Source organism: Mytilus galloprovincialis, chromosome 3, assembly GCF_965363235.1.
Source record: "Mytilus galloprovincialis chromosome 3, xbMytGall1.hap1.1, whole genome shotgun sequence".
In the NCBI taxonomy this organism is placed as follows: Eukaryota; Metazoa; Mollusca; class Bivalvia; order Mytilida; family Mytilidae; genus Mytilus; species Mytilus galloprovincialis.
Window position 1 is genome coordinate 41,930,682 of NC_134840.1, and position 144,179 is coordinate 42,074,860.

The 144,179-nt window shown below is 31.7% G+C and overlaps 4 protein-coding genes and 1 long non-coding RNA gene across 29 annotated transcripts in view; 1 reads left to right on the plus strand and 4 right to left on the minus strand.

Annotated features, from left to right (window-relative positions):
• Window positions 1-9,630: 9,630 nt before the first annotated feature.
• On the minus strand, window positions 9,631-77,644 carry LOC143067971 (lysosomal-trafficking regulator-like). 3 transcript variants are annotated; one of them, XM_076241649.1, is made up of 55 exons: window positions 77,552-77,644; window positions 73,598-73,787; window positions 72,488-72,567; window positions 63,976-64,141; window positions 62,115-62,196; window positions 59,169-61,759; window positions 56,942-57,109; window positions 56,131-56,457; window positions 55,675-55,741; window positions 55,307-55,413; window positions 53,615-53,771; window positions 52,986-53,258; window positions 52,629-52,767; window positions 51,899-52,058; window positions 50,993-51,164; window positions 50,155-50,348; window positions 49,233-49,493; window positions 48,332-48,532; window positions 47,717-47,995; window positions 46,768-46,966; window positions 46,311-46,424; window positions 44,784-45,296; window positions 44,218-44,360; window positions 43,460-43,629; window positions 43,111-43,243; window positions 42,809-42,909; window positions 41,763-41,852; window positions 41,141-41,226; window positions 40,496-40,645; window positions 38,839-39,050; window positions 31,056-31,068; window positions 29,877-30,016; window positions 28,745-28,813; window positions 27,872-28,006; window positions 27,068-27,241; window positions 26,388-26,464; window positions 25,559-25,747; window positions 25,013-25,158; window positions 23,805-23,910; window positions 22,730-22,791; window positions 20,807-21,018; window positions 20,114-20,358; window positions 19,501-19,567; window positions 18,932-19,082; window positions 16,817-16,957; window positions 16,238-16,455; window positions 15,648-15,872; window positions 15,107-15,299; window positions 14,624-14,760; window positions 14,023-14,121; window positions 13,445-13,587; window positions 12,736-12,833; window positions 12,405-12,561; window positions 11,434-11,508; window positions 9,631-9,993 (listed from the first exon to the last, which is right to left on the minus strand). In XM_076241649.1, the coding sequence occupies exons 2-55, from the start codon at window positions 73,670-73,672 to the stop codon at window positions 9,870-9,872; spliced, it is 10,806 nt and encodes a 3,601-aa protein (XP_076097764.1). In that variant the 5' UTR covers window positions 73,673-73,787; window positions 77,552-77,644; the 3' UTR covers window positions 9,631-9,869. The 3 variants fall into 3 exon arrangements, with proteins under 3 accessions (XP_076097764.1, XP_076097762.1, XP_076097765.1); XM_076241647.1 differs by having other exon boundaries at window positions 38,839-39,152; XM_076241650.1 differs by lacking the exons at window positions 72,488-72,567; window positions 73,598-73,787; window positions 77,552-77,644 and adding an exon at window positions 68,386-68,835 and having other exon boundaries at window positions 38,839-39,152.
• Window positions 34,475-38,824, minus strand: LOC143067972 (uncharacterized). The gene is made up of 3 exons (XM_076241651.1): window positions 38,210-38,824; window positions 36,722-36,959; window positions 34,475-34,901 (listed from the first exon to the last, which is right to left on the minus strand). The coding sequence occupies exons 1-3, from the start codon at window positions 38,712-38,714 to the stop codon at window positions 34,718-34,720; spliced, it is 927 nt and encodes a 308-aa protein (XP_076097766.1). The 5' UTR covers window positions 38,715-38,824; the 3' UTR covers window positions 34,475-34,717.
• A 3,185-nt stretch (window positions 77,645-80,829) lies between the features above and the next one.
• LOC143066421 (uncharacterized) lies at window positions 80,830-83,774 on the plus strand. The gene is made up of 2 exons (XR_012975610.1): window positions 80,830-81,008; window positions 83,684-83,774. It is a non-coding gene; the product is annotated as an uncharacterized LOC143066421 (long non-coding RNA).
• On the minus strand, window positions 83,136-90,242 carry LOC143066420 (uncharacterized). Its single transcript, XM_076239350.1, has 3 exons — window positions 88,984-90,242; window positions 83,969-84,157; window positions 83,136-83,571 (listed from the first exon to the last, which is right to left on the minus strand). Exons 1-3 carry the CDS (start codon window positions 89,606-89,608, stop codon window positions 83,459-83,461), a joined length of 927 nt encoding a protein of 308 aa, XP_076095465.1. The 5' UTR covers window positions 89,609-90,242; the 3' UTR covers window positions 83,136-83,458.
• A 12,040-nt stretch (window positions 90,243-102,282) lies between these two features.
• Window positions 102,283-144,179, minus strand: part of LOC143067974 (tubulin polyglutamylase TTLL5-like) — a 57,343-nt gene continuing 15,446 nt past the window's right edge. Inside the window, exons 10-36 of one of the 23 annotated variants that reach the window (XM_076241666.1) lie at window positions 141,762-141,863; window positions 140,306-140,397; window positions 139,671-139,778; window positions 139,109-139,190; window positions 137,756-137,817; window positions 137,177-137,265; window positions 136,761-136,778; window positions 136,217-136,243; window positions 133,313-133,348; window positions 131,950-131,973; window positions 130,669-130,871; window positions 129,889-129,951; window positions 128,285-128,350; window positions 126,180-126,224; window positions 123,290-123,338; window positions 122,776-122,869; window positions 121,938-122,298; window positions 119,835-119,949; window positions 117,987-118,133; window positions 116,709-116,729; window positions 115,093-115,217; window positions 113,927-114,138; window positions 111,836-112,045; window positions 111,113-111,214; window positions 109,919-110,678; window positions 107,534-107,583; window positions 102,283-103,948 (exon numbers count right to left, since the gene is read on the minus strand). In XM_076241666.1, coding sequence (XP_076097781.1) covers window positions 103,941-103,948; window positions 107,534-107,583; window positions 109,919-110,678; window positions 111,113-111,214; window positions 111,836-112,045; window positions 113,927-114,138; window positions 115,093-115,217; window positions 116,709-116,729; window positions 117,987-118,133; window positions 119,835-119,949; window positions 121,938-122,298; window positions 122,776-122,869; window positions 123,290-123,338; window positions 126,180-126,224; window positions 128,285-128,350; window positions 129,889-129,951; window positions 130,669-130,871; window positions 131,950-131,973; window positions 133,313-133,348; window positions 136,217-136,243; window positions 136,761-136,778; window positions 137,177-137,265; window positions 137,756-137,817; window positions 139,109-139,190; window positions 139,671-139,778; window positions 140,306-140,397; window positions 141,762-141,863 — 3,271 coding nt within the window. In that variant the 3' untranslated portion in view covers window positions 102,283-103,940. Of the gene's footprint in view, window positions 103,949-107,533; window positions 107,629-109,918; window positions 110,679-111,112; window positions 111,215-111,835; window positions 112,046-113,926; window positions 114,139-115,092; window positions 115,218-116,708; window positions 116,730-117,986; window positions 118,134-119,834; window positions 119,950-121,937; window positions 122,299-122,775; window positions 122,870-123,289; window positions 123,339-126,179; window positions 126,225-126,317; window positions 126,342-128,284; window positions 128,351-129,888; window positions 129,952-130,668; window positions 130,872-131,949; window positions 131,974-133,312; window positions 133,349-134,216; window positions 134,250-134,829; window positions 134,893-136,216; window positions 136,244-136,760; window positions 136,779-137,176; window positions 137,266-137,755; window positions 137,818-139,108; window positions 139,191-139,670; window positions 139,779-140,305; window positions 140,398-141,761; window positions 141,864-144,179 lie in introns of all 23 variants that reach the window. The other 22 variants (XM_076241652.1, XM_076241658.1, XM_076241653.1 and 19 more) reach the window with 22 other exon arrangements.

Here is a 144,179-nt window from a genome sequence, read left to right on the forward strand (position 1 = left end):
AAACCAACTATATATAACGATATTACGACCGCTTGAGAAACAAAGTTACAAATTACAAATTCATAATGGAAAGTAATGGATATTATGGCATATCAACTGGTGGCAAATAATTCCAAAAATAAGCATTTAAAAACAAAATCAAAGGAACATCGCAGCATTTGTTGTTCTTCACCCTGCATGCAGTGACAGCATAGCGATGTTTTTAATACGAAGCAAAGGCACACACATCTCCGCAAGTTTAAGACGACCACAAGCACGAATCCCTTTCTAAACATAGATAACGTTACATCCATGCTTGGGTGAATGTCGGATGTAAAGACAAATTAAGATTATTACTATAAATAAGCTATGATCATTTCTTGTTGTCTATATCAACAACATTTAAGAAAACGGTAAAGCGGTGATAAAGAAATCGATGTTATTGGAAAATACATATATTAAGATATTACGGCCGCTTGAGAAACAACGATACTAATTACAAATTCATAATGGAAAATAATGCATAATATGGCATATCAACTGTTCGCAAAGAATTCCAAAACAAGCATTTAAAAACAAAATTAAAAAAACATCGGTGCCTTTGTTGTTCTTTACCCTGCACACAGTCAAACCATAACGATGTTTTAAATACGAAACAAAGGCACACACATATACGCAAGTTTAAGACGACCACAAGCACGAATCCTTTTCTAATCATAGATAACGTTACATCCATGCTTGGGTGAATGTCGGTTGTAAAAACAAATTAAGAATATTACTATAAATAAACTATGAACATGTCTTGTTGTCTATATCAACAACATTTAAAGAAAAGGGTAAAGCGATTATATCTGATTTTATGATCATTTCTTGACATATATACGAAATTGGATAACTCTTAATCTTTTATTTTTCAATCAGCAAACTTTGATTTTCCAGGATGTATTGTTCCCTTCCTCTTCTATATAAACGACATGCCAGAAAATATTAAATCGACTGTGAGGCTATTTGCAGATGACAACATGACAAATGGATGATGAAATTCCATTCAGATAAATCATATGTCAGGTACTATCTACGGGGCGCCGAATGGGACTCTTGTGATTTTGTACTCGAAATTGAATTTTGAACGGACAAAATTTACTTTTGTGAGACAAAATTGACCAAATTGAATTTTGTGTCAAAAAAGTCAATTTTGTCTCACAAAAGTCAAGTTTGTCTCACAAAAGTCAATTTTGTCTCACAAAATTGAATCTTGTCTCACACAATTGACTTTTGTGTTTTAATTTTCATATCAGGTAACAAAAGTCAATTTTATATGCAAAGAAGTTTTTATTTGCATACCTTTTTGACAAAATTGACTTTTGTCATGACAAAAATGAATTTGTCTACAAAAGTCAATTTTGTCATCACAAAATTGAAGTTCTCATAAAACAAGTCTGTATCACATAGTTTTGTAAGACAAAAATGATTTTGTTATGACAGAATTGAATTTTGTACAAAACCACAAGAGTCCCATTCGGCGCCCCGTACTATCAGTAACAAAGAACAGAACACCTATTATAAAGGATTACCCTTTATATAGCCACACTTTGGAGCACGTAATATCTGCAAAAAATAACATCAGACCTTACATGGGAAAACCATTTCAAAAACATCTGTGCACAGGCAAATAAAACCATCGAATTTCTCGAAAGAAACCTCTATCGAGTATGCCAGCTCTCTATGTGATCCATACCTCGAAAGATAAACACAAATTAGATATGGTACAATACAAAAGAGATCGGCCAGATATGCAACAAATTGGTACAGTAACAGATCATCCGTTACTGATATGTTGGAACAACTAAAGTGGACACCACGAGGGACACCGTAGGAGATAGAAGGGGAAAAGCACGACTATCAATACTGTATAAAGTCAACAACCAGGAGGTCAACGTTGCTGCAAGCCACAAACAAGTACCACCAGACAGGATCTCAAGAAATATGGGAACAATAGTTATCAAAGGTACCACGCTTATAATACGCCAAACGCGCGTTTCGTCTACATAGAACTCATAGTGACGCTCAGATCAAAATAGTTATAAAGCCAAACAAGTACAAAGTTGAAGACCATTTAAGACCAAATATTTCAAAATGTTGTGCCAAATACGGCTAAGGTAATCTATGGCTGGGATAAGCAAAATCCTTAGTACTTCGAAAAATTCATACTTTTGTAAACAGGAAATTTATAAAAATGACCATATAAATTAATTGATATTCATGTCAACAACTAGAAGTTCTTAAATTATTGAAGCATGACAATGTAATAATGATTACTTATGAGAAGCTATCATACAGTGATGTCACCTTCTGCGACAAATAATTTCCACAATTGCTTAACGTATCATGGTGACATAAGTAAAACGCTGGACGAGATGAATCCATTAATATTATTCTAAACCCATTGTTCAGTACCTTCTTAAACACAGAAACCCTTCATCGGAAAAAGCTTGAACAAGCGCAAGCTATAAACGCCTTATGCAAGTGCTGTTGGAATGTAGTTACACAGGTATGGGAATTGAACACTGAAATCATCTCTATTGTCGTAAAATTCATAATTAGTTCTCAGCTTACACTTGTATTTTAAAGTTATGGCCAATTTCTATATTTAAGTCAAAATATGAAGCATACCCATTTGTAGTATCCTTTAAATCAAGTTCAAGGAATAGATGCGATCATCATATTCATCACTTTGCAATATTTAGTAAAAGAAAAAGATTACCTATACAGCAGTAAATGGAGTTACATTCTAATTTCAGCTTCTTTTCATTTTTCTTGAATAGCTCATATGAGTAAAACAAAAAACTAATTATCATCTGATTCGATCCATCCACCCAACACTGGACACCCCTTCCGACATTAAAGTTTCATAGGAACACTGATGCCAGGCCGGTTTTGATCGCTGATAAAATAGATGCAGATGTTTTGTGGAGCATCTGACAGAATCAGCTATGTAAAGTTGTTTGAAAAAACACTTGTGGAATTTGTGTATCCAGTATTTTGAACGACGATCCAGTTCCTTGTATTATTTGAATTGAAAAGTAAGAATTACAAAAAAACAGGCATAATCATTTTGGTATTTTTCTTCATCAGTAAGTGTTGTTGCAGTATGTGTTATGTTTAAAAGTGAATCGTTATTCTTTTTTTTACTTCCTGTACTATACAGTTTATATAATGTGATATACATATTGTTTTAATTTTATGGTCGAAAACAATAGTAAGGGCATTATGTTGTCAGGTCTGTTCGCCCGTCTGTCCTCTCTTCAGACAATTCCGTACCAGGATATAATGTACTAGTAGTTTTCCATAAGTTGTTGTCGCATCACACTGGAAAAAGTTTAGCATATATTATGTCCGTGCATCACCTTGGCACTTGTATCTTGCATCTACATTTTGATTACCATTAATTCTTCAGGTCCAGCTAGAAGGATTTTAACTCATTTTCAATCTTTCGTGAAAAGCACTGAAACATGCCACTGAAGTATGCTAACTGCTTCTCTAATTTTATATGGATCATTGATATCCCTTTAACATTGCTGTATACTAAGAAAGTACATCAATTTGAGTTAAAACACAGCTTTTTCATTTTCACTATGTTTCATTGGTACTTAAGCATCCGAATTATCGTCAGTCTCGGTACCGGAAACATATCATGTATGGTCTTTTCATTTAGTTTTCGATAGTCTATACATAATCTTCATAATAAGATCTTTTTTTTATTAAAACAATTGGAGCGGACCATAAACTAAATGATTTCCCTATGATTCTTATCCTATTTAATTTGCAAAATTAGCCTCTGGGAAAGTGGTACTCTATTTGGTGGTTCTTTGGTGGGTGTTTCGTAATTTACTTTTACATATTTCCTTCTCAACAAAGTTTTCATCGTTTTCACCAAGGATTTGCCAAAAAAACTTTAGGTGTTAATTAACAACTTTCAAAATTTATCGGTCTCATGTCGTTTAAACTGCTTTTCCTAAAGAGGTTCAGCTAGCTATACAACCAGGTTCAATCCACCATTTTCTACTTAAAAAAATGCCTGTACCAAGTCAGGAATATGACTATTCTTATCCATTCGTTTAATGTTCTTGAGCTTTTGAAGTTGCTTTTTGATAGAGACTTTTTGTTTTTGAATTTTCCTGGGAGTTTGTTATTTTTGTTATTTCACTTTTTTACCTGCAAGCAATCTAATGCAGCTTGTTTTCAGGACTGGTCTGGTAGACCATTGCAAATTAAACCAGAGACAAAACCAATGTTGCTTGGTTGAATGACTTGTGTATATGTGTTTTTGTAATTATTATCACTGTTAACTCCAATTTTTTATTAAACGTTTTGAAGGAATTTTGGATCCTCAATGCTCTTCAACTTTGTTCTTGTTTGGCTTTATTAATATTTTGATATGAGCGTCACTGATGAGCCTTGTGTAGACGAAACACATGTCTGGCGTACTATATTATAATCCTTGTACCTTTGATAACAATTTGTATGTACAAAGGTTCATTGCTCTGAGATGAAAATAATAATGGAGAAGGTTACACAAGTTGGACATCCTCCATGAAGAGTATAAATGACAATTGAATATCAAGAATAACTAAAAGAACAAAATCTATAAATTTGTCCCAACAGTAAGATGCACATCTTCAATATACTGTATCTCAAAACTTTCTATCAACTCAAAGGAGCTGATTTGAATACTGTAGGAGGAGTTAAACAAAATGAATATTTTCACAACCTCAAAGTGTGAGAACTTACTCATCATTCTCCCTATCTTTGAATGTACCATTGCATTATATGTTTATAATGAATGGTAGGTGGGGATCTCAAAATGTCTCAAAAGTGTCAACTGGAATTTATATAACAGCATTACACTGTACATTCATTAATCAACAAAGAAACAGAAATATTCTTCGCAGCCAGAGACATGATTCATGCTAGAATCAAAGTTTAAGTTCAGAGAATATAAATGTACATCAAAATAAACAATCATATTGTATTGGATTTTTTCTCACAAATATAACAGAAAACAATGACATTTTTAACAAATATGGTACACAACTGAAACAATATAGGGTAATTTTCAATGATAATTTTTTTCATAGTTTTTGGAATTATGTTAAAATCACTCATAAATACAATATTGTTGAGAAATTAATTCTATGTTCTATTAGTTTTAAGTTTGAACAGATGACCCTGTCTTAAAATTTATTAGTTCAATAGTTTACCTGTAGCTGTCCATTATCTTAAATCAAGAATAAAAGACAGAGCTAAAACACTCTAAGCAGGTGACACACAAAAAATATTTCTTTTAAAGAAATTTAATTTCTGTGTTTTAACAAACACCTATATTATTATATAACATAATTCTTGCAATATATCATATTAAATAATTAATACTTTATCATTCACTCTAGGTCATATGTGTAAAATAAAAGGATTTCCAAAAGAGATTTAAAGATTAATTCAAAACATCTAGTATGCTTTATAAAATAAAACAATTAAAAATAAAAGACTGTGGATTCATTACTATTCGTTAGATACAATATTTTGTTTTGCTTTTTGGTTGCAGGTAAACACAAATTTACACGCTCAATATTTTATTGGCATATATGCAGACTTTGACAAAACCACGAAATCAAATTTCCACAAAAATAAAATGTTCCCTCAATCTACATAAATTAGTCGACAAAAATAAGTAAATCCACAGTATTTTGATACACTTAGAAACAAAACTTTATCAAAGTTGTTCATCTTTATACAAATATGTGTTAACCTTTCAATGATCATTTACAGCTCTTTTGGTTTAAAACAGCAGACATTTAGGGTACATATTGGACTGTTTTTGTTTCCCATAGCAAGGCTAATACATATTACATATACACTAACATTAATCAGTTTGAAAGGTATGAAATGGGTCATATATGTCATAGAAATTGAAGTATTGGAAAATCAAGATAAAGCATGGGGGAAATTCATATTGAATAGTTATGTGTATGTGATAGTCCCAACAAAAAGGTTTTTCAGCTGGAAATGTTCATAGAGATTTTTATATCTAAAAATAGTTCTTTGTTTTTAAATATCATTCTTTAAAAAATACAAAAACTGCTTGATTTTGACACATATTTATGAATGAGAAATACTGAGCATATAAAAAAAAGACAAATACTGCCCTTGTGGATTAAGGCTATCCTTTATTTCACATATTAAATCATCATTGGTTAATTTCTTGAATTGTCAAAATGCTTTGTAAAATATATGTCAACATCTCAGCTTGTATTGTCCCTAATTATAAGTACTGATGAAAGATGATAAAAATTCAAAGATTTTGTTAAATCAAGACTAGAGAAGCAAGCAATAATCATATTTGAAAATTCTAACTAGCGTATTCTTTAATGTCTAAAAAAATAAAGATAAACCACAGAATTAAAACTATTGAGTAAGTGAGACAGAGCAATGTTTATATAGTTATATAGCAAAATAAGATATAAATAAAATTAAGCATATACAAATGGAAGTTTTTAACGACCTTGACAGGCTATACAGCCCTTGCACGGTCGGTCAAAAGCATAAAGGGAATATCATGTTCAATATATTTACATGTCAGAAATGCTGCCTAACATATGCATGCATATATACATACATATTTTGTCTTGTACATTTGTAAAAAGGTTTACTTTTAAAGTACTTTTGATATGATATTTACAGTTATTACAAAGATTTCTTTGCTAAAAATTTTCATAAATATAGAGATAACGAGTTTGCACCAAAGTAGAACATATGAATAAATAAAAACATTTTAATATAAAATATGTAATTAATTTCTATTAGAAACTGAAAATCTTACTTTTTAAAAGAAGATAAGTATTGAAAGACACAAATCCTTAGCAATAATCAAATAATTTTTATTCTTTTTTTTAATTATATTGCCTAAATTAATAAAACACCACAACTCTTTTCCCAAATTTTTTTAAATAAATCAACTTAACATATAAGCATGCATATACATAGGCATACATAATGGTTTATAATATTTGCAATGAAAGCTCTGGTTGCAACTACTAATAAATAAGACTACTGATAAAAAACTAGAGGCTCTAAAGAGCCTGTGTCCCTCACCTTGGTCTATGTGCATATTAAACAAAGGACACAAATGAATTCATGACAAAATTGTATTTTGGTGATGGTGATGTGTTTGAAGTTCTTACTTTACTGGACGATTTTGCTTCTTACAATTATATCTATAATGAACTTTGCCCATTAGTAACAGAGAACTATATTTGGTAAAAATTTAAATTACATATATTTACCAAATTAATGAAAATTGTTAAAAATTTACTATAAAGGGCAATAACTCCTTAAGGGGTCAATTGACCATTTAGGTCATGTTGACTTATTTGTAGATCTTACTTAGCTGAACATTATTGCTGTTTACAGTTTATCGCTATCTATAATAGTATTCAAGATAACCAAAAACGGCAAAATTTCTTTAAAAATTACCAATTGGAGGCAGCAACCCAACAACCAGTTGTCCAATTCATCTGAAAAATTCAGGGCAGATAGATATTGACTTGATTAACAATTTAACTTCTTGTCAGATTTGCTCTAGATGCTTTGAATTCATAGTTATAAGCCAAAAACTGCATTTTACCCCTATGTTCTATTTTTAGCCGTGGCAGCCATCTTGGTTGAATGGCCAGGTCATCGGACACATTTTTCAAACTAGATACCCCAAAGATGATTGTGGCCTAGTAGTTTCAGTGGAGATTTTGTAAAAGATTACTTAGATTTATGAAAAATGGTTAAAGATTGACTATAAAGGGCAATAACTCCTAAAGGGGTCAACTGACCATTTTGGTCATGTTGACTTATTTGTAGATCTTACTTTGCTGAACATTATTGCTGTTTACAATTTATCTCTATCTATAATAGTATTCAAGATAATAACCAAAAACAGCAAAATTTCCTCAAAATTACCAATTCAGGGGCAGCAACCCAACAACCGATTGACCGGTTCATCTGAAAATTTCAGGGCAGATAGATCTTGACCTGATAAACATTTTTATCCCATGTCAGATTTCCTCAAAATGCTTTGGTTTTTGAGTTATAAGCCAAAAACTGCATTTTACCCCTATGTTCTATTTTTAGCGGTGGCGGCCATCTTGGTTGGTTGACCAGGTCACGCCACACATTTTTTAAACTAGATACCCCAAAGATGATTGTGGCCAAGTTTGGATTAATTTGGCCCAGTAGTTTCAGAGGAGAAGATTTTTTGTAAAAGATTAATTTAATTTATGAAAAATGGTTAAAATTGACTATAAAGGGCAATAACTCCTAAACGGGTCAACTGACCATTTTGGTCATGTTGACTTATTTGTAGATCTTACTTTGCTGAACATTATTGCTGTTTACAGTTTATCTCTATCTATAATAATATTCAAGATAATAACCAAAAACAGCAAAATTTCCTCAAAATTACCAATTCAGGGGCAGTAACCAAACAACCGATTGACTGATTCATCTGAAAATTTCAGGGCAGATAGATCTTGACCTGATAAACATTTTTATCCCGTCAGATTTCCTCAAAATGCTTTGGTTTTTGAGTTATAAGCCAAAAACTGCATTTTACCCCTTTGTTCTATTTTTAGCCGTGGCGGCCATCTTGGTTGGTTGACCAGGTCACGCCACACATTTTTTAAACTAGATACCCCAAAGATGATTGTGGCCAAGTTTGGATTAATTTGGCCCAGTAGTTTCAGAGGAGAAGATTTTTGTAAAAGATTACTTTAATTAACGAAAAATGGTTAAAAATTGACTATAAAGGGCAATAACTCCTAAACGGGTCAACTGACCATTTAGGTCATGTTGACTTATTTGTAGATCTTACTTTGCTGAACATTATTGCTGTTTACAGTTTATCTCTATCTATAATAATATTCAAGATAATAACCAAAAACAGCAAAATTTCCTCAAAATTACCAATTCAGGGGCAGCAACCCAACAACCGATTGACCGATTCATCTGAAAATTTCAGGGCAGATAGATCTTGACCTGATAAACATTTTTACCCCATGTCAGATTTGCTCTAAATGCTTTGGTTTTTGAGTTATAAGCCAAAAACTGCATTTTACCCCTATGTTCTATTTTTAGCCGTGGCGGCCATCTTGGTTGGTTGACCGGGTCACGCCACACATTTTTTAAATTAGATACCCCAATGATGATTGTGGCCAAGTTTGGTTTGATTTGGCCCAGTAGTTTCAGAGGAGAAGATTTTTGTAAAAGTTAACGACGACGGACGACGGACGACGACGGACGACGACGGACGACGGACGCCAAGTGATGAGAAAAGCTCACTTGGCCCTTCGGGCCAGGTGAGCTAAAAATTTTAATTTAACTCTGACATAGTCATCAAATTCCAAATTGTTACTTGGATAGTAATTTACAGAAATAAATATTTAGTAATGCAAACTTATAAACTTTATAAATATCTACCGGTATACATATAAAAAGCTTATTTCATAAGCCAAAATAAAAGTATATATCAAAATACACAAATATTTAGTGTACTGTGTAGTACATATCACTTGATAATGGAAGAATATCTCACTTTAAAACAAAGGCATTTAAAAAAAATAAAACAACATCTCATCATTAAAATCATGAAAGTTCACATTTTATATATCAATATTTATATGTATTTTATTAATGTTTAAACTGGTAAGTCATTTGAATTCAATGATGATGATGGAAGTTTTTAACGACCTTGACTGGCTTTACAGCCCTTGCACGGTCAGTTATTTGAATTCTTCCCTCTATAACTAAACAATTTTGCTGTTGCCTTCTTATGGTTGTCAATATTACAGAAAAGCTACAAATTTGTGCGGTAACAGTTGTTTGCTTGAGGATGGTGATTCCCACAATGCAACAGTTCCATCTGATAGCGTTGAATACAAACGATGTGAATCATACGTAAACACAACACTGAAATATACAAGATAAACATATACAGATATGCTTCAAATAAAAAAATACAATAAAGGAGTAGGGCCAGGAAAGCTTAAATTTGGCCATAAAAACTGAACTTTGTGATATCACATCTGAAAACAACTATATAAAATCTCCAAAAATTCAATTTTGAATAAAGTAGACATATTCTATTGTCTGCAATTTGTTTTAGATAATGTTGAAAGTTTATAACGTATGAAATTTTACATGATTTAGCCATATATTCTGTTAAAATTCATTATTTAGATATATTTCCTCCTGAAAAAATATTGGCCACACCCTATGACCAAAATATTTGAGGACATTTAAAGTCATATGAAACCTCAAATTTAAATGCACATGTTTTTTTAAATGGATAGTATTCATTATCAAGCTTATGTACATATACTTTTGTCTGAAGAAAATTCTTTAATTTGTTCATACTTAGAAGTTTACTTTATTTGAATTGCATGCTTCCAGGAAGCAATTTGCCAATATATTTTCCGTATGCAAAGTGACCTCAGCGTGACCCTCTCATAAAAATCGGGTGATCACAATACCCATGGACCTGTCCTTAAAATAAACTATTATCTGATTGTACATGTTCAACATGTGCTCAATATCCACGTTTAATTGTTGATTGTTTACTATAAGGTGTCAATCAGTAAACTTCAGCTTCTAAACAGGACATTTAAGTAGCTGCCATATTTTCACTTCATAACAGACAGAGAGAGAAAAAAATGATGATTATACGATATGGTTGCGTAAAAAATGATAAAATTGAGCACAGAAGACTAATTTTATGATATATACATGCATTGGTTCAAGAATTGGATAAACATTATTTTTCACCAGTCACTCATTTTATATGACTTTAAGGGGATACTACTGATTTTGAACTAATAAATAAAAAACAAGAATGTGTCCATAGTACACGAATGCCCCACTCGCACTATCATTTTCTATGTTCAGTGGACCGTGAAATTGGGGTCAAAACTTTAATTTGGAATTAAAATTAGAAAGATCATATCATAGGGAACATGTGTACTAAGTTTCAAGTTGATGTTACTTTAACTTCATCAAAAACTACCTTGACCAAAAACTTTAACCTGAACTTCGCACTATCATTTTCTATGTTCAGTGGACCATGAAATTGGGGTCAAAACTATAATTTGGCATTAAAATTAGAAAGATCATATCATGGGGAACAAATGTACTAAGTTTCAAGTTGATTGGACTTCAACTTCTTCAAAAACTACCTTGACCAAAAACTTTAACCTGAAGCGGACAGACGAACGGAGGCACAGACCAGAAAACATAATGCCCCTCTACTATCGTAGGTGGGGCATAAAAATCAAAGAAAAGCATGTATACATAAATGGGTGGAGGGTATTTATACCTTTATGACAAAAGTAAGAACACAAGGAAAATAATTACCTGATAACTGGTTTTAACATGAGATTCTCGGTTTGTAGATCTCGGAGATGTCTTAAATCAACTGTACTCCATATCCTTTTAATATAAACAGAAATGTATGAATTATCAATACACAAAATATTTATCAATTATATATATTCAAATGACTGGGGTTTTTTAATGCACCGAAGTAGTTAATTACAGAATGTGCATATAGTTTCAGAGTAGATAATTGATTAACAAAGTAGTAAACTTTTTACTAGCCTTGTTTGTGATGACACACAATTTTGTTTAAAGAAGTTGTAATCTAGATTTCCAAATTATTTAAGGAATGACTGTAATATTTTTTCTGTCTATGAAGAAATAACATAAAAAATTTGGTGCACACAGAATAACGCGCGTAGCGGGTTATTTAACAGTGTGCACCACATTTTTTATGTTATTTTGAATAGACAGAAAAAATATTACAGTCATTTCTTATAATTTAATTCTAAATTTCATTTTAAACCGTAGAAAACCATGAAAAAACGTTGATAACGTCACGGTCACATGACTAAATTATGTCTATGGGCTCATAACAAAATAACGTCAGCCAATCAGAAGACGCGTTACATCCAAAATTAAATTATTTCAAAATGACAATACCCTGAGTTGATGTATTGACTCTCCCTACATTAACTGAAAAGAAATTACAGCTTTATACTAGAGAAATTGAAATTCTACTAAAAATAATTGATTCTGATACATGAAAACTTTTGTTATGGGTATAATGTATAATAAACTCATCATAGATACCAGGATTAAAATTTTATATTTACGACAGATGCGCATTTTGTCTACAAAAGACTCATCAGTGTTGCTCGAATCAAATGAAATTTAAAAGGCCAAATAAAGTACGAAGTTGAAGAGCATTGAGGACCAAAAATTCCTAAAAGTTTTGCCAAATACAGCTGAGGTAATCTATTCCTGAGGTAGAAAAATAAAATAGTTACCTTATTACACCATTATCTAGACCTCCTGCTATTACATTTATAGACTGTCCTTCTGGTGCTGTAGAAAAAGCCAGGCAGTTAATCACATGGTCCTGAGAGATGTACATATGTATGTATTCACCATTTATACTGTGTAGTTGTAAACAGCTTCCAAGTCCTACAAATAAATGGACAGGTTTACATTTTTCCTTTGTGAACATATATAAGACAACTATTAAAAAAAATATTCTTTGAAATAAATACCTGTATTCTAAATTTTCACATCTTACCATGTTTCCTAGAAGCTGTTAGGCAACTACTATTGAGACCATGTACTTTAAATATGTTTTACCTTGTCTACTTGCTGAAGCTATATCTCCAGCCGTTGGGCTAATGGCTACAACATCTACTCCATGACTGTGACCTTCAATTGACCTCACATAACTTAATCTGTAATTGACAAAATGTGCTCAATTTTACTGTTTGAACATGAATATCAAGTAAAAAATGAAGCAGTTGCTTATGACATTATTACACATGCATGCTATGCAACCCTCTGTACTTTTACAGGCTTCTATGAATATCAATCTATGAATATAAATGTCCAACTGATATATAACTCATCTGTTAAGTCTGATTGCTTACATCTATCCTTCACAAACATAAAATAAAAGTTATGGTGACACAGTGACCTCATGGCAACGAACTGTCATGATGTTCAAATGCTTCAAATTGCAAAATGTTACCTTTCCCTGATTATCAATTCATACAGAAGCTTATCAGTAACAATACTCAGATCTAATTCGTATCTTATTTAAAAGGCTGAAAGTGCATTTGCTAAAGTATGGTTCCAATGTTTATTAGATAAGTGCCACCAATTTTTATCCAACAAAAAATTGAAAGATGGCATATTGACTAGTAATATTCATTCTAAAAAATCCATTTAATGAAAATTATTGTTCTAGTATTTTTTCAGACCTTTAACTATCTTCTTTAATTCAAATTGATAGAAAAAAAAACAATAAGTATAAGAATGGTAAATTATTGATATAAAGACTTACCTATTTAAGTCCCATATAATACAAGATCTATCTTCACTGGCACTAACAAATATACTGTAAGCCTTACATATGACTATCTGTGTAATCCTTCTAGTGTGACCATATAACACATGTTTTACTCCTTTAATCTGTATATCACTTGTCTGCAAGTATAATGGTTAATCTTAGTAATGTTTTACCTTGATTGAATGATTGGTTTGGGCTTAACACCACTTTCTCACTTTTTCACTTTTCACAACCTCTGCGTGTACAGGCTAGGGATACAGTAGTTCAACTACTTAGACCAGTAGGCCACCTGTTATAACTGGATACCATTTTATTACTGTATTGCAAAAGTCAACATTTCAACTGTTTTAAAGGATAACATCTAAACACTTTTTAACAGTGGTATTTAAATTTTCATGATCAATGCACATTGTTTTAAAGATACTACTTAATTAATTGATTTATTCTTTAACCTCTTCTTATTATGAATATACAAGAAAATCTTTCCAATGGACATAAAGTAAATCACAATAAATCAATCAATCTAAAATATTTGTAAAAAAATAAATAGAGTTAATTTTAAGCTAAAATACCTTTGCTTGATTGAAGACAGTCTGATAAACAGTAATAGATCCACTTTCACAGCCAACAAACAGATGTGGACAATCTGCTATGGCAGCTATATAGGTAACCTAGAAAACAAAAGTATATAAAATATTTCAAATTGTTACAATTAACACTCCAGCCCACACAATTTTACTACAATTCTGTCAATAGTATATCTACCCATGATCACAATATCAAATAGTGTTGTAAATAAAAGGACACCATAAACATGTTTCATACTACGCACACTGCATGTTCAGAACACTTGCAACAACTCTTTGAAGTTTCAATGTGGCCTGCTGAAAGGCTAAATTTCTGTCCTTATCTAATATATTCTAATTTTCATGTGGCTTTCAAAATTGCCATCCAATCATCCCAGTCAAACCCCTATTACAGGGCTTTACTATTGTATTTTTTTGTTAATATGCTATTGTCTTGAATATGCATGAAATATTTACCACTGGATGTTAAGTAACAACAACCAATCAATCAGTCTTATGCTGAATATGGTTGAAAGTTTATATAACACATAAACCTACATAAAATATCTTAAATTAAGGTTTCAGCTATAAAATGACTTGTTTTTACCTGATCATAAGGACTGTGTTGTATGAGATTAAGGTATGGTTGTTCTGGTTTGTTGTTTATTCTAATTATACCATCTGGAAACTTCCATGTCACTATGGCTGCCCATACTACATCTGTTGTGTTGTACAAGGAGGATCCTAAAATTAAAAAATCTCTAATTTTAATCTGATTTCTTAGACAATTACCGGTAATACATCTATTCTATAGATAACAGGAGTAATGGCTTTAAGACTATTTACCTGAATTGGCATCAAAGCAATCACAAAGAAAAAAATCCCACTCAAAGCAGTCAATAGAGAGCTTTTAAAATGCCAAAAAAATCTTACATGTTAAACCTTTCAACAATAGATGAGTACAGCATTAAGTGAAGCAGTGCTATTTGAATGAACGGTTAAGTTATCCAAATAAATTAACATAATCACAATACAATTTTTACTCATAAGTTGGTACATGTTGTAATAGCAAAAACATGTTTTAAAATACCTTTCTGTTTGCTGTGCATAGTAAGACAACAGGTATCAACACCTACACCAATGACATCACCAGTAGGAAGTGGTAAAAGGGAGGCAACTACTTGTGAATACTTTTCCTGCCATACTACTTTTGGTGGTGGATTTGCTGGAGAGCCAATGTAATTTCCCCATTTCAAACCTTCAACAGTGTCTAAGGGACTAGGCTGAATAAAATGTATAACATTGAATTATATCAATCACTTTATATTTTTAACATACATATTGTACACATAGTCATTTTAAGGTATTGAATAATCTTGTTTCAATAAAAATTAAGTAAAATATAAAAAGATTAAATATGTTAAATATCACAAAAAAGTTTTTTACTGGTCAAAATATGCACTCTATGTGAACAATAAAGCAGTAGATAGCTTCAACATTTATTGGATGTCAAGGTCAATATTTGTATTCATCAAAATTTTCTATAAATTATAAATCTAAAATATAAGCTATACATATTTCCCTGACTGAACATAAATAATAAAGTTTATTGTTGTTGTATTGCCACTTACTACATAGACAAAGCCATGATCAAAATCCTTCTCAACGCTGACACTGTACGACTGTTGTACTAATTGGGAGATCACTTTGGACATACTTTCTCTAACAATACTTCCTGGTGGATGTGGATGTCGGAACAGTTGTTTAGGGGTCTGACCATATGTATTGACCATGGTCTTCAAGGCCTGTCTTTTCAGTCTGTCTTGGACACCATCCACATTGATACCAAAGTATGTCTGAAATAACAGTACATGCACTTGATACTTTCATTATCTGGTAGGAGGGTTGAGTCATTAAAACCAGTTTGATTAAGCCCTTGTCCATCATATTTCTTAGTTTGTTTCTTAGTATTTTACATAGGTAAAGGAGCCTAACTCTAGAACAATTGAAACTTGATCTGTGTTTTGTGATAATAGTCATTGTGTAAAAGTTTCATAACATTTAGTTGAGGCAAACTTAAGTTAGAGAACAGAAACACATTTTGGGACATTTATACATACATTGTACAGAGAAACAAGGGTAATTGTAATTTAATCCTAAACCTGATGAGTTAAGAATACAAAACCAATGTCTAGTAATCAGACAATCAATATCTACTTACAGCTGGATGGAATACATTAACAGCCTTTATTGCTGCCTCTCCTTGTTGTTTATAACCAAACACTAGATCTATCCAGTTATGGAGGTTTTGTCTGACGTAATCTGATTCTAAGGCCTGACGTAGAATCATTATAAACAATCTTGGATTATCTTTACACCAGGCTGGTAAAGTAACATCTGATACTTCTTCATTGTTCTGTCTTTTACCGAAGTCGAAACCTTTAAAAAAAGAAATCTTTTATGTTAAAATTTCTAAAAATCTTAATTTTGCCAGCTTCATGGTTTTGGTTTTAAATTATTTCAAAAGCTATGGACAAAAAGTTCATTCTATTAAGATAAGTGGTGATTATGTGTTTTCAACTTTCAACTTAATTCTATTAACATTAAATCTTTAAAATTGCAAAATAAAAAAGATGCACTCAATAATAAGTTGCAGTTTTTATACATCTAATTGTGTTCATTTGTATCAACCTTTCAATCTTAACTTCTCTTTATTTCCTTCATTTCTGCAAAAACCATCAATAGTATATTCTAATAACTGAATGAAATTCAACAATTATGTAATAAGTAAATAACATACCTTCAAAATTCCTGAGAAACTCTGGGAAAAAGAAGAATTCAGGGATCATTTCTTTAAAGTCTGTTGTTGATTGAGAGCTAGCTAATCTCCAACACGTCTCCATGTTATGAAATGTTCTATCTGGTATATCAAAGTTATTGTCTGGAAATCAAACACATTAAAATTAATATAATTTGATACATAGATGGAGGCATAATTTAATGAACGAATAGCATTTAATACTAATACATGTACTGTGAAATACAATATTACATATGGAAAATACATTTACTCTCTGAACTTTTAAACTGTTTAAGTTTTTTTAATAGAAGAATAACGAATCAAAAAGCATGAATTTTCACATACGGTAATTTATTTTGACAATCAGAAGAAATATACCATACTTGGATATCATTATTGGGTTCTTACTGTCATAACAAAGCATAGTATAGTTTGAACAGAATAATTGTAGTAAAAACATTAGGAAGACTTATGGAAAAGCTGTAAAACTGTAAAAATATAAATGGGGTATGTGTCTATTGAACACAGATGATGTCCCGGCTTGCATATAACTTTATAAAGGGACATTACTCAAAAACGAACCATAAAAGTGATGCTACCCAAATTTGTTTATCATCCGAGTATTGTGGAAATAAGTATTGTGTATACATGTAAGTTTCATAAAATTTGGTTGAGGCAAACTTAAGTTAGGGAACGGGAAAGGAAAAATTCAGCAACTTTTGCATTTGTAAAGGTAAATTTGTAGAAACAGAAAAGTGACACCACCAAAATTCAAACTTGATTTGTATTTGGTAGTTACACGCTAGTGTATAAGTTTCATAACATTTGGTTGATGCAAGTAAGGTTAGCGAATGGAAACTTATTTCAGTACATACAGAAGACAAGAGTGCACACACTGAAATGTCTCGCCTTCTTTACTAATCATTGATATTATGTTGAAAGTCCTAAGTATAAAGCGTTATTACAACTGTCACATAAACTTAACATTAAACAAGATAGTTAAACAAAGACCAATAAACTATGAAAATGAGGTCAAGGTCAGATGAACCATGCCAGGCAGACATGTACAGCTAACAATGCTTCCATACAACAAATATAGTTGACCTATTACTTATAGTTTAAGAAAAATAGACCAAAACACAAAAACTTAACATTGTCCAATGAACCGTGCAATTGAGGTCATGGTCAAATAAAACCTGCGGGACTGACATATAGATCATAATATATTTCCATACACCAAATATAGTTGACCTTTGGCATATATTAGATAAAAAGATCAAAACTTAAAAACTTAACTTTGACCACTGAACCATGAAAATGAGGTCAAGGTCAGATGACATCTGCCCGCTAGACATGTACACCTTACAATCATTCCATACAACAAATATAGTAGACCTATTGCATAAAGTATGAGAAAAACAGACCAAAACACAAAAACTTAACTATAACCACTAAACCATGAAAATGAGGTCAAGGTCAGATGACACCTGCCAGTTGGACATGTACACCTTCCAGTCCTTCCATACACCAAATATACTAGCCCTATTGCTTATAGTATCTGAGATATGGACTTGACCACCAAAACTTAACCTTGTTCACTGATCCATGAAATGAGGTCGAGGTCAAGTGAAAACTGTCTGACGGGCATGAGGACCTTGCAAGGTACGCACATACCAAATATAGTTATCCTATTACTTATAATAAGAGAGAATTCAACGTTACAAAAATTCTGAATTTTTTTTTCAAGTGGTCACTGAACCATGAAAATGAGGTCAAGGACATTGGACATGTGACTGATGGAAACTTCGTAACATGAGGCATCTATATACAAAATATGAAGCATCCAGGTCTTCCACCTTCTAAAATATATAGCTTTTAAGACGTGAGCTAACACCGCCGCCGCCGCCGGATCACTATCCCTATGTCGAGCTTTCTGCAACAAAAGTTGCAGGCTCGACAAAAATGTACTTCATTTAAACTTTGGTGGATAGTCTCATTGACAATCATACCACATCTCCATAATTTATAAGGGTAAAACTTAATGCCCCCTCAGCTATGACGGGGGCATAAAAATGTGCAATAAAAATAAATTAAATTTTGAGTACTGGTACATACCTTGATAACTGACAAACATTTTGGTGTATGGAGGTAGTCTAACAAGAAAGTGTAATACAATCCCACTGTTGGAATAATGGCTGCCATAATGGTATGGTCCAACTCCTATAGTAGACTGATCATCATTTCTCTCAAACTCTGCCTTTAATGCCTGTTAAAAAACAAAACAAAAGGTATAAAATTATCATAGTCCTTCACTCAGTACATATCTCCTCTCTTAGGTGATCAAAAATACTCTTGATTCTGAATAGTTATGTTTAATTTATATCAGCTATATAATTAGTTTGGTCCTACTACATGTCATACAGTCTTTTCAGAACTTGCCATTCCTAAAATGTCTGGAATGTAAGCTCAATTATATAACAATATTCAGGAAAACAAGTTTTAACTAAAAACACACATAATTTCCTTTTGCCTATACTTGAAGTGGAATATTGAATATCCTCTGCAAAAGGATAAATGTTAATACTTTTCATTTAAGTAGCTATGATAAGAAAGTTTCAAATAATTTATTGTTCATCACGATAACATGCACACATATATAAACATATCTAAAGAGAATAAAATACCTCATAATTATCTTTATATTTCCTCTCCTTGCTTTCATCTTGTACAGATATTGGCTTTGAAAAATTTCTGTAATATAAAGCAAATTATTGAAAATAAATTACTGTGGATTCATTATTATTTGTTGGATACCAATTTTTTTTGGTTTTTGTGGGTACAGGTGAACCAGGAATTCAAATGTTCAACAAAGCAGAGATTGGCAAAGCCACAAAACAAATAAATACGCAGGAAAATGCTGGTTTTCCTCAATCCACGAAAAATTGATATCAATGAAAATAAATGAATCCACAGTATATGTAATTTTTCATGTTATTTATTTTTTCTTATTTTCATATTTGTTTTTTTGTAGTTGTGCTGATCAGGAGTTCTAACAAATTAAATTTACATGCAATATATGTGAAATCTGAGAGGGTTGAATCACTTAACTTCCAATAATTAGATTTTTGATAACTATGAATAAATGATACATTAATACAATAAACCAAATTCACAATTGATGTTTTTCTTTACAGCTTCAAAAAAATAATTTTATCTAGAAAGTTAAGTAAAAGCTTCTCCAGAGTATAAACAGTTATCTACTTGTATTTATTATGTATTCTACCAAAATATCCTTACCTATAACAGTCAGCTTTAAGCAAATTAAGTTTTTCACTAACATAATCTTTGAGAATGAAAGGAAATACAGGGTACTGCATTAAATCATTAAATGATCTTCCAGCTAATTTGTTTAGGTGTGTAAGATAGTCATAGTTAGTCATCAGACTGTCCTTCCACATTCTTGTTATATCCTCAATGTTCTCTGTCTGTACATAATTAGATAACTCAAACTTCATAAACCTCTCATAAAGATCATCTCTCTCCTGAAAATAAAATATCCAACTTTCCTTTTTCATTTTAAATTCTTTTCCCCCTTGTATTTCAAAGTAATATACATATATTTTTTTTTCAAATTTTGTTCAACAATGCAACACCAGATAAAGTAATCACTTCTTGTATGACAAGATAATTGATACAGAGAAAGTTATTTGCTTAAGTTTAATGTATTACTGTATGTGGACATTTGTGTAATGAAATATTATGAGCCTAGAAATGTTTTAAGATCTGTGGTCTGTAACTCAAGAAAAGAGAAAGCCTTATATGCTACAGGTATCTGCCTTTTATTCATTCTAACTTGGTTTTTTTCAAAACTATAAAGATCCAGATTTTAAAATCTGTACAGAATCTAATTTTCCTGAAAGGTATCATTTAGAAAATTAATCTGCTATTTTTTCCATTGACAAAAAGATCTCTTTTGATTTTATAATGTACCTGTTTGTGTTCACATGCAAGTAAACAAGTTTTCCCATTCGTATGAAATATTTCAAGTGCACTGTCCCTCAACTGGTACCACCGTTTATGAATCTCTCTGATTTCATCATAAGGCCAGGTCATGGATAACTGATCTTTGTTGCCTAGCAACACTTGTGTGTAGTTTGCATCAGTGATGGCTTCATCAGCAACAAAAAATACAGAGTTCTCCCCTATAAATAAAGAGATGAATTTATAGCTTCAATATATCACCATCTGACAGACAATTCCATTTGTTAAATCTAGCAAGGGTTCAAAATAAGTTCAGATTAAAACTTAAATTTTACTAAATTTTATCACCGGTATAAGGAAATAATTCGTAAATATAACTCAACATGCAGACATCTTATACGTTCAGGTATTTCACATCCAAAATTTTATGGAAATATTCTTTATAAAGCACAAAAATGTCAGTATTCTCCTCAGAAACTAACAAAACCTTTAAATAGACTTATTAAAAGGGGATATAGTTACGATACTGTTGTCAGGTCATTAAAGATTGCATATTTTGGCTTTAACATTGATTCACTGATAGGGTCTTTGCATCGGAACTAAACACATTTATTTCTAAAAAAAAAAAAAAAAAAAAAAAAAAAAAAAAAAAAAAACAGTTGTTGGCATGACACGGGTTATGTTCTTCTCATATATTTTATGATAGTATGATACTAAACCCCTAACGGGATGGATTGTACCTGATATTCATATGATGAAGACATAATCTTTCAATCAGTTTAAATGAGGTCTGGAGCTGGCATGTCAGTTAACTGCTAGTAGTCTGTTGTTATTTATGTATTATTGTCATTTTATTTATTTTCTTTTGTTACATCTTTTGACATCAGACTCGGACTTCTCTTGAACTTAATTTTAATGTGCGTATTGTTATTCTTTTACTTTTCTACATTGGCTAGAGGTATAGGGGGAGGGTTGAGATCTCATAAACATGTTTAACCCCGCCGCAATTTTGCGCCTGTCCCAAGTCAGGAGCCTCTGGCCTTTGTTAGTCTTGTATGATTTAAAATTTTAGTTTCTTGTGTTTAATTCGGAGTTTAGTATGACGTCCATTATCACTGTACTATTATGCATATTTTAGGGGCCAGCTGAAGGACACCTACGGGTGCGGGAATTCTCGCTACATTGAAGACCCATTGGTTGCCTTCGGCTGTTGTTTGCTCTATGGTCGGGTGGTTGTCGCTTTGACATATTCACCATTTCCTTTCTCAATTTTATTAAAACAATAATATATGTTTCAATAGGACACCATGCCCCACTCACACTTATCAAAAACTTTGGATTCATTTATTTTCATGGGTAAAATTGAGAAAGGAAATGGGGAATGTGTCAAAACGACAACAACCTGAGTACCTATTTTCGTGGATTGATGAAAATTTTCATTTTCATGGATATTTGATTGTGTGGTTTTGCCAAAGTCTGCATACATTCCTATATAAAAATTTGTAATTCGTTGGACAGTTAATCATGAAATCCACAAAACTTGGTATCCTATGAATAATAATGAATCCACAGTATAGTTGTTCAGTGCAATAGTGGATGAACATAATAAATTGTTACTTAAATGCAAATCAGAATACTGTGAATTCATTAATATTGTTGGATATAAATTTTCTTAGGTTTCATGGATGCAGGTGAACCAAGAATTAAAATTTTCAGCGAATAACATATTTTCAATAGGCTTTGTATACAGAGATTGGCAAAACCATGAATTCAAATACCCACGAATATGAAAGTTTTCAACAATCCACAAAAATTGATACCCACAAAAATAAATGAAACAACAGTATTGACATTAAAATTGTTTGAACATTGTTCCATGAAACAGAATAATACATTGTTATGGATAAAACCAGATAATGTAAGCTACCTTACCTACAAGTAATTCCCCTTTGCTTTGGCTGTTAGGGGCAACAGCAGTACATTTACAGGTGTGTCTGAAATTAAACAAATATATTATTTCTTCAAACTATATCAGCATTACAGTTACTATAAATAACTATATTTTATGAAAATGAATATGTCTTCTTCGTGAATATGTAACTACAGATTGTTTGATAGCATTTTCTAGCTGAATATCTTTACTTTATTTAAGTGCCAACACCCCTACATCATGCTTGATGATTCACACTGTTTTAAATCAAACTGTTTCAATCATGCAATCAAGATGGTTTGAGTATATTTGATGCACTAGGTTGCAATGAGGTCAAACTTAGAATGTCTTTTATCAAAATAAAATGAATGACACCTTTTCATGCTGTACTGCTGCATGGAAGTAACATTAATATAAACACAGACATTTATCCCCTAAAGTTATTAATTTCATAATAATCAAATGAGCAATTCAACATCAACTTAAAATCTGATATACAAAACAATTATCGTTTTTTTCTGTAAAATTGTTGTGCCTTTACTCAGTCCTTGCCTAAATAGATGATGAAGGCTGTTTGTAATGTTTGAACAGTTGATATCCCTCTTTACCCAATTTCCTAGGTTGTTCCCACATATAAAGAAATATGCAGGTGTTTTTAAACAATTTTTGGCTATTATGTATGATTTATATGGCAATCATGCATAGTCTTAAAGTACATAATAGTGAGAAAAATCGATAGGAATAAACTATTAAGCTTATTCATGTAATTACAAACATTCATTTTAATGATAATAGACAAGGATAATGAGGATGGTCATATCAAACATTGCAGCGAAAATGTGTCCACAAATGGTACAAGAATAACTTGATTTCCTCTTGAGTTTGCTTTCATTTTTAGTGTTTTGAAGATAATTCCTTTATCAAACATTTTTTTCATATAGTTAAAATTCTGTGGGTATAACAAGTTCCAAATACTCGAATGTAGGCTGTATGTAAGTTGAAATGAACGAATTATGCGGCGAATATGGGTCACATAATGTGTATATAAAAAATAAAACATTGCTATGAAACACTAACTGTATTTTTTCATTCCTATAGAGTTGATATATAAGTGCTGCTGAATCAGACATCTGATGGTCATCTTCAAACAAATAAATCAATGGTGGGTCAATATTCTCTGCCTCTGTAAAATATTTAATGATCACATCATTCAAGTTGTAGAAAGGGTAGCAATTGCAGACAATAAACTTTAATTACATTGAGAGTTTTTCTTATTATTTTCAACATTATACCTTGAGAGTTCAGGGTTCTCACTAAGGCTTTTTGAAGGCAAGTCCACTGGGAGTCATTATTTTTTGCCATGGCTAGTCCAGCAGTGAGAAGATGCAGTTGCATTAATATATAATATAATTGTTTTTCCCATGATAAAATAGAGCAAGGAAATTACTCAAAAATTAGATTATTTTTAAATTTTTGTTATAAAATGATGATATATGTGCTCAACTGATACAAAATAGTGAGAACCCTGAAAGTTTATAATGAACAGTCTATTCAGAAAAAAATACTTGTTTTTCTTCTCCTAAAGTTTTGAAATTAAGATAATTCCTTTTAATAAAATAAATATCATTTAAATCAAATTTGATGAGTTTAAGCAAACTTGCATAGTTGAGTCAACATATAAGCCTGTATAAATATGCTGAATAAAAGCAATAAGATCATCATTGTTATCTGAAGAATAAAAGTTAATGCTTGTTTCTGCTAGATCATAAATGTAACCATCTGTTCTGATGAACTATCACTATAAGTCTGTCAAAACTGAGGTTATTAGTTCCAATCCCACTCATGGTAGATAAGTTTAACTCCTATCTTTATAGAATAAAATTGCCAGGTACTCCGGCTTACTCTACCAATAAAACCTGGCCACAAACACTCATTTGTAGTACAAAATATATAGCCCTGTTCAGCTTTCCTAATAAACTGAGCAGACAGAAGAATAATCTGAATGAATAAAGCCTGTATCTTAGATTGCTATATTAATGAGGCAAAGCCTTACAGAAATTTTGCAAAAGAAATATTTTAACAAAAGCTTTTTAGAATTAGCATTATTTTTTTTTTAGACATTACCAGTTCTGATACTTTCTTCTGAAAAAGACCAAATTTGATTACATTTTTGTAAAAGGAAAACAATGCCAATGCTTCATCAATTAACAAAATTAATTAATGTGATTACTCTAATGTGATGAAATAAATTAGAATCTTACAATTAAATTAAATTCTTTTAATACCTAATTTTTCTCTATGTTGTGTCAGTAGAAATCTTGGGTTCAGTCCAAGATGACATCTCTTTAATCGTTTTCTAACACGACCAGGACCTTCTGTTGGATCTAACTGCCATGATTTTGGATAAGACTTTTGGCAATGCCATACTGCCCTGGTAAAAAATAATGTACAAATTTTTAAATAAAGTTCACATTCTTAAATGACTATTTCTTTAAACGTTTGAACACACAAGACATAACTTCTATTAGATGTTTATATAACTTCATTTTAATAATATCAATGAATATCATGTGTGTCAACAAGTATACCATAGTTAAGGTGAATCAAGTTGCTGTCAAATTTCAGAATAAATAATTTGTTGAAATATGACTATAAAATTATAAATGCAACCTGTGTTTTATGTTTAAAAAGCTACGAAAAAATAATTTGTAGCTTCTTAGGTTAGTTCCAGAAGATGTAGGAATTTATTGCCTGCCAACAATACATCAATATATGAGATATTTGTACAAGAAATTATTAGTTTTCCGACTTATATTTATCATTCTAGCTACCTTTCATGTGTGAGATTCTGTACAAGTTCCTGCCACATTTTCTTTATCTGTATTTTTTCTGTCATCTTTTTCTTGACATGCTCAATCATTTTGTTTCTTTCATGAGTTTGTAACTGAGTAACATTCTGTGTGACATCCATGGCCTGCTTTGACAATTCTTGATATAACTTTTCATTTTTGGTCTTTAATCTACAATATAAACATGAATGTTAGTAATTTTTCTTCTTGTATTTAGAAAAAGGGTATTCAATCTTTAATATTTTGCTTTTTATTAATGAAGACAGTATGTATGACAAGGTACTTATGCACTTATCATATTATATTCTTAATTATGCACGTCTTCTTAATAAAAAATCTGTGGAAAATTTATATGCTATAACTTAGGTTTCTGTTGGAACAAATATTTTATACCCTTTATGCTGTAAGGAAAGCAATATTTCTTACAAAAGAATCAGGAAATATTATTGCAGAATAATACTACTTCCATTTGGAACAAATGGTTTGCGGGAACTTCTGTTCCATGAGAGTATAAGGCAAATATTCATTATTGTAAAGGAAGGGAAGTTGCAGCTTCTGTCCTCCCAGATATCATGTTTAACTGGCACATTAGAGTGTTTGTCCTCACTGAAAATCTTCCCTGACTTTCTGAAAGTCAAACAGACTTGTGATACTACTATTAAATTCAGAATTTGTTCAAGGATATTATAATTGGAGTTATTCTTTATTTCAAGTAGAATCAAAGGCATAAATTCATATTTCTGATAGCATTTGGCCTTTTTAACCTATTATTTTAGCAGTAATCTAAAAACTGACAAATAATAAATAATACCTATCATATATTGGTTTCTTCTTCTTTCTTAAGTTTTCTCTCCCTTGTTCTATTTTTGATGCCATTAAACGTCTCTCCTACAAAATAGTTGATTTCATTGTTAAATCTCTTATGCTATTTAAAATGCAATATTTGAAAATATGCATATGAAAATACACATTGAAAAAAAGAACTCTGTTACACTTTCTTTCGAATTCAAATAATAAAATAATTTTACTTACTATTTGAGATTCAAAAATAATTGCTATATAAAAAGAAAAATAAACACACAAAGGTCTTGTTTCTTTTATTCTTTTTTAAAATTCTAAATCTACATCTCTGTTTGAGTAGATAAATGATAATTTCCATTCAAATCAAAAATATTCTCAAATTGTTAATGACAAATATAAACTCTCACATGAGTTTAACATTGATTGATTGTAGGGTGTTTTAACGCCACTATTGGTCTATTTTGTGGCAGCCAGTTTTTATTGGTAGAGGAAGCTGGAGTGCCTGGAGAAAACTGCCGACCTTAGTTAGGAAAACTGACAATCCTGGTCAATTAAGATTGGAGTCAAGTGCACTGCCGGTGCAGGGTTTTGCACTCACAACCTCATTGTTGACTGGCAAGTGATTATAGTAGTAGACCACTTTGCCAACAAGACCTTGATGAGTTTAACATAAACGTCATATGTACTCACATCATTCAGCTGTACAATCTGTGTTTCTGTGAGTACAGCACTCGGTGAGAAGACTGTAAATTTCTCTGATTTGAGTATATTGAGGAACTGGAGAGCATAATCCCTTTGTTGACTGATTAACCAATCTTTCCAGGATGTACATAAGTCATAGATATGGAAACCCATTTCTGTTCCCTTTATAAAATAAATTAGATATTATTATTTTTTGTAATTATATTGATTGCAATTTTATTGGTAAACTATGTTAATATTCACAAATTTTTGCATCAAACTTGAGAAAAATATATCCCAGTGCTAAGGATTTGCCATTCACCTAAACATGATAATATGCCTGTTTCATTAGGAACCATATCTTCTCTTCAAACAAGACATTTACAACTGTTGTCTAAGGTCATATCAAATGACTTAATTGAAACGAAACAATTTAATCTTCATTGGTTCCAAATTATTGACGAAGATTCATCTCTTTCTGAATTAAAAAAAAAATTGGCTTTAGTTTTCTCTGGGTCCTGTCCTTTTTAAACTGGTAGGTTGCTAACACTAACTTAAATATTTCTCTGTCTTACGGTAGTACTCATCAAGTTTGAGCTTGCAGTTGACACATTTCTGAGTATTTCTCTGCCCATGGATACCCAACAATATTAAATCTTTTGTCCAAATTATTACCCTTTTCTTCATCCATAAATACTCACTAATTTTGAGTTTGTGTTTACAAAACTCAGGATTGTCTTGGATTTTATAAATATCTGAGTAAAAACATTTAAATTTGCAATAATATTCTTCAGTTTGCCCACTGGTACTCACCACTTCAGAGTTTGTTGACAAAACAGTTCTGAGTATTTCTCTGCCCCTAAGTTCTCCTTGGATATAGGATAACAAGAATGTTCTGTCATCAAATTGACATCTTGGAGATAACATAAACGTCATCAAACGACCAATCTGTAAAGTTAATGATTGAGTGAATGCAAGGATAAAAGCGTAAAATACATACATCTAGTATGATTGCCAATGACCAACTATCATTCAGAGTTCAAATGACGAAAAGAAAAAATAAACAATTTGTTATCAATGATACTGTGGATTCAGTAGTATAAGTTGGATACCAATTTTCGTGGGTATGGTTGAAAGTTGATTTCAAATGGTCAACAAATTACATATGTTCTATAGGTTTTGCATGCAGAGATTGGCAATACCAGGAAATCATATATCCACAAAAATGACAGTTTTCCTCAATCCACGAAAATTAATCCCAACAAAAATAAATGGATCCACAGTATCTAATATTTTTTTTTCAAATACAAAATACTGTGTCCATAGAACACAATGCTGTGCTCACACTATCAAATTTCCATTTTTAGTGAACCACAAAATATGGGTCAAAACGACAGGTCATGAATTAAAAGAATTTCACATATTAAATGAACATTTGATTTAAATTTTGAATTGATGTGACTACAACTTCATGGTAAAATACGATAACCCAAAACCTTAACCTGATACCGAACTAACCGTCACTTATTATATTAGCCTTTTTTGACACCAAAGAACAGTTTCTAAATAAAATGTACTACAAAGATTTGTCAACTGCGACAAATGTGACAACAAAGATACCTATGTGTCCACAAATTGATACCAACTGTACTATTATAAACCATAAAACCATAAAAACAAATGTACCTGAACTCGTACAATATCTTTAGCTCCCCACATTATCAAGTTCTTATCTTTTCTAGGTAATATCCTGTCCTGAAATTTAGAAATAAAAAATATAAGTTAAGAAATTCATCAATGACCCCATATTCAGATTTGCAATGAAGCTTAAATTTTAAACCATTAAGAAGAAAATGTCATTAATAAAATATGAAGTAGCACATAGAGTGGGGTGCTCATTTTCGCCGGGGACACAATTTCGCCGTTTAAGGATTTTGAGGTGTAAAAACTTCAAAGGATGGCTGAAATGGAAGAAATGTACCGTAAATTATATTTTTATAACAAATATAATATTTTTTTAAACTGAGACAAAATTGCGGCTCCTACCGAAAATGACCGAAAAACGGACAACGATTTTCGGACAATTTCCTGAATAAAAATCACGATTTCAAAGAAGTATTTCTAAGTAAATATTTGACTGAATGCCCTAATTTTGAATTCTTTATACCTTTGAAATGTCTGCTATTCATCTATATTTGCAATTGATTTGATAAAAATTGTTAAAAGCTGCGGTTATTTGGTTTTAAATAGATGTGTAAAAACGGCGAATATGTGTCCCCCATTGACAAAACATCCGGAAATTTCAAACACCCTTTAATCTAACTTTTCAGATGATTTTCTTAAACCAAACCGGTTTTCAAGCTTAAGTATATTTTGCATTTGAAGTTATCTTCATATAGAAATATCAGTATACTTCAAAAACTTTTAGACCTGAACATAAACTGTAGAAAACATGGAAAGATGTGGCGAAAATGAGCACCCCACTCTACCTTATTTACAAATGAAAATTATTCAAGATTTCATATCAAGATTTTATTTCAAGATTTTTTCAAATGAAATTCTTACTATGGTCTATTAAATTCATAATACATAATCATGAATTTAACAAATTGCAGAGCAAGGAAAAAGTTCAATATCATTTATCCGATGATGGACAAAAAAAAGTTTGAGTACATTTGCACCTGTCAAAAAAAATAAATTATTTTCACCTATGCAGATATAAAAACACATCTGCATTTTCCTTTGAAAACTCTAGCAGACCAATTGCTGAGGAGTTATATAAGCATCAAAGTGTTCATGTATATACACTCCAACTTACCTGAGACAATGTTACTTCCAATGCACGGTAGAGAAACTCAAATAAACGTCTAATGTATTTTGTTTCTATGGTAATAGGCTCAGATTTTTCCAGTAAATTTAGTTTCTTTTTGCCAGGTGTCTTTTTTATTTCATCAAGTTCTGTAATCAATCAGTAGAAATGTTATTTTACTTATTACTGATTATGTTCAAAACCTTCAAAATAACTGAACATGTCTTCTGCAAAGCTATTGCTGTACATTTATGTATGAAAAAATACAACTGCATATTAGGAAGGCTGGTTTATCTTTTTGTCCTTTTGTTTTTTTGCCACGGCATTGTCAGTTTGTTTTGGTCCTTATAGTTTATGTCACCTCTCTTTTACACTAATTAGGTATATGAACAGAACTACTATGACTATACGATTGTGAACTGACTATGTGTTAATACGTTGTATGTTTGCTTTTTTTTCTCTTATTATTATTATTTTCTACTACTGGTAGTAAATTGTAAATGAGGGCTTCAGGGAAGATAAGTAATTGTAGCTAACTGTGTTTATCCTCTTCAAATAAAGAATTTATTATTATTATATTATTATTATGACAGTTGTTATCCATTTGTTTGATGTGTTTGAGCTTTTGATTTTACCATTGGATTAGGGACTTTTCATTTTGGATTTCCCTTAGAGTTCAGTATTTTTGTGATTATACTTTTTACACCTCATAGCAGTTACTTTAAAAGATCTTTTTAAAAAATAAAATATATATTTTTCAAGTACAGATCTAGATAATATGCATATTTTAATACCCAAACCATTGAAAAGTTTGTAATTAACAATCTTTATGAATAGGGATCAATAACAATGTTACGGTATAAAGAGCTAAATGCTGATAGAAACAAGAATATGTCTCAAGTACACGGATGCTCCACTCACACTATCATTTTCTATGTTCAATGGACCATGAAATTGTAGTAAAAACTCTTATTTGGCATTAAAATTAGAAAGATCATATCATAGGGAAAAAATGTACTAAGTTTCAAGTTGATTGGACTTCAACTTCATCAAAAACTACCTTGACCAAAAACTTTAACCTGAAGCAGCATGAACGAAGGGAAGGACGAACGAACACACAGACAAAAAAACATAATGCCCCTCTACTATCGTAGGTGGGGTATAAAAATTCTTTATTATCCAACTTACTTGATAAAACAATCAGGGCCCGGTTGTTCAAAAGTGTCGTTAAGCTAACGCAGTCGTTAAAGTGTCGTTACCCTGTCGTTAAATTTAACATAATCGTTAAGTGTTGTTCAAAATTTTTAACGCTTAACGCAGTCGTTAAATCTGTGTTAAACTTAATCACTTCACATACCTCGATTAAACCCCTAACGCAGTGTTAAAGATGGCCGCCTTAGACTTAGCCTTGTTTCATGTACCAATTCAAAGAAAAGAAAGAACTTTTAGAAGCAAAGAAGAACTTACCCTAGACTACACTGACACAGAACTTAGAGCACGCTACAGATTTGGGAGGGAAGGCATTTTATTCTTATCTGATCTAGTAAGGGACAAGTTGACACGTCAGACAAACCGGAATCATGCCCTCAGTGTAGAACAACAGATAATGGTGACATTGAGATTTCTTGCCAGTGGAAGTTTCCTCCAGGTCATAGGTGATACATTAGGTAAGACTATATACTTTTAAATGCTTCAACTGTTTACATATATGTTTTCTCATGATATAATATTTCAATTTGAGAACTTTAAGCTAAATCTTAAGTGGCAATTCATAGTGTACATGCATTTAATGTTGCATTGTTTCTTCCATACTCTGCACTACAGTACAATATTTGTTTACAAAGTAATTGGCCAGTCATTATCCTAAAGTTGGGCATCTCTTCTTTGTAGGTTTGGACAAAAGCACAGTTTCAAGAGTGGTCGATTCTGTTTTAGACGCTCTTTGTGAAAAAAGGAACCAGTTCATTCAGTGGCCTACTAACCTTAACCAAACAAAAGCTGAATTTTACGAGTTTGCTGGGTTTCCAAACATTTTGGGTGCTATTGATGGGACTCATATAAGAATAAAGAGACCACATCATGACGAACCTTCATTTATCAACAGAAAAGGCTACCCAAGCCTGAATGTTCAAGCAGTATGTGATGCAAAGGGTAATGTTCTTCTGTTTTCATCTTCACATAATTTTGAACTGCCCTCGCCACATTGTAAACAAATCTGCTGTTACCCCTGAATTAAATTTCAGAAACCAGTCTCACTATAGTCTGTTCCATATAACGAAGTTTTTATATTATTGAAATTGATATTAATAGTTTTACTTCCAGACCTAGATAAAAAAAATCCATACAGTAACTCTCATAAAAAAAATGTTTTCCAGCTTAAAAAAAGGTTGTTTTCTAAAAAGGATGTACAACTTATTTATAAGTAATCCCCCCCTTTTTTTCCCCTTTTGTACTATAAACAAATTACTTAAAAAAGACGCTGGATTAATAAGACTTAGGCTTTAAAGTCTTTGACCCCTCCCTTTTTGTGAAATGTCTCTTAAGGTTTACTAGTTTTTGAAAAAAATATTAATTGAAAAAAAGTAACTTAAACATGTTAAATTAGTGCTTTATATAATGTTTTAACTGATTTTTTTTCAGGAAGATTTACAAACATAAATGCAAACTGGCCAGGTTGTTGTCATGATTCACATGTTTTCAGAACGTCACAGGTGAGTGTAAATGGTTGATTAATAATTTTAAATCAGCTTCATTAGTCATTAGAATACAAATTGAATGTAGTATAAAAACAGATCATAATTATACATAACATTGAGAAATTTGATTCTATTAGTCCCACAGTGGCGGATCCAGAACTTTTCCTAAGGGGGGGGGGGGGGGGGGGGGGGGGGGGCGTTGACTGACCTAAAGGGGGGCCACTCCAGTCATGCTTCAATGATTCCCTATATAATCAACCAAATTTTTCACACGAAAGGGGGGGCCCGGCCCCTGCAGGGCCCCCTGGATCATTCTGTGTCCCAGATGGTATATACATGTATATATATATTTCTGTTTTATGTAGACAACCTTAGTGTAGATGCAAAATATTTTCTCTTTTCTTAAAGAGGTCCAATGTTTCTGGTTTATATCATATCAGAGACATATTGTATTATATGTCCCTGATATCAGCCAGCAAAAATGGAATGAAAAATGTCTGGATAAGAATGGTAAAATGTTGTATGATTGCCAATGACATATCTTTTTAACAATGCAAACTAAATTGATATGCATGTATATTCTTTAAAATCTATTTTTGTATTGCATTTATATTTATGTATTGTATAGTATTCCTTAAAATAGATATATTTGCTCATGCAGGTTTGTGCTCACATGGAGAGAAATGGCAATTGGGAAAATGGTATTTTACTTGGTGATAGTGGCTATCCCTGCAGGTCATTTTTAATGACACCTTTTCTGAACCCCAATGAACAACACCATAGAAGGTACAATAGATGTCATGCAGTCACAAGATCCATTATAGAAAGAACATTTGGCAGATGGAAGAGAAGGTTCCATATATTGCATTCTGAAGTGAGTTATTATTTAGATGATTTTATTACTATTTCTTATTGATTGAAGTATATTTTTCCTTTCAAATTATAATCAAAATATTTTTTGTTTTAAAGAAAATTACAATACCACCCTCCCCCTTTTCCACTCCCCCACCCCTCTCACTCTCAATACTATATCGAATAAATTTGCACCCGAGTATATTATGGTCTGTTATCAACAAGAACTTTTTGGGTAAATTTTTGTATATTTAAACTTAATATTACAAACTTATTCGTTTTTTGAGACTGTTACCAACAGATTGCACAAATCGATCAGTGGTCCCGGAGAAAAAAAAAACCCACACCATCGACTATATTTGCATCTTATTACTTCCTTCAACCAACCACACAATCTTGTGTAACCCTGTATGATAATTTCTTTTTAATTTTGCAGATTCGTATGGATCCCAAAAAGGTAACCAAAATAGTTATGGTTTGTGGAATCCTCCACAACATCTGCATCCAGCTAAATGAACCAGATGTAGCAGCAGAAGAGCTTGTTAATGAGGATGTTGAAAATGGAAACAACTATAATGGACAACAGGATGGAAGAGGGATTAGGCAGCACATTGCTGAAACTTATTTTAACCGTCATTAAATTTAAAACATTTCTTTCACTTTCTTTATTTTTACGTATTGTAATCCAATAAACTGAAGGACCAGGATCATTTACAATTTCATAAAATTATTTAGCTTTAAATGTTACAAAAAAAATATATTTGGCAATTGCCAAAATCTTGCACCAACAATGAAAATAGAAGATTTGGTATGCTTGCCAATAAGATACTTCAAATGATATAGATATGACCAATTACATGACACTGTACAACCATCAACATTGAAAAAGTCAATTTCCTTTATACAGAAACATTGTTGGTGAAATAAGACTCAATATTGAGATTATCATCTTACCAGCTTGAAATTATCACATTTGACATCAAAATGTTAATACATTGATATCTTATCTTCATTGATAAGGCTACAAAGATGACCAAAAAAAATCAACACAAAATCCAAATTGCTGACAGTATTCATTTATAAGTTATATAATCATCAATTTCAATCACAAAGAATTCATACATACAATATGTGTTTAATAGAAAATCAATCAATATAATATATGCAGTATTTTAATAAATTCATTTTGTAATAAAAATGGAAATTTGGAAAAAACATTTAAAACAAGTCAATCATTTCAGTAAATAGATTCAAAACATTTAAATATTTAACAACTTGAAAAGTTTTCTAATGTTTTGACAATCACTGCCCTAAAACTGACAGTAGTTCCAAGGCATCAGAATCTAAACTGTCATATTTGCTTAGCAATTTTCTCAACAGATCTACTTGTAGTGTATTCTTCTCTAGTTCCTTTTCAAGAACTGCACATTGTAATGTATACACATCTTCAGCTGTCTTTTTCTTCTTGATGGGTGTCTGTTGTATGCTGCAAGAAAAAAAACACCACATTGAAAATAATTACTGTATAAATAACCATTATAAGTTGATTGCGGCATAATCAAGTTTTGCCAACTTTCTACAGTCCCTTTTTCCTAGAGAGTGTCTCATCAGTTGTATTATAATGGAACAATTATTTCTTTTTTTTGACTGCCCATTTGAAGTTTTTAGTACCATGAGGTGTGCATCAATGTTAGGGAGCATTTGATATTTCGGTTGGGGAAGTGGGCCTCGAGGAAATTAGAAAAACATAGACAGGACAGGAGTTTTGAGAAGAAGTAAAAAATGTCATGATGAGACACTTTGCAAGAAAAAGGCAGGATGACAATTTATGTAAAAGTCACGCACCGGGTAATCTAAAGGGAAAAGAAGACAGGACCAAAAAGTTTGAAAAATGAAAAGGCAAGACAGAAATTACAACAACAACCAAGGCAGGACAAAATTTTCAACCCCCCCCCCCCCCCCCCCTTAAAAAAAGGTTGAGTGCTCACCCACTCTATCAGTAGTCTGTGTAGGTCAGTGGTTTTTCATTCACTTTGTATTTGTTTTTTCATAAATTCCTTTTTTTTTATCCATTGCATGGTATTTTATACAGTATGGGTTTTTATCATTGTCGAAGGCTGCACAGTTACCTTATAGCTTATATCCACTTTGTTTTAACTTTGCTCGATAGATGTCCTATTGACAATCATATCCCATCTCCTTTTTTACTATATTTGAACACTAGTGTGCTCTGTTCTTTTTTTTTTTAATTTTTTGGTCCATTTTTCTGTAAATTTTACCCATTCTCCGTTATTCTTTCCTATCCAGATTTCAGACCTTAATAAAAAAAAAGATACTTGATGGGCACCATAGCATTCACTCACACTAAACAATACACTATATGATTTGGAAAAAGAACAAATATATTCAGCTGGGGCTGGTTTCAGAGAAAATTGATAACACACTAAACTCTTAAAACATACATCTGTACAAAACAAAGAAAGGCTAGAGGTTCCTGGCTTGGTTGTATATTTTTTTATCTCAAATAAATCATGTACATATTTAATCAAGAAAGAACAAGAACCATTTAATCGATGTTATTTTATTTGCACTTCCTAAATCATTTGTACATTGGAATCCTGAAACAACAACAACAACAACAATCCCCCCCCCACCACACCTCATTCATAACTAGATATTTTAAGGTTCAAAGGTTAAAAAATTAAGATACAAGGGACTGCGATTAGGATTAAAATAACAGTCAGTATTGAAAATTTATCTACCAGTATACTGATAAAATTTGTAGAATTATAGGTTGCAGTAAAATAAATTAATAAATTGGAACATACAATTTTCTGTATATTTTTTTCTATTTTTCTACATGCACATGTCAGATATTCCTTTTTGAAGAAAAAAAAACAAGAAGAAAAACTGTTTGTTATACTCAGAGTTTCCCAAAGCCGGTTACTATGTAGCGGGTCATCATCTCCTCAACACAACTGGGATTTTTTTTATTTTTTTTGGGGGGGGGGGGGGGTCAAACTTTTGAAATTATGTTCTTAGGGGGGTCATTATATGGTTTTATAAAATAACGGGGGGGGTCCCAACATAAAAAATTTTATATCAAAAATTTGAACCGACCCCCTCAGCTGAGAAATAATGACCATTCCCTTAGACGAATATAAAATTTATGAGATCATTCTATCTCCAAATTGTGCACCGAACACAAATTGAGACTTACATGTATATATAACTGTTGAACGTATATAATTGCTGCTGTTGTCATGAAATAAAAAATTTCTTGTTGTAAATATGTAGTAACATTACCTGCATGAACTTGAAGATCTTTTTGACTGGGAAGATGCTGAAATACTTGGTCCTGGAGATGTGGCATTTCTATCAGCCCCTTCAGCATCATCAGCTACAGGGCAGGTCTGCTCATTGTTCTGCAAGTTTGCATGATGTCTGTCTAAGGCTCTCATCCAGACAGATGCTTCTGCTGTAGGTCTGGGGGTATCTGTGGCAGTGCATGGAGACTGGCTTCCATTTGTGGTGGAAATTGCTTCTAAAATATCAAGTAAAGAAATAGGAATAGAAATTCTTGTAAAGATTCTTAGTAAGAACAAATCTATACAAATAGATAATTTTAGAGCCTTTTATAGCTGACTATGCTGTATGGGCTTTGCTCATTGTTTAAGGTCGTACAGTGATCTTTTTGGTCTCTTGTGTAGAGTTGTCTCAATGGCAATTATACCACATCTTCTTTTTTAATATATATATATTAACATACGGACAATGACCTGAATTTTTCATAGGTGACATGTGAGGGAAAAATGGTTTTATTTCAAAGTATATTATATTGATTTTTTTAATTTTTTTACAAATGACCTATGAAATGGTTAAGAGCAAATGTGAAAGCATAAACATATAACACTTTTTTTTAATAATATTTGTTTCATATTTTTATTATTTTTTTATTTTGTTATCGATTTCAGTATAAAAACAATATACTTATAGTGTCTAATTATATATTATTCAGGTCTCAGTCAGGGTATATACTGGGACACTCCCGGCATAGAGTTTAAATCCCCTGAGCCGAAGCCTTGTTTTTATTTTTATAGTTTTTTTTCAGTTTTAGAAGGTCACTTTGTAAGTAAACTGATTTTTTTAAATTTATTTTGAAAACAGAAGTACAAAGAGGAATAACTCTAGATGATTCATTTATAAGATATAAGAAACAGGCTATAGTCTTTCTTCTATGGTGTAAGCAACTAATAAGTTCTTATCTGAACATGAAATTATATATTTTAAACTTAATAAGTTATTGTTTTAATTGATTAAAACAGTTTCATCACTTTAAAACAGTTTTTGATTCTTTTGAAGTCATATCTCCGTAAAAAATATGTTTTCAATGTCACAAGGGACAAAAAGCGGTAATAGCAAAACAAAAATCAACACGATGGTGAAAGTAGGTTTTGCAGTCAAAATAAAGATTGATAAAGGTTAACTACTGTTTCAAGGATATCCAAATGCAAAAAGTGTAAGTGAATAATGCAATCCGTTATGTACAAGTGACCACTAGTTGCGCATACGTATGAAAATTTAAAAGTAGATTGACATATATATTTTTAGAACATGTCAAGGACAAATATATTTAAAGCGAGGAAATCCCATGCTATGGGAAACCCTTCTGTCAAAGCAGACGACCGTTAGCGTAAAATTATTTTCTACATCTACTGGTTAAAATCAAAGTTTTTATGTCAAATTAAAGAATGAAATAGAGTAAAAATTAAATTGAATTTAAAAAATACATACCATTGCAAGTTATTTCTGTCTCCAAACCATCAACTCCAATGAATGAGGCACTATCCCTCATAGCATTAACTATGTTTTCTTCCGCAATAGTCAGCTGTGTGGGTGGTGGTCCACCTCCAGTTTTGCTCATTTCCTTTCTGTTGTTGGTAAACTTCTCTTTGGCACCCCGACACATATTACGGTATTTGTTTCTGACTTCAGTTTCACTCCTCATGCAAACACCCAATGCATTGACTTCCTCTGTTATGACTTTCCATAACTCATTTTTCTTCTGATTTGTAACTTCTGGGGAAAATCCCCCTTTCAATAACTCCAACTCATGTGTAACTCTTGAACTGATAAGGTTTGCCTCAATGGATGTGAAATTGGCTTTTCTGTCCCTAGGCAATTTTTTTGCAGACAATTCAGCCATCTTGGTAGCAGGAAGTGAAGATTTTCTGTGCATTATGGGTAACATTTTAACGACAAAAAATTTAACGACTCTTAACGCAGTGTTAGTTAACATTGTCGTTAAAAATTTTTGAACAACACATTTTAACGCATATGTTAGCTAACGACTTAGTTAAGATTTAACGACTCGTTATCCTTAATCATCGTTAAGGCTAACGACACTTTTGAACAACCGGGCCCAGGTCAACAGATATCACCACCCATTTCTTTAGTCTATCAATAAACTCAGACTGAGTAAAAGGTATGAACTCATTTCTTTTCTTCTTCCCTAGTCCAAAAATACTCCCCAATAATCCTGTCGGTTTGCTGTCTACAGAGAATGCCCTGCTGACCATATTCGGTTTCTGTGAGATGTGAAATTTTTTATCCCCGCTGTCTTCAAATGGCTGATCTACAAAAGTAGTCACTTTGTTGGTACCTTGAGTTTGGAAGGAAGGAGTGGATTGATAGGGTCGGATTGAGGTGCTTGGGAAAAGCATGGTAATCTTGCTGCCTACAAAGGAAATATATACATGGTAAACAGGGTAAACATTGTTATACTTGGATACCAATTTTAATTTAAAATGGAGTGAGAACTTGTTTTCAATCAACTCAATAATTGGATTTTTTTTTCACATTCTATTTTTTGTTGAGTTAACTCTGAAATTTCATAAATCCATTTAAAGCAATGATAATTGCAGATATACAAAGCGGAATACTTATTGTGATCTTCAAAGAGATACAAGATTATATTCTAAGTTCTATGTAATCCAGTCATTAAGCTGACAGAAATGTATAACACAGACATAGAATATGAGTCCATACACCAGTTATATTGTACAGGTGTGGCAAACTTTAAGTAAAAATATGTTTCTCGTGAGATATAATGTTAAATCTACATTGCATAATTGGGGGCCTTGGTGGCCTAGTGGTCTAAGTAGTTACTACTGCTATATTGCATAATTGGGGGCCTTGGTGGCCGAGTGGTCTAAGTAGTTACTACTGCTACATTGCATAATTGGGGGCTTTGGTGGCCGAGTGGTCTAAGTAGTTACTACTGCTACATTGCATAATTGGGGGCTTTGGTGGCCGAGTGGTCTAAGTAGTTACTACTGCTACATTGCATAATTGGAGGCCTTGGTGGCTGAGTGGCCTAAGTAGTTACTACTGTATTCACTAGCCAGTCAACACTGAGGTTGTGAGTTCAAACCCCGCTAGTGCGAATGCACTCATCTCCAACCTAAATTGATTAGGATTATCTGTTTTTCTATCGAAGGTCGTGGTTTCCTCTGGGCACTCCAGCTTCCTCCACTAATGAAAACTGGCTGCTACAAAATAGCCTAAATGGCGGTAAAACACCAGAACCAAATCAAATCAAAGCATTACATGATTAATACAGGATATTCCATTTGTGCATATAGAAATTCTAAAATGAAGGGGGTTGAATATATAGTGCTGATATATTTTTATTTAAAATTGTTCAAATAAATATAGATAAGAGTGGCCAGAAGAAAATATTCAACTTGCTCTAAAAAGAATAATAATGGGCAAAGAGTGAAAAGCAATGTTCCTTTTTTTTACAAGCAAGTAAAGAAGTTAAAATATTTCAAGTATATTTGAATTATTTAAGTAAAGAATGACTGAAAATTTCCACTGAATTGTCCCTTATCTTTCAAGATTCAAATTTTACATGGAACTATAAAACTATTCAGAAAACAGTATATAATTTCCTTCAAAAACTGAAATGATATCACTTGCATATCCTCGATGGGTAGTAGCAATAACATATGCACATTTCTTATTTATTAGTGATGACTTAGTTTAATTCCTCTAATACAGTGTGTATATTTAATTTACCATAAGTACTGATACTAGTAGTTCTTTTGTATGGTTTAGTTTTTACAGTAGAAGTTCCTTCTTGGCTCTCACTTTCAACAAATGTTAACACACACAAAACAACAACATACTGAAGAGCCTTCACTGTTTCTGTCTGTTTAGAATTCTTTCCTGAAAAAGAAGAATAAAATTATTTCTTAAAATCAGTTAAACATTTTAATTACGTTGTGTTGTTAAGGGAATATAAAGCTTCTCAATGATCAAAATAAGTGTTTGTCAAACTGTTATATAACCAGTGAATTTTTTCTGATTAAACAGTTGGTTCAAATTTCATATTTTTGTCAAGGGGTAAAAGTAAATACTTTGTCAAAATGTTAAGAAAACTAAACGAGCCAAATTAATTTTAGTGTAAGTGTTGGGTATCACCTTAAAAGTGCTTTTTGAAATAGTACTGTGAGCATAGCTAATAAAATAATAGCCTAGCACCATATAAAGCAATGGCAAAGTCCATCAATTGCTTAGAAAAACAAAAAACAAAAATCTAAATAAAAAAACAATTAAGAGGTGAACAATGGCAGTATATTGCTAAGATTCTAAGAAATTTTCATTAAATTCGGATCATGTGTTTAGAAGAAGCACAAAATCTGTCTAAAATGTTATACACACCATATACAACTTCTTCAACACGTTCTAACAACTTTAATAAGTCTAAAATCTCTTCACATTGCTGTATATGGGTAATTCCTGAACACCTGCAAAAAAAGATAATTCACATGGTCAATTAAAAAATTGTGTGAACAAAACTAGATATATAATTTTTACTGAAATAAAAAATGATATAAGTATATACATTATACTGTGGATCATTTTAAAATACTCATGGGATACCAATTTTCAGGGATTGCATGGGAAAGTTAATCCACGAAATTAGATGTCTAATGAAGTGCCAATTATCTAAATGCTTGTCAGCAAAACCATGAAATCAAATATCCTTGAATGTAAAAAAAATCCGCAATACTGTAAATCCATTAATTATTGTGTGCATTTGTTGTTGCGATTTTGCAATATTTAGAAAATTCCATTTTAATTCATATAACAAATTTCAAAATTCCTTTTTAATTTATATAACAAATTACAAAATGCGAGTTTAAATTATTTCGATTATAACCCTGTTGCATTTTCGCAATAATAAAAACATTGCAATAATTTCTGAATTTACAGTACTTGAAAATTGGTCACAGATCATCCAGTTGTAATATAACTAGTAATTTAAAAACAACATTTATACCTGAACTCTCTGATAGCAATTTTACACAATAGCATCTGTATATCCTCAAGAATTAGTTGGTATTCATCAATACCTTCCATATCTGTAAATCTGTAAGCATAAAGATACAGTTAATGCAGAGTAATTCAAAAGAATAATTACACAAAACAAAAAAAAATTCATTAAGGGGGCTCGCAGGTCTAAATCATTTCTTTTACTTAATATAGGATTTTGCTATATTTTTCTATAAATGAACATCTGCCTTCGAAAAAAGCATACATTTTTGTAATAGTACTTTTTTTCTGTTTAATTAATAGGAAAAATAGAGGTAATATCGAAATAAGAAAAGAACTAAATTACAGAAATCGCTCAAATTTTACAATAGTTTAGTTTTAGTACAGCTTATTTGAAAATAATAACAAAAAATATAGGTCACCGATGAGTTCAAAAAGATATTTCAATATTAATGCCAAAACATGGCTTTTTTGCACCAAAGGGAGATAATTTGGAGCTTTTTCAATGATATATACATTTAAAAGTCATCTGGGGCCAAAACGAATTGATTTTTTTGAATGATTTTTGTACCATATGATAAAGAAACAACTGAAACTTGTAATGAAAAAAAAAAATGTTTAATTTTGTTCTGAAATTTCTATACCCTCGAGCCTCCTTAATGTGAAACATTTCTGTAACAGTAGTACTAAAAACAGCCAATTGAATGATTAGCAAACAAGTATTTACATCCCAAAATATGGAACTTCTTTATTTACTTCAAAACTTTTAAATAAATTTAATGTTACTATTGAACTATGAAATTGTATACTTGGGAAAGTATGGTTATGAAAGCAGCAAAAAATGTATGCCAATACATAATATTCTTCCCTTATGATGATAGCCATTCAACTATTCTAGGCTCAAGGCAATTAAGAATTTTTAAATCTCCTATTTCAACAATAATTTAAAACATACAGCTCTCCATCCTAACATCAAAGTGCTTCTTGATTTTTATCTTAACAAAACTTTACCTTGTTGTTATACTATTAATTCTAGCCACTAGATAACTTTACCTTGTTGTTATACTGTTAATTCTAGCCACTAGATTTGTTATCACTTCAATTATTCTGTTGTCTAACATCAATGAACTTATCACATCATTTTTCTCAAACATCTGTAATTGAAAAAAGAAAATCTTATCAAACTAAATTGAATACTAGCACTGCCCCTACCTGTAGTATGAAAGTAACAGAATTATTACACAAGCTTCATCCTTATACATATTATTGAATTTTAAAAAGGTGAACCAACACCAGAAGAGGTAGCCTGCGGTTTGGTAATAGTATTCTTTATCAGTAACTAGCCCAGTCTTTACCTGTATTGCGAGAGTCAGGGTGTTATGACACAAAGCTACATCTCTATAAGTATTCTCTATAAGGGACAGGAAAACAGCAAAAGCAGCTTGTTGTAGTTCATGGGGCTCCTCTATCTCTTCAATCGTAATAGAGCTGCAATAAATAATAATAAAAATGTTTAAACTTTTAAAAGATAAGTTTTCTGCTTAAAATAAATTTAGTCATTATTTTTCTTTCTAGAAATTAAGTTCATATGTATCTAAACTTAAATGGTTTATACAAAGAGATAAATCTTCATTGTTTTCTGTCTTCCATAAATATGTCAATTCTTCAATCTAGCTTTTCTAACTTTTAATGTTCTAAACATACCTCATTTCAAATGTAAATGGTTTTCCAAGAATAAAAGAAACCACTTCTTCTATTTGTTCTGTATGTGTTGGATAATTATGTAGCTGTACTGCTAGTAGTTGGAAACTTTGTTTTTGCATAAACTCTTCGACCAATTTTTCACCAGCTCGTAATAAATAGGCTTTAATAACCTGCAAAAAAAGAGAGTATTAAAGTCGTAATATAAATTAACTTTAGCGTGTTGATATAGTCAGAATCACAATTAATGGGGAATGTGCCCATGAAACACAGATTATGCCAACTCTTGCATACAAGGTTATAATGGGGACATAACTCAAGATTGGTAAAAAAGACACTACAAAAATGTGTACTTGATCTGAGTTTTGAGGTAATAAGCATCATACCCGTAGCCAGGGGGGTTTCGGAAGAACAACCCCCCCCCCCCCCCCCCCCCTTGAAATCAAATAAGCACTGTTAAAGTCAACGTTTTGTTCAAATTGTGACTGTTAAAGTCCAGTTAATGAGTCCAACGAATTCCGCCTTGGAAATTCCTGGCTACAGGCCTGAGCATTGTGTATAAGTATGATTTGGTTGATGCCAATTTAAGTTAGAGAAAACAGAACCACTACAGCAGGGGCATAAAAATGCAAAGTCAAAACATTTAAAAGAGATTTTTATTACAACATAACATATAATTTTACTGGGTTTAGTAACCTTATTCACTCAATTTCAAAATTAAAAGAAAGTAATGAATCAGACATCAGCACCCCACTATTTACCTGTATGACAGCAGTTCTAATCTGAGGAGAACTATGATGAGCTAGGACTAGAGCTATGTCAGGTTTGATAACCTTCTGAAATACGTTACTGATCTTGTTGTCTGGCAGTGTTAGCATCACATTAGTCAAAGTTTCTAGTAAACCTATAATAGATAAAATTTTATTGTTATAAGTATCAGATAAACATGATAGACTGTGAACTATTGCTCACAATTGATACCCAACTTCTAGTAATGGGGAAACAGTAAGTTACCAGATTAAAGACAATCACACAGTTATAAATGATGGCTTAATACTAAATTTCAGGAAGCTGTGAATTCAAGTTCCTTGGAAATAAAATTTTTAGAATCATAGGAAAGACAAAGGAGAAAACAAGCAGAGCAACCTTGAAGTAAGATTCCCTATTCAAAATTTCCAAGTTTGTTTTGTACATTTGAGCACACTTTAATGTACAGAGTATCAAAATCATATGGTCTACCAATATTTTAAATACAAATAAGTTACAAAAGGAACTTAACTTTTAATTTTTTTTTGCAATTAAGTAGAAAAATATTTATAATACATACCAACACAAAGAGCAACCAGTCCTTTTTCTGCTTCTAGTTCGTCATCATCTTCATCAAAATCCACCTCTGGTCGTGGAGCATACAATCCTTCCTCATCATCTGTAGACATTTCTCTCGACAGGGAACCAGATGAGGCATAAGCTCCTATCTTTTTTAACAAAGATAACTTAGTGATCTTGTCAGGTGAAGTCCCTTCATACGAGCCAATAGAAAATCTCCTTTCACCAGAGGAACCAATTGACAGTTGTCTTTCCTTATGTTTATTATTATCTTCAGAAGTAGGAGTCATATTGCCTCCACTATCTGATTTTTCCAGATCTGATACTGTTTCTATTATTTCTTCATTATCTTCTGACAAATTAAGTTTAGTCATTACTGTCTCTTTGTTTAATAGATTATCACTCTTGGTAGTCTGTATAGTATTATCTATATCAGATCCTGGACTACTAGAATCTTCAGGATTTGTTATTGTGTTGTCTTTAGTCCAATCCAAAATTCTTTTAGCCTTGAATTCTGTAAGAAAGAATGATGGTAAACTTAAGTTTGTATTACTCACCTGGGAAAATGCAGTAGTTTCATGGCATTGTTTGGCACTGTTGATAGATTTTTTGACATTTCAACTAAGAAGCTAGGTCAAAACATCAAATGCATATGATTGACAAAAGTATTTTTTAAAATGCCTATAAAAACATACTCCACCAATGGCCATGTACATTTCCCAGGTTAAACACTTTGTCAGGGATATTTATTAGTCCTATCTGAATCAGTTTGGGTTGGGTTTTTTTTTTTTTGCTATTTAGAATTTTAAAAAGTGTTACTGGCAGATCTTTAATTAACCCCCTTAAATTTATTTGCAACTTTTTCAGATTCCTAGCATTTAGAACTTTAGAACTTAAACTATACACATGTCTATTGTTGAAGGCCACATCACATGTTAACCTCTAGATGTCTTTGATTATATTGCATCATTGGATTTCTGTCACACATCTTCTTTCATTCATAAAAGGGATTTCATAACACTTTTAATTATACTAAAAATAATTTCTGTAAAATCATAAAATCCCACTTAAGGTGGTACCCAACACTTTAACTAAAATTAATTTGGCTCGTTTAATTTTCTTAAAATTTTGACAAAGTATATACTTTGACCCTTTTACAAAAATATAAAAATTTCAAAAAATTTGAACCAACCGTTTTATCAGAAAAATTACACTGGTTATATAGCAGTTTGACAAACACTTATTTTGATCATTGAGAAGCTTAATATTCCCTTAACAACACAACGTAATTAAAACGTTTAGCTGATTTTACAGAGTTATCTCCCTGTAGTGTTAGGTACCACCTTAAGATTAATTTCAATATTAAACAAAATTAAAACAAGAAAATCTGGCATTCCATTCATAATATACAAATAATTCTTAAAACAGCATCATTATTGATATAACAAAACACACATGAAGAATAAAGTTTCTAAAGTAGTTGAATATTTAAAATTTTTAGATGTATCCCTAGCAAATCACTTGTTACCTGTATTTTCATTTGATGTCTGTTTTTCAATCTTTTTACCATGAGGAGTGCTTGTTATATTCATAGAATGCTTCACAAATATACTATCTTTTCTCTTGCTTGGAGACTTTTCATCTGAAATAATACTATTGCATAAATATTTTCTTATCTTTGAAATAAAAAAAATTCTAAACAAAAATTGGTTTAACTTTGTCCACATTTTGTTAATAATGCATGTTAAATGAATTATTACTTTTCCAAACTAATCAACAGGTCACCTGCAATATAAATTACAAAATTATAATGAACTGAAAGTTTTAATATGATTTTCATTAACAAAATTTTCTTAAATTTTCCATTTCAACCTTTTCAAAATTATGTAAGGACATTATGCCTGACTTTTTTGCTTACTTTAAAACATTAAATGAATGGACATTTCAGTTGATCTAACAAGTTAACCAGCTAAAACAAAACTTACTCCACCATGTTACAAAATAAAAGCTGTTTTTTGTATGGTTGACATAGGAATTTGTTGCAGGATGTACAAACAATAGAAAATCACATATAGACATGATTAGGTGAATGTCTGGTGGTGTTCCCAGCATGCTTTGTAATATACTGATGACAGACTGGGCAATCTCAGCAGAGTAGGCTTTCATGTTGTCTTGAATTTTTTCCTATTGGATAAAATATGTAAAACATAGAAATATAGGCACAATATAACAAGTATAAAGCTGGTCTTGACCAAGTTTTTTTCTTTTGATTAGTTGAATACATTAAACAAATCTATCTTTTATTCTTTTGCCCATTGTGTAATTTTGTGTGAATTCATGAATTCATTCAAGTCACCTCGACCTTATTCATTAATTAAGTGTTTAGACTATATATGATAATGACTTGATTTGTGGTTAAATGCATATATCATTGAACTACTAATCAAAGAATCATGGAAACATCTCAGGCCTGTAGCAAGGAATTTCCAAGGGGGAGGGGGAAGTCACATTTTGAACAGAACGTTGACTTTAACAGTGCTTATTTGTTTTCAAGGGGGGTTTGTCCGTGCCCCCGAAACCCTACTGGCTACCATTATGCATCTTTTGGTAGTTTACTGTCTTAATCACAATATCTACAAAGCTTATTCAGCATCTTTTTTAAATTAGGGTAAAAAATGTAATCTGGCATACAGTTTCATAACTTCATATCATTGTGAACATTCTTACTAAGTTTCAAGTTAATGTAACCTCCACTTTCAGATTAACAACCTTAACCTAGACAAACTGAATAATGGATGAAATATTGGATGTACTGATCATGAACAATGACAATAGACCAGACCCACTATTGTAAAAAGGGTATAACAATTTCAGTGTATTCTACAAGTCCCTGCCATTTCCCCCAAAAATGTATTGAATATAAATTTGACTTACCTGATATATTTTAAAAATCTTACTGATCAGATTTATAGAATGAAACTGTTTAAGATTAAAGGCTTGATGTGGATGATCATCTCGAACTAATGATGCTAACACATGGAATATCATCACAAGAATACTGTCGTCTGCTCCCTCCCAAATCCTCCAGTTTAGAAGAAGGTCAACAATCACTGAAATGTTTGTAATCATGGCTTCTGATTTCTTTCTCATTACTAGGGTACCATCTTGTTCAAAACGCAGCATTGATTCAGATGTTGCAGCATCAAGCAAAACCTAATAAATAAAAATAATATTCAATGAAAACATTTACATTGTCCTCAATCTTATTAATCAAGGAACAAATAATTCAACTTGAAAGTATTCTAGTATAGAAACTGTCTATTTAAAATATGCATTAGGTGTAGTGATTTAAATGAGTCAATCGTAATCAATTATACCAAGGAGGGAAATCAGATAAATCAATTCAGTGAGTTTAATTGATTATAAAAGATAAGTAGGATTGGTTCTAGTTGATAGGTGTAGTAATTGAGCCAATTGATTTATTTATGATATGGAGATAGTTTAAATAGATGGGGTCCACGGACCTCCTTCCTATCAAAAGCTACTGACCTTCAGTGTATGAAATCCTAGGACAGCCTTTGAGCTGGTCAGTACTCTATTTAGAAGCTGATTTCCATTTATGATCATGAAGTCTTTGGATGAATATGTAGAAAAGTTTACTAGAGCAAACAAGATCTGTAAAGACTTGGACTGAAGCAGCTCATGTAAGGAATCCTGCTGATGGTTGTCACAATTGTTTAGTTCAAAAACCTGGAAATGTTATGTAAAAACAACTTGAAAGTTAAGACTTGTACAGTTGTATGATTTACCCATGTAAACACCTGTTATTGTTTGAATATGTTTCCTATTATAATACTTTGAAATGGATTATTTTTGTTGTAGTCATATTTTGTTTAATTTATTTGGTACCAAAATTATACACACAAAAAATAAAACATTGACCAAATTATTCTTACACCAACTTATTCCAATTTAAGGTATTCAGTAAGCCATGAATAACAGAAATTGACAATGTGCTAATACATTTTTTCATGAAAATAAATAATTAATTATTTTGAATTTGACGACTTCCAATGCCACATTCCATTCAGGTGAATTTTGTACAATATTCTTTAAGAATCAAAATAATCTACATTGTATCTATTCATTTTTCATAGAATTGACAAGCATAACATTACTTGATAAATTATAACACTGTCACTAATGCTTGATAAGCAAAAATCAGTCGAGTTAAGAGTCATCAAGTACAAAGCAGATTAAATCAAGCAAATTGTCTTTAAGTTATTGCAGTAATTGACTCAAAAAATAAACAAATCTGTGCTGTCATTATTATTTCTATAATTTCTGTCTTTATATGGCAAGTCGCAAACAGCAAATTTTATGATAATCATTCTTTGAATGTCTTTAATTTATTCTTTTAAATACAACTAGTTATCTATAATCTATTCACCTTGGCAACAAGGAATAAAATTGCTTCCATCCCACCAGCTCCCTCTAAAGCTTTCTCTAGACTATGATGTCTGTGGGTCACAAGCTTAGCCTGACATGTAAATTGAGCTGTGATTGGCTGTTGGATTAGCAGGTTACCACTGTCCTGACACTGAGGGATACCAAGATTTGGACCAAGAATTTGCATATCTTGTGATGATGTATTTCTGTAGAAACAGGCTATGTCAGGCATCAGTGGGTTAAAAGTCAAAATCAGAGATGACTGAAATATTAACAGCAACTTATTACTATCTAGTACATAAAGATTTACAACCATGTGGGTCAATTCTTAAGTTTGACATACAATATTCTTTCCTGTCTGCAATTTTGTGCTTTAGTTTGAAAATAAATCAATCAGAAATTTGCATTTTGTTGAGATTTCCACAAAAATTAAAAGTATTTTTTTAACAAATGTATCAGTTTTCTCAAAGGGGACATACTTTTACAGCAAAACCATTTGTTCTCAACAAATATGATCCTTGGCAATAAAAGGTTTAATGAAAATTCTAACTTTACATAATAAAACAAGAATGTGTCCCTAGTACACGGATGTCCCATCCCACTTTCATTTTTTATGTTTAGTGAACCATGAAAATGGAGGAAATTTCTAATTTGGCATGAAAATTAGAAAGATCATATCATAGGGAACATGTGTACTAAGTTTCAAGTTTATTGGACTTCAACTTCATCAAAAATTACCTCGACCAAAAATTTTAACCTCGACCAAAATCTTTAACCTGAAGTGGGACAGACGGACGGACAGACGAATGGACACACAGACTAGAAAAATAATGCCCATAAATGGGGCATAAAAAGGTCTATATCCTAACATATATTTACAAATATTATTACCTTAAACTGTTGAATTTTTTAATAACACTTACCCTTAATGAATCTAAATCAACCCTCTTTGATCCCACCAAAATGTCTGATGGCATCTTAGAGTGAAGCTCCATTTGTTTTGTAAGTAAAGGCCCATAACTGATATCCATATTCACATTATCACATTTATTTATGGTAACACAGCTGGGACCCACAGCATACAAATGGAATACTTCATCACTGCCATGGTTGCTCCCTAAAAGCAAAATTGACAGTAAATAACATTGTATTATAAACTATTACAACCTTTCATACCAGATTCCTTTTCAAATGAGGACAGAAAATTACTCAGCTCTCTTACAAGTTGTATTTGCTCTATTATAAGTTGCATTTGTTAATAAGGCACTCCAAACAGCTGTTTTGGGACAATGTACATTTTTTTTTATTATCTATTGAGCTATAATAGGAAGCTCATACTACAACTAAGCTATGAAAACGGCATCATGAAGATCTTAAACAAAACTTAATATCAACTAAATAGGATACTAGTCCAGTTGTATTAAAATGCACAGTTGCTTTCCATCACATTACACAATGGTTCATCAAATTATGCTGAAAGACAATAATATCTAAGAGACAAAACTATAAGACTTTTGAATGCATTGAAATAAAAGGGCCAAAAAAAATCCACTGGGTTAAGCTTTGTCAGAGTTGTATATATAGATTTAGTGCATATAATTGTAATATGCATATTTATATCATCCCAGCACAAAACCACCAGCTATTGGTAAAATGCAATGGAAACAATTTTGCTTTCTAAATTAAATGACGGAAGTTTGTAATCTGTGCCAAGATTATAATTCATAACATTATAACATGCCTTCATTAGATAAGTACTACCTTCAAGTATCATGAGAGAGCTAAGAGTAAGTGTCTGACTGGACTGTTCAGGATCAGTACATGAGTGTCCAATACACAACAATGGAATCCTGTCCATCTGTTTTCTAGAAACAGAATGTTGATGTTCTAATTTTATTTCTTGTGACCTCCATCCATCTATCACAAGTTTTACCTAAAAAAAAACAATCACATTGTCTTATATGCACCCAGATTGCATCTCCTTCTGAAGTAGTTCTCACATTGAGTAAAATAAAGAAGTATTTATGCTATTTCATCTCACATGCTAAAATCAAAGCGCTTGAAAGCACTGCCGGAATAGATTGCTTCAATTTATTAGTGGGAAGTAAAATTGAATATTGCAGTAGTTGTTGTTGATTTAACAGCTATTATAGACACAGGAAGATAACTCCAATTTTTAAAGTAAGGTTAACAATGACATAATATATATTTTTAGAACAGATATTAGACTCCTGTACCTTGCAAAAGTTATGTAATTTTCTTGACAAGTGTAGCATCATTTTGTACCTGGAATATCTGAGCATATATTACATCGTTAAATTTCTGGAAATGTTCAGGGATAGGATGTATAGAATGTTTTGATCAATGCACTATATTTTGTGTATCAAAAAGGTAGTGATAAGCCTTGGAAGATTTAGTTATCAAGTCAGTCCCATACGGTTTTGATTGCATTTCATTCAATCTTTACCTAAAAATGGTCAAATGATGGTCCCTTTAACTTTGATATTTCATATATGTAAAAAAGGTCATCAATGATAATTTATTGATTATGACTTATGAGTGATTCTTATTGTTACTCTAAATTGTAAAATGCAGTTCAGGCTTTATATCAAATCAGGACTACCTAATATTTTTTAATGTTATATTAGATTTTAAACAAAAATTTACCTTTCCAAAATAGGTAATGTCATCCTTTGAGTCTGTTTTAGTGGCTTCTACTTTCTCATTATAACTGACAAGTACATGGTGCCAATGTCCTTTTGTTAGAGATTCTTTTGATATCACATCTTGAAGTATGTGACCACTTTTACCATATTCTGTGGTCAATCTACAGGGTTAACAATAGTAAATTATTGATGAAAATATTTCATTAAAAGACACAAAAGAATCAAATTTGATTAACAAATCAAAGCAAATTTTCTTATGTAGGAGGGAATATAAGAATAAAATTCCAGTATATACTTAACTGTAGTACAAATTGGTTACTACAAAATGTACTTTAACATATATCAATTTATCTGTAAACATTACAAGGAAGCTTCTAAGTTGCAATCAGTGAATCTTGTTCATATTTTTTAAGTTGAAAGGAATTTGTTGAAATGTAGATATACTAAATTTAAAATTTCTTATTCAAAAATTTGAATATTTTACAATCATCATTATCAAATTAGTAAATGATAGATTAAAGTTGCTTGAAATTAATAAGAAATGTATCTTGACTTTATAAATTAAACCCTTACTCCATCGAAATAGATTAAAAAAAAGTTTCATTGGGCATATTTCTATATTTATCTTGACTAAACAAAATATTATATTTCCACATAAAGATAAGACAATTTCACTTTCTTGAATCATTACAGAAAAATATATAAAATGCTAATTTTTCACATAAACGTACCTTACAAGTATGTAACCACTTTTGCTATGGACCCATACTTCTAACATTTTCTCTGTATTACCAATGGATACAAGATGAAGAAAGTCTGATATTTCCCAGCCACACTTGCCATGAAATAGGTGCTCTCTTGAACCAAATACTGAAATTTAAAGAAACTTTATATTATATATCATAACAGAAACCAAAACTTAACTTTAGACTGTAATTTTATCTAAAAAGTTTACAAAAAGCTAAACAATGTCTAGGTATAGAAAAACTGTTCTAATTAGTCAGAATTTTATTCAGTATGTTGACAAGTCTAACCTATTTTTCTCAGTCAGTATTTAATATGTATCATGCAAACAAATATCAATTTACCTTCTGAACTTGAAAAATAGACATGGTTTCCACTTTTTGTCTTTGAAATCTTCACAATATTTTCCTGATCTTCAGATAGTTTTACCCATGATGCAACTGTCAACCCTTGCTCAAATGGTGGCCATGATAACCCTTTTATTGGAATAAACATTGCAGCAATATCCCAGACATCTTGTGTACTTGTAGTATCAAATAAATCTAGGCCAGTCTCAGAAACATCTGGTGATGTGCTCATTACAGAAGATACACTGGCAAAGAATGGGGAATATGATCCTACAGTAAGAAAAAATGTTAAATCAAATACAAAGTTTTAAGATAGAGATAAAAGTCTTTCATTCTGATTCAGAAATGAACATAATAACCATTATGACTATTGCATGTACTTCTTATTATGGCTATGCATAAAGAAAGATCTTTTTTGCTATGATTTGTGGATACCAATAGTTCAGTCAATTATTTAACAACTTATTAAATACAGATATCTTGAAAATCATGTTCCTTTTAGACATAAAATGTGCATTCTAAGAAATGAAACAGATATGGTATAGGTTTTAGAGGTGGCATCTATGACGTGAAAATTGAACATGAAATGTACTTGCAGGAGGGGTACAAAGATATGTGTTACTTACCACTCAACAGCTTTCTATCTTTTATCCTTAGTGTTGACTGAACCAGACCAGACTTAGGTGACACCTCAAATGTACGTTTACATGGAAATGTTACACTGCAATGCGGCTGTGACGTAGAATTCTCAACAATTGATAGAAATGTTGATAACAGTAATTCCTAAATAACATAAAATCATTTTTTAGGTATTTGTTGATTATATGTGCAAACAACGTCCTTCTTTTAATAATTCACAACAAATTTGTTAAAGTGTCAACGTCTGTCATTTTACATTTAACATTTAAAATAAACAGCTGCACCATGAGTGCATGATACGCCTGTCACATTTTCAAAGAATATAGTTCATTTACTTCTCCATGTCATATTTGAAATTTATGAAAATAAAAAGGGAGCTTACATCAATAGATATAAACAATTCACCAAAGTTTCATGAGAATTGCTGAAAGCATTTTTGCGTTATTGTCTGAAAAAGGAAAATCCCTCTTTTATTAATGAACAAGAGGCTGTCAGAGCGACAGCAAACCGGATTTATTAATATTTATCCATGTCCTGGCATTTTTCAATATTACAAGAACCATAAATGATGCACGGTTAAAGTGAAAATCATCAATATCAAACTTGACCTACATTTTGTCATCAGTAACAACATATTAAAATTTGAAAAGCTATGGTTGAATGGTTCATGAGTAAATGCAACAACATGACTGGTAACACAATTTTTCAATCTTTCAAGAACCATATAACTCCAGAACCATTGAAGTCAAAATCGTCATTATTAAACTTGACCTCCGTTTTGTTGTCAGTAACAAAATATTAATTTTAAAAGCTTTGGTTGAACGGTTCATGAGTTAATGCACGGACAGGACTGGAAACGCCATTTTTCAATCTTTCAAGAACCATAACTCCAGAACCGTAAAAGTCAAAATAGTCATTATTGAACTTGACCTCCATTTTGTTGTCAGTAACAACATATTAAAAATTTTAAAAGCTTTGGTTGAACGATTCATGAGTTAATGCACGGACAGGACTGGAAACGCCATTTTTCAATCTTTCAAGAACCATAACTCCAGAACCGTAAAAGTCAAAATGGTCACTGTTAAACTTGACCTCCATTTTGTTGTCAGTAACAACATATTAAAATTTTAAAAGCTTTGGTTGAACGGTTCATGAGTTAATGCACGGACAGGACTGGAAACGCCATTTTTCAATCTTTCAAGAACCATAACTCCAGAACCGTAAAAGTCAAAATGGTCATTATTGAACATGACCTCCATTTTGTTGTCAGTAACAACATATTAAAATTTTAAAAGCTTTGGTTAAACGGTTCATGAGTTAATGCACGGACAACATTTGATTGCCGCCCGCCCGCGAAATTGGTTAAAGCAGTTTTGAGTTAATGTCTGACATATGCATGTTGACGACAGACAGACAGATGGACAACGGTATACTGTTATACACCTTGTAAACGGGCATATAAAAAGTCTATGAGAGCTCTTATATTCAAATTTCAGAGATTGGTTTAAAATATATGAAAAGAAAGTACAGAATACATCACGATTTTTTTGTGTCATTGGGTTGTTATGTACTTGACAAATACATATACCCTTCATTTATCTGTTATCGAAACTGTGAAGAAAAATAACAATCTGGTAAACAAGTAAAAAAGTTTTCATGAACATAAACAATATCATTACCTGAGGTATGTTTGCGTAATTAAATAACTGAAGTATTTTCTGCAGCTCGGTTGAAGTAACTCTGTGTTGAGCCAGTAGTTGTATAAGAGACAGGAGAGAATTCCTTACTGAAACAAAATAAGAACAGACATAATCAGAATATCATTTTTATCTCAAAATTCGGAAAATCGAAAAAATAGTGCAAAATAACTCATTTAACATGTGGAATAAATTGCAAAAGAATTGTTTTTCTTTTAAACTAAATCAGAATAAAAATATTATTATTTTGTCTGAGTAGCTGTTTGCATTTTCAAGTATGTTTTAAAGGGTAATTAATTTGCATAAATTACTCAAATTTTCAATTTAAAGTCTTATATTTTATTCTATACCTGAAGTTCCTCCATTGTCTTCTATCAATAATGTCCAAAATCCTGTAAGTATGTCCTCAAGCAGACCCTATAATATATTATATAACTCGATTTAATCAATATTGATTTACATAGGAATTGGAAAAAAGGTCCACTTTTTCACATCATTTATCTCTTTCAAATTCTTTTTTTAACACCATACAACACTATAATTCAAAAGCCTACTTTGCAGTTCAAGTCATTTTTGTTTACTATCATAACACAAGTAGTATACGTATAATTGATGCACTGTAAAGACATGAGTTAATTTATTTTTTTCCCTAAAAAATCACAGTTCTTAAATTCATTGTGTTATCTTGTAAAAGTTTGATTTATCTTATTTCTGTAGCTGTCCTTTAAATAAAGATATTTAAGCAACATGTGTCATACACAGCATAAAGGTTACGTTACCATCAACAATAATTGACATAAATTCACCTCATGACAAACTGCCTGTGTTGCCTTATGACTTGCTCTCAATGTCTGTAACAACTTATGAAGAATTTGACTTAATACATCTTTTATATTTTCTTCGTGCTGAATTTTGATCATTAATTCTACCAGAATCCTGAAAACAGCCGGGTATATCTCCATTCCATATCCATTCTCCATGGATTTTATTTGTATGTTATTGTCATCTGATCCACATTCAGTGTCACCATAGTAACCACCTTCCCCAAACATCAAAGAGTCGTAGTCGTCATCACTAGTTGTATGTAAGTACTGGCGTATCTCATCATCATCAATGTCATCATCTTTAATAAACTGAAATATAAAAGAATAATTTTCCATCAGATGAAAATACGAGGACAAGAACATGTTAAAATATATTTAAATTAGGACATTTTAAAAGTTCACTGAAAAAAACTCTGAATGTATGGATTTCAGCTTATCAGTATCATAATGCTTTTATTTTTGTAATTATCTTTTTACGTAAAAAAGTTTAAACAGTACTTGTGATGAACAATTTGACAGATGCCTCTAGTGGAGAAGAAGTTGGTCACCCCTCCCAGTTAACCAAGTTTAACCTCCATTTTGTGGGGATTTGTGTTCCCCAATGTTCAGTTTTCTGTGCAGTGTAAACTTTTTTCATCTTTTTTCTTTGGTTTTTGAATCACATTTACATTGAACCACCTACACAAGATTTTTTCGATCTGTATCTATTAAAGACTAAAAACAACTTTAATCAGTTGAATTGAAAATATGTCTATACATTGGCTGTTATATTTACAATATTATTTTGAATTACCAATTCACTTAAGCTTTCCAGTTTAGAGTGATCGAACACTGTGGTTTTCTTTGGCATAGCAGACGACAAGATGATGTCACAAACTGTCTTGACTTTGGTTGGGGGGAGTTTTGAGCATCCTTGGAATGCCTCTTTCAGCCGTGACCACATGCTAATCTCTTGTCCATCCTACAAAAAAATAATTTATATCAGTCATGTAAAATAATTTGTTACATTTATTACAATGTTACTTTTCTATTTGAGTAGTGTTATGCTAATCATTTGCAGATAATCATATTCATCTATGTAAATAAATGCATAAATTATCTTTATATTGACAATTGTATACAAATATTTTTAAACCAAGAACAATAAATCTTATATTTTGAAAGAATTATATGATGTGACTGGTTATTAGAAAATCAATTTCCACTAACACAAAAAAACTATTTTCTCTTTTTTAGCCAATATGGAAAAACTGCTACTGTTAAGAGTTACATGAAATTCAAACTATTAACAATACTGGAACATTCACCAAAATCATTTAGAAGCGATTCATTACTTTATTATGCAAACTTATATCTAATGAGAGTTGAATGACTGTGGTGTTCTGATTTACATAATGAAGGACATATGGATGTCAGCTAGAAGTCATTTTTGTGAAAATGTATTTTCAGTTGAATTTGTTGTAGTCTTCAGTCTCAAAATGTATTTTCCTCACAGTCCTCAAATTTTGTTTCAAGTATTTTTTTCAATTTTCAAAACAAAAACATGAACACATTTATTGTAATATAAATGTTTTATATGCTGAATTAACCAATTATCTACATATAATGTACTTGCAAACAACTTTTCATGTTATCTTCTGAATGTACTTTTTAAACTGAATTACCTCAGATAACTCTTGTCCAGATTGCATTGTGTCAACATTTCAAGTGGTCACTACATTCATTATGTCCAACACATGTTTACAAACTTTAAGAATTTGAACTTGACTGAATTTAAACAAAAGTGCACTATTTAATCTTGAATCTATTTAGTGACTGATACAGAATGTTGATAGGTGATTTTTCGTTGATAACTGATTTTTCGTTGATAACTTATTTATTATATTACACACAGTGACATGATACAATAACATGTAACTATCTGACCATACTACAATTTATTTACAAAACCATTTTGTAACAGAAGTGAAGGGGATAACCTTCAATATATGATACCTAAGGAATTGTATCATTAATGTAAACATAGCCCCCACAAAGTAATGTAAGAGGGAAAAAAACCATATGACATGTACATCTTATAATTATTTATCATTGCTATAAGGTGGGATGGGTGTCTTTCGCCATCTTAAATTGTAAAAAACAGAGAACCTTTCGATCAAGTTAGCAAAATTTGATGCTGGAATGCAGATATTTAATGTGATTTTTCATTTGAAAGAACCAATGTATAAGAATATAACTTATAAATATTGATGTTTTTACAAGTGTAGATTATTTTTGGTTGTTTTTAAATGTTTTTAATTTGGCATTTTAAGGGGAGGTAACTCTAAAACTGCCTTTTCTGAATGAATCTACATGGAATTTTCCTATGTTGTATTTTAGCCGGAAAAAAACGTATTGAGACCCTATCTTTTGTTTTGATATCCTCAAAGCATTGTCTGAAAGCTATCTTTCCCTAATATATTTGACAATTCTATCATTTCGTTTAGTTTGTAATCACAAAATGGTGTTTTTTCCTGTATAATCCATACAAAATATTTTGTCACAACCTGTAGCTTTAGAAAATGCGCAGTGACCTATCATTTTTATTATATTTTTGAACATATACCAATAGATACTACGTTTTGGCAAAGTAAGAAAAAATTCTATCAACTTCCATACCACCTTAAATACCTTTTCTTTTAGTAAATACTGTATTTGTAATTTTCATCAATTGATTGTGAAACTTTAGAGAAGAAATAATTCTAAAACTTTGAAATTTGCATGTTAAGAATAAAAAGAAGGCTGATCAACATAACTAATTAAACTACATTAAGGTTCATCTGAACAATTCACAGATGGCAAAGTCTGGCATGGAATATTGTATCTTTACCTGTAGATGTCATATCTTTTGTTGTTTTTTATATAAAGTATAAAGGTCTCACAGAAATTTACCCCTCATCTCATGTTATTCAAAAGTGATTGGTCTGTTTAAACAAAACAAAATCAAAATATTTGTCTCATAAAATTGCTTTTTGACATACCTTTTTAATAAGACTTTTGTATGAAGCACTGCATATAATCAGTAAAGACTTCATCAACATCAGTTTAAGATAACAATTGCTGGAGTTTGTCGGGACTTTACTAATGTCAAGGTCTAGTTCAGAGTCCTCAGATCCTTCAGGCAAATCACATTTGTTAAATGATAGTAACTGCTTAATAATCACTAACAAGGCATTCTCTGCTATCTTTAGACACGGAGAGTTTTGAAAGTGAAATACAAATCGTTTGCTGTAAAGGCAAATTCTGGCACATGTCTCCCACATGTCTACAAGCAGAGGCAAATTTGTAGTCATTACATGGGCAAAATTCTGACAGCAAAATTGGACATCACAGCAGTCAAACATTTGAACAAAATCATTTATATCTACTGTTTCGTTACCCATACATGTATCCTTGGCTGTCTTACTGGCAAGACCACCAATGAATGCTTTAATGACTAGGCCATTTTTTGGCAAGATTTGTGAAAAGGTGCTTGTTTGAGAATATATAATATCACTATCAGTTAACTTTCCTTGATCTAAGATCACCAATGCTTCAAAAATCTTTAAAACCGGATTTCTCAAACTTTCATCTTCTAACAGTTGACATATTCTTCCTATGCCTTTGTTTTCTAAGAATTCATTCAACACAGATTCCACTTCAAGCAGGTTGGGTAAAGCTGACAAGCAATGAACTTTTACTTTTTTGGAAAATTCAACATTTTTGTTTTGTTCTTCCTCAGATGAACACGGTGAATTTGACCTTAATGTTCCTAAAAATGAGCTAAATGTAAATGTATAGACTCGAAAGAAAAGCTCCTCCTTCAAATCTTCAGTTCCATTTATAACAAGATTTAATAACTGTTTTGAAGTCAATTCAGCTAACTGCTGATTTTGGGAAAATAAGATGTTCTTGTACATGTTGCATACTGACCATTTTGAAAATTCAAAATCAGAGAATTTCTTCTCTATCTTCATTCCATGACTAGAAAATCCACTGTCAACAGCAAGATGTGCATTCCCCGATTCATTATTTGCCTGAAAGCTTCCTCTATCAAAACAAACACTACAGGCAAAAGGTGGAGATTTAGACTCCACATAGACACTGCTGTTCAATTTTCTTCCAGAAAAGTTATCAAGTATTATGGTATTCATCGTTTCTAAAGCAAAGTTTTGTACAGGAGGTGAAAATTTTGGCAAACATTTTAGCACCCCACTTACTACTACTTCTAAATTCATACAGCAGCATATACCAGACAAACTTAATGTCTTCAATATTTCTATTCTTGATAGCTTACATTCTAATTTAAACAAAATGTCAAGAAGAAAAGTGCACCATGATGCTATTAGGCACACACCTTCTGATTTTCCACCATTTTGTTTTTCAGCAGACGACATCTCTTGGAAAACAGTGTAAGAACTGCCTAGAATATTGTGATGGTGATTGAAATACACACTAAATTCACATCTTTGGTGTTTATTCTTCAGACACTTCATTGAATGTATATAGTTAACTTTTACTGATTTCAATGTATTCAAAAATGAATCAATAAGTCTGATTGGTTCTGAATGAGACCAATCAGAATGTGTATATGACTGAGTTCTCAAAAAGTCCAAATGACACAGGACAAAGTCAAGCAATATAAAACCATTTCCATCTATAAAATCTCTAACAAGTTTGACAGCATTGCTGATGAAAACAAGATTTAGTGGTAAACACTGGAATATTATGTCAAGCAAAACAGTGGTACTAAGAACAATTTCTGTAAGAAAACAAAGATCTAAATCAAAATTATTCTTATTCCCATTTTCTACTTCGGTATGATTTCCGGCTGATAATTCCTTCTTAATATTTTGCAAATTATAAATCTGTTGAGCAATGTCTAATAAATCTTGTAAGCACCTGTGACCAGCAATAATATTGACTCCATTCTGTTGAACAGCTATGGCCCCGCATAATGTTATAATAACACGTAAAAGTTTCCTCTGAAAGTGAATATTACTGGTTTTTGTCCATTCACTGGCTAAGATCTTTTCATTGTCAATATTTGACTTAGGATAAAAACTAGTTAAAACATGGGTAAGATGTGGCAATACTGATGGTGAAAGAACTTTAGAAGGTGATATTTGATTTAAATCTTGTAAACAAATTTCTAACAGTAAGTCGAGTATAAGTTGTGAGATCTCAGGGGGACTCATTTCTTTTTTGTCCACATCAATCCTAGATAGAATCAATGCTATTTCCTCGTTTTCTTCCTCTGACACATTCTCTTCATCCTCAATAGTTTTGCCACCAAAGCTAACATAAGGATTATGCCTGAACATATGTCTAGATTTTCTAAACTTAGGGGGTGAAGCTGGAACGTTTAATGTATCCTCTTCAGAGTCGGTTGTTTCAAGCTCTTTCTCAGATATTTCTCTTTGTTTCTTGGGTCTATAGTTTACTGGCTTCTTAATTGGTTTTCTATGCTTGGTTTTAGGAACAACTTTATCCCTTCTTTGGCAAGACTGCATCCATTTGTTGGATTTATGTAGGTTATAGAAGCATGAGCTGATAGACGGAAGAACATCCTGTTCTGATACAGATTTCAAATCTATAAAATATAGTTATTCAATTATATCATAAATGTTGTATAATATTTTCAAATGTATGAAATGAGAACATTTCATATATATATATATATATATAATTTGAACATGGCCAAATATTAAAATATTAGTTTTCCATATGAACATAAAAGTTTGCTGGTGCAGCTGTCATGGTGTTTTCTTAGAGAGACCATAGTTGCTAAACAGATAGGAAAGTAAAGATCTTAAAAGGTAATTCCTATAAGCTACAGATTTTGAAAAGTACTTATAAATTCTTTAAGCATGTTCTTTTAAAAGTAACATATTTTAAAACATCAAGAGAAACAAAATTTGTATATTTTTGCATATCTTTCACTTTACCTTGGGAGTAAGTTTTAAATTTCAGACACCATGGTAACAATGATACAATTAAGTTACTGAAATCTCTTCCAACTGTAAGCCCCTGTAATACAGAAAATGTCTTGTGTCATATTTTAATTACCAAATACACCTATATACAAATTGTGGATTATGAATTTTTCAACAATCAACATTAAAGGAGCAATAGCTGTCAAATTCATATTCACCGATTTGACTCAAATTCTCATATTTGATTTATAAAGTGCTTAAACGTATATCCAAATTATAAAAAGTCTAAAATAAACAATATATAAGGCACAGACTAGATAATATGTATCCTTTTTCCATGTGTATCTTAGTCTTGACACCATCTTAAAAACTATTGAGTTGACCTCCTAAAACTACCAAGGTCATATAAGCAATATCAACATAAATATACATATAATAGATAGTGACAAATATGGTCATAATCTGCTAGTAATCAATTCTCAAAACAGTTAACTATGACATAGGACAATAAATCACTGTGCAATTAAAAACTTCTTCATATTAAAATGAAAACTTCAATCATTGCTCAACATCATTGTGACATAGATAATATTTTGTAAAATAAAGAGAATATGATAAACTGCAAGCATTTTTTCAATCCTAACAGACCTTTGGACATTAAAAGAACAGAGTATAAAATTTGCAATCATGCATTATTTCCTTATTCATCCTATCATAAGTCAATGTCTGAGTGAAAACTTCCTTATCAACTGCATATGTTACAATGGACTGTTGAAGAATTAGTAAAATTTTCACTGATATATCTACATGTATTCATTCATAATAATAAATCACTTCTTTTTTCCATTTTTTGTATTTCTAGACAACATGGGATGCTGACATCACATTCACTCTATATGAAATGATTTAAAAATTGAATTTACCAACAGAAAAATGTATTAGTCGACCAACAACTATACATCATCCATTATTTGACAAAACCTTTACAGTTTAAATCTTGATATGACAAAATTTCGCCTGAATATTACATCTTCTGTGAGTCAAAACGCCTCAAACTATGTAAACCTCAAAACTCAAGAATAGTGATCATTCATTTGAAGACTTGTCAATTTTTTAATGAATGGATGGATGGATGGATGGATGGCTAGTATTTTTACCTCTAGTTGCAAATTAAATGCATGTTTAATGCCATAGCATGTTAGTGCCATATGAATATGAATCTTGCTTTGTACAAGATTAATATGACTAGAAAGAATTTTAACATGCTAGTAAAATTACAAGGTAACAGTCTGCAAGAAGACGTGTCATCCTATTCAGACGGACTCATTGTACAGACTCAGAGCCAAACAGGCTTTGCTCTTACTCTAAAATGCTGTTTGTGCTTGGCATAGAAGCAGCAAATACCAATTTAACAGTCATTGATTTGATCTGCCCAAGATTTTCTATCCCATGATCTCCTGCACATAAGGTCTACACACTCCCAGGAGACCATAAATGCTGATGTTTAATAGTTTATGTTTAGATATGTTCATTCATAAAGTTTCGTGATAATATAACATGTTTACTACTTCACATAAACTGCTACATGGCTTGCCTGTTTGTAATTTCAATTGTTTAATGCAAATGTTTAAATTCAAATGGCAAAACTTTATCATGCAAAGCTTTCAAAATGAATAGACCACAAGTTGGTGCCAAAAAGCATCAATGGGAATTATGTTTATACAACTGCAAACCACATATCCCAGAAGGGGACAAATTAATATTCAAATCTGATTTCTAATAGTCATATGGAAATGTCATATATGCACATATATATTTAATGCGAGTACCAGTATATTAACTATGATATTCTTTAGTAAGTTGTAAAACATACCTGAATACCATTTTTATATATGACATACAGTAACTGCCATCCTCTGTCTTTAACAAGATATGATTCGAGTGCTGCAGGGTCACCATCATCGTCTGCTTTGTTAGTGATCCTGATAATATCATTCATAAACTCATTACACAGCTGATTCACTATGGTCTTCATGTCACTAAAACAGAGATAAAAAAAAATTGAAAATCATTTGATATATATCATTCTTATTTCTAATGAATAAAGTTTGAGCACTAAGCACAAATGTTTAAATTTCTTACTGCTAATCTAATACAGATACAAACTCATGGTAATTAGTGTAATATTTTTCAAAAACCCACTAAAAAAAAAATCAATAATAACCACTTTCGCCAGAACAAAATCATCCATTAGGCATATTTTCTTTAAAAGTAAAATGTATCTTTCTTACGGAAATAATTAATCATACCTGACTTAATATTTCATTCTTCATCAACCTTAACATCAAACTCAACAATTATTAAACACATTGAATTTTGTTATCTGATGAATTTATTTTAAATTAATTTATAAAGGTAACCAATTCTAAATTTAGCAATATCAAAAGTGGGTTAAATAAATGTTTGCCCAATATCTGCATATTGGTATACCCACCAGATAATAAATAAGGGCAAACAATTCAGAAGCAAGAGCAGATAATAATGCATCTACCTTTTAACACGGTTTTCCTGGCTGCAGTACTTTTGCGCCAATTGCTTTTTTTCAAGAGAAATATATTTTGCGCCTAATTTGATTTTTCAAAAGGTATCAATCAAGCAAAATTTTAGAATTTATTTGCACCAAATTACTTGTTTGAATGAATATTGATCAATTATCTTATATTTACCAGTACATGTATCTATTTATATCATTAATAAATTATAGGCAGTACCTAAGTTAAAGTTTCAAAGTCAATAGACAATGACTGAAAGGGCAAGGTCAAATAATCTTCAAGGAAATCAGATGTGTAAAAGCTAATACAACTGCATTTCAAATATCATTGACCTACTGGCTGTTCTCCTTAAACTAACCTAATCAAATGTACAAACTATTACATTCTTGATGCCATGGCCTACATGTATGCAGGAAACAGCATATCTAAGTCTCGCTTTAAAACTCTGTCAAGGCCAGTCAAATATCATCCTTTAATCGAGTGTAAACTGTGCATCCTTAAATCTTGTGTAGCCTCATTGTTTCAATTAAAATAAGATTTTTATAAAGAGTGCCTCCCGGGAAATTGAATATTAATCAAAATTAAGTTTCAAATGTTTGCATTTTTAATTGTCTTTTAAAATAATATCAAACAGTGGTAAGCACCTTTCCAAAGCTTATACTTTTACATGTAGCTGATCGTGTCTAAGGCATTCCACCACCTCTGTACCATCAGAGGAAATATTTTCATCATCAGGACTGTTAGTTACATAACAAAGTTGAGAAATCGACTCATCCCAGAATAATTCAGTCCCTCCCCGTAATCAATCTCTCCTACGTTAGTAATCGTAGATCAGCAGAATATAACAACTGAGTTATTCAGGTTAAGAAAAATTTGACAAGATAGTATTTCTAAATTAGAACAAATTTGTTGCACCCTGCATCGACCTTCAGAGAATTGTCAAAAGCATCAATAAGTTTTAATCGACACCCCTTTGTTGATCAGTAAATGTGTTTCTGTACATGCCATTACCCCCAAACTCAATCCCAGCCTTCCCTTTGTGATATGGAACCATGGTACAATGTCAGAGAGATCCATACACATACACTCAAGTTATTGTCTGGAAACTACAAAGGTGCTTGTTTTTAGTCCCTTTTTGGCCCCTAATTGCTTAACTATTGGTCCCATAACCCCAAAAACCAATCCAAACCCTCCTTTTGTGGTATTGACCATTCTTGTAAAATTTCATAGATATCCATTAACTTAAACTAAAGTTATTGTATGGAAAACAAATATGTCTTCAGACAATAAAGACGACAACACAGACATTAGGCCAACGACAACATCATAGCATTATACAAACCTAAAAAAAAATTTGGGGTCATATGAAAACTTCTGTTTGAATATTATTGGAAGCAGTCACAGCCATGCATGCATAGTGGATAACTATATGCATGGCTTAATTGGAGAATGTTAAGAGCTAAGTATGCTTTTTACTCCTCAGTCCTTGGAAGCACAGAAACTTTTACTGAAAGCAACCTTTTAAGGATCTTTAAGGACACACAGTAAAATCACAAATACCCATACTTAAGCTTCTCTAAGTTGCACTGCTACAGAAATATGTATTGTATATCGTACTTTCATGAAATATTCAAGGTTAAAAAGTGTGTTTTGTTTAGCAACTAATTAAAATCATTAAAAAAATATGCTGTTATTTATCAAACTAGTTTATCTACTATGACAGTATTTGCCCGTCTAAATAATTAATCAAACCCTAACACACAAGTTAAATTTAATAATTTTTCATCCAGAAATAATCTGCATATTGACCTTAACATTATCTGTGTACTGTATCTAAGTTTAAGGTTGGTTTCACATTGCAACCTTATGAAACTCAGTGTCAGCATAATTTTACAGTTTGTTCAACAATTAAAGTTTACTGATAAAATCATTCATGATTAAAAGAAGAATGTGTCTCTCCACTAATAGTACCCCTTAAACTTTATATTTAATATTTAACAAGAGTGCATGCGCTGAAATGTCTAGCCTTCTTTACTAATTATTCATATTATGTTGATAGTCCTAAATTTAATGCTTTACTACAACTATCACATAAACTTAAAATGATCCAAGAAAATGAGGTGTAGGTCATATAAACCAAACAAGAAATACATGTTCACCTTACAATCATTCAATACACTAAATATAGTTAACCTATTGCTTATGGTTTCTAAGAAACAGATTAAACCAAGAAAACTAAACATTGACCAAAGAACCATGAAAATGAGGTCAAAGTCATATGACACCTGCCAGTTGGACATGTACACCTTAATCCTTCCATACACCTAATATACTTGACCTATTACACTATATTGAATGCAAATTTATTTCCCTATGTTGAAACTTATGAAAGTAACGCCACATAAAAGTATATGTGTGGTTCAAGTTACCTAACCGACCCTAGTATATACCCTGACCCTAAAACTTTTTTTTCATTTCTGAAAAATAAATTTTCAAAAAATCAAGTTTTGAGGAATGTGAATTTAAATAATTAAATTCACAGACTTCTGTCATCTCAATTTCCATCAGAAATATCCACTATGGCTAAAATGCAACAAGTTCTCAACAGAATACAACAAAATAGTAGCGGAAATATGGACTTAACCACCAAAACTTAACCTTGTTCACTGGCCAATGAAATTAGGTTAAGGTCGGGGTAAACTGTCTGACATGCATGATGACCTTGCAAGTTACGCACATACCAAATATAGTTATCCTATTACTCATAATAAGAGAGAAATTAACATTACAAAAAATATTAACTTTTTTTTCTTTCCAAGTAGTCACGTGCACTGAACCATGAAAATGAGGTCAAAGGCAATGGACATGGGTCAGACGGAAACTTCGTAACATGAGGCATCTATGTACAAAGAAGAAGCATCCAGGTCTTCCACCTTCTAAAATATAAAGCTTTTAAGAAGTTATCAAATGCCACCCCAGCCAGAGCCCTCAGATCACTATCCCAATGTCAAGCTTTCTGTGACAAAAGTCGCAGGCTTGACAAAAATTAAGTCTCTAAACATTAGTTAGTGATACATCAATTAAATATATATGAAATACAAATGAAAAATAAAATTAGCACCCCAGTTTTATAAACAAAAGGATCTATATTACATGTTATGGATCAAGTGATAGCAATTGTTCATTCAAACCTTTAAAGAAAGATGGGTTGAACAAAGGAACCACACTAAAAACTATTCTCCTCACTAAAGAAACAATACTGATTAAGGGAGCTAACATATACTGGTACATGTATATTATAATCATTTGATACTTCAACTTGTGTCATTTTTAATTCTTGACATCTTTCCCTTCTTGTTCCTAATTCTAAAGTAATCAATCACTAATGGGGAGAAACTTCACTAAATTTCAAAAGCAGTAGTACAATAATATTGTATGATTTGCATGATATTATAAGCCTTTAAAAAAGTGTTCCTCTGAATTATTATGAATGAAGTGACCATAAGCAGGGTGAGGTTTTCACATCAATCTGCCTTTGAAAGTTTTGTCATACAAATTCTTTTTATTATCTCATTGATATAATATACTCATTTAATATATCACAACTCGTTTTCTTTTTTTTATAAATAACAAAATAATTTTAAACATATTCTATAATTTTTTATTTTTTAACAATTTTCATAATTTTCTAAAATGAATAACAATCTATATATTTAATTGAAAGAACCTACCTGTTTCTTGTAGTTTTAAACTGCTCATAGATAACACTTTATATAGTGTACTTCACTTTTATAAACTTAAATAATTAAACAGCTACTGACCGAAAGGTAAAGTTTACAGAGACAGTTATCAGATGTCAGTGTCAGATATCAACCAGATTATGGGTCAATACACCTATACATGTACCGTACTATTATAAACAGGAAATCAAAATCTTTAAAAAAAATATTTAATACGCTTTCCTTCCTTACTGTTTTGTGACCCTGAAAGTTGATGTACCATACTACATGTAATTGAAACAGTCCAAGGGGATTTTATAGATGTAGTACAGGTATAACCCAAATGTTTATTCATAATAAATATGCATATAGTTTAAATGGCATTTAAAAAAAGTGTTTATAAGATTTTCAAAAATCAACAAGGCCTATCAAGTACAAGTTGATGTCTATCTATCTACGTATAATGTGTTTACATTCATTTTTTACATCATCAAAAAACATCATACTTAAACATCCTTTACGCAGAAAAATATTAATCATGAACTAGTGCATGTAATACTGTGTTAATTTATTACTAATGAACTTATATATATAGGGATTTTTTCTTTATATACAAAAGGTCACAAATTTTCAGATTGAGAGTGATTTAGTGTTAAGAAATTAGGGTATATATCAATGAAAAAGTAAAAAAAAAGATTTGAAATCTAGAATGGTAATGGTGACAACACCAAAATTCAAACTTGATATGTGGTTTGTGGTAATAAGCATTGTTTATGTTTCATAACTTTTGGTTGAGACAATGTCACAAACTCAAGTTAGAGAAAGGAAACGAAAAATCCAGCAATTTTTCCATTTGTAAAGGGGCATAACTCTAGAATGGTAAAAGTGACACCACCAAAATTAAATTTTATCTGTGTTTTGTGGTAATAAGCATTGTGTATAAGTTTCATAAAATTTGAGAAAACTTAAGTTAGAGAACAGAAATCAATTTTGGGACAGATGGATGAACTGACATACAGATAGACAAGGATAAAACTTAATGCCCACTCTGCTACTGCAGGGGTATGAAAAGACATGTAAAAGGTCAACAGACAGTATAGATAATTTTGAGGTACACTGATCTCATCTAATATTTGAGGGGCCTCATCCCAAATGGTCTAAGTAATTCTACTATTGTAATCATTAACCAGTCAACTAAGATTGTGAGTTAGAACCCCACTCATGTGGATGCATTTGACATTAATTGAATAGGATTGTCAGTTCTCTTATCAAAGGTCAGTGGTTTTCTACAGGCACTCGATCCTCCTTCCTCCACTGTAAAAATTGGCCTGCTTGAAATAGCCCAAAAGTGGCGCTTAAAAGTGGTGTTTGAACACCAAAAATCCATCAATCAATCTAATTTAGATTTGATAATTATCATGGCAAAATTTTATATATGGCACAGACTAATATATTTTGGGCTTGTAAGTCGATAATCTAACCTCATTGGAATCTGTAATTCATGCAACATTCAATTTAACCCTTAGATGGAGATGGTTGAGAAAAGAATGTCCATATTGAAAAATTGAGAAATTTGAAACAAGATTTTGTATCTTCTAAAACAGATATGGAAATTTGAGTAATATCTGTGAACCTGATTTCACAGTAGATGATCTTAAATACCCTTTAAGGTATTCTTGAATTTGGAACATAAATTTATTTGAAAATGCTAGAGTAAACTTTTTAAGTCACAAAAGTGTTCTAAATATTATTACCAAACAGGAAGTCTTTAAAAAGATTATGCTACTGTTCATGCAAAGGCTTCAAACTTGATAAAAATTAACGTTTCAATGACAAACTGCCTGGCATTTTTCAAATGGAATTATATATACTTCAAGTAAACTTTCTAATTATCCATTATCACTGAACTAGTGTGCATATTTGTTTAAAGGCCAGCTGAAGGACGCCGGGAGTTTCTCGCTACATTGAAGACCCATTGGTGGCCTTTGGCTGTTGTCTGTTCTATGGTTGGGTTTTTGTCGCTTCGACACATTCCACATTTCTATTCTCAGTTTTAATGACAATGTCCATTTATCAAATTATGTAAATCTTTTACTTTTTCCTGAGGAGTGAACATCGGACATTATCTGTGTGCCTTTAGAATGAAGAAATAAATGGGGAATGTGTCCATTGGACACAGATGATGCCCCAGCTTGCATACAAAGTTATAAAGTGACATAACTCAAGAACAGTAAAAGTCATTCCACCAAAATTAAAACTTAATTTGAGTTTTGTGGTAAAAAGCATTGTGTAGAAGTTTTTAACATTAGGTTGATGCAAACCTATAAAAGTTTGAGAATGGAACCAAAAAGTAAGCATTTTTTCCTTTGTAAAGGGGCATAACTCTAGAATGGTAAAAGTGACAACAGCAAAATTCAAACTAGATCTGTGGTAAAAAGCAATGTTTATAAAATTCATAGAGTATAGTTGATGCAAACTGAAATAACAATGGATTTTGACCACAGGGTGTGACGAGCTGGGTTTCTGGAAACTCCTGCTTCTACATCCCTCAAACAAAGTCCTTTGTTATTCGTAACAATAGAAATTGATTATTCTTTAAATAGCATGACTATAAGAAATTACTAATAGTGTTCACAACAAATTGTTTCAAGAATTAAAAAAAAACATTTTAGAAAATTCCAATAGCGAAGAAAAATTAAGCATCTTTTTTTATTACAAAAATAATCCTTTAATAACTCCTTTGCTGAAAGTAATATTTTCTGTCCTAGTCAAATGTGTCTATTCTAAAACATTGATCTTTTTTTTTTAAAAGGGGGGATTCTAACTCTCACTGCCCCCCCCCCCCCCCCCCCCCCCACCCCACCCCCCATGTTATCCAGTGGCCGATCTGGGGTAGGGGTGCAGCGGATTGGATCCAATTTAAAAGATCAATGTATTTGAATGCTTGGAACCCTACCCCCTTTCTGTTGAGATGTTTCTGTTGAGTTGGGAACCCGCAGCTGGATCAGCCCCTGCCCCCAAAAAGAGAGTTACAAAATATTAAATCTGTATCTTTGTATGCTGAACATGTCTGGTAGTCGGGTTTCTACTGCAGACACACGTATCCCTTTGTAAGTCCGAATATGAATGTTTATTCATTCTCGAGAAGAGGGGGGCTTTTTTTTCTATAAAACCGTAAGATAAAAAATATAGATGGATTTAATTGGAATATGCAAAACAACCTTGACATTGGTAAAATATACTCACTTGTCAAAGTTTGAACGAAGATAACCAAAAAAAGGTTACTAGTGGGGTTTCATGTAATAAAATAAAATCTTATCAATCATGGTTTGATATTGTCAATAAAATATATATATATATATATGCTATTGGGGTTTTTTTTCATTTCATAATCAATGTTAACAATATAAAGTTAGAGTGGGGTGTTAGTTAGTTGTACACCTAGGGATACAGCGTGTCTGGATAAGAAACCCCGCCGCCCACCGGCTGACAGGGTTTCCTATCTAGACACACCTTTCCCTCATATATAACTATTACCTTAACAAGTATATATCATTAATGATTGACAGCTTGTTTTCAAGGTGATTATCTGGGGAATGAGTGAAAGGTTGCATGTTAATGACACTATAATTTTCAATTCAAGCCTAATTCGAAGAGTTGCCTTATCATGCATTCTTCCTACAAATTTAGGAAGGTGGTTTTATTCAAATAGACACTTCTGTATTCTTTGGACTTTCAAATTGAAAGAACTGAAAACCTACCATGAAGGAGAATGCTCTAGTGATAAACTGATAAACTTAGTATCTATCTGGTTACTTTGCATGTGCAAACCACAAATTGTAAAATCACATTTCACTTAACTAAGTAGAGCCAAAAACACATCATTGGAAAATGCAAATACTGTATAATAGGTCAAAGTCTAGGCTACATTTCTAAATCAACAGTAATGTCAATGAATGCAAATCACTGAATTCAAATCATGTCAATGGAAATGAAGTGAAATAATGAATTACTATATAAATACCTGAGTAAAATAAGATAATGACAGATCATAATGACCAGGTACAATGACGCATTAATTACCAGGCTTAATCACTATCGTACAATGACTTACTAAATAATAGGTACATCTCCATTCTCTTCAATCTCCTTACAACAAAGTGCTAAGAAGGTGTCCAAGGCCAAGCTTGTTAACTGTAATAAACACAGTAGTTTTAATAATCCATTGGTGACATTGAATTAGTTATACATGTATTTGCTCCTGAAAATTCACAATTAACATTTCAAAAATAAAGTTGGTTTTTTTTTTTCAATAAAGAATAAATTCAAATTGTAGAAAAATAAAGTGTGTTTGTTTTTGAGATACAAGCAGCATTATAATTTTTGGCCTTGGATTTCATATCAAATATTTGAGATGAAAATTTTTTAATGTACACAAAGTATTATATAATTAACAAAAACTTGAAACATTTGAAACATATATGTCTTTTAAATAAATTGAGTCATATTTAGTGATTTTTCTAGAGTAAGGTCTAAAAATATACAGAAAGCTGAAATAGGTGTAGCTAATATTACCAATATCTTTGTTTCAGAATGATGACATGTCATAATAAAATTAGAAAGGAAATGGGGAATTATTTCATCAGAATTTAATCATATGATCATGATGATGTGTTTAAAATAAATAATGTATACATAACATTAACTTTGTGACAAATTTTCATGGACTTCACAGCATTTGACCATAAATTAATTCATGAGTTAACAAAATATATATATTAAAGAAACAGAGCTGTATCTTACAATGTAACTCAATACATTACTCAACAAATATATACTGTAAATCAAATAACTTTTGAAAAATAAAATAAAAGAACAGGATTCCAATGTCCTATAGTATAATTTTTGTAGAAAAACTGACAAGAATTGTACCTGTGAGAGTGCTAACAAGACTGGACAGACGGAAGCACAAATGGACAGATGTCCAGTATATTCATGTCACCAACATTGGCATTATGCAGGGGACAAAAATAAAGTATAAATAAAACCTCTAGAAAATATAACAATTGGGTCTTCTCTTACACATAAATACATCAACAGAATTGTGAAAATAAATTGGGGCAAAGTCTGCTGAAAAGGGCTAAATCACAAAATAAAGTTTCAGTAATAATAAGTTTGTTTACAGTAACTAAAATTAAATACTACATGTAAATAAAGCACCAACCTGTTCCTGATTTGGAGGTTTTCTAGCACTACTGTAAATATCCCAAATTTCCTTAATACTGAGTTTAACTGCCATTTTGACTTGCTTTACTACACCTCTGTCAGCTTGTCTTTATTGATGAAGTGGTGTTAAAATGATTGAACTGGTCATGTTATACATGTCTCAGAAGTACAATTTTTTTTAAAAGTATCTACAATTATAATGAAACAATCATTTAAATAAAGCAGTTAAACTTTAAGAAAAAGAAATATATGGTTGTAATAATGTATATATAATAACCTGTTAACACAGAGGTCTCACCTTTTTTTGTAATTTTGATAATGCAAATGTTGAAATTAACAAGAGCTGTCAGAATGACCGTAAACCAGATTTTTCAACATTTATAAATTTGTGTCCTGGCATTTATCAATATCACAAGGACCTAAACTCCATTTTTCAATATTTCAATTACCATAACTCCTGAACGGTAAAAGTCTAAATCATCATTACTAAACTTGACTTCCATTTTGTTGTCAGTTACAAATTATTAAAATTTCAAAAGCTTTGATTGAACAGTTCATGAGTGAATGCATCATCAACATTTAGCTGTTGCCTGCCCAGCTGGCCACCTGACTAGCCCCTGCTTTTTATCATTTTTTAACTAGAGGCTCTAAAGAGCCTGTGTCGCTCACCTTGGTCTATGTGAATATTAGGTCTATTTGAATATTAAACAAAGGACAGATAGATTCATGACAAAATTGTGTTTTGGTGATGGTGATGTATTTGTAGATCTAACTTTACTAAACATTCTTGATGCTTACAATTATCACCAGTAGTTTCAGTGGAAATTGTTAGTGAAAATCTACAAATTTTATGAAAATTGTTAAAAATTGACTATGAAGGGCAACAACTCCTTAGGGGGTCAATTGACCATTTTTGTCATGTTGACTTATTTTTAGGTCTTACTTTGCTATACATTATTGCTGTTTACAGTTTATCTCTATCTATAATAATATTCAAGATAATAACAAAAAACAGCAAAATTTCCTTAAAATTACCAATTCAGGGGCAGCAACCTAACAACCGGTTATACAATTCATCTGAAAATTCCAGGGCAGATAGATTTTGACCTGATCAACAATTTGACTTATGTCAGATTTGCTCTAAATACTTTGGTTTTTGAGTTATAAGCCAAAAACTGCAATTTACCCCTACGTTCTATTTTTAGTCATGGTGGCCATCTTGGTTGGTTGGCCGGGTCACAAGACACATTTTTTAAACTAGATTCCCCAATGATGATTGTGGCCCATTTTCGTTAAATTTGGCCCAGTAGTTTCAGAGGAGAAGATTTTTGTAAAAGTTAACGACGACGGACGATGACGACGGACGCCAAGTGATGAGACCCTTTGGGCCAGGTGAGCTAAAAAGGTATAGAAAAATCTTTATTTGGGCAAAGTATAAAAAAAAACTATCTGAGGAAAGTTATACCTATGATCTACCTTAATTCAATGACTGAAAGTTCATGGCTAAACAATATCCATGGAAATGAGATGTGCCAATGCTAATACAACTGCATACCAAATACCATAGACTTATCATATGTTGTTCCCCTTAAACAAACCTAAACATAAACATTAACTTGTAAACTATGTTAAAATTTCAAAGTCAGTGAACCATGATGAAGGGACTATATATATAATCTCCATGGAAATGAGACTTGCAAATGCCAATAAATTTGCATATCAAATATCATTGACTTCACATTTGTGGTTCATCTTAAACTGATATAATTACAAACTAATACATATTAACTAAGCAAAAGTTAACAGGTCAACAAACCATGATCAAGGGGATGGGGAACAATATTCTCAAAGGAAACAAGATATGATATTGCTCATACAATGGCATACCAATTAACATTTGCCTATCACTAATGGTTCCCCTTGAACTGACCTTATCACAAACTAATACATGTAAACTAGGCAAAAGTTTTAAAATCAATAAAACAATGACTGATATGTGGAGCTATATAATCTCCATGGTAATAATGAGATGTGCCAATGATAATACAACTGAATAACAAATATCATTGACCAACAACTACATGTAGTGGTTCCCCATAAACTAGACCTAATCATAAATTAATCCATTGTTGATGTCACTGCCACCAACCACGACACCAGAAACAGCATATCTATGTTTCACTGTTTTACTTTGTCAAAGCCAGACAAAAATCAGGAGATGTGGTATGACTGTCAATAAGACAACTGTCGGACAGAGTTGCAGAATCACCATTTAACTTTTTAACTTGGATCCAGTTGTCAAATTTTGTACACAATGTATTTATTATACATAACAGGAATAGTTTTTTCTATTATATATTGCAGGAATGGTTTTTTTTATCATTATACATGTATATTATCCAATTATGGCCAGCTGAGAAGTTGAATTTCCAAAACCTGAGTAAGAGTTATTCCACGAGGGCTTTAGCAGAGATATCATCAACACTAAATGAATTCCCAACACTTGTTTGGTCTTTCTGGTTTGGTTGTTTCTTTGTCACTTGATGGGCTTCCTGCAATGTGAACATGGCGTTGCCACTTTTGTTTATTTACATCTGTGACGTCATTTTCATGGGAGATAATTTGTGTACAAATCAAGAAACTTAAAAGGTTATTTGCTGGTGAATAAAAGGTTTATTCACCACTGGTTGTGAATTTTAAAGATTATTCATCCTTCCTTGCAATTATATGAAAATTAACTGAATTATTCCATGTTATTGATAATTTGTTACTACATATAATTGATTAAATATATGTAAGGTATATTATATAAATAAAACTGACATCGTCATGTGATCCTGGTACATTTAAGACAATCTACAACATTTATTAGCACAAACATGGTTTATGGCATGAATCAGGAAAGACAATTCTAAAGTAAAATAAATTGCTTTACTGAGTGGAGCCTGATATAACAGCTGAGGTTGAACAATGAACAGGTTGGGTATTAAAGTTTGGACACAATATTCAAGCTCGTTACTGTCTGGATTTCTTTACATGATATACGTTTCTGAGACAAAAATAAATGTGGTCAAAGATCTTAATAAACAGCTGCACCATGAGCGCATGATACGCCCGTCGACTTGTGTGTGAAGTTTTATGCAATAAATTATCATAAATAGTTTCTGAGATACAGCGCGACATATGAAAATCCCCCTTTTTTTTTACAAAAAACTCCATAACTCTAAACTAAAACTTTGAATCATCACCAAAAAGAATACAAATTTAGATTAATATAACTAAGAAGTGTGTAAAGTTTTAAGCATTAATCATAAACCATTTTTAAAATAAGGTGCATCATGTGCAACCCCCCTCCCCCCTTTTTACCAAAAAAATCTATACCATAAAGTGGGAAATTTTACTCTTATATAAGAGTCTCCCACTCAAAACGGGAGGGTTGGCAGGTATGTCTTTTATTTTACTGTTTTTGTTTGTGTCTTAAGACTATTTAAAATGCATTTAAAATTATATCAGTTCTTTTATGAAACGAGTTGCAGCTCAATGCTACCTAGCTGTGGAACAGTAGCTCTTAGGTCCTAATGTTATCTTTTGACTATTTGCAGACCGTCTGCAAAATACAAAAAAATATAAAAAGGACCATAAGAGTTTGTACCATTTGCAGCTACATGTACATGTAACCATGACAGTCTGATGAGCATGAAGTCGGTCATTTAACAACAAGGGCATGTCTTCAAGACTAACCGCAGTTACAAGAAAATCTATCTATTGTATCATGAGTGACATGTTTTTAATGTCTAAATTATTTGACGGGTAAACAATGTATCCTGGTGACAACAGGATGAAACTAATAGTGACAGTCTCCGGTTTTGAAAAGAAAGTAGAATTATCAATAATTTAATGGCATAATTCCCGGCTGTAAATTTGGATCAGCCAAATATCAAGATAAACTCACTTTCAACCATTACGATTGTGACAATGTTCTATATTCTGACATACTAATGTATATAATTCAAAGACGGTGTTGTCACATCGCACAGCATGTGAAATTTCTAAATTTAACTTATGCATAACAAAAATTAACCAATCAAATATCAGTTAACAAATGATCATAAATGAAAACGAGAGAGATAAATACCAACAAGTTATTACATAATGATATCCAACGTTCTCTATTAAAATAAGGATACAGAAATATTTTATAGACGACCAAATTGCTCTTTGAAGGGTAGATCTAATAATTAAAATTAAATCTTAACATAATAAACATACTACAGGATTTTTGAAAGGTGAAACGGATTAACGTTTTATATATATACCACCGAAAATTAGCGGCATGCATAAAAATCGTGAAAACATTGCCCGTAACAACATTTTTTAACCGAACTGATAAAAAAAATTATAGCTAATTAGACAGTAATTTTCCATGTAATTGAGAATGAATAATAATTGTAATGGTGGTATAAAACTGTAAACGCCAGACTTCAAGTAAGCTTTGCGGGTGCACTCGACTCCAACCTTAATGGACTAGGATTGTCAGATTTTCTATCTAAGGTAGGTGGTTCTCTCCGGGCAATCCGGCTTCCTCCACCAATAAAAACTGTCGCCACCAAATAGCCCAAAGGGCGATGCTGAAATTGGCGTTAAACAACAAAAATTGAAAAATCAAAATCAAGTAAGCTATATGATCCTATATCGAACTAGTTTCTTGGAATAATAATGCCAGTATAATGTATTATAAACTGAGTCCTCTGTGTACTATTTTAAACAGTTATTACGAATCAATAATATGTAATCAACAAAGATATGTCATCAAAATTTTGCCTATTGATAAAGTTTACCAACTAACGGGACATTTTTTTTTTCATCGGAGTTTGGAATTTTTGTGATTTTACTTTTTTAGATGAGGGTGTTGCCATTTTCTGTTTGTTCAAAATATTTTATTTAGTGTAAAGTTTTATAATATAATTTTATAATGACTAATGAAAAACGTTATGTTATAAAACTTTACATTATAAACAAAATATAAAAAAATCATCCTGAAGAAATCTTGATAATTTTATAAGATCATTGATGAATGGCTTTCTACATTTTTGAAGAACATGATAGTCTTATAAAAATGCCTTTCATCTTCTGCTGTTTCCTAATATAAGTTACAATTTATGTCTGTAATTTCTAAACTTAGGTGTCTACCTCTTTCTATATTCAGGTTATGCATGCTAAAAGTCCTTTGTTAATTTAAGTATCATTGTCATTTTATGTGATAAACTTAATGACGAAATAGCTATTTCTAAAATATTGTGTGAAAAAAATTATATGATTCTTATTATTAAAAAATCCAAATCTACGTTGGTCGGATCACATAGGAAGTTTGGGCTGGCAGTTTCATAAGTTCGGACTGAGGAGTTTTACTTTTCTGTTTGAAGTGAATATTATTTGAACCTGCATAACTTGATTCAAACATTTAAGTTCAACACTCTATCGATTTTTTATAATATTTCATATATTGTCCTGTGTCAAATGCATATATATAAGATGTCATTTTGTAAGCTATTTCATAACTGAGTTACGCCAATATGGTTTGTGTTGTAGGGAGACATGCATTATGAAAATAATCCAAAAGACACATTAACAACACCATTTTATAAGCTTTCATTGAGACATTATTTTTTTTAGCTAACTTCAACAAGTTTTAATTTCATTTTCCGAAAGAGGGCGACGAACTGGGTGTATTGTAATAAATTTAATACACTTGCAGTTTGTATTCTTATACGGTGTTGGAGATTACTAAGCAGCGATGAAATACAATAATGTTGTAAATATTCTATAAATAAGTGAGTTTTTAATAATAAGTCGTCATCTCATAGTCTCGAGCTCATTATACCGACACTTAAAAAGAGTCATTACATTTTTTTTTTATAACAAAAAATATGGCGTAACATTAGTGTTTTTTTTTTGTTTTAATGTACTGGATATTTATGCAAAAAGCTAAGTTTATACAAGGTACTACTATGTACCTGGAATCTCATGACTAATCACATATGTGGCCGATTTGTGAATTAAGTCCACAGTCAGCTGATTGAAGTTTGACGGGGACTAATTATGTACCGCTGACTATGCGGTATGGGCTTTGTTCATTGTTGAAAGCCGTACGGTGACATATAGTTGTTTTCTGTGTCAATTTGGTCTCTTGTGGACAGTTTTCTCATTGGCAATCATACCACATCTTCTTTTTTATATTCTCACTTGTTGAAGATTTACTCCTCCACTTTTATAATTATTAGTGTATATCAGTGGCTTGTTGAAAAGGTTTCGTAATCAGTGTCGGATCCAGAAATGTTCATAAGGGGTTGGGGCTCACTGAATGTCTAAGAAAGATCGCTCCGGTCATGTCTCAGTGATTCCCTTTATAACTAACCAAATTGTTCCCACAAAAGGGGCGGGCACCCGGTTCCTTCCTTAACTTTATACGCCTCCAATAATACTATGCAGTCCATGCATTCTATGTAATCAATCAAGGTTCAAACATAGAAATGGAATTCGTCAACCTCGGTTGACAATCACTAAATTCAATAGTGGCTGGTGTCTTTTACAGCATATACACATTTCTCGATAAATTTCATTTAAAAACACAATTTTGATGAATAATAAGAACATTTTCCTTTCATTTTGTTAATGTTCTTTTTCTTAATAGATATAGGAAGATGTGGTATGAGTGCCAATGAGACAACTCTCCATCCAAATAACAATTTATAAAAGTAAAACATTATAGGTCAATGTACGGCCTTCAACACGGAGCCTTGGCTCAAACCGAACAACAAGCTATAAAGGGCCCCAACATTACTAGTGTTAATGTTCCGTTTTGTTTTGTACTTTTATTGGTTTCGTTGTTGTTTGCGTTTTGCCAAAATTTGTCAGTTGCGTTTTGTTAGCCACATCAGGAGAGTTAAAATACACATAAGGGGTCACGAATAAGCTACTTTCCTTCAATAGTCGGGTTTTCTCTGTTGGGAGTTCTGTTTGATACACTAATATTATCAATCAGAAATATTCCTTTGTCATGGAATTGTCTTGTTGCAACTTCATCTGTTGCAGTTCCTTTGGTGGTTCCATTTGCCAGTGATATACACGAAAAATTAGACATGGAAAGAAAATATTAAATCTTATTCCCAGTCTGGAGCCTCTAATTCAATGGTTATTGTTAGCTGCTGTCTGATCGTCATAAATCAGGCCGTTAGTTATTTCGTTTAAATTGTTTCACTTGTGTCATGTTTGGACCTTGTTATAGGTGACTATAAAATGATGGGTTTTGATCATTGTTGAAGCGGCTGCTATAATCAGAAGGAAATTTTAATCAGCAACTAAAATACCAGCTACGCCAAATCTACAAAAAAAGTCACCATGACCAAATTGTAAGTCTTCTCTTTTTAAAACTACGAAACAGATGATGAATTATTCACATGGAAGTGATTATTCGACCTCATTGAATCCGTATTCATCACTGCTTAGCTAGAAATGGATTACGCATGAAAAATTACGGTGTTTAGGTATTAAAAGGAAATAATGTCAACATTGAAAGTGAAACAAAAATAAATCATTGCTTTGACTGATTCGATATACAACAACTCATTCTTATACGGGCAAAAACGACGATTAACATATGTTTGTAATTTATAATTTGAAATTAAATAGACCTAGAAAATTCAAATTGCACGAGTTTGCTATCTATTTTTATTTTTATATCTATATTTATGTTTATATTGCTAATATGACCATCGGTAGTCTTCGGCGGTCAACTTGATATTTAGTTAAACACGAAATTTTGAAACATATTATCGTGCCTTATTTATTTTAGACTTTTTATAATTTGGATAAATGTTTTAGTTTGTTATAAATCTAATATGATAATTTAATTGTTGCCTTATTAAATTATCATTTTAATGAAAGAGATGCCTTACTACACTATTATCGTAAGATAATAGCCGTAATAGAAAAAAAATGTGTAAAACTAGTCATCTGCTGCATGTGTCGTCTATAACTATCCTCGGATAGGAATATATTGATAACATTGTTGATGACATGCCACAATCATTACTGCCAGTTTTCAACATATTTGAGTGTGTGGTTGCCGATGAGGTTTTTTTAAAGGTTCACAACAGAAGACAAACACCAACGATGGACTTCAAGTGATGACAGAAGCTCATATGTCCCGTTGAGCGAAAAAGTCATCAAAATTAAATAGATGTGAAACAGAATTATTAAATTGACTCTCGTCCGGATATTCAAGAATGGCTTATTTTATCAGTATAACAGTTTTTAATGAATAAGGCCGTTAGTTTTCTCGTTTGAATTGTTTTACATTGTCATTTCGGGGCCTTTTATTACGGACTATGGGGCTTTGCTCATTGTTGAAGGCCGTACAGTGACCTATAGTTGTTAATTTCTGTGTCATTTTGGTCTCTTGTGGGGAGTTGTCTCATTGGCAATCATACCATATTTTCTATCACGAGTCACGTCTCAGTCCTTACAGCTGAAAAGACGTGCTGGATCAGCTCCTGCTTGTAAACCCGTTGGCTACAACATGTTACGCTGCTCAGATGCCGGTTCAACGACAAACTAGTAGGCTTAAGACGTTCCTTACAGTAGACTCGCGTCAGCGACACTCTGAAACCCATTGTGGATGGGTGAGTGTCACATGCTGCCCAGACGTCCGAGGACTGTTGTAACATAGTTTTGCAATTGTAAACTGTACAATTGCAGTCATCTACTACAGAGTCAGTGATTCATCCACCAACAACACATCGTCGTGGTTAGCGGGCTGCCCTGCTGATCATCCTGGCCCTGAAAACAGTTGTTGTGGAGTATCGACTGTAAAGAAACATCAAAATAGTAAACAAACCAAAAACTACTCAGCAAAACCAAGATGGCGACCTACCAAAATGGCGTCTTCCACCTGTTCCTGACCCACTGCAGAAAATATTTAAATGCTCACCAAACGCCTTAGGGCACCGAGCCGACCGTGCGAGGGCTGTGTAGCCAGTCAAGGTCGTTAAACACTTCCAGTTGTTATACCACATCTTCTTTTTTATATTGTTATAAAATATAGTTAGTTATTGAAACTTCTCTTCTCTATGACGCAGAACATAGGCTCTAAAACATTTTAAGCTGATTATTTTTTTCCCAATTATGACAACTATTGTTGGTAGCAAAAAAGTTAAAGAAAACAAAAATCCGTTCTAAGATGCCTCAATTTCATGTTCTTATAGTGAATAACATTGTGTGAACATTTCTAATCCCACTTAATGTTTAACCATTTTATTTTATCTACAAAGAAAAAGCAGTGACAGTGGATTTTCTAAGATTATATTTACATTATACAGTAGATAATATACCTTTCAAATTAAGATAAAATTCGATAGTAATTTCCAATGATCCTTGTCGTATCTTATTATTTTTTTGTTTGACTATGAATCTATTGGCACGCTATAATCTTGCTCTAAACTTCGTATCTACACAAAAAAGAATAACAAGTGCTTCGCATGTTTTAATCTTTATATAGTGGTATTGTGCAACACCTATACTAGCTTACTTCTGTATATGGGAAAACATGACAGAAGTTATCATTCGTATATGTTTACTAAGCAAGTTTTGATACAGATCCGAAATCTTAATGTTATACCAAGAACGTGAATGATCTGCTTAAGGTTACATGTTAACAGTCATGTGTTGGCATGTTCAACAATTAATGAAATTCAAGTATCTGGTTTCATTAGAACCAGAACAAATCCATACTTTTCTAATGCATCAGTACACAAGACAAATAAATTTGAAGTTTATATGCTGTTGATTTTAAAATCAATTTTCATTTCATTCCAGGAAAGAGTGATTTTACTGGCATTGAATTTCCAAAGGCATTTAGCACATTAGCTTGTAGGTCGCGTTCTCTTTTTTGTTTCTTCTGTCTGTTAAGTTCGACTGAAATGTAAAAGAAAGAGTGTAATTACATAAAGGATTCTCACTTCACTTCTCATAGTTAACGAATGATAAGAGTTCCAAGTATCTAATAATTTTGTATTATCTTTTTCAGATGCTGCAAAATGTTGGACGAAGCCTAAATAGTAAAATTACAAGAACAGATAAATAGCGAATAAACCATGATTTAATAGTTGCATAAAAAATTCAGACGTGTGGTGTGGTTTTCCATACTTGGTTTCCATTTTCGTTGATTTTTTTGAAAATATTAAAAACTGTTTATAGATAAACAAGGTTTAATAGTTACGGTATGCTCTAACTAAATAAAACTGTTTGAAGACTCCATAAAAGGGTAGTCTGATTTTCTGTCTATGATACATTATTTATATGATTTACATACCAGCTAGTAAAACCATGTTGACCCCCCATGCAATACTCCAAAACCATCCAACTAATAAGAATGTTACAGTAAACAATTGTGACACACCAACACACACATTGACACACAATGTTACAAGTCTCTGATCATCTTTAGTTTGAACTCGACATTTTCCACAACACAGAATAGAAAATCCACTAAGAATTGTTCCTACAAGTAAAAAGTGAAAATAATGTGATTCGACATTAAAAAATACAACAGTTATTATTTTTCTGTCGCCATTTTCGTAAGACAAACATTTAACAAATCTTTACTAGTTGTTCATCGTAAACCTTTGAAAAAAAGATTTTAAAAGGAGCTGCTTATAATTCTTTTCAAAATTTAGTGTTTTGTTTCTCAAATTAACCGAGATACTATAATAACCCCATTTAACAAAAATAAAAGTACTGACACTTTTTTTTAGGTCAACATGGCAATATAAATGTTATACTTGTTTTAAAAATTTTGTAAATTATTACTAGGTGTGGGGAAAAGAGCAACAAACCTTGCCACTCTTTCAGAACTTGGGAGATTTCCTTTACATTTTGATATCACCAAATCTATGATCAGATACTGGCACCGGCTTGAAAATTTGGGTTCATCCTTTCCCTTACTAAAAGATGCATATTTAGAGTCAAAGCTATTATTTGAATCAAAAATTCCCTCTTGATATGGATCTTTAAACTATTTGCAAAAAAAAATTAATGGGGTTGACAGTCTAACCTTTGCAAGCAACTTTAGATTCAAAATTTTAATTAAAAAGTTTTTGTATGAGCACTATGAAATACAGTGGAGAAACCAAATGCACAATTGTGCTGATGGAAAGCTTTGTAGCTATAGCACTTTTAAGACTCATTTTGGTCTTGAAAGATACCTTACTATATTACAATCACCTGAGCAGAGGAGAAATTTCACTCGATTGCGTATTTCTTCTCACAGACTAAGAATTGAACAAGGTCGCTATCAGGGTACTCTCCGACAAGACAGAATATGTCTCAGGTGCACCTCAAATGAAGTTGATGATGAAAAACATTTTTTATTCTCATGTACATCATCACAAGATAAGAGAAATTATTTGAATTCCACGATTGACTTACTATGCCCAAACTTTAAGCATTTGATTCCTAGCCAAAAACTGATATGGCTTCTTAATGTAGAGAATCTTGATATTTTGATATCTGTCTGTGAGTTAATTGATGAAGATAAAATATAACTTAAAAGATAAATATTTAATCAGGCTTTCTGCACTAGGCACGAGGTTGGCATGGTGGGGTACAGGACACATCGTACAAGTTCTATTACCTTCTTGTTTGTGATATTATTTTTTTTATTATTAAACTGGTAATATTTTATCTTTTTTGTAATTTGTGCACTTTGGCATTTCAATTAGCATTGTCCCTTGGTGCCTCTTGCAGTTGTGTCACTTTAAATAGTACTGACTCCTCTGCACCAGGCACGAGGATGACATACCATTTATGTGCAACTTCTTACAATATCTTACCATATCATTAATGTCCCGATACACATTTTAATATGCACCCACCATGCCATATAGCACCGTCCCTTGGTGCCTCCTGCAGTTCAGCTAGATATATTTAGCCTACTCACAGTATTCTTTTTTGTTACTTTCCAGAGGTGTGCCTGAGACAAAGGTTTTATATATATATACTAATATGTGATAACTGTTGTTTCTTATTTGTGTTTGTAACTATGTGTTGTTTATTATATTTGTAAAAGAATATTATATAACAATGATATTATATTATGCTCCTTGTGAGCCCATTTTACGGAAATAAAGCATCTTCTTCTTCTTCTTCTTCTTCTGTTTTATCTTTACTCCCATTTAATTAACTTTTTGAGGGGGTCAAATTGGTTTGGTCTGTTTTAATTGTCTTGTTTTCACACTGACAATGTAATTATTGTAAAAATGTAAAATACTTATCAGTATTCAACTGAGGTTTTTTATTTGGTCACATACAATAATCATTAAATAAGTAATTAAGTCATGTTTCTGGAAGAGGGCTGCATTGGAAATCGATTGTAAACTGTCACTGATAAACTTGTTATCTTGTCACAATTACAAGTTTACAACTACAGGTGATTGAATTTTAGTTACTTTTCTTTTTTTAATTATAATAGCTGAAGCAATAATGGTTAACTTACAATAGATAAAAGAAGTCTAAACAACAGTCAATAATTTTCTAAAATACATCAATTTTTAATGTCAAGTTGATAACCTTATAAGAACTCAAGTGTTTTGGAAATACAATATGTTATGAAAACCACTTTGGTAATTATCAGACTGAATCCTCATGTTTCAAAGGTTAGACAGACTTCTCTGCCAAGGGGTAGTGCGTTGGTTTCAATGTGCGGAATGCGATGTCTAGCGTTGGTTGCAACATCAGTATTTATGGATTTGTGTTGCTCTGTCCTTTGTTAAGTATGTAATGTTTTACAGACTGCTGTTTGTTCTTTCGTCCTAATTTGATTTTACAAGTTTACCACCTTTCATCTCGACCCATGTTGCAAACCACACTTATTTTCTGAAGTTGCGTAATCATGTTTATTCTTATAAGACTGTGATGTTAACTTTTGGTTAAAAATATGAAGGGAGCAGTCATATTCAGCCAGGCCCGAGAACACAGTTATTTCGTAGTGCATTTCTTTTAGACAATAAATTCAAATTAAAAAAATCGCACCTGCTCTTTCTCAAAAAGATTTTTACAGTGTAGTGTACTACCAGTGAGACAAATAATATCAAAATTATAGAAACTTCTACCAGCTCTAACTCAAAATATTGACAATTCTGTGTTTAAGGGGATGTACAAGTCAGTTTGACAGCTTCAGACGTGATAAAATTTGACCTTTGACAAATCACTACTTAACATAAAGATTCAGCACCCAAATTTTTTTAACATGTAAATACATCCCCCTACTTAATATTTCATGCATTTGATATCAAGAAATAAATTGGGGAAAGTGTATCAAATAAAACATGCAAGTTATACACTGTTTACACTAGGGACTATATTCGTTGTGTCCTTGGACCTAATAGATAACATTCAACATCAAAGCAAAAATGAGAAATGAAAACAAATAGAACTAGAGGCTCTAAAGACCCTGTGTCGCTTACCTTGGTCTATGTGCATCAAAGGACACAAATGGATTCATGACAAAATTGTGTTTTGGTGATGGTGATGTGTTTGTAGATCTTCCTTTACTGAAAATTCTTGATCCTTACAATTATCTCTGTCTATAATGAACTTATCCCAGTAGTTTCAGTGGAAATTATTTTGTAAAAATTTACAAAATTTATGAAAATTGTTAAAAATTGATTATAAAGGGCAATAACTCCTTAACGGGTCAATTAACCATTTTGGTCATGTTGACTTTTTTGTAGGTCTTACTTTGCTCTACATTATTTCTGTTAACAGTTTATCTCTATCTATAATAATATTAAGATATATAAGATAATAACCAAAAACTGAAAAAAAAATCTTAAAATTACTAATTCATGGCAGCAACCTTACAACGGGTTGTCCGATTCATCTAAAAAAATTTAGGGCAGATAGATCTTGACCTGATAAAAATTTTTATATTAAAAATTTCAACAATAAAAAAATAACATTAAACAGAAACATAACAAACAAAAACTACTAAAAGAGCACAATTTAGGTTCTGTGAAACAGCGACGAGTTAGTTTTTTGCATGCGACACCCTCTATTTTAATTAATTTGTAAATTATCTTGGATGAGGAAATACATATTGTGATTAAATTTACCCAAAAAATTCATGATGTTTTTCAATCATATTTTGTAACACGGTATACACATCCTAAATTACGACCACAAGATTCAAGCGCGGTTTTACCACTAGAACAAAACGCCAAAAAAAACCCGTCGGAAATGAAAAGAACACTTTCCTTTATGGCACATTAAAATAAAACGTAGTGAAATTACGAAAATCGTCGCCAGACGAAGTTATGGTACAAAACCCTTACACAAGCTATTCTCTCTCGTGAAAAAAACAACAACAATATAGTCAAGAAAGATATATTATCTTATTTACTTAAAATATGTTGGTATTTATAAACGAACAAATGAGATTAAAAAAAACAAGAATGTGTCCCCAGTACACGGATGCCCCACTCGCACTATCATTTTCTATGTTCAGTGGACCGTGAAATTTGGGTAAAAACTCTAATTTGAAATTAAAATTAGAAAGATCATATCATAAGGAACATGTGTACTAAGTTTCAAAGTGATTGGACTTCAACTTCATCAAAAACTACCTTGACCAAAAACTTTAACCTGAAACGGGACGAACGAACGAACGAACGGACGGATGAACAGATGGACGGAGACACAGACCAGAAAACATAATGCCCCTCTACTATCGTAGGCGGGGCATAAAAATGTGACAAAAAGCTAAAGTAATGTATGTAGAAATAAAAAGATGAGGTATGAGACAACTCTCCATCCAAGTCACAATGTGTAAAGCAAACCATTAGTCTTCAACGCGGAGCATTGGCTCTCACCGAACGGCAAGCTATAAAGGGCCCCAATATGACTAGTGTAAAACAATTCAAACAGGAAAACCAATATATATATATATATATAAAACGAGAAACGAGAAATATTTGTGAAGCACATCAACAAACAACAACCACTGAACAACAAGATCCTGACTAAAGGCAAGTACAAACAAAAGTAGCAGGTTTAAGTCTCTGCTTCTGACGAAGATGTGTTAAATATATATACGACAAAGAAAAGGAAAAGGGGACATTGGTTGTGATTTGAAAAGTTTCATAATGCATTGTTTCCAAGTGTTAAAAACTAAATTGCATTAAAAATGTGATTAAGTGAAATGAAAAGTTTGAAAATTAACGATTCTGTTGCTACAACCATAGATGTAATACCCATGCATCTTGGTATTACATCTATGCTACAACCAAATGAAAATATTCTTTTAAAGTTTTCTATTGAATTGTTACTAACCTGAGCCCGGTATAACAATATTTAGAATTAAATAAACAACGGCAAGTCCTAATGGAAGGTATGGAATCACTGACATTATCCAGGAGTCGTTAGGAACTATAATAGATCGCGGTTTTTCTATCTGTACTGGCACGGATGTCGACTGAATAGCACCGTCGACCGATAAAACCGATTGGTTGTCAATTGAAAGTCTTGTTATTTCTTTTGGAATCAGAATTCTTGTCTCGGAATCCTTTTTGGTAGCTTTTTTAATTTCATTTTGTTCTTTTTTGACATGGTTAGTTTTAGAAGAAACATCTGTCAGTTTTGGTATTCCTCCATTTTGATTTGGCTCGGATTTTTCACATTTCATGATAGAACTAATGTCTACAGTAGTAGAAGAATCATTGAAACACTTATCATCCCCAGTCATATTATTTACTTTTATTTGTTCTTGCTCTTTATCATTTTGATTTTTATCATCTTTCAAATGTTCTTTCTTTCGTTCAGCAAACGTTCCTTTTTCAAATTCTTTTCCTTTCAGATTGTCACTTGGAAGTTTCGATTTAGACCTCACTAATTTGAGTTTACCTTCTGTGTTTCTCCTTGCAGATGCAGATGTTCTCTTTTCTGAAACAACTGACATTTTAATGTGCGTTAAATAGATAACATCAGTGAATTAATTTTCAATTAATTTTCTATTTACTCAAATGTTTCCAAACACTGCTAGTTATTTGACATATCACGACGTATGAAGTATAAAATTAACACGATAGGATATGTATAAACAAATATTTAAAAAAAACTATATACTTCAGCTCGAAAACAGTTATATAGCATTCCCTTAGTACTTTTATAAAATCGCTATTCTCCAACGATAAAAGTTGAAATCATAAATTCCAATAACAGTTACTCTAAATAATTATTGGAAAATAAAGTCTTTATCTCTTCGCACCACTGACTTCAGAGATGATGGACAGCTATAGTGGAACTTAGTACGAAACATGTAAAAGACGGAAGTGCGTAATTGCCGAACGTGAGAGTCCTTGGAAACACCCAATGTTATCACTTCTTGGTATCTCAATCCATTGTAGGACTTTTTGTTGATTAATAGCTGCTGATTGATTTCAAGTTGGTTCTATAGTCTTGATATTGTTGATTGGGATTGTACTACAATAGGTCGGTTGTTGATTTTTCGATCCAAAGATGTAGAATGATATTTTCTCATTCACTGTTCCAATGATTTTTCCATTTCCTGAGTTTTATTTGGTAACGCAAAATTAAAAACATGGAAATGTTTTCTATAGTTGCGTGGCACCGTGATTTATCAAACCAATTAATTTCACTAAAACACTAAGCTTTGTCGTGCTAAAAATCGACATACAATTGCATGAAAACAATTTAACCTGTTAATTTTTGTATAAAGAAAAGACCTATATTCACAATCGATCTGAAACAAAGTATTCAATACAAAAGTTACTAAAAAATGGCGATCTGAAAGGCTTAAACTTTACCATGATTCCAAACTGAAAAATTGAAGTATTTTTTTTTATTTTATTTTAGTGTTTTACCCAAAATTCACATATACAAATAAGACTAAGATTCAATTTTTGTTTGTTTTTAACAACTTTTCTTGATGAATATATCCCTGGGTTGAATGGTTGGACCATTGTCATTCTCGACTGTTAGCTCGAATGGTGCATTAACAGTATCATCATTATCAGATTACTCAGGACAATCTGTTGTCGATTTCTGGCATGATCTAGGTGCAGGTGGTTCCCTCTTGGCTGTCTCGACTATATGACCACTGGTAACAACAAGTTACTCTCTGTGTCTCTCTTGTGTACTTTTTCGTTATTTATGTTCCGATTCGGTTCATTAAGTACAAGAGTCCTGCTTCCAATTGTCTGCCAGCTCAGTGTGTTTGTCTTCAAATGTAACTGTCGAATTCTTCATCAGTACCAAATAGCTTTTTTGTTTGCATCTCCCTATACGCTATTGTCATAGTCCTTCTTTGGCAGCTCCTTTTACTTTGGTGTCATATTCCTTCTTTGGCAGCTCCCTTTACTTTGGTATCATAGTTCTTCCGCCTAAGTTTTGCTTTTTGTGATGCTTCAGACGCTAACTTGTGAACAAGATAACAGTTGTCTAAATGTAATTGGATCCTGCTTCTTTCTGTATTTCAAATGCTACATCCACTAGACGCCTTGAAAATCTTCCAAGCATACTGTGGCACACATCTAGTCTATTCATTTGCAAGTTTGCGCCTGTCCCAAGTCAGGAGCCACTGGCCTTTGTTAGTCTTGTATAATTTTTAATTTTAGTTTCTTGTGTATATTCGGAGTTTAGTATGACGCCCATTATCACTGAACTAGTATAAAAAAGAAGATGTGGTATGATTGCCAATGAGACAACTATCTACAAAAAACCAAAATGACACAGACATTAACAACTATAGGTCACCGTACGGCCTTCAACAATGAGCAAAGCCCATACCGCATAGTCAGCTATAAAAGGCCCCGATAAGACAATGTAAAACAATTCAAACGAGAAAACTAACGGCCTTATTTATGTAATAAAAATGAACGAAAAACAAATATGTAACACATAAACAAACGACAACCACTGAACTACAGGTTCCTGAATTGGGACAGGCACATACATAAATAATGTGGCGGGGTTAAATATGCTAGTGGGATCCCAACCCTACTCCTAACCTGGGACAGTGGTATAACAGTACAACATAAGAACGAACTATAAAAATCAGTTGAAAAAAGCTTAACTCATCAGATGGACAAAATACAAGTGGACGTGGCCCGGTACTTGTACATCCCGACACTAAAAGCCACAATGAACAGATCTGAGAGTACTCGCAGTTATCTGACAGCTAGTTCAAAGCCACTAACAATTAATAAAAAAAATCATGCAACTAAGACTAAACTATCAATCCGTACACATTCAACATCCAATGGATTTAGTGTAAAGACGTCATAAACAGCCAGAGAAAAACACCACCTTGTGCAATGCTAAGTTACAGGTATCGACAGATTGTAGATCCATGAATATGTATATGCATATAACATACTAGTAATATTTAGTTAGCTTTTTATTTACTGATAAAAAAAAATTAATATTTATACCAATAAAAACAATATTCAATGATCTTATTACAGTGTTGAATAGGTAACCTTTTAGAATAAGTTTATTTAAAGGAGCGACAAGTTTACATATTTGTTACGGGGCAAGCTGAAGGACACTTCCGGGTGCGGGAGTTTCTCGCTACATTGAAGACCCATTAGTGGCCTTCAGCTGTTGTCTGCTCTATGGTCGGGTTGTTATCCCTTTGACACATTCCCAATTTCCATTCTCAATTTTATTCATGCTTGGTATAGTTTTATGCAAGTGTGAATAAGTGGTCCTACATACGCTTTCCAGTTCGTCAGTTTTTGACTGGTTGAAGTATACTAAGCATGTTTAATAGAGTCCGACTGCACCTTTCGCACATTCCGTTGACAGTGGGATGATAATTTGTGGTGCAAACCCTGTCCGATTGCACAACCCCTTACTGATCTTTGACTCCTTCGAATCACCTGGTCTGAACATGGAGGTCAATATAATACTTCTATGGTCTGAATGTTAATTGACAGAAGGCTTCAGCTATTGTCTTTGCTGTTTGATTATTGTCTGAATACCAATCAAATGATTTATAGGATGGGCCCAAGGGGGATAATTCTCGAAACTTACACCGTTCACGGTTTTTTTAATGTCAAATAATGTTTTATACGATTCTCTAAATATGAGCTTTTCCAGACCCCGTATTTCGTTTTGTTTTAAAAGCTGAAGATACTAGTACCTAAGAGTAAATTTATCAAGTCTTTCATTTTGTTAGCCAGGAAGAAAGTTGTTTTGTGGGTTCATTTGGAAGGCATATAATTCAATTATAATAAGATGAGAACGATATCTTATACCCAATGTTACATAAAGGAGTGAAGTTGTTATTTCTTTGGAAAAAAAATTGTTGTCAGGCACCCTAAAACTAGAGCTTACAAAATAATTATAGCTTAAATTGTATAAAATAAGCTTTTCTAATACCCCAGTGGAAATAAATATAGCTGTTTTGTTAAAAGTGAAAATCAAATTATAAAATTATTTTAGAATTAAAATTTAGTTTGTAAATAAAATACCAGGGCCGTAAATTACATAGAGACATGTAGGCAGTTGACTCCTATTGCGGGTTGACAAAAAAAAAAAAAAAAAAAGAGAAAAAAAAACACTGAAAAAAAAATGGTTAAAATCATGCATTATTTTATTATTTTTATAGCACTGGTTGTTAGTTAAAACAACAAGGTGGGTTATCATAATGGCATACAGGTGTGTTCAATATTTGGATCTGAACGGTCGGTACCCAACGTAACTCCTTTGCACACATACAATTTTCTCACCGAATACTATTGCATCTGCATACATAGAAGTGACAATGTTGGCAATATTTGAATGCATAGAAGTGCTAAAAAGCATGATGGGATACGTCCAGTCAGAAAAAAAATCACCTTAGCATTTGACAAAGCCAGAATAAAACTTTTTAATGTATACAAACATTGTTACGTTTTAATAATTTGAACTTAATAGATAAAATTATGAGTTATTGAGTATGAGTTTTCATTTTAAGGTTTGAAAATTGTGTCTTTGAAACGAAGTCAAAATTAGTTCGGTTTGGACAGCCAAATAAGCCGGATAAACCACAAAAAATTACCAACTTCAGGGCGCTTTCATTTTAAGTCTTTGCCAAATTTTCCCTAAACTAAAGTTAAAATAGCTTGTAACGAGGCATAAAGCAGGATAAAGCGAAAACAAATCTTACTTTACCGGGACACGTAATCTAATAGAATATAGGAAGATGTGGTGTGAGTGATAATGAGACAACTCTCCATCCAAATAACAATTTAAAAAAGTAAACCATTATAGGTCAATGTACGGCCTTCAACACGGAGCCTTGGCTCACACCGAACAATAAGCTATAAAGGGCCCCAAAATTACTAGTGTAAAACCATTCAAACGGGAAAACCAACGGTCTAATATATATATAAAAAAAAAAAACGAGAAACACGTATAAATTACATAAACAAACGACAACATCAGATAACTCTGATTTATAACTATTTTTAATATATTCCAATTGAAATGAACAAAAAATTAACAAGTCGTGTCTTCTTGGGAGGTACATTGCATACAAGGAAAAAGCCCGAAAAAATATCCTTTGATCTGCCGATGGTATGGGTCCAAATTTTTTTTTGCCTCGCTCCGCTCGGCGAAAATGAACTGCCTCAGGGTAGGCAATTTACGGCCTTGAATACTCACCTTCATAAATTTAAATATTTGCATTATTCAACCGGAAACCAGCCAGAAAAAGAACCATGACCCCGTGACAACCTCTCCCACCTGACACCTGCGCGTCCTTAACCTTCATCATTTATTCCTTAAAATGCTAGGCACTAAAGGAGATGAAGGGGAGGGGAGGGACCTCTCATTTATGAAGGTAAGTATTTAGTTTACAAAACTAAATTTTAATTCTAAAAATTTGATTTTTATTACATTAAATACCTCACTTTCATAAATTTAGATAACAGAATTTAACGAAGCGCTGAATCGCCATCACTAGGAGGAGAGAAAAACCTGTTGAGCAGCAACTAAAGCCCCTTTAAGAATAAAGGTTGTCACAATCAAGAGGCATGGACCGTAAATAATGGTTATAAAAGGCACTATCAGACCTCCAAACACCAGCTGACATGATTTCCGACGTACAGGAGGAATTACAAATGTTCCAAGAGAGACTAAGGCTCTTACTTCATGAGCTTTAACTTGATGTTTAACTTAAACTTCAGAAGAAGCAGACTTATAAGCCAAAATGACAGTATTGTAAATCCAGGTAGAAATGGTTTTAGCAGAAATGTCAGAAATTCCTTTAATAGGAATGAACAACCTAGAAGAACCACTATCACTGGACACACAACCTGATTATCTGCCGTGGGAGATAAAACAGGAATAGTAATTAAACCAGAACCTTTATCAGGTAACTGGTTCTTTGTTAAAAAAGATGGATCAGTGAGAAGAATAACTGAAGACTTATCAGCCGCAAAGCGGAGACAAGACTCAGATATTGACAAGGCATGAATCTCACTCCTTCTGCGACCAGTAGCCAAAGCTATCAGAAAACAACATTTATAAGATAAAAATTTGAAGGAGACTGAATGTAAAGGTTCAAAAGGTGGAAACTGAAGAACCTTCAAAACTAAACATAGGTCACAAGAAGGAACCAAACGCCTTTGACGAGGTCTATTAAGGCAAAAGTTTTTTTTTAATCAACAATTAAAAAAACTCATTTTCACCAAAATCAGAGCTCCCTGAAAGTGATATTGTTCTGGCTATGGTAGATCTATATCCCTTTATAGTAGAAGGATAATAAACCTTTTCTTCAAAAAGATAAAGGAAAAAATCCGCTAACTGTTGGACAGTAACTGTGAGAGGACCAATCTGTTTCGACAGACACCAAGTACAGAAAATTGACCATTTGGAGTCATAAACTGCTCCTGTAGATTGTCTGACTGATCCTGAGATACGCTTGGTTGCTCCCTCAGAAAAACCTCCCTTTCTGAGGGAATTCCTGACAGCAACTAAGCGTGCAGATGGAGATTCTCAAGACTCTGATGAAGTTTTCTTCCTTAGAATTGAGACAGTAGATCCTCTCTTAGAGAAAGACGAAGAGGCTTCGCACAACACAGAAGTAGTAGTTCTGGGTACCAAAACGGTCTTGGCCAAGCCGGAGCAATAAGAATGATCTTCCAAAGATCCCTCTGAATTTTGTGCAAGATATTTGGAAGAAGACGAAAAGGAGGGAACATGTAACTGAAAATTCCCTTCCAAGATAGGGTCATAGCATCTACTGCCCAAGCTTTCTCGTCTGGAATTGGAGAAGCGTAAGTCTTCAACTTGTGATTCAGACTGGTGGCTAAAAGATCTATATGAGGACGATCCCAACGAAGAATGATCTCCTGAAACACTGATGGATGAATTTCCCATTCTGTGTTCACTGGAATACGCGAACGGGACAGAACATCCGCCAGAAGATTTTGACTGCCTGGAACATGTCTCACTGACAGAATTATATCGAGACTGGGACACAGAAGAAGAACTTCCTTGCTAAGATGATACAGAGAAAAGGAATGGTTTCCCCCTTGATTCTGAAGATAAGCCACTACTGTGGAGTTGTCCGTGGCAACCAGTAGTGACTGACCTTGAATCACAGCCTGAAACTGACGGAGAGAAAGAAACACAGCTCTCATCTCTAGAAGATTGATATGTTCCTCCAACCTAACCAAAGGCCCGAAGCTGTCCTGTCCTCCAGATAAGCTCCCCAACCCATCAGCCTCGCATCTGTGAACAAAGTTCGGTTGGGGTCTGGAGGATCCAACAAAACTCCCTTTCGAAGATGTTTTTCCTGAAGCCACCATTGAAGATGAGGTATTAAACAAGCGAGGAAGAATTGGACCAGGTGCCTCCCACAACTGAGAAATTGGGTGCCAAAACTCCGACAGATACCACTGGATTGGACGAATGTGTAGACGTCCTAGTGGAATGACGTCCATAATCGAAATCAAGAAACCCACCAGCTGAGGCAATTGACGAGCTGGGACAGATGAAATTTGAGTCAGAGCATTGACTAACTGACGTACCTTGATTACCTTCTCTTCTGTAGGAAGTACTTGACCCAAATCTGTCCGAAAATGTTCTCCCAGGAAATTGAAACTCTGACTGGGAATTGTCTCTGATTTTTTCCACGAAATCAAAAAAACCCAGTCTCAGGAGTAGAAGGATAGACAAATTGGTGTGTTCCTTCAAAGAGGGGGGGCAAGGGGGGTCCCAATAACAGCAAAACAGTAAATTGATTTGGCTCATAACAGATAACAAGGAATTAAAATGGACAAAAACAGATAACAGTAAATGAAATATTAAAATAATATGGTCTTTGACAAATCAGTATTTCTTATTACGGATATAATCCTTTGTAATGCATTCCATTTTCTATGACTATGTTTTTAGTATTAATTTATGTATCTAGAATGTGTTTAAATTACTACTCAATATATTATAATATTTTGTATACGCTCGTTAACAGAACGTATTATGGTATACTGTTGTCCGTCTGTTGTCAACATGTCGGACATTAACTCAAAAACTCTTTAACCAATTTGCATTAAACTTTGGGAAATTGTTTATATCTATTGACGTGAGTTCCTTTTTTGTTTTGTTTTTTTTTATAAATTTTAGATTTTAAGTTTCTGGGTAATGGGTTTTTATTCAATAAAATTGGTGTTTTTTTTTCTTTCAGTTTTCTGATAATATCTCAAAAATGATTTCACAAAACAAGGAATTTTGGTGAATTGTTTATATCTATTAACATGAGGTCACTTTCAATTTTTATAAATTTTAGATTTTACGTTTCCGAGTTTACGGGTTTTATTAATTAAAATGGGGGGATTTTCCAGTTTTCAGACATTAACACAAAAATGTTTTCAGCGGTTCTCATGAAACTTTGCTGAAATGTTTATATCTATTGTTGTAAACTCCCTTTCGATTTTTATTAATTTTAGATTTTATGTTATTGAGTTAAGGGATTTTATTCATTAGAAAAAGGTGGTATTTTCTAGTTTTCAAAAATAACTCAAAAATGCTTTCAGCAGTTCTCATGAAACGTTGGTGTATTGTTTATATATATTGACTAAAGCTCCCTTTGTTGCTAATACAAAAACATGACCTAAAGAGTTTGAATATTCTGACTTTTTCCAAATGACCATCTAATGAGATGTGTGAATTTTTCTTAATAAGACTATGAAGGCAAAGTGGTATATAGGGTAGAAAAATCAAAAGCACCAATTATAAGCATGCAATTTATCAAGTACTTCGAACGAATTTTGACACTCCAAAAGCAATTTATTCCACTATTTTCAAAGGCCTTGTTTGAAGAATTTTTTATCAGGCTTTTGATTGTACCAAGTGTACTAGCAAATAGAATATATAGTTTAGTAGGGAAACAATGGCTTGAAACAAAATAAATCTTTGTTTGTAATGAGTTATGTGCAGCTTCGGACCCACGTACATGGTTGGAACTTTCATTGTACAATGCATTTGGTTCTGCTTTGAAAAGAATCACAGAGCTGAGTCTATGTACCATATTATATATAAAAGATTAAGTGGTTGTTAGGACCTAGTCCTTAATTGAGATCCTTGTCCGATATTCCTGGCCATATGTTTTCCTTTTTGTCATATTAAGAATTGTTTTAATTTAATATGTTCGTAGGGGAAACAAGGAACATTATTCTCATACAAAAAATTAAGATAATTCTAAATACACATTCATAAAAAAAATGGAATTTATTACAAAGGATAATCATAAGATATACTTGAATTGTCCTGGACCTCACTTCTGTGATGGGTATATGTTAATGGAATCAATCCTTCTCTGAATACGGGACAAACATATTAGTAGTGGTAGACCCCAATGTCCAATGATCTTCAATTTATACCGAATATTGACTGTCAAAAAAAAAAGCTAACATTCCAATTTTCAATAACAGTTAACAGCAAATACAATTTCACAATAACAGATAACAAAAAAAACTAAAAGCCCAATAACAGCTAACAAAGAATAAGACAATAACAGCTAACAGCAAATATATTTTCAAAATAACAGATAACAAAGAATTAAATTGACCCATAACAGCATAACAGTTAAACCCCTTGCCCCCCCTCTTCAAAAGAGATCGGCAATGATTCTTGATAAGAGAATCGTCTAGGTAGGAGTGAACGAGTACTGCCCGAGTATGAAGATAAGACAGCACCGTCTGAAAAATCCTGGTAAAAACTAGGGGTGCAATAGCCAGGCCAAAAGGCATAGCCTTGAACCTTGAAACTGTAAACCTTGTCTGCCCAAACCAGTCACAGGAAATGACGTAACTTGTGAGAAATTGGGATGTGAAAATAGGTGTCCATCAAATCTAGAGAGGTTGTTCAAATTCCTAAATGAATTGCCGACCTGATAGACCTGTTGGTCTCCATTTTGAAATGTGGGACCACCAGATACTGATTGAAAACAGAAAGATCTAGAACCGGTCTCATTTTCCCGTTTTTCTTGGGAACCAAGAACAGCCGGGAATACAACCCTAGATGAAAAGGAGGATTTACCTATTCCAACACACCCTTCTGAATAAGAATGTTCACTTCGTCTTTTGAGAATCATTGGTCACTGACAGATTGATTGGAACAGGAGAAGGAGAAGGCTGTTCCAGAAACTTTAGTTCCAATCCCCTCCGTAAAATCGAAAGTACCCACTTGTCTGAAGTTATCAGAGACCATTGATCTAGAAAAAGGGACAGCCTGTCCCCCACTGGAAGATGAGGAAGAGGAGAAGTATAATTTTCCTCTTCCAGTCGGGAACGATTCAACGGAGGGGATAACACATCACATACCCTGCGTCTTTCCCTTAACAGCTTTCTTCCCACTTGAATAGCTGAGACGAGAAAAAAGCTGATCTCTTCGTAGGCTTTGAAGAAGAAGAGGTAGAAGCCATGGGTTGATGAGAAGAAGGATTGTTAACCTGAGTAGTCTTGACAAATCTTTTCCCATCAGTGACCTTCACATCCACCTTGACCACAGGAGGGGCCTCATTCACCTCCTCCTGTAACTGCTCTAAGGAAACAGAGAACAACTTGTCCTTAGACAAAGGAGAACTGACAAGTCTGCTGAAGAGCTTCAGAGACAGTCGATTTATCAAGAATCTCCTGTCTCTTAGCAAGAGTCAAGTTAGCCACAGTACCAAGAAGAAGGCAAGGAATTGAGACATTCCAAGACTCTTGTCTACCCGAAGCAGCATAGACCTCAAGTCTGAAAATTCCTTCCCTTTGTCCTTTAAAAGAGACCCAGCTGCTGACAAAAAGTGCTCAGCCGTCTCAAGAACAAAAGTCAAACACATCAGATTATTCTCTAACTTGACATAAGAAGCTTGAGAAAGTCTGAGGCCATCCAAAGGTTTCGAACCAAGTAAACTAGAAAAAGCCCTGTCACAAGCAGGAGCAGACATACACAAGGAAGATCCATGGATCGCAAAGTCCTTAGATCTACATCTCCCTGGGTAAAAGGCAGGTCCGAAACCAGAGAACTTACTACCACCAGTTTTGCTAGTGTTAGCAAGATTCTCAACCAGAAAAGAGTTTACAAAAGACAAAGCAGTTGTAAAGGGCCCAGACTCTGGGAAAGAATACCCCTTTGAATCTGGCTTGACTAGACCTGAGCAAGCCATGAAATCCGAAGGAGTAGAAGAAACCCTAGGTGGAGACGACATGGGCAAATATGACATATCCTTGAAAATAGAGTAAACCAGACTTCTAAGGCAATCCGAGTTGCATGAAGAAGGCTCCTTAGGAATGAAAGCAAATCCCTCTGTGCTTTCTCCTCTGTCAACATCTGAAATATCACCTTGGTCATCCAAAAAGTTACCTTCCTGACTTCTAGGAGCCAAAGAAACAGAGTCTTCTTCCAACAACTGTCTAGGAGGTCTGGGAGGGTCCTGTACAGGATCCTGAGACAGACCCTAGACTCCATATAAAGATCAAGCCTGTTACCAAACTCCAAGAACTTAGCATTAACAGTAGCTTGAATCTTATGTATGGAGGTGGTAAGACTCCTCATCTCATCCTTAAAAGAGGATAACTCTGAAGAGGGTTTACCAAAAACCCCTGACCAGACCAAACTGATTGAGCCAAATATGGATCAAAGGGCTGGGGATAAGGCGGCAAATTGGGCATACCCATAGGCATGGGAGGGTAGGCAAAATTCATGGGCCACCTAGTCCTAGAAAAGGGGTCACTCCTGATGCCAGCTAGTAGAGTCTCCTGCCTACTTGTCGTGCAAGACACAGGACACGTTGTTATCTCTGCAGGACTAGTTACGGTATGTTATCCCCTGCTAGGGCTAGATAACCTCAACTGACTAGCACCAGGAGCGAAAGGCAAAGTCCTGACAGGAACAGGTTCTGAGTACTGTTCCAAACCAACATCCAAAACACCTGGGATAAACTCCAAACTATGATCCCAAAAATCATCGGAATGGGTGGCCGAACTGCAAGGGGACAACAAATTACTATTGGAAGTGTGTATTTGACTGTCACTTACCTCTTGCTTAGCTAAAGCTTGAGTTTTATCCATAATATTCAGATAAAATAATGATAAATTTATCCAAATATACTTATAATTAACAAAAATATCAATTTAAATTTCTATATATAAATAAACAACTTGTTTGCAAAAATTAAACTTTTTCCTTCTCCTCCACAAAAAGCGTGCAGCATGCGATGATGAACCGGAAAAAATGATGAAATTTTAGGACGTGCAGGTGTCAGGTGGGAGAGGTTGTCACGGGGTCATGGTTCTTTTTCTGGCTAGTTTCCGGTTGAATAATGCAGCGAGCGGACTGATATCTAAATTTATGAAGGGGAGGTATTTAATGTAATAAAAACGAAAATTGCAACCATAACATCTTACAAGCAGCCAATAAAAATCTTATGATTACCCCACAGAAATGTTAGTGTTGCAGTATTAATAAAATTTAAACAACATTTTAGCCCTAGTTTTTAAAATAAAATTGATGGAATACATTCTAACCATAGTATATAATGAAATGAGAAAAAGTATGGATCAAGGCAGACATGACAAAATGAATAGGGGTTGAGCTCAATGAAGATGAGCTAGTTTATTTCCACCGCATTGTACTGAATAAAACGTCATGTGAATTATATGGTACATCAAAGTAGCTTGAAATACAATAACCCCAAAAATGAAAAGACATCTTGTGGTATATAGGAGTTTTCAAAAATAGTAAAAGGTCTATTCAATATGGCCCTGATAAAGCTCCTATCTTGGTGTTAATATGAACATTGTTTTTTTTTTTTGTTAAATTAGTCTTTGTTAAGTGGACATCAAAAGAATTGTGCAGAAGTTGACTTTGTTCTAAATTACTTGGTATGAATAAGTTCTATCCTATCCATTACAAAGTGACAATTTCACACAATGTTTCATTGCATATAAGAAAGTAGTAAACTTCCTTTACAGTGAACAGACAGTATCTAAACATCCCAATGGCTATTTGGTACAAGCATAAGTATTTTTCTCAATGTTGAAGACTAAATGATAATTTAATTGACAAAACTTGGGGAAATTATCAAAGCCCTTGTGTTACAATAGCTAGATTTGTAAAAATATGAACTCAAAATTTCTATTTATGTTTTATTATAAATTAACATGGACATTTGATAAGTAAAATGTAAAGTTTCTACAATATTGTTATACACTATCACAGTTTAACAGTGTCAAAACAGTAAAAACAATAAATCATTTATTCAAAATATTTGACATATACACATTCAATAAATATAACCCTATACCTTGTACCTTTTCTTCAACAGTTTGTCCCAAGTACATTTCGCTTCACTTGCTTGTTACATCGTAACATGTATAATTAAAAAAAATGTATTATTTTTCTATGAGTTGCATAGCTAACTATTTCAAGCAAATGAAACTAACATTAACAAATGAACTTTTTGCCAATTCAAAACATATGATTATATATTACTACACATCATTTTGGCCACATAAAAAGAAACAACTTCTGAAATTAAAATGTTCTTTTCCTTTAATGACATTTATCTTTTATTACAACTTGATGTCTTAATATGGATGCTGGACATTTTACATGTAATTGAAATATAAAGTCACAACTTTTTATTATTGGATCAAATAATTTTTTTGAAGGTTTAAATGTATTTGAATTTGAAATGTCGTTTTCATTTTAAATAAACAAGATATTTATCTGATAACAATTAAAATATTAGTTCAAAATATAAAAATCATAAAACTGTCATGCTTTTCATCTGAGCAGCATATTTTATGTAGAAAAAAAAACAAAATGAAATAGCATGAGAAAGATTAAAAAAAATATTTATTAAAAGCAATGTAAAGTCTTTGGTTGGCTATGTTGGTCCCAGGGCTGACAAAAAGATTTCTAAATATTTGGAATGTCTCTAGTATAAACACATTCTATTTTTCTTACATCTGAAAATATACCACCTATGCAGCTTCCTGCTACCTAAAAATATGATATCTGGAAGGATATGAAGTGTCACAAAATCAAGGACCTTCAAATTGGCTTCAATGTATATTTGGTTCTAAAATCCTTCATATACATAATTGCAGTGAAAATTATCAAAAAAGGTGTATTATCCCATATTTTTATTTATAATCTGATTATGACCACTCAGGTTGATCAGCTGCAAATCTTAACACCCTAGTGTTGGTTCAGAACACATATAGTTCTAAACTGCCCCATAGAATTTAGAGAACCTTTTTCAAAAGGTAATGAATGAGTGATACTTATTGATAATAAAACCTAATAGTTAGATAAACTAAGCAGGAATTCAATACTGTGTTTTAAAATTGAGAATGGAAATGGGGAATGTGTCAAAGAGACAACAACCCGCCCAAATAAAAAACAACAGCAGAGGGTCACCAACAGGTCTTCAATGTAGCGAGAAATTCCCGCACCCGGAAAAGGTTCTATTGTGTGCAGACCCTGTATAATAAACATTCATACCGGATATACAGAAAATTGTAAGACCATCTTTTCTGACAGCAAAATACATGATAAACTGAATATATTCACATTGTATAAAATGAATAAAACAATAAATATCTGAACTAAAAATGGTGATAAAATCAAATAAAATATTATTCTGTCTTTTAAAAATTAAAAACATTGTTCATATCACATTAAAATCTCAATGGACAAGGTCATCTACATGGACGGAATACAATGGCGTTTTCGATTCTTCTTTATTTAGTAATATTCAAGCATGGTTTCCAAAGGATGAGGTACTACCATCCTAAAAAGTAAAGAATTCAAACTTAGCCTGAAATAATGTAAAATAATTCAGTCATCAATAGTTTTAAAGAAAACTTTCCCATATATCTACATTTAACACCAGTAATTTCATTAAGAATTTAACTGACCTTCCTTTAAGTTTACATAACTTTGAAAATTTTGATTTATTTGTACATGTATATCAATTTTTATATAAAAAATATACCTACAACTGAAATAAATAAAGATTATTATAGCAAATCAACTGTTGATATGTTCGTTAAATAATAACATACCTAGAAAAATATAATAAACTATGCATCCAAATAAATGTATATATGCACATGTTGTCTTAAAAATACACTACTGACAGGGGTTTCATTATCTTTCATGTTGACTGGTACTTTCCACGTTTCTAGGTGGTACTTTTCAATTTATTCCATGAATATCTTATATAAAAATTCCTACATTTAGGCGGTACTTGTCAATAGCATAGGAGGGTAAAAGTACCGGGTACCGCCTTCATATGAATGGCCTGTACTGATAGTCTGTATACTATCTTTGAAATTCATAACTGGATCAAGATTATTTTATTCAACTTTGGAAAGTAAAAAATCCAATGAACTTGAAGCAGTACAAAATATAAACACGTTTAAATATAAATCAGATGTACTAGATTAACAAATTGACTTGGGTGAATACTCAATAAAAACTAACAGGTTTCAAATAAACAGAAGAGGTCCTTATTTGGCTAAGCCTAAAAGTTATTGAATGGGAAGTTCAAACTGTAAGATCTTCAATAAAATTATAAAATACACACAGAATCAAAGGATGAGGGTGGCATAAAATTAATTTTAATAGAAACGATTGAAAAATACTGAGTTTTGACACATATCTGTTAGTGGGAAATATGGAGTGTATGGATGTCAAGCAAGTAAATATTTTGAGGAAAGTTTTTAAAAAAGACAAACGCTGTGTTAAATAATTGGTTGGACATAAATCATGCCCTTATATATTAAGATAATCAAAAAACATTTTTAAGTCAGGAATGTAGAAATACAATGTATGCAGAAACGTTCGGAGCATAATGACCAAGAGAAATATAAAAAGAAGGGCCAAATTTTTCAACAGAAAAAATTTGAGATATTTCTACCTATAAACTTAACATATATTTTTCTTATATCAAGAGATTTTTTTTTTTTTTAGTTGCTGAATTTTATTTTTTTGGGGTGTTTGACACAAATTCATTTAAATAGTGTTTTCTATGTAACAATTCATGGTTTAATTTGTTTACTTTAATCCAACATGACTTGAAAATAAATCATAATTTGCCAAATATATTCAGTAAAATGTCGGTAGCATAATATGTATTTCCTTTTCCAAAGAACATTGTATTTCATTCTTCTTTTAAACCAGTAAAAGCTGAAATTATGTCAAAAGATAATATTTAGTTCTAATGCATAAAGTATGTTATTAATAAAATGTTGTAATTTTCTGATTGTATCTATAAAAAAATCATTCAAATTTCATAGAATTTTATACAGCTACGTGATCTTACTGAAGCAGAAATACATTAAATGGCAATTTCATTTCAAGCAATAAAATATTTACAACTTTTGACTAAAATTAACTATGACTGCTGCTTCAATAATTCATTGTTCATTTAAAACTCGGTGGGGATAAATCAATATAAAATAACTTAGCACATTTATAATGAAATATAATTTTCAGAAAACACTGACCAACTTCTCCACATTTTATATTAGCGAAGTAATCTGTAAATAACTTTTGCCTAGATTGAATTTCTTAAACAAAAACTGTTAAATTTCCATAAAATCTAATTAAACATAATGCTTAAATTTAACAGACCAATGTTTAATTTCCCAAAAGAGCACTGTTGAAAAAAATCTTGTAATTTGTGAATCAATTAAATTGTTAAACATTAAACCTTAAACATTCTGAACAAGACTAAAGAATGAATCAATTTATACTCCATCATCCTGACAACCAAACAATATTTAGGAACAAAAGAAATTTAATATATACTGTCTGCCGATTACCGGTTCTCTAAAGCAGATTACACGAAAACCAATAGATTTTAATTTCTTATTCCAAATTAAACATAATCCCATCAAAAAGTTAAGTATAATCATTATGAACATGCGTATATAATGGGATTAATAACTTTATAAGACAATTTTTATGGCTACAATTTTAAATGAGATCAAACCATCATTAACAAAAGCTAACCTATCAAATATATGCACAGTAACAACTGTTTCATGTATATCAAAGACAACTTTAAATATAGAAACAGGACAATGATATAATTAAAAAGGGAACTTCAGTGGATCTTCAACCATATTTTTTGGAGGCCTCAGTGGATGATTGGTTGAAGTAGTCCAACAACTGTTTCTATAACCAGTCAACACTGAGGTTGTGAGTTTGAACCCCATTTATGCAGTTCCCTGGACTCCAATCTTAATTGACTAGGATTGTCAGTTTTCCTACCGAAGGTCATAGTTCTCTCTGAGCATTCCTGCTTCCTCCACCAATAAAAAACTAAACACCATGAAACAGCACAATAGTGTTGAAAGTGGTGTTAAATACCTATCAATCAACCTATTTTTGATAAAATACCATTCATTCATTTATGATTGTTCTTTGCTTAGAACCCATACTTAACATGTTATTTATAAAAAGAAAAAGTTAGATCCTAATGACAGAGTGCACTAATTTCCAATTAATGGGACCACCAATTCAGGGTTAACTTAATTTTGCACAATCTTTTAAAGCAGAAATGGCCATGGTTTAACGTTTCTTCTCAAATAACACATAGTTACACAGATTGAAAAAAAAAGAATCAATTCTCGTGAAATAGAGGCAATAGGGAAATATTTCTAGCAAGTGAAACGAAAACATATATTTCAATGTAGAGTTCCAATATTTTTTCTTAGTTTGATTGCAATTAAATGAAATCTGAACTCTTGAGGAAACTAAATGAAACCTGTTTTATATCATTCTTGAGGAATGAGCTTTTTAAATTTCAGGTTAAAATATGATTTGTAAAACAGGTTTTATTTAATTTAATATCATTTTCTAATTTCTATACAAGTACTAGCAACCTTATCCATATCTATAATATCACCCACCATTTTGAAGTCTTTTTTTTTTTTTTTAAATTTTGAATGTCTCAAATTAAAAGCAGTTGTAACACATATTGCTGTCTCTGTCTTTGACATTAATTTATTAATTCTTGTTAAAATTATTAAAGCTGTTGATAGTATATAGGATCAAAAACACCTGAGACTCCTTCAATATAACTGAAGGATTCTTCATAGGAAACTTTCAATACAGGATAGGATAAGAATTTATCTAGCCACATTCCAAGATTTCTCATTATTGTTTGTACCATATTTTCTTGGTATTCATTTCTTTTACAGAAAAGAGCATTAAGAATCTTTTACCTCAGCTTGTAACTTGTAACAATGAACAAAAAATAGTAAACGAATAAAAAAAATAAAATTCTTAAGTTTAACATATATTGAGAAACCTTGATAAGGCAATGCAAATATTAATAACTAACAATACATAACACCATGAATACCTGACGCTGAAGATGGTCGTGATGATCCAACATTAGGGTTGTGCTTGAGGCTGTTGTAGAAATTAAAAGTCAATGATTCCTCTGTCAATGGTTGCCTAGCAACAAAATATATGAAGCACACCATAATGCGGTGTCAAGCCAAACACAAACAACACACATATATTAGAGCTTTATGGTTATAGCAGTACTAAAGAATAAGCAGTTTTTGAGATGTCAACCAAAAACACATTTTCCAATTCTATAGGCATTTTTTGTAAATTTAATTTGAACAGTTTTGACATGAACGTGAGTTTTTATAATTACCTCAATATGAAAAAAATAAACAATTCAATTCCGAAATGATACAAAATGCAAATAATTCAGTTATGTCCTGGCTTTTTTCATTTAACATGGGTAGGCATTATATTTGTAAATATCTTGACACTTGGTGTTCACAATGGGTAAAATACTGACAAATATAATGCCTACCCATGTTGAATAGAGCAAAGAATATGACATAAACAAATTATTTATATTTAAATTGATAAAGTTAGACGTTTTGAATTTTTATCATAACATGGATGATTCTTTCATCTTAACATACTGCTTAACAGTTGAGCAGTAAATATAAATTACTGAATATACTTGGACTATGGAAAACTACTGAGCACTAATCTATGATCAATAAATAAGCTCCATAAAGCTCCAATATTTTCTAAGTGATGCCAACATGCAAACATAATAGTCTGTATGCAAATTTTCCTGCAATGCCAAAAACTGGATGTAAATTCAACTAACCAGAAATTAAAACTTTTCAACAAAAGCAGATAAGAAAAAAAAAACTCCTTTGATCAATTTAATGTTGACAAAGAATCAACTGCTAAAATAATGGATTACATTAGCTTATAAAGATTTATTTCTTTTTAAAAATGGCCTACATTTGCTAATTTGGTAATATTTCTTAAAATAGTAACCTCCATTTTAGGTTTTATTTCTTAAATAAATCAAGATGTTTAAGTTTGTACCTAGAATAAACCTCTTTTAGCAGAAATTTGCAAGTTTTGCAATGCAGGAAAAATAGTACAAGTCATTGCATTTCCTGTATACACAAGTAGTGTTATATTATATAGTCAGGTATTGTTTTTAGTTCTAAATTACAGCATTTATGCATTTACCAAAGCATTTTGTTACAAACAATATTTTCCTCAAACATATTGAAGGTTATTGTATTTTGTTTGCCCATTTCTTACTATAGAAGATGTTGGGGTTAGTATCTGTTTTTCTTATGATAGCAACTTTATAAGTTTTATTCCTGTGTTCTGTAAAGAACCCCTCTCAAAGAATTAGGCAACGTTTGGAGTAGAACAGGTAAAACTTCTGCATTAACCATAAATGTAGCTCCATAAGGGGGGACCCATGCTCCTTGCCTCTTCCCTAAATCTGCCTCTGGCAAGTAAGACCAGAAGTGTAATTGCAAGTACATCTAAAGAACTCACGCTTGCAAGTAATATTCTAGTACATAAAGCGCTGTTCACAAATTCTATTAATCATTCTTACTCTTTTGCCAGTTGTCACATATTCATATTTATTGTACTAAATTTAAATAAATAAAAGAGCTGATACGGAGCAAATCATGTATAGGTTACTTAAGTACTCTCTGTTCATAAATTCTATTAATCATTCTTACTCTTTTGCCAGTTGTCACATATTCATATTTATTGTACTAAATTTAAATAAATAAAAGAGCTGATACGGAGCAAATCATGTATAGGTTACTTAAGTACTCTCTGTTCATAAATTCTATTAATCATTCTTACTCTTTTGCCAGTTGTCACATATTCATATTTATTGTACTAAATTTAAATAAATAAAAGAGCTGATACGGAGCAAATCATGTATAGGTTACTTAAGTACTCTCACCCCCAAATATATTGTTGTTACGAAATTAAAGATTAAGAATACAATTTATTTTAATGACAAGCATATTGTTATATCATGCACTTATTATTTGAACTTCCCTGACTATATAAGATTAGGTTTGAAGTACACTGTGTATAATCCAAATATCAAATCATGCAATTTAAACATAAACAATAATTATTTCAATTTCATTTATCTTACAAATCATGCACAAAGTAAAATACATATAAAATTCAAAAGAAAAGAAAAGAAAAGAACTGATTGCACATGATTCATTTAAATAAAACAAACATGTATGAATTTATCTTTACATTAACAATTAATTTACATTTACAATATTTATCATTAAGTGCAGTGAAGGGTTGGAGAACAACACCACATCTGTTTATACTGCTCATAATACCAAAAGCATATTAAAAGTGCATTCTGGGAATTGGAATGAAGACAATATTGAAGTATACATATGTACATTATTCAAAGACTTACCTTTGAGCTCTGTGCACCCCTGTTGGTTTTCTCTGATGAGCGGGTTGTATTGGTGGTTTTGGAGCATACTTTTGTATAGCACTTTCAATATGTATTTCTCCATTGATATTCCTCATGGTTGGTCTTGGAGGATTAGTTTTCTGAACAGCCTGGGCTATCATTGCCTGATGTTTAGCTTTACTCTGTTCTAACAGAACCCTGCTCTGTTGTTTAAGTGCCTGTTGCTGCTGTAACAGTTGGAATTGTTTACTTGTTTGTGAGGCAGTGTGATAATTCTGTGGTGCTACACCGGTCACTTGACTATAAGCCGTGGCTAAGTCATTCTGTAAATTATGGCCACTATTTGTATCAATAAAATTATTAAAAGTTGCATTAGCACTTTGTAAATTGATGTTAGACTGAACTGTCTGACTATTTCCTGTGTGATCACCTGTTTGTCTTTGATATGCAGCTGAAGAAGGGCGAGACTTAATTCCAACTTCTTCAGCTGATACAAACGCTCGTTGGGCACTATCAAGTGTCCTACCTGCAGGCATATATGTATTTACATTTGTCTGAACATATGTATTGTCTTCTACAGAGTTGCTCCTATATTGAAGCATGTCAGATGGCCTCTGGCCCTTTGCTGTACCAATACGAGACTTAGATTCCACATCTTGAGGAATAATTGTAGTACTGTTATATGGTGAATATTGACGTGCCTGTTGTCTTAAAGCTAATCTTTGCAATGCATTCTGTATAGCCTCATCATTGTAGGAATCTGTAAAAAAGGGGAAAGAGAATAAACTTTATAATGAAATCATATAAGCATTATATAAATGGAATTTCTGTCATGAAATGGAACTTCTTGTGTTAAAATCTACAAAAAAGTAAGTTAACGTTCATTTCATGAAGTATTTAACAATTGCTGCTCAAGGGATATTTTAATTCTACATACATGTTTTTGAATCTTAATAAACTAGTACATAAAAATCAATTATTAATGATTTAAAAAAAAAAGGGACTCAAGTGAGCCAGCTGACATACAAATACAACTCCTGAACAAATAATTGTAAAGGGTTCAGCAGATTCTTGTGTCTTGCCAGTAAAACACTGCTGTCAGTGTAAAAATGAAAAAAGGTGATATGTGTTAATGGGAAGGAAGTAACATACCATATGAAGTCAACAGCTAACGTTAGAGGTGTGATGACTTACCTACAGTTGGATCTGTTGTGGCATAAGCAGAAACTGGTCTCGCATGAGCAGCTGACATGGGTCTCATGTGGGCTCTAGTTGTGACCCCCATTCCACCAGATCCTACAAATTATCAGTAAATCAATATTTCAATATAAATGTCAAAAAGTTATGTTTTTGTTTCAGTTGTGGAGATTATACATGATATAAAAATAATCCATAACCCAATGAGTAATGCAACTTTATCCAAATGATTGTGAAGGTATCAGTGAATTAAAGGAAAGTCTGGCTATTGGCTTAAAGAAAATTTCAGTATCTAATACAGCTATATGTAGTTGTTGCTTTGTGATCAAATTTCAAAGGAAAATATGAATGAAAAGTTATTTTAATATTTAAACCTTTATATTATGAATATAACTATATCTTACTCTTAATGGTTGACAAACTTGGGTGATATTAAAAGCAATCTTTACTTCATAAAGATAATTGATAAACCAACTTCTAGACTGTTCAAAATGCAGTATTAAAAATATCAAATGTAATAGAAAACTAAAGTATAACAAGTATAGAACAGTTCTATTTATAATTCTGTAATGTAAGGACAAGCTACACGGCATTAAAACAATGATACAACAAACATATTATTAATGTTCTATTCTAAATTTTGAATAATCTGCCAATAAAGCAGCAGGGATCTATTTCTACATATAGTATGGCTCTCTAATGTAACAATCTTCAATGTACCTGGTCTTTGGCCACTAGTAGAAGCTGATCTAGGTCTATTTGTAGTCAGTTTCTGAGTATAACAATGTACAGCATTAGCAAAGGAAGATTGTGAGGGCGTTTGATACCGAAGCGGTTGTTCTGATGCTAGAGACGATGATGAACCATATTTTGATTCACTGGTTGTAGGTGCTGTGCCGCTGGTGGTTGTGGAAGCCACTGTGCCACTAACTACAGGTACAGAAATGAACATGTTTAGTAGTTGATATAAAATTGTTAGTATGACTTTAGCAAACGGCTCTGATCCAGCTTTGCAGTTTATATTTAACTTTGAAATGTTTAAGCACTAAATATCTGGTATCACAGTAGTGAACTCTAATTCATAAAATTAAAGAGACTGTCAAAAACTTTTATATTTGAGAAGAATGCTTGACAAGTAATATAAATCCAAAATTTGCTTCAGATCTTTTTAAAATAGGATAATTTTTATAAAAAAATAATTCAAAACATTTAAGGAAGCTGGCTTGTCATGTTTTGGATTTTTTGTCAGATTTTTGGAATCCTCTGGTTTATCCATTTGAATGCCTTGAAAAAATTTGCCCGGTGACCCCCATTTTTCTTTTTGTAATTCTTTTACATGTATAATGATAAGCCATCTGTAAAAGTCTTATAAAATTTTAATTACTTTTTAACAGTTTTTGAGAACTTCAGCTTGTCAATGATAAAGCTATGAAAAGTCAAGAGAGAATATTTTCCCGCCAAAATTTCAATGGCTAATATCTCGAAAACAAGCACGGTGACCTATACATTTTTTTTGCTCTTTGGATTCCTTTATTAATCCCCTATCAATATAAACTAGTGTTTTGAAAAGTTAATTACTTTGAAACTGAGAAGCGAACTCCCTTAAGAATGTCATAAATTTTACAGATTTTAGCTAAAAAAAAAAAAAAAAGATTTCAGTTCTCTAGATATTTTATCTCTCAAAAAATAAGCTAAGAAACAGCTGTGTCAAAAAATCCCTCTCCGCCACCATTTGCAAAATAAAGCTTTGTCATAAAAGGAAATTTAATTTTGCAATTCCAAAATAAAAAATATTTTCAAAATGAATGGGTGGAAAAATTCATTTTTTTTTTTAGGACCAAATGTCCAATTTTCTGTGTAATAAAGGAGATTTACCATTCAAAATGTAAAAGAAAGTTTATACATGTTCCACAGTGTACTATAAAATGTATGCTAACAGGGTTTAATTTTGAGAACACAAGATTCATTTTTGTACTTCTTGTTACTGAAGATGATATGTTATTTAAAATGTTTTAACAGGAACTATAAAACTAAAAGCTGATATATGAAACTGAATAATTTTTTCGAATGATAAGTTCCAAAACATATTTCATATAAATTTATATGTGCTTTAACTGGTACATAACTGTGAATATTAATAAATATATACAGATTCTTTACTTATTACATTGTCCTATAGAAGCATTAATTGTTCAGAGCTATGACAAGTGACATTTGTACTATCTATATCAAGGTATATATACAAAAGCTGATCCAAAACCTTTGAGACAAATATTTTCAAATCAATTTGCTTACAGTGAATAATCCTAATTTTTAACAACTTTAGGCAAGATATTTTGTTTAAAAATATTTAAATACTTCATTTATAGGCTGTACTTGATAACCACTGCTATTCACAATGTTACTGACACCATCTTACAATTCTTTTATAAATCCTACTATAGGTATTTCAAATTATAAATTTGTCATATATTGAGAATAAAACAACACACATTATTGTAGCATTAACCTATGAATAAAAAATTACAGCCTTTTGGACCAACCTATGAAAGATACAATTTAACATGTCTATATAATATCTTTTTGAGATCATATAATTTCTTCAAATTATTTCAGTCAATCATTTCAGATCAGTTTCTTTTTTCAACTTGAAACACATTACCTTATGTGAACACATGCAGAAGCAAAAATAACATATCCCTATTTATCTAGACTAAAAGCAGATTACAAGTCTATACTTAAGTTCATCTAATTCACTCATTAGATTTACCGGGGTATTTATATAACCTAACACTAATTGCTATTACAAACCTTTAGGAATGTCGTCCCATCCTGATAAGACCTGTCTAGATCCTTCATTCTGAGGATTTCTAGCTGCCCCCATAGTTGTAGAGGATACAGACGTTCCTTTTGTGTGGTTGGATGTATCACTGCTGCTATGCTTAGGATTGCCTCCTAAGAATATACTGGCTGATTTGTTTATCTTTGTATACGTAGTAAGAACATCCTCTAATTCACTTTCACTGCAAAAAGCAATTATTCTTATCTTTTATTTTTCCTTCATATAATTCAAAAGGCCTAAACAAAGTAGTTCTTGTTATCAAATTAAGAAAAAGAAGATTATTTTTTAGTAAAAGTATCTATGTAAATCTACAGCTTGCATATCATATAAAGTTATAAAGGGGCTTAACTGATGAATGGTACCAGTGACGCTACCAAAATTTGTACTTGATCTGAGTTTTATGATAATAAGTGTTGTGTATATGTTTGATAAAATTAGGGTTGAGGCAAACTTAAGCTGGAGAAAGGAAACGAATAAAAATTCAGCAATTTTTCCATTTGTAAAGAGGCATAACTCTAGAACAGTAAAAGTGACACCCCCAAAATTCACACTTGATCTGTATTTTGTGGTAATAAGCATTGCGAATAAGTTTCATAACATTTGGTCGAGGTTTACTTAAGTTAGAGAAGGGAAACGAAAAATTCAGCAATTTTTCCATTTGTAAAGAGACATTACTCTAGAACGGTTAATGTTACGCCACCAAATTTCAAATTTGATATGTGTTTTGTGGTAATTAGAAATGTGTATAAGTTTCACAACATTTGAATGAGACAAACTTAAGTGAGAGAAGGGAAACCAACTTTGACTGATGTACGTATGGATGTACAGAAAGACAAGGGTAAAACTTAATCCGCCACGGCGGGGGTATATAAATTATTCATGATACCATTATTAATCTCATTTAAATCCAGAGTTTATGAAATGTTATAATCACTCTTTTTTAGCTTTAAATAAAACTTTTACTAATATTTTTGAGTGTTTACAGATTTTCTGCGCGTTTCATTAAATTGTAGTGTTAATTTTACTAACAAATGTTCATCTGCATTATATATTGTATGATTAATTGTCGGTTGCTTAACATTATATATTATAACATATCGAAGTCATAAAAGTAATGGGATAAAGCAAATTTTACCTAGCTGTGTTGACAAACTCTTCAAATTTCTTCTCACAAAGAACTTCCTTCTGGTTAGGAAAGGCTTCTGCAATTTTTCCTGCTTTCTTGTCTTGCAACCTCTTTACCTTTAATTGTTCAGTCTCCTGAAAACAAAACATATACAGACATATTACCAAAATACCACTTTTTTTATATACAACAACTTGAACAAAAACGTTTTTGTTACACAGCTATAAGACTCCGCCTCTTGTCGCACTCAATACTTATTAACTCAATACTATCTGTACCTTTTTTTAATAATTTTTCTATTCTTTCCACTGACAATCAGTTACTTTTTCACCCTTTTTAGGTTCAAACGATTGTGATTCCAATACAAGAAGCATTGGTAGACCAGTTCCACTGGGAATTAAAACTAGAGGTGAAAAAATTCAGGTATAGAAAATAAAATCTCTAAGGCAACCCAACATAATATATGCTAGCCAAATATATACATATAAATCAAACATATGTATACAAATCAAATACATACATATGTTTGATCCGCCACGGCGGGGGTAATCAAATACATACATATGTTTGATTTATATGTATACAAACATTTATGTTCATAAATAGACAACTATAACCATGTGTTGTTATTCAGTAGCAAACATTATTGTGTACCTTATTTCTACCAACCCATGTTAACTTATATCTACATAAAACAATTCAAACAAAAAAACAAACTACCAGGTTTTATTTACAAAACAATGATCTAAAAACAAATATGATATACAGCAACCAACGAAAAACCCTGAATTACAGGCTTTTGTCTTAGAACAGGCACTTGCAGAATGAGACAGGACACTGAAAAATTATTGTGAAAAAGTTCTTAGCTTTAAGCCAATCAGAAACAGAATAAGGGAAAGGAAAAATGTTTGGTACCAACTAATTAAATGGTTATTATGAACAAACGGCTAGCAGGTTAAGGTACAGGGAGGGGGAATCAAATTTGAAAGGCTTTTTAGAAATGTTTCAGTTCCCCTTTGGAATTTCTAAACAAGAAACAACTTTGGGTGATGTATGCCAGGTGAGGGGTATAACTAATGTGACCTTTGACTAAATAAGTAAAGAACACCTAATATTTTCTCATGCATGCATACAGTGCAACACAAGCAACCTGTAATTGACTTGAAAATTCTTAAATCATCATACATTAGTAATTCATCTAAAATGAAATATCACAAAAAATAATAATTTAGGAAGACAAATTTACAAAATGTAAAGACAGTGCTACAAATAAGCTTACACTAACTACATGTAATCTAAACATCAAACAGAAACTAAAAGCCAGCAAATGATATATTCAAGGTTACAGAAAAAATATTTGGCATGTAAAATAATGAGAATATTTGTGTTATATCAATAAGTATAAGCTAAATATCTATCAGTGCAAACTTATCAAATTCAAAGTTCAACTTAGTCTGAAAGTAATTTTAGTTTTCCTTTCTATCCCTCCAGCAAAAGAATACAATGTTATAGTAATATTTTTTTAGATAAACTACAAACATGCAAATCTTTTTAAAACAGACAAATTGGGTACACTCATTATGAAGTAGCAGTTATATGTTCAAGAACCATAACCCATGTCATACCTGATGAGCTTGTCTGACCAGCTGAAATATAGGAAAAGTTGTGTGCATAGTACAAAGCTATAAGCCTCTACATCTACATAGAAAATAGAAGATGGGTCCTCTGAAGTCATATCTACAAAGAATTTCCACTCATATTGAATATTAAACTTTATTACTAGTCCTGCATATAATTTCTTTCAGTACTCTCAAGTATTCTGAGTTTTTTAATTAACTGGCAATAATTATAACAGGTAGTCTTAAGTTGACCACATATTTCTACTAAAACTGAAAAAAATACATAGCAAGCAGACTTCTTTATATGAATTCTTTTTTGAGTGGAAATTACTTTGTCCTACAAATGGAGGCATAAAGGATATACAATTAATAGAAATATGAAATTCAGTGTTATATTAAAATGCTATCTGTTGATTAACTAACCCCAACTCAAACTTACTTTCAACTACAGATTAAAACTAAAAAATAAATTTTCTGTTTAGAATTCTCGTTAATAATTGTTTGAAATAAAAATCTGGAAAATTCATAAAAATCACCATGCACTCTTTTAGTAACATGTAAACACTTTAAATTTTAAATGTAATCATGACATCGAAAAACACTTTCCAAATAACATACTGTAAATATGAAACTTCAAATAAAACCAAAGCCTAACAGAAATTCTGTTTGTTTAAATCAATTACTAGAAGTATTATTTTTTTTACAATACAACAAAGCAACAGAGCATATATGGAATTATTTATAAATGAACAAATCATGCAAGAAAGTCCTAATGCATGCACATGATTTAGGCAAGCTTTTGTTAGAAAGATCAGAATGTTAGTTCTTAAAATATCTTCAGCATGCAAGAACAGTTATAGTGTCAGTAATAAAGAAACACTATTTAGAGACATTCAAACATTTATCTGTCAAAGTTTGCTAAATGTTCAAGATAATACTACTACTAATTAGTCTACAGTGGATTCATCTATTGTCAGTTTATACTTGGTTTCTTCGTTTTGCCAAAGTCTGCATACAAGCCTTTATGAAATTAGTTGATGATTTATTCCCATTTAATACAAGAAAATTGATAACTCACAAATCACAATGAATTAATATATACTATCTTTTTTCCCTACACTACTGTTTATACAGTGAAAAACATGAAGGTCTCATTATAGAAATTTATCACAAACACAACAAAAACTTAACATTAGAATTTTTATTGTATTTCTTGAATATAGATATATGTATGTGTATTAGTTTAGCACAAGAGCAAAATAATGTAATGGAAAGTAAACAAACCTTGTTATATATGTAAACAAAATCTCCCAACTGTTTTGCTAGAATTCGTCGTCTGTCATTTAGGGGAAGTTTTCTACTTGGAACAACAACTTTGAATGGCTGTTGCAAATTTACTGCTGCTCTCTTTAAAAATCTTAACACAAGGTCCTGTAAATGAATAAAATGATAATATTCATATACAGTTTATATAAACATTATGATAATATAATCCCATTCACTGCTGAAACAATCAATTTCAAGCTGTATTTGAGGCAAGGGGACAAAGTCACATAGGTGTTCAATATACAATGTCTGAAATCATCATAAACAATTAATTCTTTATTAACTTCATTGATTCATATTAAAGATTTAGTTGGGATATCATTTCACAGATAATAAATGCTCAACTAATGGATGCATAATCTGAGAATGGATATCCAAACTATATCTTCAATATAAATCAATGTATTTAATCTATTAATCATCAAAATTCTATTTTTTTTGCCAGAGAAAACCTCTTATTGTCAGGAGAAATAGAGATAACAAGAGTGCACACGCTGAAATGTCTCGCCTTCTTTACTAAACATTGATATTATGTTGATAGTCCTAAATATAAAGCTTTATTTCAACTGTGACATAAGCTTAACATTAACCAAGAAAACTTAACATTGATTAATGAACAATATGAAAATGAGGTCAAGGTCAGATGGACAACGCAAGGCAGACATGAATAGCTAACAATACTTCCATACAACAAATGTATTGCTTATAGATTAAAAAACCCAGACCAAAACACAAAAAGTTAACACTGAGCAATGAACCGTGAAAAGGAGGTCAAGGTCAAATAAAACTTGTGCGAATGACATATAGATCATAAAATATCTCCATACTTCAAATATAGTTGACCTATTGCTTATAGAATTGGAAAAAAAGACCAAAACTCAAGAACTTTACTTTGACCACTGAACCATGAAAATGAGGTCAAGGTCAGATGACATCTGCCAGTTGGACAGGTACACCTTACAATCATTCCATACACCACATATAGTAAACCTATTGGATACAGTATAAGAAAAACAGACCAAATCACAAAAACTTAACTATAACCACTGAACCATGAAAATGAGGTCAAGGTCAGATGACACCTGCCAGTTGGACATGTACACCTTACAGTCCTTCCATACACCGAATATACAAGACCTATTGCTTATAGAATCTGAGTTATGGACTTGACCACCAAAACTTAACCTTGTTCACTGATCCATGAAATGAGGTCGAGGTCAAGTGAAAACTGTCTGACAGGCATGAGGACCTTGCAAGGTACGCACATACCAAATATAGTTATACTATTACTTATAATAAGAGAGAATTTAACATTACAAAAAATCTTAACTTTTTTTTCAAGTAGTCACTGAACCATGAAAATGAGGTCAAGGTCATTGGACATGTGACTGACGGAAACTTCTTAACATGAGGCATCTGTATACAAAGTATGAAGCATCCAGGTCTTTCACCTTCTAAAATATAAAGCTTTTAACAAGTGAGCTAACACCGCCGCCGCTGGATCACTATCCCTATGTCGAGCTTTCTGCAACTAAAGTTGCAGGCTCGACAAAAAGTAGACACTTGCTATTCTCCTAAAATTTAACTTTCTTTACTCAGTATATTGAAAGTGATTAATACAGTGTTAAATGCGAACATCACAAAATAAAATTTTGATACAAAACCTGGGGTGTAGATTGTTGCTTGAACGTCCTGGTAAGAATTTGACCTGATATATACAAATTAAAATCGAGTTTTATTTAATTTGAAATTTCTGACAGTGTTTAAGATTTTGATCACCTTACCTTTCTACAAGTATAATCTTACCATCTGTTCATTGAGAGCATCAGAATCATCCTGACTGGACGGACTTCCCTCAGTCACCAATCTTTGTTGTACTCTCACTAAATACATTGCAAAGGCTGATCTAGCTTGTACTTTACTGAAAACATACATAGATCCATTTCAACTAAGAGCAATGTAGAACACTGGATATAAGGTAAACAAAACATATATTACAAATGTTATAAGTTCTGTAATATTTTTGTATTGATAATGCATATACTAAGATATCGGAAAGAAGCACTAATTTTAATATATAAAAGAAAATTCATCAAAGATTTGAAGCAAACTTGATTAACATCTTAATAACTTTTCATTTGTTCCTTACTCAGGTCACTCTGGAACAACTCATTAGAACTGTTGTTATGTCACAATCACTTATGGATCCTATTTTGTTAATATGGGATCAAGCAAAAAATCACAGCACAATGATTTTTATAAACTTTTGGTATACATGTATATCTCTTTTCTAATGCTTGAAGCATAAGAGAAATTCTGGCAAATTTTGTGGACATATCATATTAAATGCGTATGTATATAATGACCTAAATAATCTAAATATGAATTCTTTGTTCTTCATGTGGTCACAGGATTGTTAGCCCTAACAGAACATGTGACATCATCTATCTAGCGCATAATCCCCGGACAGCCACAATATGAATCTTGCCTAATATTATTCGATTTACAATTAATTGTCCTTTTGGCAAAATTGCTGACATAGCTGCAGATAATGTTAGAACACAACGTCTGTATTGGTTTTTAGCAAGTAAGATAACACTTAAAACAAACTTAATTCAACAAGCATTGGGAAAAGCTATTGCTGCGCTTTGACTGATATATGAACTATAGCATAATTCTTTAAATATGAAGTATATATGCATTACAACATTAAAAAACTTAAAACTTATAATAAAATAAGATATCAGTATTTTTTCTTAACAACTGAAAAATAATCTACCAGCACTTTGAAGTGTACAGCAAACAGAAAATACTTATAGACTACTCTTATCATGCAAGTGACTCACTATATTTTGTGCCATAAAAAAAATATTTTCTGCTTCTGTAAATGCAAACTGAATGAAAAGAATAATTTGTTTTAACTAAAAATGTTCAGATGTTCTACACTGTTTAGACTAAAGTATGTTCTGCACAGGCAAGAGTGTGCTATGATTGAGTACTTGTATAATACAAAGTAAGAGTGTCCAAAGATCAGAGAGTATAATATTTAACATAAGATGCAGGTAATCTTTGTATTGAATATGTTTAGCAAATTATCTTTTACAAGGAAACTGACATCATGAATAAATTACACAAAATGCTTGTCAAACAAAAAGATACTATAAAAAAAAAAACAATTATACAATTTATATTTCACATATATTCTTGGCTAACTGGATATTTTTTTAAATTATATTTTGAGTGCATTTTATATTAATGTGTCTGCTAAGACATATATTTTTGGTTAACTATAACGGATATTTTTAAAATAATATTTTGAGTGCATTTTATAATTATGTGTCTGCTATGTCAAAATTGCCTGAAATTTTAAACCAAATGATACAAAAGTAAATTCTTCTTAATATAGTACAAAAGCATATGATATAAAGCTTTGCTTTCAGGAAAATACAATTAGGCTTAATTAACAAAGGGAGAAAAATCCTGAATATGTAAGACTGTGTGTCACTTGCAATCTCTAAGAATAGAGTGCTGTTTTGTACCTGACTGTGGAGCATCTGAAAAATACATACAATTGTGGTTGCACTTAAAGTAACATTGCTAATTTTTAACCAGATATCAAATTCAAATATAATGGAGCCACATTTTGTGTTTTTTTTTTCAGATACCTGTTATTTTGGATATCATATCAGTCTCTCACAAAAAAATCTACTGCATATTTCATAAAACAGTTGATATTAATTATTAATCAGGATGAACTGGTTCTGGGGGAATAACTATGAATCAGTAGTATTCTATATAAATGAGGAAGGCTAAGGTTGTAATTCAACTATTACATAAGAAAAGTTTTAAGGTATTAACTAGACACATTATTTCCTATCCTCAAATCCTATGACAGATTTGTATTATTACCTAAGAGTACAGCCCTTCTGTAGGAGTTCTACCACATTATATCTAGGTTCTCTGGGTGGAGTTGGAGGTCGTTCCTCTTCCACAGGTATTTCTATTGGTACTTCCTTATTGACTGCTGTTTTGGTAGTTGGTGGTTTAGGGGGTTTACCTACATCACTCTGATCAGATTTTGATGCTGACTTCTCAACCTGAACTTCTACTACACTTTCTTTCTTGGTTTCATCTTTTGATTCAGACTCTTTGACTTCATCATCATTTACATCATTTTCATCATCTGACTTTTTTTCATCTTTTTCATCTTCTCCCTCTTCCTCCCCATCTTCTTCAGCCACACCTTGTGCTAATTTAGGTCGCCTTCTCGCTAGATAAAGAAAGATATTAAAATTGATGATTCCGCCATATAAACATAATATCTACATTTTTCTATGCCAAAAAAAACACAAAAAAACAAATAAAACAAACAGTGACAATGTTTATATATGTATCATCATATAAACTAGTCCTGATTGAGTAGTTGATATTTTTTCAACATGTTCAAATTGCTGTCTTGTTATTGTTGGTATTTTTTTTTAAAGAAGTCAATTATTCATTTAAAATCTTCACAAATTAAATACTATATTTCTTCCATATTTCAAGTTAAATTACAACAAAACTTTATAGCTAAACATAATAATTTGATTGCAGGAGATTTTTGACAATGGTAAATTTAGCTTATACTACTGCTTATTATGACTATTATCAGCATTATTGTTGCAGAAAAATAATGGCCATATTTTGCTAACCAACATTTGCACAAACTAGATATGAATTTCAGACATCATATCTATAAATTAAATACCTTTTCTCCTTCTGCGTCTGCCACGTCTACCAGATCCTAACTTCCTTTCATACTGTCTAGTCCTTAGTATTGCCTGAGCATAACATTCAGCATACTAAAATTTAGATAAATATTTTATATAAGTTCAAAAAAGTACATGAATGTACATGTAAAATAAATTAGCAATGTTTGTTGCTTATATAAAGATAATTCTTCTTCAAATATAAAATATAAAGAGCCATTCTCTGTATGAAAATGATAGGAGGGCTAAATTATAGTTTGTACTTCGCTTTTCTGAGGTTTAGTTGGACATATTGACTCTACTTGCCATCTGAAATTTGTTTAGCCTATTATGATTTGATTACAACTGAACACGAAAAAATCTACTTTGACTTTGCAGTCCTGCATTTTTGTGTTCTATTGTATATCTAATATCTTATTCACATATATAAACAGCTGCAGAAAACATTGGCATGTTGTTCTATTTTTCGAGAAAATATGTTTATGCTCTGAAAAGTTATTGAACATATCTTACCTCAGAATCTGACTTGATAGATGTACCACTAAGTGAGGAATATGCACTTCTGTAAAAATAAATAAATCGAATATTTCACTCAAATGAATATTTGAACATGAAAAGACACAGACATTTTTAAAAGAAATCATGAACCATACTTTCCTTTGGTTTGAGACAAATCTTCTTCAACGTTGACGAACAGGCATCACATGTATGTGTGATAATTAAATCAAATTCATTGTATTTCATAAACATACTATAACTATTTACAAGCATAAAGAACAATAGTAATCTGCTGAAATAGAAACTAGATTGCAGGAAGATAGGGGTCTGAATTCACACCAATAATTTTTTTTAGGACTTTGCCAAAATGTAGTTTATATCATGTTGTTTTTAAATACCAAAAAACATAGGGGTCTTGAAGCTTCTTAACAAGCAACTGGTTGAGCAAAATAATTTTGTAAAGATTTAATTTACATGGTATAACTTCTGTGTGAACAGACAGAAAACTAACAGACAGAATTTTAAAATATTCAAAGATAGTTATTAGAATGTGCTCTCAGATTATAGAAAGACAAAATTTTATTAAGATGAAAGGAAATGAATAACATTCCATGTGATGGTGATGCATTCTTATGCAATTCAAACTTTTAACTGTTCTTTTTTCATGTCATTCAGCTGAAATGTGTCAAACAGTATTTTATTACGGTGGGAGTAGTGTTAACTTACAAAATAACTCTATTACAAAGAAATTTCCCAGACAATATTTACATGCTACAAATGTACAATGACTGCTAACTCTTCATGTATCTTCACAACAACAATGATAATAGAGGTATATCACTTGTAAAACCCACCGAGGTTTTCACTTGGTAATAAAAATAAACTGTTGACACATAGATATGTCTAGCTTTTTAAAATTTTGATAGTAAAACACAAATGTTGAAAGTGAAATGACAATATCTAAACATGTAAACCATGCAAAACATTCAAAGTCAATGAACCATGACTAAAGGGACAGGGCACAATCACCTCCATGGAAAAAGAAATGTCAATAATTATAAAACTGCATACCAAATACCATGTACTTTTCATAAGTTCTAAATTTTCACTTGTGTAGTACGCAAAAGTTAAAGTCAATGATATATACGATGAACCATGATGGATCATGATGATAGGGGCCATATGATCTTTGTGGAAATGAGACTTGCAAATGCTTATAAAACTGCATACCAAATACCATTTACTTAACATAAGTGGTTCATCTTAAACTAATCTAATCACAAACTCTGAAACTGTGGGAAACATTAAAGGTCAATGCTTCATGACTGAGGGGAGGAGCAAAATAATAACCATGGAAATAAGATGTGCTATACTTAAGATCATGGACCTTCCTCTAGTGGAACCCCATCAACTGACCTATGCAAGACAAAAAATGTGGGTTGTGTAACAATGAAGGTTTAACTGTCTAATGTACTGAGGACACAGGAATAATGCAAAAAAAAAAATACCTGGCCTAATCGTAAACATAAATGCATTTACTATTTGAATTTGTCTTAGCTACTGGACAGATCTATCAAAAGACTAATATACTAAATGTACTAAATTTAATTTATTTATAAGACATATTTTTTAATTATTCTCTCTTACAAGCTTGTTATGTATGGTTAACATGGTATACACGAAACAGACAGAGTTGAAGAACATGACAAAAAGGAGCTATCAAAATCTGAAAGTAACCAATAATAATAGCGTAGACAAAGACAAATAGAATGAAATTCAAAACAGTGTGGCTGTGGCCATTGATTGACACATTAAATTCATCCATTGACTGGGACAATTTAGGTGAACGTTTGTATGTAACGACCACTGCTCACTATGTACTTTTTAAAGACACTTAAACTATGGGGTCACCAAAGGTTCTCAACACCTTAATAAAGTAATTCGAAAAATTAATCAGAAATAAAACACGATGTTTTGATTTATATCAATTATATAAATCAAAACATAAAGGTTATTCCTGATTAATTTTTCGAATTATTTTATAATTAAAGGCGCTAAGAAACCTTTGGTGACCCCACAGTTTAAATGTCTATCGTAGGTACGTCGTGAACAGTGGTCGTTACATACAAACGTTCACGTAATTTGTCCCAGTCAATGGATGAATTTAATGTGTCAATCAATGGCCACAGCCACACTGTTTTGAATTTCATTCTATAGCCTCACAACATAGAAAAGGACAGAACCAGAAATATAAACCCATAGGTCAGATGAATAAATAATTGGATAAAGTTCAAAGAAGACATTAAATGTATCATTTAACCTGTGATAAGCATAGTTGTCTCATTTTCAATCATACCACTTATCCTTGTTTCTTTAGCAGTTCTTTTTCATTCTTAAATACTGGTACCAATAGTGTGTCTATTTTCTAACACTTGACATAAGCTTAATAGCTGTTGTGACAGTCTAGTCAATGCAATAAATAATTATAAATATGTTGATGTCCATTTTTTTTTTTTTAAAGAAAACAAACAATTTCAGGGTCTACATTAAAACATTTCTTAACTATACCTTTATATCAAAGATGCTCTTTTGTTTGAAAATAATGTACAATGATTTTTTTTTTCGGTATATAAAATTTTTTCTTAGTCAACTTCCAATTTACATTTCTTTACAAATACGTCATCAAGTACTTTATTTGATCCAGTTACTCTCGAGTGAAATAAGTTCATAAAAGAGTGGAATAGCTACAACTAGGAATATAAACGTAATGGTAGTATAAAATTATACCTAATATATATATAACAACATATTATATCCACCAAGAATAAAAGCTAAAGCATAATAATAAGAAACATCTACACGTCATAACTAAATATACTGTCGACTACAAACTCAAAATATTTACCGCAAATACTGCAACTTATTACATGCAAGAAATTTATGGTGTTTGCTGAAAGAATGTGAATCAGTTATAAATGAACAGAAGATAATGTGAGTATGCGTCTAAATTTAGATCTGTTGATTGGTGGAAGTATTTACTTACTTTGAGCGGAAAATAGAAGAAATTCTGAAAATCAATTCACACTGATGAAGCTAATGCATGTTTTACTTGTATGTCACAAGTAAGTATACTAATATTTTGCACAAATCACTCCACATGCTTAATTAATTTGTATGTTGATCATGGAAAGCTGTTACCATTAGTAAAATCCAATTGAATTGATTTATGATGTTCAGTATCAAACTGATAACATGCAAACAACAAAAAATTGTTCAAAAACACAACTTTTCTTTCTTACTATACTTTCAGTTGATCAAATTTACTATATTATGATGGAAATATATAATTGAGCATACATTAGGGAACTATCAGTAAGAGAAAAAAGTACCATGTGCTTTTTATGAATTTTGAAATATGTTACCATTATTACTACAAAACTTGGCATAGAAAACAATTATCTGATTTTATCTATCATAATTGATTACTGTTGCCCTCTTGTTTTAAATTTTACAACTACTACACTTGTCGAAAACCAGTATATCTACATGTGAAACTGGGATATTTTCTCAGTATTTTTTTATTTCATATTTTCCAACATAATATAGTATTTGATTTACATGCTACTAGCAAAATATCTATTCAGTTCTAGTAATTACCTTGGGTCATATCTGAAAAGTACCAATTTATCTGTTATTTATAAGATCTTTAAACAACACTGCTTTATTTACCCTCTAATGCAGTGACATTGGTAAAATGCAAGTCAACTGTTATGTATGGATATTGGGTTTATACAGTTTAAAATCAAGGAGTTTATTTTGCATTTAATGTAAATCCAACAGAAAGATTTTTTATAAAAGTTTGACTGTGTGTGAGCAATATAAATAATCAAATATTTAGTGTATAAATTTTATATAGTGGGGTACATAGTACACATGTAGAACCTTGACAGCTTATATATCAAAGATCATATGAATTTAATATCATACAATGAAAAAAAATAGCAGAGATATGTTTGCCAATTTGAAAAGAATTTGCCAAATTGAAAGATTCCGGTAATTTAACATATATCTTGCTAAAAATAAGAAGCTCAATAAATATAATTGGTCTTTCATAAGTGCTCCTTTAACAAATCTTATCAAATAAAAAAATTTCGGAACAATAAAATAGAACTCAAGTGTAGTTTACTGATTGTAACAAAGTAACAACTGCTTCAATAACTGGGTCCATATTCTATTCTGGATATTAATGCTAAAGATACTTATCATCAATGATTTATTTTAGAACTAATTCTGAAACTGACCTCAAATACAACCGTAACTTTCAGTATTGTTTACGATGACAGTGTTATTGACCTCAACTGTGAGTTAAACCTTTTTCTGCAGCTTCATTGAGGGTACAACAAAAAACTGATAGGACAAATACTGATTCATTACTTGGTATTTAAGCCATCAAAGTTAAACTTTGAACAAAAAACACCAAAAAAAATATCCCTTTTGCTATGTTATGCATAAACTACTATGCTGTGAATTGTATATTCCTGTATAAAAAATCAGCATGTGCAAATGTGAAAAATATTATTACCACAGACTGGAAACCAATATCTTCATCTCATACCAAATAACTTAAGATTTTAAAAAAGTTTCTGGCAAACCCCATAATTTTGTTGATTGGATAAAATTCAAGACAGGGTCTCCCAAATAAATCTTTTACCAGCATGTAAAATTTATTGTCAGAAAAATCTATGTATGCAAAAAGGCTCATTTTCACATAAACATTTTTTTTGGGTCAGATATGTACAAATGTATATTAATGCAGAAAGATACTCATTTTAGTCAGTACCTATTTGAACCATCTAATTAAATTTATATTTTTGGCTAAGAATATCCAATATCTATATAAATATATTACACTAAAATTTGAAAATGTTTTGAAGATATTGGTAGCCCAATTTAAATCAACCCTTCAGATGTAATAAAGACCAAGCAGTAAGAACTAATATAAAGACATACTTAGCTCTAGCACCAACAGATGTGGTCCCAGATCTACCACTGGAAGATACACCACTAGTCTTATGTCTAAAAAAAAACCAGAATTATCCATTATGAATAAATACAGACACTAGTATTCATATGTTTGTTTCTATTTTTATTATCGCAAATTTAGAATTGTTTGCAATCTTTTAATTATTGAGTAAATTGTGAGAAATTTTTAATTTTGATAGCATTATTGTATTTTTTAGGACGCAATAAGTTTTCTCACATGTTCTCCTTTGTTTAACAGCTGCAGTAAATAATGTGCACAGGAAAATTTCTGAATTCATAGTTATTAAATTATATTTATGAAACTAAAATCTTTACTTGTGAGCAGTGTTCTCCCCAGGCCGTTTTAGCGTTATCCCAATTTCCTGATGTTCTATTGCACTGACGGCAGCACTATCCAACGCAAGCGTGTCGCTATAATTTTTTCGTAGTTTTTCAAATTTCCAGCTTATTTTTCACTTCGGATCACGTGATCGACTGGTTTACTATTTCTGAATGAATTATTTCCGTTGTATTAAGTAACTCCACGGGACCAGTCTAATAAATTTTACAAAAGATCAAAATAAATAAAGATTTCAACATTGACATCTATTTTTTTAATTAAAAGAATATATAGAGGCATATATGGTTGAAATGAGATGAAATAAATTGACCGCATTTCCCAACGACACTCACAAACTTATTTTACAACCTTGGATCAAACGATGATTTTAAAAACGATCAAACACAGGGGTTTGTTACAATTTGCCGGATTTACTATCCATACGAAACCCGAAAATGAGCAAGTCTTTGAAGTATTAATTATCACCTATTCAAACTAATAATTGTTTAGTCAGCAATTCTACAGTAATGAATTTTTCCATTTGAAAACAATTGAGAGGATATGATTAGAAAAAACAAACCCCAAGCTAATACCAGACTTGAGAAATTCACTTTCTCAATGTCCAGCTTTGGAGAAGCCATATGAATATTATAAAACATTAAGGTAAGAAAAATGAGAAATCATTATGCTAAAAAATGTCAATTCCTGTCAAACATCGTAAGGTTAACAGTACAATGTTACAGTGGGTTTCAAAACCAAACACAACAGCTGACAATGACTTTCATTGATTTTATTGTTGGTCCTACATGTTCTACAACATCACCTGTTAGTGCTAAGCAATCTTCACATAGGCAGTCATGGAAAAAGACTTCTCCTTGGGTTTATACACAGATAATATGAGGATTATATGAATTTACAGTGGAGAAAAAAAGACTCTTCTATATCCAGACAATAACATTAACAAACAAAGGGGTAACTTCCATGAGCATGATGAGGACATCATTACAAGAGAAAACATCAATAGCATAATATAAGAAAAACACATTACAAATCAATTACAAACAAACCGCGGGCCGAGACAAAGTTACTGAGAATTGTCAAAAATTACACGCTTACCACAGCGCTATCCAAAAATCCTGGGGAGAACACAGGTGAGAACACAAAAATTCAATTAAAATTCCAAAATGCAATATAATATTACAGTATAAAAGTCATATATTTATTTTTCTGTATAAGAACTGTTCATAGATACCTTTCTGGATATAATCTTTGATGAACCATCAAGTTATTGGTGGTGTTAAACTGTAAAAAATTCCTGAAAAACAACAAAGTTAAATATTTGGTGAACAATTTTGACTGTTTCATACATTTCAATTATTTAGCTGAAATAAGTTATTTGCAGCTGACATTTACCCTAAAATTATGGACTAATGATGGCAACTATTTATCTATTATTGTAAAAAAATTTCAATACAAGATTCTGTCATTTACTTTTGTGTCAATAGACAACTGTATGTACATGCCAAGGCTCCAGGTTAAAGACTGTACTTTGACCTTAAATGGTTTATTTTAACAAATTGTGACTTGGATGGAGAGTTTTCTCATTGGCACTCATACCAAATCTTCTTATATCTATTGAATACTTTTTTCAAGAGAAATAACATCACCCTACAGGTATTATTAACCCTTTCCTCCATGGGATTTGTTTTTTTTACACACTTGATTCGCATAGGATTTTTTCAATAAAAAAAATTCATCAGGTTTAAAGTATTAATGCATTGCAAAAACAAATATTTCATCAATAAAATTTCAGTCAGATATTCTCATGAATATCCTTTGTATATTGGATACAATTGTTTTTTAGTCTGATAAAATTTGTTCATAGGCAATACGTTTTGACTGAGGCACTACACAGGCGTCGAAAGGCGTCATTATGGAGTAAAGGGGGTGGCGTCAAAAGGCGTCATTATGGAGGAAAGGGTTAAGAAATGTCCTGATTTTAATTACACGAAAAAGTAGAGTTACTACTTACGTATAGATATCCCACGAATCAGCCGTAGGGAATATTCTCACATAGCCTCCTTTCCTTTGATCCTCCTCTTTGATTCTTCTGAGAATTTTTATTTCATCACTATTTAGTCCTGCCATTCCTTTGTTAGCATTGCTATTTTGATTCTTGTCCCCTTTATTACTTCCTCCTCCTGTACTTGAAGCTGACTGAGGTCGCTGTCGTTGCTGAAAAGAAATATGTTTAAAATTATAAGTATATTAAGTTTGAAATTTGTCATAATAACACCCTTCCTTGAAAAAAAAAGGATAATTTTTCAACATGCAAATATACCCATAAATAAGTGCAAAAGTCAAAATACTATAAAACATTGAAACAGATACAATTATTGGCAGATACCACTGAGTTCCTTATATTTTAATCTGAAATGGAAATGAGTAATGTTAACTTATTTATCATGCAGTTATAAAAGCTGTTTTACAGTTTCAATGTCTTCCTAAAATGGATGGTAATCTAAAGCTCCACTTTACACCAATTTGTTAGTTACTAATACATAAACTAAATCAACCAACAGTTTGACAACAGTACTATAAGTTCTTGTAAGTAGCTGTCTGCAACGAGCCAACATCTTGCTAACAGGCTAAGCGTCATAGATGTACACTAATTGTCTAACTCTATGTAAATCCTGGAAATTTTCCAAGGGAACTATAAAAGCCCTTTAAAAAAGCTTTAAAAAGAATGTATAAAAGGTGCTTCTTAAATACCTATAACTATTTGCCATTAAGAAAAGTCATATCTTATATGCACATAATGTAATTTTATTAACTATGATAAAGGACAAGAAAAATATATAAGAAATTGCTAAAAAAAAATTGGCTTGGACTCCCAAAAGTCTGCAAAGTTCTTAATCTTTCAGTTATTTTGGGACCCTATCAACAATACAATTAAATAATAGAGCATGCAGAAGGAAACAGCCTATTAGATAATTCACTCCACAGGTTTATTGATTAATTTTAGTTCTGCATCATTTGATCATAAGCCATATACCATGTGTTTGTAATTGCATATTTGAAGTGAATATATTTGATATTAAAAAAATTCTCACTCTTCTGTGACAAATAACGAAAATGGAATAAACCACTCAATCTATATCCCACCAGAATCCTTAAAATCAAATAATTTGATAAATGCACCACAAACAATAAACTTTTGTTTCCCGTTAAATGATCAAAATGAGAAAACAATAACACCATGTCTGCTTAAATATTAGCCCAAATGTTACAGAACTTCTATCAATGTACAAACCCTCAGTAACTGATACCAAGAATCCTGAAATATAACAACTTTCCACTTCAATAACACTTTCTTCTACTTGAATATGTATCCGTTCTTCTCTTTAAAAAGTTCAGACATATGTTTCCTATGCATTTCAAATACATTCTATTCTTCACAAATTATTTTTACTTTGATTGAAAAAATGTAAATAAACAGGCAAATTTTAATCACATAATTTCTTATTGTGAATCTCATTTGTGAGAAAATAGTTTATATTTTGCAATACTGTTAGTTCATCTATACTGGTTTATAATAAATTTAAAAAAAAAAGGCAAACCAAAATGTTGCTTCTTAATCAAATTGTTCACAGTTTATGTTCATCAAAATCAGTGAAAGGAGGGAATTTTCATGATACGAGGAAAAAAAAACACAATACATATGTTACAAATTTAAAATTTTGTGAGCATATATAATAATTGTTAACTTAAGTAAAAAATACTTCAAACTTGATTCTTTATCTGTGCAGTATTAAACTGGTTATATTTTTGCTCCATGTAGCTTAGTTTCATAAAAAATATATTTTCACAATATGTTTTCTAATGTTGTCTGTTTAAAACACTCAATTTCAGTTAATACCAATCTATGAAAAGCAACAATTGAAATAATATAGGAAGTAACAATTCAAAGCATATTTGAATGCTTACAGATCATTATTTCACAGTCTTCTTAATTTTACATTACAGTAATAAAATAAAATTTATAATTCAATAAAATTTCATAAAGAATTAATTCAATCATCATTCTGATTATTTTGTTCTAAAGCTCCACTGATTACAGTGATTTGATGAGTATGAAATGACATGTGTTTTAGTTCAGGTAATGCTAGTCTCTCTTCATACTATGGACTTTTCTGGGTTCTATATACTAAGAAAGAAATATATCATTATCAAAATGTTTAAAATGGTGACTTTTACTTAAAATATAATAACATAAAAATATTTAGAACACTTCTCTAGTTTGTGGAATCTGTGTAATTAAATAGAAAATTTATAACAAAGTCAGTTTGTTCCTTATTCAACTTCATGATGGTGGCTACTAAAGCACCACAATTAATCAAGTTTTTAAATAAATCAATTTAGAGACAAAATGAGTAATGTTTCATTTAAGAATGAGGTAAAATTTGAATACAGCCGTGATACACATACCTTTTTGTTTGCTTGAAATGTATCAGTAAAATATCTGTATTTTTTAATTCTATAAGTAATAAGTGGTATTTTGTTTAATAAAAATAAAACATTTCCCATTTTAAGCTAAAATTTCAAGAACAACAAAATGTGTATGAAGAGAGACACGTTTTATGATATTACAAAACACCAGAGGTCACATGACTTACCACATTGGTAGCAGATGAAGGGCGATATCGTGCTGACTGGAAATAAATTGTGGGTTAAAATAAGCAACTGTTATAATGCATGTGAATTAATTAAGCAAAAATAATCTATAACCACAATTTAAACAAAATAACCCAAAAGCTTTGCAATGTTTTTAAGCATTTTAAAGACTTTTTGTTTAACAAAAAAACTAAAACAAACTCTGATGAGACAAAAACAAAAACATAACGACAGCCTAACTGAATAGACATCTTTAACACCTCAAAGGATGTATTGTCTGCTAACAGAGCATTGTTAAAGTGTGACTCGTTCATTTTAAGACAGAGTTCCTTGCTTCTGTTCTCCTAGAAACTCTTTTTATGCCTATCGCTGATAGGGTTTGGTGTCTACAGAACATCATACTCCACTCTCTCATTAACATTTTCTTGTGCAATGAACCATGAAATCTGGGTCAAAATCATTCTGGCATGGATTATTAGACGTTAACATCATAATAAACATGCACACCAAGTTTATATCTGTAAAACATTGCCTCATGACAACAGAATAAAAGATGTGCAAGGATTCAAGCTGACAAACAAAAAATGCTTGACAACAAAAAAATCCTTAAATTGGCATGTGTGGTCAAATTATAGAATCATCAATTATTTACTCATGTCATGGCTGTCAAAAGAGTTTTCTTAATGTTTTATTTTCTAAAAAATTTCCAATTGATTCAAACTGTTTAAATAAATCTAACCATGCATGAAGTATTTAGTATAGGAACAACAACAATATTGCCCATTTTTACTTTCCATATAATGATAATATACCATGATGATAACAGAATGCTACATGTATTGACATTGTTAACTTGGTTAACATGAAACAATTATTATCATAAACACAAAAACAAACAATATTTACACTATTGTATGCATCTCTGGCCATTCTCACTGACTGTAATAGGCAAATATATTTCTCAAACATGTGCAAACACACTGCTATGCTGACAAACATTTCATATAAATAATATACCCTAGTATATACTTGAACTCAGAACACAACACCAAGCAAAGTAGAAATTGTATTGTGTACCAAAGCCTTAGCTTTCAAAGAAATTCTACATCAAATAATCCCAAGAAACTTTTCATTTCATAAATATTGTTTCTTATTAATGTCGAAGGCTTTTTTTTTTATCTAATCAGTCGAAGTTATTTATCGTGAAATTCTTAATATTCTAATATTTTTGCCACCCAATGTGTCTTAAAAACTGTTATTGAAGTAGAACTTCCATATTTGTCATGCTAATCAATAGATTTAATTTCCCCATAAGGACAAATGAAAAAATTGTGAGTTCAACATCTTATCAGTTGTTTGTAATTTTTGTTTTAATCAGCCTCATTTCATATGGTTTTTGAAATAAAAAATCTGCCCCTTCCAAAATACATTTGAGATATGTTATCAACAAAATTGCTAATACTTATAAAATGTTTCTTAGTATTAATCAGTGTACCAAAGATTTAAACAATGAGTCTACCGAATTATTATCTTCCTTCGGTTCTAACAACTTATCAGCAGAGAGTCTCCACTTCCTTCTATCCTGTGTATCAATATAAACACAAAAGCTCTTTTGATTCTATCCAATAAATGTATCTATATATATATATTAAAGACTAAAGCTCTGGTTTAAGAAGTATAGAAAAGTAAAGCTAATATTTCTGCATGCAAAAATTGATAAAACATGCATGTCTATGTATTAACATCTATATTTCTACATATGTTTAAAATATCTCCTAAGAGATAAATGCTTTTGACTTTTTAGTTGTCAGTTAGCAATTGTGTTGTAGTAGGTTTTAACAAAAATAATTCTTTAAAAATAAATGCAATTATGCAAAATATAGCCACAATGGAGAAAAACAAAGAAATTAGACCAGTTTGTCCCATTTTGCCATTGCATTATCAATATTTCTTGGACTTAAAAAGTTTTGGATGTCCCATTGGTATCTTACGACTCTATTTTCATCATTAAATTTAGAACATATCTTTAATCAAGGCATTTAAACAAAGTAACCAGAGGGAAGCCAATCAATTTTGAAATGGATTGTATATATATACTATAGAAAATGATTTTTCATGACAATACCCTATTTCAGGTTAAACTTTGAAGATAGTCGGCAGTAGGAGTCATTTATATGTGCCTCCATTCAGTAGGAGATAAATGGAACAGCCATGAACACAAAGATATCAACAGAAGAATTCATTTATATGTGCCTTCATTCAGTGTGGGTTAAATGGAACAGCTGTAGGCACTTAAGAATCAAATGCTAATTTAGTGTTAAAGTATTGACCAGAGTACATTTTGTATGTACAGAAATATATAAAATGTTTTAAGTTAACGAAATTAGAAATACAACTTATTGCACTGTTAACCAGAGAAGAAAGAATTTATAATCATAACTAAGTTGGAGATTTGAAACAGATAGTCATGCAAAAAACATGAGATCTTTTAGACCTAAACTGTTATATAAATGTCAGTAGGTCATGGGATATCAAGAAGATACTGTTTAATAACATTCAAATTAAAGAGGTTGAAATAAGGGGGGAGAGGTGCTGAAATCATATCACAAATTAAAGAAAACATTCGTGCAACAAACTTGCTACATAATAGAATTTCTTAATTATTATACAGTAATACATGTTACTCAATCAGATACATCAAAATGTGTAATATACTGTATGTATCAGTTGGTTATTTTGGGGTTTTTCTTAACAAAAGTTGAATTTTGTGACTCTTTATTATAAAAGCTAAGAAAAAAGAATGAAGTACTATTGAAAAGCAGCATGTAAGTTTTTCAATTTGATATATCTGATTTGCAAGTCAGAGTAAAAGTTATATAGAAACATAGTCTATATAGGCCTCTCACCGTTATTTTTCCAGTTATTCTTTCTTTCTGGCAATTCAGAACAATTAAAATAAATTACCTGAGCATTACTTTTTTTTAATGTATTCAACTTATCACTTTTATAAGAAAATTCAATTCTCATTAATACCATAACATAAAGAAGTAAATGTTTCAACTTAGGCTGTTACACAAGAAAACATTTAAACATTGCAAAATGTTGAAATTGTATGGTTTGGTTTTTATGGGAGTGGGGTGGGTGTAGGATGAAAGATAAAATATCAATACAATAACATGCATATTTTTCAATATTTTTAAAATGAAATTATAAACATGTATCCATTTTTTATTTTTTTTCTACTTCAAATAAAATATCATTAAGATATGAAAGATTTAATATCCCGATTTTTATTCACTTAATGGTTTCCCCTTACAACACAGCAAGAGCAGAATATTGATTACTGTGGCATAAATGTTACTTGGCTCTATACAGCTAATACTAAGCCATTTTAATTGACAGAAATTCTATACCATTAGAGCCAATAATGTTTAGCTTGAAAGAACTTACCCTTAAGGCCTCAAATAACTGAAGTCAATCCATAATGTATTTATTTTGAAAGAAATTTCGTATCAAATCTATTTTTAAATATAAACAACATTTTAATACTTTATTTTTCTGCTTTCAATTTAAAATTTTAAACTATCCTAAATATTCAGCTTTTACCATAATGATCCTAACTATTGCTCATATGCATTAACTCAGGAAAAAAACATGCAGAAAATAAAATATCAGTAATTTAAATTGACTGCAACTAGAAATCCTATTTTCAATATCAAATTATTTTGATTAGGAACTAGCTATGTGCGCTAAAATGATCAGTGACAAACCACTTCATCTTGTACAGTGTAAGGTTTGTAAAACCTATAGGTTAATTTTATGTTTCTACTACAAATGATAGCATGTCAGTGTTAAAATGTTCTTACTTTTGCTCTGGCTCCCATCTTGGAGGACACATCTTGATTTCTTCTGCTCTGTTGTAAAGTTCTCATCATAGGATCATGACAAACAATTCCTTCAAAGATAATATTTGTTAAATGATAATGACTTCAAAGATAATATTTGTTAAATGATAATGACTTCATAATATATAATTTTTTCATTGATGTTTCATGATATAAAATGAAATTTCATGCATACATTTCATGTCTCTGCTTTTCTTTTTAAATGCACTATTTTTGTTCAGAGTTCACCTTTTTTAACCATATTTTCTAAATTGATGGTAAATATTTTAGTGTCAAAAGTATCACATTGAGTAAGATGCTGGTGGTTGAATTGTCCAATATTTTTGTAAATAATGGTATCCTCTTAATAAATAATATAGATAAAGTGTCAGTTTTATGTGTTATAAGTACTGGGAACAAAAAAAGAAACAGAAATATTAATTTTCATTGATGAATATATCATTGACCTATTGTAATTTTGCAAATTTAAATAAATGGCAGCTACCCTGGAGGATAACGCTCTAGAAATGTTACTGAAGCTGTTAACAGATTTATACTAACCTGACATGCTCAGTAAATCTGAGATCATATTTGTTTTTATCTTGGAGTCCAAAGGGGAATCACTAGAAAGAAAGAAAAAAAAGAATACACTAAGTTGTCAGTTAGTGAGTAGAAAACTGCCAAGAAGAATATTAATCATGATCAAATGTATCCAATGAAATACAAAATAAGCACAATAGACCTATTACTATGAACACTTATAAAATTCTTATTTTATCAAATCATAAAACAAGAAAATCCTTTTGAACAATTTTACGCATCATATGTCATTCTGTGTTTCAATAATTTATGTTTGTTGCTGTATGAAAATTAAAAATTAAGTATTATATATACCATGCTATTTACGAGTTAACATATTTCAACGACGAATCTGTAGGATGAGTTCGTTTAAATATGTTAATGAGTAAGGCGTAGTGTATATGTTGTGTAACATCATTGAAAAGTGGCCTGATGATTTTTTATCCAATAAAAAAAACAGTGGGAGTGTCGTTCTAGCCCGCTGCTTAGCGCGCTCACGAGAAATTGATCCAGACAATTTTTCGAAAATCAGTCGGTTCATTCATTGATAACATGTCTAAGAATGGCCATGAAATTTGAAGGCATAGATTTTAATTAAGGATATTGCTGGAACCAAGGACATAGAATTATCTTGATTTAAGTTCACTTGATTATCTGGGGCCTGAGAATTTTTAGAACAAAATAATACGGCTCTGATTTGTCATAAAAAAAAATCTTAAAAAAAGATTTTCCCAAACCAATATGTATTGCATTTATGAAATGCATTGGCAAAAATGATCCGGTTCAGGTATGAACAGCCCCCCCCCCCCCCCCCCTCGAGAAAATTAAATTGTTTGTTCCTAAAACTGAAAGCATGGACAAGATGCTTTCTCTGTTTTTCATGAAACACTGGCCGAGTTTTGGTTGAAATTTATGAAGTCATGCACGGAAGTCCCAGAAAGTAGAAATCCTATTTGTAAATATAACGAAATCCTTGTCCTCGTGCATTCACTGAACTGTCAACCAAAAGGCGGCGTAAAACAAAGAGGCGGAGTTAAAATCATGGTTTAACATAAAAATTATCAGATTAAACCATAGTACAAGCTCCGCCTATCTACATGAAGTTGCAAGGACAAAGTATGTCATGATTCTTTTTTATGGAATAACATATCAATCTTTATATTAAACCATGGTTTTTCAGAAACCGAACTATTAATAAGATTATCACGTAAAAACTTCAAAGGAAAAATGCCGTATTATGTTACAATTTGTTTTAAATTCAAACATGCATATAATTTATCACCTCCTACAGAGTGGATGACAAGTCACAGAACGTTGACATAACAACATACATACCAAGCTAAGGACGGAGACAAGTTGACTTCTAGCACCCAAGGTTTCATGTTATCATCAATGAGAAGATCAAAACCATATAGTTCTGAAAAACAGTGTCACAAAATATATAAAAAAAACATTCATGTAGATGACATGATAGTTGAAAATAATATATGTACATGTGTATTAAAATGTCTAATGAAGACAATTATTAAATTTTGAATTGTTGTATTGGAAAAAATTCATTCAAGAACATAAAAATGCATAGTACGGGAAGAACAGAGTCAATGTCATTGTAAATATTGTCATCTTCTAAAAGAATATTGTCTTAAACAAAATTTTGCTTTTTTTCAGAAGTAGGATATTATAGTATTTTAAAAAAAATGTCATATTCTCATATAATTTACTCAAAATTTTCAACAAATGTGGAGAAAAACAAATGATCTCAACTTCAACATGTTCTAATTATGTTCTAGAAAGTCAGTGTTTATAAGTTACAGCTACCTGGTTAATAACGGTTAAAAAATCCTTTAAATAGTCCTACAGTTTGATCAGAAAATTATAATAACTGTTGCTAACTTACCAAAACAATTTCCTCTATGAGGCATAAACATTTTACAGGCAGTGGCTATTGGAAGTTCTACTGAGATTATTGTTTTTATGATCACATCTTCAATCTTCATCATCAATGCTGTAAAATAAAACATTGTAGAATATTAGATATTGAACTCCATGTGATCTTTCATATTTAACCAAAATTGCCTAGTGAATTGATCTTGGGTACCTTGTATGTAATCTCAGGTACCTCCCTTACATGTCCTTGATATATGATTACTTTTAAGTTATTTTCAATCTGCTTCTGATATCATTTCATATTTATGAAATTTGATATGAATTGATTTCTACTAACTTAAAAACATGTTTGATATCAAGAATCTCACCTTCTGTCAGATTCGTTTATTTTGGTGGTTACTTATTTTCATGGATTGAAGATTTGAAACTGATTTCCTTTGATTTGCCAAATTTCCATATACACCTATAGGAAATTCATACTTTGTTGAATATTTAAATATGTGTTAGCCTAAACCAACCAAATCCATAAAAATTGGTATCCAACATATAATAATAATTCCACAAATGTAGTAGCTTTTGCCTCACATTCTTAGTCAATAAATGAATTGCATTGCTGTCTTTGTATTATAATCTCAGGTAACTTACCTGCCGTGTCCTTCCCATGAGATCTCAGATAACGTAGCAAGGCACCCAATGACCATTTGTTCCCATAATCTTCAACTTCTGGATCATCATTTCTACAATGAGACACAAATGAGTCACAAATACATCATAGCATGTACAAAAAAAATCTTCATCAACACCAGAAACAACAAACAGAAATAATTATACTCAAGTGGTCAAATTACTGCAGATGTGCAGGCATAACAAAAATAAAGTCAGCATAAGAATATTTTAAGATATTTTCAAATTTCCATAGCCTTAATTTCGTATAAAGTCTGTTAACCAGCATGTTACACAAGCTAGGTTTTGAAATTTGTCATTTAACACTAATGAACCAAACCCAGTTCCATATCTAAACTGAAGGAGGTTTTAAAAAGTCCTAACAAGTATGATTATCATGAAATTTTCTATAGCCAAGGGCCCTACTTCTGGCAAAAGTTTGTTGTACCCCAAATAACTTGATTTGTAAGAGATGTGTCCATATTTGACTGGTGCTCAACTCACACTATAATTTTTTATGTTCAGTGGACCATGAAATTGGGGTCAGAACTCTAACTGGGCATTGAAATTAGAGATCATATAAAAGGGAACATATGTACTAAGTTTCAAGTTGATTGGACTTCAATTTCATAAAAAACTACCTTGACCAAAAACTTAAACATTGAAGCAGGACAGACGGACTGATGTACGGACCCACAGACCAAAAAAACATTATGTCCATAATTTGAGCATAAAAACCAGATCAATTTCTCAAAGATTAAAGAAAGTAACCCTGCAGAATGACTGAACGACTTAATGATGGACATGAGAAACATAAATGCCCAGCCAATAAGGGAAGGATGCATATAAAACTCTCATATAACCCAAAATATTTCCTGAAATTGAACAAGTAATCTTTAATTGACATCTGTGATGCAACTTTAATGGTGATTATTGCATCTATATGATGTGCATTTTCAAATAAATCTTATAAGTTATATAAGGACCATAACTCTGCACAAAATTGTCAGACGAAATCAAAATTCAAATTTGAACTGTAACTTGCCATATAAAACTAAAGTCCAATTATCAAATCAATATCTTCAAGAATGACCAAAAGAAGTGCAGAAAATTGATTATTTTAGTGAGTTTACTAAGTTCAAGGACCCTTATATAATCTGCACAAAATCATCAGTTCAGAACAAATTTTGAACTTGATCTGTAATTTGTCATGATAAAACAATTAACCAACAAATATCAAATCAATATCTTCAAGAATAAAAAAAAAAAGTGTGAAAAACTGACTGATGGATGGACAGACAGACGGACTTATAACCATCATTCAGATGACTATATATTGTACATGTTAAAATTAATTGCATAGTTAAACTTTTGGCTACAATATATTATAGACAGAATTTTATAGGATAACTGAAACATTGCTTGTTTTAAAACTTACTTGACATAATCATCACTTTTCTTGTTGACACTGTAGTTTGTTAAATGCATACATTGATTGCGTATATGTCTATTGCTCTTCTCATATTTCACTGTAGCAAATCTGAAATTACCACAGTAATATTAACATAAACATTTAACAATTGTAGATTAAAGTATGAAAGGACTAAATTCTCTTTTATAAAAAGTACTATACATATATTTAAGAAGCATTCATAAAACTACAATTGGCTGAATACTGAAGTGTTATAATGAGTGAGAATCAGATATCAACCCAAGGTGTTCAATTTCAATATAATAATAATCATGCCTTTGGAAAAGAATATTCCTTAAATTAATTTTCTCATCTTTGCATCCAAGGATCCGAAAATTTTTTCACCTAATTTCGGTCATTTTCATATAACTTAAAAGTTGGTGCCCCTTTTCAAAAACAGATTGTCAAAATCTCATTACTGCATTAGTATGCTCCTACTCGTAGCATCAACGAACTTGTTTAACTGTTGCATCGCGTTTACTTCATGATTTATCCTACCATTTTCCTAAAATCGATCAAGAGCAATTAAGGGAAGGCAGTTTAAGAATAAAATGATTTTAATGACTCAAAATCGTAATTTTCTCAGTCATCGCTTACGTTTCTTTCGATTCTGAAGTCGAAATTCAACAATACTAAAACGAACAATTCCGGACTTATTCCCGGGATTAGTTTTGTTTATCAAATTCACAGGAAAACATCGTTTTTTTTTTAATATTTTACATTTAATAGTGTAAGAATATTAATGAAAATAGTTGCACTTGCTTAATTTAGCAAGAAATCATTTTAAATTTACGATTTAGTGTCAAATCTGCGGAAGAGAATTTCAGACATGCGTATCATAGTAAACAAAGCACGTGTGTTAGTAGTGAAAAAAACTTTTTTCTAAGTAAATTAAATCAAGTTTTAATTTAATTTTAAATCATAATTGACAATTGGTATTGAATTTTAATTTCTTTATAATATTAGTTGGAGCTTGTGATTAATAGCCAGGTGTGAATTAAAAACACAGGTAAAAAGATTAGCGATCATTAGCCAATAGCTCCCCGAGGCATTAATATAGCTATTAGGAGGGCCCTCAGGATTATAACACTTTACTGGAGTGGCAGTTTAATTACATAAAATCGATAACAAAACAAAAATATGTTTAAAATGGCGATTTGAAACTCAATCTCAACGAAATGACCGAAATTATTTCTGTTGAAAAATAACATTTGACCTAAATCCCAATAAATGATTTAGGACTTTTGAGTTTCCAAATCGGTCATGTCTGACATATATGACCGTTTCCGGACCCTTGTTTGCATCTAAACCATATGACCTCATAAATCTGTGAACAGTGTCGAAAATAAACATCATATATTTACAGGTGATACATGTGTTTTATAGATTATTGAAGAAATCACATATCTAAAGATCCAGGAAAAGTGGTCATCTTTGATTTATAGATTAGATAAGATGTATTTTATATATTATTTGATCATATTTCTTTTTTAAAGGAGTGCACACGCTGAAATGTCTCGCCTTCTTTACTAATCATTGATATTATGTTGATAGTCCTAAATATAATGCTTTATTACAACTGTCACATAAACTTAACATTAACCAAGGAAACTAAACATTGACCAATGAACCATGAAAATGCGGTCAAGGTCAGATGAACCATGCCAGGCAGGCATGTACAGGTAACAATTCTTCCATACAACAAATATAGTTGACCTATTGCTTATAGTTTAAGAAAAACAGACCAAAACACAAAAACTTAACACTGAGCAATGAACTGTGAAAATGAGTTGAAGGTCAAATAAAACCTGCGGGACAGACATATAGATCATAAAATATTTCCATACACCAAATATAGTTGACCTTTTGCATTTAGTATAAGAAATAAAGACCATAACTCAAAAACTTAACTTTGACCACTGAACCATGAAAATGAGGTCAAGGTCAGATGAAACCTGCCAGCTAGACATGTACATCTTACAATCATTCCATACACCAAATATAGTACGCCTATTGCATACAGTATAAGAATCAAAGAGCAGATTGCTCTGAGGGATACGATTGCCGTTGTTTCATTGACACATGTATACATGTAGCTGGATAATATTATTTTCAAAACTAATTCAACTGCACATGTAAAATAGTTACAAAATAGCCAATCCCGGATAAAAGTGTATGAACAATGTAATTAGGCCTATTGTGTTTTATTTTTGTACTATCAATTCCAAGTTTACTTTCCACAGCAGTCACTGAGACTCAGAGTGAGAGAAGGTATTTCACTTCGTATCTTATCACCTATTTTCCTACGTTAATTCTAGGAGGAACCCAATTCCTAACTCTTTAAATATTTAATTTCCTTTGGGTCAGTGATCATGACTCCTTTCC

What these genes read in the sequence shown, in the direction of transcription:
- LOC143067972 (XM_076241651.1), bottom strand. Translation starts at nt 38,714, where the DNA reads ATGTTAACTAACACTGCGTTAAGAGTCGTTAAATTTTTTGTCGTTAAA. An exon ending in GACAGAAATAACTTGCAATG is followed by an intron (nt 36,960 to 38,209) that starts GTATGTATTTTT and finishes TTGATATTTTAG; the next exon opens with AAGCAATTTCCACCACAAAT. An exon ending in AGATCTTCAAGTTCATGCAG is followed by an intron (nt 34,902 to 36,721) that starts GTAATGTTACTA and finishes TTTTTCTTGCAG; the next exon opens with CATACAACAGACACCCATCA.
- LOC143067971 (XM_076241647.1), bottom strand. Translation starts at nt 73,672, where the DNA reads ATGGCAGTTAAACTCAGTATTAAGGAAATTTGGGATATTTACAGTAGT. An exon ending in TGTTGAAGAAGTTGTATATG is followed by an intron (nt 40,646 to 41,140) that starts GTGTGTATAACA and finishes CTTCTTTTTCAG; the next exon opens with GAAAGAATTCTAAACAGACA. An exon ending in TTGCATGTGAACACAAACAG is followed by an intron (nt 20,359 to 20,806) that starts GTACATTATAAA and finishes TTTTATTTTCAG; the next exon opens with GAGAGAGATGATCTTTATGA.
- LOC143066420 (XM_076239350.1), bottom strand. Translation starts at nt 89,608, where the DNA reads ATGTCAGTTGTTTCAGAAAAGAGAACATCTGCATCTGCAAGGAGAAAC. An exon ending in TATTGTTATACCGGGCTCAG is followed by an intron (nt 84,158 to 88,983) that starts GTTAGTAACAAT and finishes TTTTACTTGTAG; the next exon opens with GAACAATTCTTAGTGGATTT. An exon ending in CAACATGGTTTTACTAGCTG is followed by an intron (nt 83,572 to 83,968) that starts GTATGTAAATCA and finishes TTTACATTTCAG; the next exon opens with TCGAACTTAACAGACAGAAG.